The sequence below is a fragment of the Streptopelia decaocto genome (genome assembly GCF_964273445.1).
Source record: "Streptopelia decaocto genome assembly, chromosome: 18".
Classification (NCBI taxonomy): Eukaryota; Metazoa; Chordata; class Aves; order Columbiformes; family Columbidae; genus Streptopelia; species Streptopelia decaocto.
Window position 1 is genome coordinate 3,524,531 of NC_138673.1, and position 144,179 is coordinate 3,668,709.

General features: G+C 44.4%; 3 protein-coding genes across 11 annotated transcripts in view; 2 read left to right on the forward strand and 1 right to left on the reverse strand.

The window, feature by feature from the left end:
* AUTS2 (activator of transcription and developmental regulator AUTS2) overlaps positions 1–38,186 on the forward strand; it is a 712,052-nt gene extending 673,866 nt beyond the window's left edge. For 3 of the 8 annotated variants that reach the window (XM_082068573.1, XM_082068576.1, XM_082068580.1), the window contains 13 exons: positions 11,800–12,265; positions 13,303–13,556; positions 14,763–15,004; positions 15,444–15,488; positions 19,401–19,496; positions 21,219–21,290; positions 22,975–23,004; positions 25,065–25,136; positions 28,979–29,120; positions 29,645–29,722; positions 30,842–30,925; positions 31,831–32,053; positions 35,164–38,186. In XM_082068573.1, coding sequence (XP_081924699.1) covers positions 11,800–12,265; positions 13,303–13,556; positions 14,763–15,004; positions 15,444–15,488; positions 19,401–19,496; positions 21,219–21,290; positions 22,975–23,004; positions 25,065–25,136; positions 28,979–29,120; positions 29,645–29,722; positions 30,842–30,925; positions 31,831–32,053; positions 35,164–36,403 — 3,044 coding nt within the window. In that variant the 3' untranslated portion in view covers positions 36,404–38,186. The remainder of the gene's footprint in view (positions 1–11,799; positions 12,266–13,302; positions 13,557–14,762; positions 15,005–15,443; positions 15,489–19,400; positions 19,497–21,218; positions 21,291–22,974; positions 23,005–25,064; positions 25,137–28,978; positions 29,121–29,644; positions 29,723–30,841; positions 30,926–31,830; positions 32,054–35,163) is intronic. The other 5 variants (XM_082068575.1, XM_082068574.1, XM_082068577.1 and 2 more) reach the window with 5 other exon arrangements.
* Positions 38,187–46,830: 8,644 nt separating this feature from the next.
* On the reverse strand, positions 46,831–119,037 carry CLIP2 (CAP-Gly domain containing linker protein 2). 2 transcript variants are annotated; one of them, XM_082068271.1, is made up of 16 exons: positions 118,991–119,037; positions 97,301–97,520; positions 80,546–81,084; positions 73,503–73,627; positions 69,761–69,974; positions 68,609–68,806; positions 67,685–67,788; positions 66,496–66,556; positions 60,169–61,113; positions 57,760–57,817; positions 56,670–56,753; positions 56,089–56,245; positions 55,614–55,773; positions 54,884–55,069; positions 51,483–51,545; positions 46,831–50,952 (listed from the first exon to the last, which is right to left on the reverse strand). In XM_082068271.1, exons 2-16 carry the CDS (start codon positions 97,410–97,412, stop codon positions 50,941–50,943), a joined length of 3,018 nt encoding a protein of 1,005 aa, XP_081924397.1. In that variant the 5' UTR covers positions 97,413–97,520; positions 118,991–119,037; the 3' UTR covers positions 46,831–50,940. The 2 variants fall into 2 exon arrangements, 1 of the variants encoding a protein (XP_081924397.1); XR_014185628.1 differs by lacking the exons at positions 46,831–50,952; positions 51,483–51,545; positions 54,884–55,069 and having other exon boundaries at positions 55,647–55,773; positions 56,677–56,753.
* Positions 119,038–139,188: 20,151 nt separating this feature from the next.
* Positions 139,189–144,179, forward strand: part of RFC2 (replication factor C subunit 2) — a 7,087-nt gene continuing 2,096 nt past the window's right edge. The window contains exons 1-7 of the mRNA XM_082068427.1: positions 139,189–139,395; positions 140,506–140,575; positions 141,213–141,254; positions 141,457–141,563; positions 142,259–142,360; positions 142,966–143,066; positions 143,743–143,900. Of these exons, the coding sequence (XP_081924553.1) occupies positions 139,274–139,395; positions 140,506–140,575; positions 141,213–141,254; positions 141,457–141,563; positions 142,259–142,360; positions 142,966–143,066; positions 143,743–143,900 (702 nt within the window). The 5' untranslated portion in view covers positions 139,189–139,273. The remainder of the gene's footprint in view (positions 139,396–140,505; positions 140,576–141,212; positions 141,255–141,456; positions 141,564–142,258; positions 142,361–142,965; positions 143,067–143,742; positions 143,901–144,179) is intronic.

Consider the following 144,179-nt stretch of genomic DNA (forward strand, 5'->3'; position numbering starts at 1 on the left):
GAAGCACAGTAAGAGAGGCCAAAACAGAGAGAAAAAAACATTTCCTATTTCTCTTCTGGTTTGCATAAAGCAGCCCTGGATCGCAAAGTGAAGCCAGACGGGGAATTTGGGAAGTTAAAGTCCACTTTGACTTTCAAAAGCTTCTCTCAAACAAGCTTCTACACCATAATAAAAAATGTCAGTGTAAAATATCAGAACTAGAGAAAATTGAACAATTTGGCGATTCCGATGCTTTCATCTGAAGTCTCGTGCCTGCAAGGATGTGAAAAAGTCAATAACGTGAATTGGAAGGTATTGATTATTTCACTGGGCTGCTGTTGAAACATCATATGTGCTTGATTTGGTCTCCCAACAGCCAGTAAACGTTTGGTTTTAGTTTTACCTCCCTTTGTGAAAATAATTGAAAATACTATAAAACTGGAAGTGGTTTGGGTTTTTTTCCCCCAATTTTAAAGTATTTTTCTTAAACTTAAATAAATGTTATTTGTAAAGGTTCTCCTCACTCCAAGATGGCTGTTTCATGCCCCAGATGTGGGGTTATTCTTAATTTAGGTTGTGAGGCACTAAACCTTCTGTTGGATGGTGCCATCTGCAGCCCCACGGCTTTGGGGATCAACCAGCTTGTGGGGCTGGGCCTCTGCTCCTTGCAAATAAAAACCACTCATGGAAATGTCCTGTTTTCCTGCCTCCTTTCTGCCAGCGTGCTGAGGTACAGCAAGAGACTGAAACGAAAGCCTGGGCTGGGGGAAGCGTGGGGTCGGTGATGTGGAGGATTTACGGCTGTATCACCATCCAGGTCAGCGGCGTTGGCTCCTGAATCCACATCACCCAGATTGCAAGTGTGAAGCTGCCTTTGCTTTGTACCGCTGAGCATTTGCACTGCTCTGCCTGAGCCAGAGCTCAAAGGAGAGGAAAGAAAAGAAAAGGGATTACTGCGGGGTTTTGTAGAGCTGATTTGACTGTAAGATTATCCACAAGCCTAAAAATATTTACATGCCACTTGCTTAAAAATCTGTCCAGTATGTCTGCTTGTTTAACCAGCATTGATTACCTAAATCAGCTCCTTCTGGTAAGAGACTATTCAGTGTTTGGTTAATTTCCAAGATTCAAACATTTTGCTTTAAATTACTGAAATTCATACGGAAACATGCTCATGCTGGTTTGCCTGTGCAGTGTTATGGAATTACACACACTGCACCGGGAGCAGAATTGGGGGCAGGCAAAGTGGTGGGTGCTGGCACCAAAACGCCGTAGCCCCGAGTTGAGCAGAGAGGGGCCAGCGGGAACAGTGGGAGAACAGAAACCAAATCCAACTCTTTTCAAGCCCTGAAACCAAATCCAACTCTGCAAAACCCCTGAAACCGAATCCAACTCTGCAAAACCGCTGAGCGCGTCTTTCCAGTCTGACCCTGGTATGTGGGTAAGGGAGCTTAAGCATGTGCTGGAAGTGAAGCGCATGCTGTAATGCTGCCCTAAGAGGGATGTTTTCCCTGATCAAAGGCCTTTGAGAGGAGAAACAGAGAGGGGAAAATAAAATGTGAGTTCAGTTGTTGAGATAAAAATGAAAGCTGAGCAATGAAAGCTTCATTCTCAATGGTTCACCTGTGCTGGATAGAAGATGTTCAGATATTGCATTCCAAGCTCCGCAGAGCACTGAGACAGAGGAGGTTCTGTTGAACAGGGTTTTTCTGGCTTGTATTTCCAGATAATGTGGAAATTCCAGCTTGCAGGTCTGCAGAGCTCAGGCGGCTCTGTCTGGAGGTTCCTCGCTGGCAACGTTTGGAGCAGGGGCTGTTGCTGGTACAAACTGGAACACAGGACATTCCACTTAAATAAGAGAAGAAACTTCTTCCCGGTGAGGGTGGCAGAGCCTGGCCCAGGCTGCCCAGGGAGGTTGTGGAGTCTCCTTCTGTGCAGACATTCCAACCCGCCTGGACACCTTCCTGTGTAACCTCATCTGGGTGTTCCTGCTCCATGGGGGGATTGCACTGGATGGGCTTTCCAGGGCCCTTCCAACCCCTGACATTCTGTGACTTTGCAGAGCTGTTGAACTGACATGCAGGGAGTGCAGTCCTGGCCTGGGGAGGGTGGTTGTCCGCAGCTGTAGGTCACCGGGGATGACCCAGACCGGAGCAATGCTGGCTGCATGAGGCTGTGACACCAGCGAGCAGGAATGTCGATGACACCTTAGATTGTGTGACAGGGAGGTCCCCGAGCAGGCGCGTCCGCAGCGCTCGGCACCTGCGCTCGTGGCTGCTCTGCCAGCTGGTGCCCGCCCGCCCAGGTGTCTGCCGTGTTAATCCTCAAATCAAATAATCAACTGCTGGATAATCGACTCTCTTCGCATCCAGCTAAATATGTGCATAACTTGAGGGAGGCTGAGAGCTGTGACAGTGGTGCTGGTTTAGGGAACGGCAGCGGGTGCTGCTGGGCAGGGCTGAAGGATTTGGGGAGTTTTGCCGGCATTTCTTCTGGTCACAGCCTCACTTGAAGCGAGCTCTGCCAGTTCAGAATAAGGGCTGTGAGCAGCAGAGGTGGAAGGACGTTCATGGGAGCAAAGCAAAGCATGACCTCCATTCCCACAGGTGCCTCAGGAACTTGTTTCCCTGTCCCATTTCAGCGCCACACTTGTTCAACATTGGGTTTAAATTTTGCTGTAAAAAAAGTTTGATAAAAGTTAGTTTGAAATATTCTGGCAAACCTGTAATGTGGGAATAGGGAGATGGCTCCTCATTTCCCTGCCTAACTCATTGAAAAATGGCAAATGGAAATTGTGAGTTGAGTTGTAGAGCTCCCTGATGTAAGATAATATTAAGGTAAAAAAGACCTTAGGAGGGTTCAGAGGATTATTAGACAGTTATAGGAATAATAAAAATGTTATCACAGCTGGAGCAGGTGGGATTACCAGTTTTCTAGAGGGAGCGACCCTCAAGGTTTGTTATATTAACCAGGCTCTCGCTGGGAGGGCTCGGAGGAGTGTTCCTTGTGTGCAGGTTGTGACCAAGTGCTGCCTGCACAGCATCTGCGGCATCTGTAACTCAGGCGAGCCAGAAAGCAAATACTGTAATAAATGGACCGTTGGTGTGACGCACCACGTGTGACCTCCCTACCTGCCCCGGAATAGCCTCTCTTCTGTTTTCTGATGTAGCGTGTGATGTATTTTGCCAAGTCGACGCTCACCCGGGTGCCGTCTGGAGAGGGAAGATCAATGCGAAACTGTTTATTTAGAGGAAACAGTCGTGATTAATGGTACAAACTGTTTATACATGTGAAGAGTCTTTGCTGTTAGGGCTGGGAGAGCGGCTGCTGAGGCCGTTGGGGCCGTGGGGGTGAGCGCGGCGGTTCCGGCCCCGCCGCGGGGAGCAGCTCCGGGCGCAGCCGTGTGCCGCGGACCCCAGAGCCCACGTGACGGCTGAACAAACTTATGAAATAACAATTGAGGATGATTATATTGGTCCCGAGGATTAGCACAGCGGGTAGCCGTGTTGGCACAGGCAGGGTTTGGGCTGCAGGATAAGCACACATTCTTTTTATTATTGCGCCTAACAGGAATCTGCCAGACTTTGAAGCACAGAAAAGGCTCACTGGCCACCTGTGAGCTAATCACATGGATTTGCCTCATTCTGTATTTCAGCTCACTTGGAGCCTGTAATCTAATTTCCAAACAGAGATGAGAAGAGCGAACAATTCATTTTCTACTTTGCATGGCTGGGCTGGTAAACTTTTAATCCTTTTAGAATTACAGCTCCTTGCAACATGGAGGCAACACCACAAGGTCCTGCGTGTGAGGCTTGAGTCTTTGAATGCACCAGTTGCAGACAATAATTAGCGTCCGCAAGGCACAGCATGAAGCAAAGTAAAAGTTAGGAGCATAGGACATTTTTCAAATGGTATTTTGAAGCATACACAGGCTAACGATTTCAGTTTGTATAGAAAATCCTTGCCCTTTGGGCTGCAAAAGTACCTGCAGCAGTCAGGGTTCTCTTCAGCTTCAGGCTTTGCACCCCAATGCTGATCTCCTTTCTGCATTAGAACACTGTCATCTCAATCTCATGTCCTACCAGCTAATTAACCATATATCATAGTTAGAATGGAAGTACATGTGGGGCAGATTTGGCTTTAATCTCATCTTCGTTGCTCACCAGAGGATATTTATTATATTTACATTTTTAAGATAGGTGCTGAGCTGACATTAGGTTGGAGGTGCCTGTGTCTGCTAAAAGCCCGATTTTTGCTCGTGCTGATGTGGTTTAGGATGTGTTTATGTGACTGCTCCTCAGATGGCTCCTCTGCCGTACAGAAAACACCGCTGACATGCTGTTCTGTTCTCATTAAGGACGGGTCAATCAGCGAGTGTATAGTACAGGTGAGCGCTGCCGGTTCTGATGTGCAAAGGCACCAATTCAGGGTCTTTTCGGTGATCTGTATGGACAGTGCATGGATAATCCATGGAGATGCCCGGTTGGCAGGACACGTTGCAGCCTGTTATTCCTCCAGGTCTGCTGGAGGGCAGGCACCGTGCTCAATGAGTCAACAGTCCTGTCAAAAATCCTGTTTCATAGACTCCTCCTGTATGTATTTTATAAGGAAAAGACCCCTAATGTCATGGATAAACGTAGTGAGAGTAGTTGAGCTGATTTGAGTACAACATGAATCACAGAAGGCGTAGTACGGAGCAATTAGGATACAACGGGCCCTTTGCTGTCCCAAAATTTACTCTGCCAGGAACCACCAACAGTCCTGAGGTCTGTGAAACCAAAGCTGGACACCAGCAAAGCTTTTCCCATTGACATTGATACAGATTGATGGGCACAAACCAGCATCTCTTCTAGTTTAATTTCTAGAAAATCTTCTAATTCCTCTACCACTGTCTCACATGGGAGGAATTTGGTACATGTTGTTACATTTTCCTATAAAGAACACCTTTCAGTAGGTACTATCTTAAAGTAATGAAACATAAAACAGAGTGGTAGGTCTCCAGTTAAGTTCCAGGTATATGTTTAAACCTGTTCATTAATTTGGCGCTTTTTTTTTCTCCCGTTTTAAAATAAAGCCATGGGATGTGTTTTAGCCCAATGCAAGAAATTCATACATTAGTAGACACGTATAACTGACACATTTAATGACCCTGTATTGATAAGTAACATTGAAATCTTATGTCTACATATATTGATCCGACCCAGACTAGAGGAATTCTGCCTGCGTGATCCCACCTTAGAGCAGACGGTTGGAGAATATCCATCTTTTTCTCTGCAGTGTTGAAAATACAAGCAAAATAATGCCAAGCATAAGAATAATGTAAAGCGACGGTGATTGGTGGAGTTGTGATGTGTAAGCTCAGTGAAGCTTTCCTGTAGACACTAATGAGCTAAAATAGTTGTAATTAAAAGCGGGTGTTGTAATGGTCATGCTGAGCTTCATCTTAGTGTTAGCAAGAGGGGCACTGGAGTTTTTAAGCTCTCTTCTTATAGTGACATAATGCCTTTAAAAACAGAATAGAAAATTCTTGGTTTTAAAGAACAAATTCACATAGGAACCAGTGGCGTGTGTCTGGTGAGTTATGGGTACGGCACCTCTCAGGGGGAATGGATGTGTTATTTTTCCGTATAAACATATCACACAGATCTCTTTTGTCCTTCATATATTAAACTGAGCTGTCATGCTAAATTCGATCAGTGTTCATAAGGTGATGCTTTTCAAGCTGCTCTTGAAAGCCAGTTTTGTTCAAGCTCGTTCATGTAATCCTGTCACATACGAGCAGGATGAGCCGCTGTCATGAGCATTTGAGGGGATACTGCAACTACATGGGAAGGCAAATCAATAGTAAGGAAGGGAGGGCAGTGAATAAACACAACATATTTTTCTTCCCTTGTCCAGTGGTGGGTTTAACCTTGTGCTGGGGTTATCTGGTCATGGCCAAAAGAGGAGAGGTGAAGGTGCCTTTCTGAAGCCAAACCAAAGTGACGTTGGACCAGACAGGTCTTTGCAAGTGCCGACTCCTCTGAGGGATGCAGGGTTGTGCTGGTGTGTCTTGGCCTGACTCTCTGGGGGTTTCACCTCTGCTTTCAGCAGTTTCTCTCTGCTGAACTGGTTGGGTTGCACGACCTGGGGACAGGTTTGGGGACAAGAACAGGCAGCCCGTCCCCTTCTCCCCGCACCGGCCAAGGAGACGCACACAGCACCAGCTTGGCTTGTGTCTGCAGAGCGACTCAACGTGCTTTAACAGCGCTTGCGGTGTCACGGAGGGAGATTCGGTCTGGGAAGTTTTAAAGAGAGGGATGTTGTCTCTCACTGAGCTGGTTTAATTCCTTTGAAGTGTCAAAGCCGCAAACATTCACATTGCTTTAATTGATCCAGGCTTGCAGAAGGCCTTGGGAAGATCTGAGGAAAAGGCTACTGTGGAAACTCAGTTGCTGCAAAGCAAGAACCAAGGGATTCTTACCAATAAAATGTAGCTGAAGAAAGGAAAGCAAAGAGTTGTTTTCATCATTATCTGTTTGTGATGTGGTGTTGGTTTCAGGGCATGATTCCTCTGTCCCGAGTTGGTCAATGTGAAAGACAGGAGGGCAAACAGCAGCAGTTACACCTGATCTAAGGGTGTCTATGGTACTTGGAGCTGGAAAAGGCTGTCAGAAACCACAGAGAAACCTCATCAGGCTGGGAGAACAGGGACTGAAGGTCAGTCTGGACAGGTTATACCACAAAATGCAGGTGCCTGTAGAATTCACAGGGCTCTGGAGTAGCCAGGACAGGTCAAGACAAGCTGGGTGTTACTAGACATGGTTTAACGCTGACCTTCCCTCGCGTCTGCAGCTTCATACAATGTGAGTGAGGAATCGGGTGGGGAATAATATGGTGGGGATGAAAATGCGTTGGGATAAATGAGTGGTTGGGGTACTGAGGGCTGGGCAGAGCGGGTCAACCGCTTCCTAAAGGTGTGGGAGAGGCTGAGACCTGCGAGGGGTAGTATAAAAAATAATAACAGAGTGATCAGGCAGGTGGGAAAGGTCTCGTAGGAAGAAAGACTGGGAAGATAGTTATAGAGGAGATACGAGGGGAAATAACTTAATTTGGTAAAGGAATGGGTGATGCCAATGGTTTGTAGGGAAGTCTTTTTCTCACAGACTTGGAAGAACCAAGGGGAATTAAAAGGTGAGAAATAAGAACATTGTGGAAGGAATATTTTCAGATGACATACTAAGAAATTTACTGCTGAACCTGAGAATACTCAGAAGGGACTTGAGATTTATGTGCATAACAAGCCCACGGTTGTTATCACAGTTCTAGAAGATCTTGGAAGAAAACCCCAGGCTTTTGGGAATAAGCCAGTCTTAGCAGAGATCAGCATGAGATCTGCTGGGTTGGACACGTTGTTTTACATACGCCGGCTGCGAGATTTTTACACCTGTTTTGGAAAAATCTTGTGCTGGCTGCAGTCAGTGGTAGGACACATGGACCAGATTTAATAAGGTGCTTTCCATTTTTCTGTGGAATTAGGTGTGCTTTATGAATATTGTGATTACGAGGTCTGGATTTATTTACGTAAAACACAGCGTTGGTACAGGAAGCTAAAGCTCTTCATGCTCAAACCTGTTTTTATCAAAAAACATCCCCCAAGGACTTTGTCAGCGCCACTTCCCACGTGGGGTTTGCCGGCTTCAGCAAACACTGCGGTGCTGCTTCTGGCTACTCAATGCTTCAGGGTTACGTCGTTACTGACGTCATTTATTGTTTCCTAACTGGAAAAGTTAGGAAACCAAGAGATTTTTTTCCCTATTGGAAATACCCCTTTGGCTCTGCATGTGTGTGCTGGAGCAGGATGGAGTTTTCGTGGTGTTTCTCCAGGCTCTGGCAGCATGTTACAATTGCATGCATCTATTCCTTTTAAGTAAAATATGATGATTTCCGAGAGAGGGGTGTTTGAGTGTTCTATACTTCACTTTCCTCTAGAAAGCTCTATCCCCATCCTTTCTTACTAAGAGGCACTTAAAGAAAAATCAAACATGAAGTGCTTTCAGTATTATACTCCCAGTGTACAGGATGTCAGAATCACATTTATGGCGTGTGTTCTGTTTAACAGCTGGATGAAATAAATTGTTTCATGTGCAATATTGGAGGACTCTGCCTTCTCCAATCAAGGCCAGAAGCAGCTCAATGACTGGAGAATTGTCAACATCTTGTGCAATTCCACCAAGTGCTGCTTTTCATTGATCTGCAACTTTATTGTTGACAATTAAGTCCATTTCAACGCAGAAGATGAACATTTTTAACAGGAGGTAGCAAAATCTTTTGTCCTGAATGATTTTCTTCTCTGTTTTATAATGAAGTACAAAGTGTGTCACCAGTCCTGCTGTTCAGTTGTACTAAATACCTGCTTACCGTGGAATACCTGGTGTCAGCAGATGACAGAGCCGCTCATAACGGTGCTTTCAAATGCATGGGTTTGATTTGCATAATCAAATACTCCGTTAGCATCCTTGGAGATCAGGATGAAGGATGACCGTGTGCTAAAAATAAAAATAGTGTTTAGCAAATTCTGTGTATCCAGTAGAGCAGATGAATTGCTTTGGGGCCTGGATGCTGGCTGGTATACCCAGCAACCTCCTCCCTGCTTCGCAGTAATAGTTTCTGTCATCTGCCTTTATTATCCAAACGTTGCGTTGACCATTGTCTGCTCAATATGGAATGTACAATCAGGTCTGAAATCTGATTAATTATTTCAAACCTTGTAAAATGCTTGTTGAATATTCCTCGCCGGGCCAGTGGTCAGCGGGATATACGTTTTCTGCTTTCCACTGACTTCAGAGAAGTTACAACGTTGGTATCGGTTGTGACAGTTTGTACCAGTTGCCCGTTTGTCCACGTTAAAACCGAAGAAAATTGGTTTTATATTTTTTGAAAGATCTAAAATTTTTTCTCTTGCATTAAGAAGTTTGCAGAATATTTTAGTTAGGCAGAGGTAATATTGTCAAGAGAAGAGTTAAACTTTTCAAAGTAGTAAAAGAAAATGAATGCTATTTTAAAATTCAATAATAATGCCATCAGATGAAGTTGGCTCATTTGCTTCTTTAGCTGCTGAATGGAATTGAATTCCTATGATATATAAACTCAGAAAGTTGTGTAGTTTGGTTGTCTGTGTCATAGTGACACGAAGGGGTGTTTTCCTCTTAGTTTTTACGCCGGGCTAGTCAGTCTGCATTCCGAAATAACGTGATGTGCAAAGACGTACTGGTAGGAAGAGAGTAATCTTGTACGTATGACCTTGAAGTGCTGTTGATGAAGACTTGAGCGCTCCTTATGAAACACTAATTGGTAGCGTTCATCACTGTTGTGGGATTTCAACTCCCTAAATAGATACTGTGGGATGAAGAATTCTTTCTGATTTATATATCATAATTATCAGCCGTGCAGGGCTGCCTGTGCTGGGCACGCTGGGGTCACAGATACTTTGGAGTTTAGCGTAGCGGCGATGGTGTGAGAGAGAGGGAGAAACACTGCATACATCTTCAGTGTTTGACATTTGGAATAACATTATCTTACTAAATACAGCATCTTCTAAGTGATGAACTAACAGGAATGGTACTTAAGGGGCTGCGTAATGAAGATGTAAGCAGCGGCCAAAAATCCCCAGAGGACAGCAGGATCCATAGCCCTGTTCTCCAGGGGAGGAGCAGCCTCCCCAGCACAGAGCTGCTGAATCAATGGCACACGCAAGAGACACTAAAAATACCCAGTGAAAAGATGTAATGAATGCACGGAGTGCAGGGTGTTCCCCAGAGCGGGGACGTTTCACCTCTGCGGGATTCTCAGACCACCTACTGGGGATTCGCCTTGTAGGGAGTTTCTAATGAGAAGGCAAAGCCCTGAAAGCCATAATTATTATGCCTTTCTGTTAAAAAACCCAAAATGTTGTAACTCATACACCTGTAAGGACTAGGAATATAGATCCACCTGTTCCTGAACAAACTGTTGCTCATTTCTTTCCTCCCTGAGGACCTGCCTTAACAGGTGTGGTGATCACAGTCTAACTTTTAATAATGTTTGACCAAACAGGATGGATCCAGAGATTTAATGCAAACGGAGTTTCCTTTCTTTATAACCTGCAATTTACTTGCAATGAGATAGACCTTAGGTATACACAGAGGAATTATTTTTATTCCTCTGGAGTCCCACTGTTGTCCCCATAGTTTGCTGATCCAAATTCGAGGAGGAGCCCCTGTGCCAGTTCAGATTACGTACTCAGAAGTGATTGAAGTACATCCTCATCAAATAAGTCTGCTTACGTTTCTTCTTCTCTTTACCTCCCTTTTACCCCGAAAAGGGCTTTTCCCTTTTAGGGAAATAGTCTGCAAACTATTAATAAAATGTGAACTCCGGGTTACCAGGCTGCTCGCCATGGTACAGAGCCTGTAAAACTCTCAGTAACACGAGCCTGACTTACTGTGCTGGGATCTCTGCATGACATGAAACCCCAGTGATGACCCGTTTCTGCCAGGCTTAAAACTGGCTGAAGAACGAGTAAGGTTTCCCTGTCTTAAGATTATTTTGAACCCTGCATACTTTCCATTAACCCCATACATTCAACTAAAGTAATTCCATGACCAACTAAACTGAAAAACCTGGGTTCCTACTAATATGTGTTGTAAGGTTTAGACTTTGTGTAATAAGGCCCAGAGCTCACATTGCGTTTGTTCCCTCAGTGGCTCAGTAAGGAAGTGATCACGGAGTAACAGTAATAGAAAATGGTGTCACTACACAAGGTCTCTACCAAGTGGTTTATTTTGAGGAGAGTTATTGGAAGAAGAAGGTGAGAGGCAGATGCACATACTCACATGCAAAGGTTGTTGTCCAATTCTCATGTCTTTAAGAAAAACGTATTCAAGACTAATCATGTTGCCTTCTCAACTTCTTCGGCCGTTCTTCTGAAAAGTAACATCAAAAATTAACATCGCTGAAAGAAAAATTGAGGCAAAAATAGATTATTTCCCTTAACCTCTTTGTTCTGTTCATTTGGCAGCCCAGGTAACGGAGATGTTGTAGTAAACATGTAATAGTAATTAGAGATGAAGGGATGCGCCTAGAAAAGCAGCAGCTGGCGGGGCAGCCTGGCTTCTTGCGGAGCTCCTCTCGTGCTGTGGCAATTTGTGCTTACACGATTCAGTAGATAATTTCAGAGGGTTTTACCTGATCATTTAGGGTCTGACTTTGCTAAATACACCTACAGATTATTTACCTATGCTTACAAATTTATCAGCGCTGTTCGATGGCCCCAAATCTTGGGGCCGTGCGATTATTGTGCAAAGCTAATTTTTCTAAAAATCAATGAAATGCTGCATGGTTGCATGGGAAAGCTGAGAAATGAATCCCTGGGAGACAAGAGCCAGGAGGCAAGTCTGGAGGTTGTATATTGTGCTACAGAGACAGAACAAAGCAAAGCACAACTCCTGCTATTTCCCCTGGGGCAGAAGTGGGGATTTTGGGGGAGATCTGACTCAAACTTTTTAGAGCACTTGAACCACTGCTCTGAGCTGAACGTTTGTGTATTTGCTTTTTTGTATATTAATGAAGACAACCAGAATCTTCCTCCCTGTGATAAAATAGGAAGTATCAGAAGAAAGACTTGAGGGTTAGGGATGCTGCTGGGAATGATGTTGGGTTTGATTTGGTTTCAGGTTGGCCTGGTCCTTGACGAAAACAAAATGTCACTGCCCAGAGCACGACTCTGGCACCGCATTGAGTTTGGTTTTGCCCATCTTGTCGCGTACTCAACTGTTTTCTCTCTTTTTTCTGTTGTTGCAGATAAAGAGTTAGGAGTCAGTGCATTAACTGAACATGACGACCCTGGTGCTAGGGGCCCAGCTGTCCCGAAAATATCAGGATTAGAAAGGAGCCAAGAGAAGAGCCAGGACAGCAGTAAAGACCCAATACTTGAGCCTGTGGTGCCTAAAGACCCTTGTCCTCAGGTGACGCAGCCTCTGGCCCAGCCCCAGCCGGAGCCGCAGCCCGAGGCGCCCAGCCCTGCGCTGGCCCCGCGGCCGGAGCCCCCGGCCCAGCCGCCCCCGCCACCCGCGCAGGCGCCGCCAGCGCCCGAAGAGGCCGCCCGGCCCGCGCCGCAGCCGCCCCTGCAGCACCCGCCGCGGCCGCAGTCGCCGGTGCAGCCGGCGCATCCCAGCCTGCCGCCGGTGCAGCCCCATCCGGCGTCTCAGAGCCTCTCGCAGCCACTCTCTGCCTATAACAGCAGCAGTTTAAGCCTCAACAGCCTAAGGTAGGTGGACAGAAACACGTGCGTGCTAAAAGCCCGTGTTTTGCAGACTTGCTGCCTCGTGGTGATGCTTCACCGTGCCTGGAGGAAGCGGAGAGGAATTAGCTAAAGGAGAGGAGTGACAGCACATCCTGTCCCATGTCTGGGAAATAAAGGGAGCTTTGTACATTTAACCTTAAGTTTTTCCCTGAAATGAGCCAGGATCACCTTATTTCTGATCTAGTGTTCTCATAAGTGCTAGATATTCTTGAGTGCTTGGTTTAGTTAATGTCCTCAACTTGTACCAGGGGAGGTTTAGATCAGATATTGGGAAAAAATTCTTCCCAGAAAGGGTTGTCGGGCATTGGAACAGGCTGCCCAGGGCAGTGGTGGAGTCACCATCCCTGGAGGGTTTAAAAGGCATTTAGGCGAGGTTCTTAGGGACATGGGTTAGTGCTAGTTAGGCTGTGGTTGGACTTGGTGATCCTGAGGGTCTCTTCCAACCAAAATGATTCTACGTTTCTGTACAATAAGCATATATCCGTTGTTGCCTTCTGAACTTTGTTTCCCATTTTCTGCAGTCTTTCATCTTACTAAGTCATAGCAAAAAAAAAAAAACAACAAAACTTTTATTAATGCAGTGATCACTGATTTTGAGCTTCATTTGCCTGAAAACATGAATCAGAAGCAGTCATGTAGAAAGGACCTGATAATTAAGTAATGAATGCACAGGGCTGATTACTCCTTTGTGTGTCATTCCTGTGCTGTTGGAGGACAGAATATCAGCCTCTTACAGAGGGGAAAATCTGTCTTGACTTTTGGTGTGGAGAGACCACAGGAAGTAAAAGATAGTAGAAAAGGTGCAGCAGATGGTTGGAGAAAGGAGTATCACAGTGGTGTTGCTAGAAGAGCAGAATGGTAACTTACATTTGTAATGAATAATGTACATTAGCAATGTGTTTAACATGAGCCATGCATAGCTTGGTGGTTTGTGTATGTGCACGTTTGGAGCTTTTCTCTCTTCCATGCAACCGCTTAATTGCTTTTCTTTTCGTTAACAGCAGCAGCAGAAGCAGCACTCCTGCCAAGACTCAGGCCCCTCCTCCCCACATCTCTCACCATCCCTCGGCCTCGCCGTTCCCGCTGTCCCTGCCCAGCCACAGCCCCCTGCACACCTTCACGCCCACCCTCCAGCCCCCCGCGCACCCACATCACCCCAATATGTTTGCCCCTCCTACGGCTTTGCCTCCTCCACCGCCATTGACGTCAGGGACGCTGCAGGTTCCAGGACACCCGGCTGGTAGCACTTACTCAGGTAAGAGACAGATGGATCGTGGCCCCAGCGTGGGGAGCCAGTTCTCCAGCTTTAGTCAGTCAGAATTAGTCTTTTTGTTGGGTTTGATGATGGCTGTTGGTTGGGTAGAGGCTGTACCCATTGTGAGGGAGAACTTAAAGCAGCCAAACAAGAAAGCTAGAGGGTGACTTTTTACAAGGGCGTGTGGTGGTAGGACAAGGGGTACTGCCTTTAAACTGCAAGAGGGGAGATTTAGATTAGATATGAGGAAGAAATTTGTCCCCATGAGGGTGGTGAACAGGCTGCGCAGAGAAGCTGTGGATGCCCCATCCCTGGCAGTGTTCATGGCCAGGCTGGACGGGGCTCTGAGCAACCTGGTCTGGTGGAAGATGTCCCTGCCCATGGCAGGATAGTCTTTAATGTCCCTTCCAACCCCGGCCATTCTATAGTTCTATGATTTGGGGTGATAGCAAAGCAAAAATCACCTAGACATACCCAATGACATTTCTTCTGCCCTGGGAATGGCTATATTCAGAAGGCTGTGCTTTTTCCATGTCTGCTGCTTCTCCTCGTGGTAGAAACACACGAGTGCTCATAATGTGCCCACAGACTCTGTGACCCCCTTAGCAAACACCTTTGCTGCAGCTGTGGTCTGTGCTCAGCGTTGATTCTCTGGCTGGGGGGAACGTCTCTGCTGGCTGGGCACGCAGTGCTCCTCAGCTCAGGACTGTGTGTGTGGGGGTGAGGTGTAGAGATTTTTATCAGCGGATAAAATTGTGCTCTTTTATCTTTCGACTGTGGGGAGATACAATGTGTCTGTTCCTCCCAGGTCACTGAGAGAGAACTGGGGGAAGATGAAGGATTATCAGCATTCGAGTAACACCGTTTTGGGCTGTGCAGCAGGATGTTACTCCTGTTAGCAGCAGCCCCTCGATGTTTACTCACTCCAGGTTACGCGTACCTTCTCACCTATTTGGGACTATGTCCATGTCCATACACGTTTAGGCAGAACCCTCAGGTTAATGCTGCAGTGAGGACAGGCTTGGTGAGAGAGGGGAGATGGAGGCTTTGGGAGTACATCTGAGGGAGCTTTCTTACCCTGTACAGTGTCACGATTTACCACCAAGAAGTTCTAAATACAGTGTTGCTACCACAGCCAGGAAAAGTAAGTGGCACAAGATCTGGAAAGGTCCCTGAGGTCAGGGGGTTGTTTTGCTTGTTTTTCAGAACAAGATCTTCTCCGTCAGGAACTGAACACGCGATTTTTGGCCTCGCAGAGCGCGGATCGCGGGGCCTCGCTGGGCCCGCCGCCGTACCTGAGGACCGAGTTCCACCAACACCAGCACCAGCACCAGCACACACACCAACACACACACCAGCACACCTTCACGCCTTTCCCGCACGCCATCCCACCCACTGCCATCATGCCGACGCCAGCACCGCCCATGGTGCGTACCCCAGGCAGAAATGTGAGGATAAGTAGAGCACAACTCTATTCTTTATTACAACCATTTAAGAATTTGCCTGGTTGCGGGGAAGGTGTACTCTGCTGCCCAGGTGTGGTTGGGTAGGAGAGGAAGGACTGTCCCTTCCTCGCCATTGTCACCCGTGCAGTAGGTGCCGGTGGCAGTGAGGGGACGAGGGCCGAGGCTGTCGGGTGACAGAGCCCCGTGCGTGGGACTTCCCCGTGCTTGGAGTGCTGCACTCTGCTGCCTCCTTCTTTCTCCTGTCTCCTAAAGACCTTGTTTTGCTTTGAAGAAAGAAAAATCCCCAATTGGAAGCTAATTTTCTGCATATTTTTTCCTCTCTGTTGGTTGGCAAATAATAGAGAAGTAGTCTTCTATTTTACCAGCAGAAGTAAGGCAAGGAAATACAAAGTAACTAGTTTGTGCTTTGATCCCTTTGCAGTTTGACAAATACCCTACAAAAGTTGACCCCTTCTACCGTCACAGTGTGAGTTTTATTGCTCTGTTTAAAACTGACTTGACTGCTTTTCTGTGGTGGGTTGGGATCACCACTCACTCAATGGCACAATGTCAAACCTCGCCCCAGTCATCACTCCAGGATTTACCATTATCGTTCTTGGTTGCTTTGGCTTTCGAAGGCTTGCATTCGTGGTGCTTGTTTCTGACAAAGATGCAGTATCAGCTTTTCCAATCAAAAGATCTCTTGCTCATACGGCATTTGAAGACAGGTTTGATGTGAAAAAGATGAGACAGAAGAGCTGACTGTTGGATGAAACAGGAGAGAGCAGTAATTTCATCTCTGTGTTTCAGTTGTGCCACAAACCCTTATACTGATGTTTTTCCTAAGAAACTTGAAATGACAAACTATCATACAAATCCTTCAGGGATAGGTAATCTAATAGTTTTCCTAATATATCACATTTTGGTTTATAAAATCTGAAAACTTGTCTTATTCTTCAGATTTCAAAGGCACATCTGATCCACTGGGCTTGTTATGTTTTGAAAGCTCTGTTCAATGACAGCAACATGAATCCAGCTATGCACTAGATGTGTTTAAGAGCTACCAAAAATGTTATTTGTTGAGATTAACTAATTTTTACTATTCCAATTAATTGTAAAGCTTCTGCTCTTAAAGGTTTGAATGTACTGATTCATTCGCTGCTAAAATGCATTTCCTTCATCATATTGGCAGAGGCGTGTATCTGGTTGAAGATGACAAGATTTCTAAATCCAATAGCGAGATTTTGATGAGAGAAGGAGTACTGCATCAGCACTCAGAAATTTGCAAAGCACTTGGCTTTATGTGTTGGTTTTGCTTAGAAGTGGAACTGGGCAAAAAAAACTGGTTAAGATGATAATGTGGTGCTTTCTGCTGTACCGATTAAACACAGTTCCTGCCAACGGCTCATGCCTGCAGTACATGTCAATAGGCCCGTTCATTTCTGACACCTCATTTCAGTGACTCGAACTGTATGGGTGTGTTTGCAGGATCAGGGCTCTAGGAGTATTAGGCAAACATTTGAGCCTACAATAATCACTTTTCCTCAAAAGGGTAATGCTGTTCATTCACATCATTGTTTGCAAAATTGCACTCTTATCTACATGGATTCAAAAGATATATTATCATCCATTGTGGCGTGTTGATTCAGGCAGGAACATAGAACTGGAAACAGGTACATGGACTTTAGGTAAATAAAGCGCAGAAGTCAACACTTGATAAAGGAAATGTGCAAAAGTCTCGCCTGTCTACACTTCTTGAATTTAGTGACAATTTAATTTTGAATTTAGTGACTCTTTACAAGTCTGGCAGTTACCTGAACTGCAAAGGTCACGGTATAACCCCCTTTAAAGTGAGGCGAGGTGTCCCATAGTGTTTGCTCTGCTCCTCCCACGGCCCCTGCCCTTCCTCCAGGAGAGGTTTGTCCTTGGGAAGTGCTTGCAAAGTAACCACTGATGTGTCTGTTGGGTATTTACCAAGCTAATACCAGATCAGCAGCTACATTGGATTAACCGTCTTTCTTAAACTACAGCAAGGCCATACTAACCAGGGTATTTCAGTGATCTCTTCTATACGACTATAGATTGTATAGGTGACAGAGGAGCTGCTGGCATCAGTTTCCTGAGCAGCCACGCTACCAAAACACATATTTTTGCTGTCACAGGTGCACACCCGATGGGGCTTTTCCTATTGTAGAAATACTGTGAAACTGTGGCGCTTCCATAGACCTTTTCCTAGTGACAGGAGTTTCCACTACAGATCCATGCTACCTTTAAAAAGCTGGCAGTGTTTTTAAAGCTTATAAGTGAACTTTGCAGGAGAAAAGGTCTGTTTGAGAGTTAAAATCAATCTGCTTCAGGGAACACAGCTAACAAAGAAGCTCTCACAGAGCTTGTGAACACTTTTCTTACTTGGCATCTTCGATTTTACAGTCATTTCTGGTTTTGAGAGGGCCTTACTGTGGCACAGTGAGGTGGTGCTTTTAGCTACACTTAGTGCTGGGTCTGGTTTAGTGTTAGAATGCACTTGGTCCCTGGAGAAAGCTCAGAGGGGAAAATGCAGCTGAAAAGAGAGGGATGGAAAGGAAACAGTGTCTGTGAAAGATGTTATTTTGAAAGCTGGAGGAATTTTAACTGATACAAAGAGATCCTGGAGATACAATGTTTATATTTCATTAATAATTCTGACCTTGAGGAAAGGTCACATTTAATTAACTTACCAGTTGTTATAAAACTCAAAGGAAAGCATTCCCTATTATTAGTTACAGCCAATAGAATATTAAGTATTACGTCTCTTTCCACCATTTGGAATGAGCCCATTACACACAGAATTAAATGCAGAAGACACTGGAGGATTTAAAGCACATTCTACTCATTAAAAGTTATTGTACATGAGGACATGTGTCTTTTAATGATTTCTCAAATGCCCGCAGTTCAGTATCAACTAATCTAAAAATGCTTTCTGCACCATTGAATGGAGCAGGTCCAAATTAAATAGAACTAAAACCAGCAATAGATACATGTTGTGAAAGGAGACTTGATACCATGCTTTTAAACCTAGAAAATCTTTTGATACCTCTAAAATACTTAAATATTTTCTCAGCTTTTAGCAGATATAATGTGAATATATGACCTTGCACGGTAAATTAGTGGAAGGAAAAATGATTAAGAGAAGCACATATATATGCCTGGCATAAGCAAATCCATCAAAACTCTGCGGTACTGATTTACTCTGGGATGTGATTTTCTCAGTGTTTGCCACACATCCAGTCTTTTACTTTGCCCGGTCCTGCTTCTGTTCAATTGGCCATTAACTCATTAATTTTGATCTTAAAAGTAGCCTACAGTAGATGGGGTTCTGTGCTGCGAGGTGAATTTGTATCCGCAGGTAACCCCGTTAGGTTTTGGGGTGGCAATACCAAGGGAGTGAGCAGCCACCCCCTTAGATCCTGAGGTTTCGCAATGAGAACATATTTGTAGTGTGATGCTTTGAAGCCCTGACTCCTACCAGAAAGCGATTTTGTGTGTAATCTCAGCATTTTCCTTGGAATTAACCCCCACGGCCAGGCCACAGAGACAAGATGAGAACTGGACGTTATGATTGACTTTACTTGCTCGTTTCCCATGTATTTGTCTGTATTAGTACAGAACAGCATTTTCTTTTTTTTTTTTTTTTTCCCCTAAATTCTCTTAGAACAGAGACATTGGGATTAGTGAGGTCAGTGGAGATTGGCGATTTTTATCCTTACTAGTCTGTCTTTATAAAAACAACACCGTAATTTTTGGGGGGTTCTGCCTCAACATTTTGTTTAAATAGTAATTTGTAATGAATTTGATAGTCTTTCTGCTAATATTAGATGTGGCAGGATATCCTCTCAGACAGGCTAATGAACTAAGAATTGTGCGTATTTTCCTCATTTCCTAGAGATACTATTAAAATCCTAACGTACTAATGGAGTTTTAATGATACAGTATCCTAGAACTCATAAGGGTTTTTTTCCACTTAAAGGTAGATTTCTGAGTCTTATTTGGCTCAGGATTCTGCGTTTTCTCTTGAAACAGTTTGCAAACTGCAACCATTTAAAACCTCTATTCAATTTAAAAAATAATAATTGAAAACAAAAAAAAATGTCTAACACTATGGCTTAATCCAGGGGACAGTTTGATGGCTTTATGATTTTGGAACTGCTTTTAAGCTCTAAACATCATGACATTTGAGAACATTCCATCGACTGCTTTAACTAACATTGTTGCAACAAGATCACTTCTTCAACGCTGCTCAGTTTTCTCCATGTCCCATTTCCCTGCTGTTGTGTAGGAATGCTTTCGCTGCCTTCTTCAACTTCCTACCTTCATTTGGAGTTTGAACTTGTATTTATGTCCTTCTGTCTGTCTGTTCCAGCTGTTTCACTCCTATCCTCCAGCTGTATCAGGTATTCCTCCCATGATCCCTCCAACCGGCCCCTTTGGCTCGCTACAAGGAGCGTTTCAACCCAAGGTAAGAAAGAAATTATTTGTATTTGTCACTATTCAAATATACTGGGCAACAAAGATGCTGAAGGGAGTGGAGCATCTCCCGTGTGAGGAAAGGATGAAGGAGCTGAGGCTCTGGAGCTGGAGGAGACTGAGGGGTGACCTCATTAATGTTTACAGATATCTAAAGGGTGAGTGTCGGGAGGATGGAGCCAGGCTCTTCTCGGTGACAACCAGTGATAGGACAAGGGGTAATGGATTCAAACTGGAACACAAAAGGTTCCACTTAAATTTGAGAAGAAACTTCTTCTCGGTAAGGGTGACAGAACACTGGCCCAGGCTGCCCAGGGAGGTTGTGGAGTCTCCTTCTGTGCAGACATTCCAACCCGCCTGGACACCTTCCTGTGTAACCTCATCTGGGTGTTCGTGCTCCATGGGGGGATTGCACTGGATGAGCTTTCCAGGTCCCTTCCAACCCCTGACATTCTGGGATTCTGTGATACTGGTGGTGTGAGCCAGGGTAAGTTTAGGTTTACAATGTAGCTCAGATTCTGGAGCAATTGAGATCTGAGTTACAGCCTAATTCCACAGAGGCATGTTCAGATATATCTATGTACATTGAAAAAAAATATATATAAAATGACATAGTTAACTTTAGAAGCAATATAATTAGTTCTCAGATAGTATGCATTAATGTAAGGTCATGTAATAATCAGGTTTTAAGAAATCATGATCATTATTGTTTACTCATTTCCATAATTATCTCACAGCTCCACCACAATGAACTACACTGATTTAGTTCTCCTCTCATTTGGGACGACTGGGATAGATAAATGTGATGAGTTTGGAGTTTTTCTTTTGTTTTCATGAAGTCACTCTTGATTTATAAGTGGGAAGAAATCATGTTCTCTAGTCTGTAGTCTTTGCAACTGAAGACTGAAATCAGGACTTGAAATTTCTGCAGAGAAGACACCTTCTTTCTTAGATTGGCCCATCCACTGTAATGACTGAATATGTAAATTGCAGTTCATTAGTGGAATTCTTCATATGTATGGTAATCAGACTGTTAACAACTCTGTTACTTAATTGTTAGTTATACTGTAGCTGATTTCTATTTTTCTTCATTTTAACATAGGAAGATGCTCTGTCTAAATGTTGGTTTGTTTGGGTTTTTTGAGGGGTTTTCTTTTTCCTCCTTCCCACAAAGATACATGTTGCTATATTAGCTGAATATTTACATTCGGATTATGATAAAAGCTTTAATTTTTTCAGCTGGGTGTTGCCTTTTCCACATATCCATATGATAAAAGTTCATTGTGGATGGCATTCTGATCCTTGTACAGTGACTAAAGAGATTCCTGATGCTTTCAGGTCTGCGGTTTGAGCCAGTTCCAGTGCATTGTTAATGAGCAGCAGAGCACAAGCTCAGTCCTTCAAATTCTGCTTTAGACGCTGTATCATAAATCTGTTGCTGATCAGGTTTTCAATAGTGGGAAGATTTTCCAGTGCACACAGACACTGTTCCCTCACATCTTTTGTGTTACTCTAAGTAATGGGAAGTTGGTGGACAATGAAAGTTTGAAATCTGAGATGATAATACATGTATTGCTAAGCGGATAACGGTTATACTTTTCTCTTTAAATGTCTATCTTAATTGCTTAGGCAATGTTAATGAAACAAAAAGTCTTATTTTTCACTTATGCATTGTGTTACTCATTAATTCTCTCTTTCCTTCTGCTATTTCTAGACTTCCAATCCTATTGATGTTGCAGCCAGACCTGGAACTGTCCCACACACCCTTCTACAGAAAGATCCACGGGTCCGTAGAAAATGTTATCTTTTCCTCCTACAAACCTTTAACGCTAGAGCTACTATCTTTGATGTGTCCAAATTAATATCCTGACATTGAAGCTTAGTCTGAACTAAACTACAGAAGTTGTATGAGAGCAAGTTAAGCCTGATCCTTCTGTTCATCATTAGCAAAAGCAAAGAGATGGTGTGCGATGGGTGAGCTCTTTCCGTGCTGTCAGCAGGCAGCCCCGCGAGCCCAGGGGTAAAGGCATAAAAGTCCAATTCAACACAGAAATGTACAAACCTCCTCGAGATTTATGTTTATACTCTGTAATTGTTTTTAATGTGGGTAATGACAGTAATTCCCTTGGTTACTGTATCATTGATTGCACCGGTGAAATACAGATGCACTTTATTGATCGCTTGGCGCCTCTGGATTTTTGAGTTCTAGCGTATGTGGATAGCATTTATTGTCTCAGCACTTTGTCTTTTAGCCTTTTTCTGTTCTTTCTGAATGCCCATGGGTTGTTTGCGTGTTTGAGTTAATAGAGGTTGTTTGCAGTGAGGAACATCATGCAGTCATATTTTTAGCAGAACTCTGACAAAAGCAATGGGGAGCTCCGCTTGAAAATCCGTGTTGTGCGATGGCTCAACTTGTCCATACAGCAGAGCTCTTTTCTTTGGGTTATGCCACGTTCCAGTACTTTGGTTTGCTCTGAATTGGAGCTGTATTGAGCTTTATGCTGAAAGGATCCACGTTTTTTTGTTTCTGTTTATTCCATCTAATTGAAAAGATAACTAGAGCCTCCCATCATTAGGTCATTTGGCTTTATGCTCCCTTTCAACTTCTAGTGTAGTTTCGATTATTTCAGGGTGATTTATTGTGCCATCACCGAGTCTGCAAAGTACCTCTTACAACTATAAATCTCCTTTAGTATTGCATTTCAGAAGAGAAAATCCAGAACAAATGAGGAATACCCAATAAATTGAATTTATTTTCCAGCATTAATTGATGAAGTGTGAGCAGAAAAGGAGAATAAGAAAACAACCTACCTCGAAAAACAAGCCACACAGGAAAATAATACTGAGAAAATTGGGGGTTTTATACAACTACCATTTAACAACATCTGTTGCAATGTGAAAAACATTTAAGGCAAAGCCATTTTGTGGCAGAGAACACACCAGGCAAGCAGGCAGTCTGAAATGGACCTTTCACCGTGGCCGTTGAATGGACACAGTCACTGGTTTGCAGGAGCGCGTCTGAAACACCATTCCAGCCCGTTCCAACCCGATTTGTGGGATGAAGCCTGTGAAACCATGGCCCTGTCCACTCCCAGCCTTCTTGAGAGCTGAGTGGCTTTGAAAGATGAGAACAGAAGTTTGCCCAAAGGACAGATGTGTGTTTTTCTTCAGAGTAGTCAACCAGCCATTTTTCTAGCATTCAATCAACAAATTAATGATGATGCCAGAGGACAGAGCGCTCTGTGTGAGGCTTGTTTAGTTGCTTGTCAACACTTAGGTACAACAGCCATGGGGGAGGGAGACCGGCTCGAATACGGAGGCTAAGGACTAATTATTATCCAAAAGGGCTTCATTTGAAAGTAAAATCACACATTTTAATTTCATCTCCTAATGAAGCAATACAAATTTGTTAATTAGAGCAATTGTTTGAGTGACAGGCATGTAACCAAGCTGTCATTTCTTCTTCACAGTTGACAGATCCGTTCAGGCCCATGTTGAGGGTAAGAAATCTTCTTGTGATCGTTTGTCAAGCTCGTCTCGGTCCCCACCGGGTTAAAGCCACAGACTAATTATAAAGCAATGCTGTGTTTTACCCTGGGTATTTTACACCGTGTTTGCTGAGCAGCATGGTCAGTCCCTCATTTTATACATCTGGTGGTCACTGGAGGAAAATACACAGTTTCAAAGTTGCAAGTTTCCTGCTCTTCTCGTGCAATCCTCTACTATGAATGCTGGAGCTTAAATATTGATAATCCTTCTCTCGCGCTGGCTTACCAGGTTTTCTGAGCCAAATCCTGCCCTGGCAGTGATCCGTTGCCATTTCACTGCAGACAGAACCATTTTGCTTTTTATTATTTACTATGTGTTCTCAGTGTTATTCAGTAGGTGCTTCCTGCCCAAGTATCTTACTGTGAAGTATGGACAGACAATCCGCTTCAGACACAAAATACTTTAGAAAGAAGGATCTAGTCTTTCAATGTTCCAAACAGACCTTTTGGATAATTTTTCACTGTGTTCAGGAAGGTCTGTATTTTGATTGTACCAACCAAGTGAACTCATTAAATCATTAGCACAGCAGGTTTCTGTTAATAAGCAGAAGGCTTGAGTTTAGAGGAGAACGTGGCATGGGTTTTATTTTTGTGGTTTCACAGAATCACAGAATGTCAGGGATTGGAAGGGACCTCGAAAGCTCATCCAGTCCAATCCCCCCGCCGGAGCAGGAACACCCAGATGATAGTGCACTCTATTCCATGTCGAAATCATTGATGAATATATCGAATAGTACAGGCCCCAGTACTGCCCCCTGAGGCACTGCACTAGATCCAGGCCTCAACTGGACTCTGCCCCACTGACCACGACTCTCTGGCTTCTTCCCTTCAGCCAGTTCACAGTCACCTCACTACCCGCTCATCCAGACCGCACTCCCTCAGTTTAGCTGTGAGGATGCTGTGGGAGACTGTGTCAAATGCCTCACTCAAGTCAAGGTAGATCACGTCCACCGCTCTGCCATCATCCATCCATCTTGTTATGTCCTCATGAAAGTCAATGAGGTTGGTTAAGCACGACTTCCCCTTGGTGAAGCCATGTTGACTGACCCTAATGACCCTCTTATCCCTGAAATGCCTTGAGATGGCTGTTTGACATAACACCTAGAAATAGGAGGCAGACCCTATGCCATATTTTGTGAAACATCTAAGTTACCAGGAGCTTGAGGAGCTTCTTGAATTCCTGTGATTATTTTTAAATCTTCAGGAATCATTAGTTGTGTTGTTAACTATAGACCCCTAAGTAACAAAGCTAGAGAAAGTATATCCTGAGTGAGTCTTTTTCAGACAAGATTTCCAGATGTCCTGGAAATGGAGTACAAAATCAACAAAAAAAAACAAAGAGCGCACTCTGGTTCTTTCCTCCCTCTCTCTACCCCATAACTTAAAAGCACGGTGACAGGAAAGATGCAGAGAGCCTTCCCAAATGGAGTCAATTGGCTGACCTCCAATCTTTTCATTATATTTATGGGCTAAAGTTTTGGAGGTACAGACCAGCAATGATGTGAGGGAGTCAGATTCATTTTGAAAACCAGAGTGATCTTTGAAATTGTTTTCATTTTCATCTTGTGATGGAAAGGCTAGTCTCAGAATAGCTGTGCTTCTGGAAATGACCCCGATGTATGGTGGTGAAGCAATCTGGCTACGCAGAGCAGCTGCTGACTGGGAGACAGTTTCACTGATTTCAGGAACACAAACTGCATTCTCAGCCAGTGGCATCAGAAGATTGCAGGAGTGCCTGAAACCCAAGCATGGGTTTATTTGGAGAGGAGAGCAACAAGGAACATTCCTGGATATCCAGATAAACTTCTTAGCAAGAGACAAATTCTTACATTTCTGTTTTCCCAAGAGGATTTGGGGGGGGAGGCACTGGAGACCCTTTGCTTTCAGTTGTCCTGGTGTGGTGAGGAATCCCCTAGACCAAAGCAGAGCTGGCAAGAGTTGCTTAACTAGAATAAAGCATCACAGGTGCTTGAAAGTTAGTGATTCATGTTTCTCTGTTTTTTTTTTTCCAGAAACCTGGAAAGTGGTGCGCAATGCATGTTCACATTGCCTGGCAGATATACCATCACCAACAGAAAGTCAAGGTCAGTCAAGTCAAGGGCACACCTGCATTTCAGATGAACTGTGCAGCACAAAGCTGTGAAATTAAGAGTTTGACTCTTGCTGGTAGGGGTTTTATGCTGTGGCTAGTGCCTTGTTAATGTAACCATATGTAGCGTTATAGCATAACCTTCCATTTCATAGTGATGGCATATTGGAATTAAAAACCTAAAGGCAGAGTCTCAAAGGAATGTCTGGGATACCACGGAACAAGGACACCAGATCTTAGGTGATAACAACCAGTTTGTAGCTAGGAAGAGCTCAGTGAGTGCCTGCGAGCTACAGCATTGCTTATATTTGTAGTTGAGGACACAAATGTATCGAGATTAATTCTTTTTAAGTCTGGAGAAGCTAGGCACGTGTAGCCCGTTCCTCTTACTAGTGTTCACAGACAGAAGAGAGCACAGCAAGATTTCTCCTATCCTTGTGATGCTTTATCCAGTCTGTCTGCACAGGCTCCCATCAGTGTTTTTTCACAGCTGGCGGCTGGTACCTGTAGTGCCGGGGCTGCTCAGGCAGACACAGCCTCTCCCATGAAGTCATGTTGTCCAGACGCTGTCTCATTGCACCGAAGATAATTGTCTTTGTTATACATGCTTTGAGACTTCAAGGGTAAGGGCCATGGCAAGTTTAGGCTCTCCTGGAACTGATGTCAGAGAAGAAAAAGTAATTTCTTCATTTACTAGTTAGAGTATTTCTATTCTTAATTTAACCGTATTTTCATTGCACGTGGAGTCTATGAAGAAGTTTCCTTTCCCTTTATAATATTTCCACTGAAAAATTTTGTGTTCCTCTTGAAGTTTTTCAGTAAGTTGGGAAAGGTTGGTGTTCTTTGCTGTTCATACTTGTATTTTGGGAGTCAATAGCTTGTGTTAGAAAGTAAAACTAACAAGGAGTCCATAGCACTTGGCAGTCTGTGTATGCAATGGAATTGCATAAGGTAGTGCTGTAAGAATATGAAGATGTTGAACAGATACTAAAACCTGCAGCTAATAGAGTTTAAAAATAACCCTTTTAAACAAGGTTGACAGGTTAATTTGCTGCAGCAGACATATCTCTCTTCTCTGCCTCCTTATGTTTCCCTTGCTAGTGATCTTCATTCATCTTCCCATTATCAAAAAAGACAAGATTATAGACCTAGAGAGTTATATGTCCTTTTTTTTTATTTTATTGAAAAGGTATTTTCTTGAAATGAAATTATTATTCCCATGCTATCTGTGTCCTTCAAATCTTTCTTGATTTGATATTCAGAGAGAGGTCATACTGGTGTATTTATAACTCATAGTAAATGCCATTTTCATGCAGCCATTTCTTTTACCTCATACTTTCCTATCTTGCATGTTAAAAGACAGAAATAAAGCCCGGGGTACAGGAAAGGATGTTACTTGACTTTTTGAGGCTGTGCATGATGATAATTTCAAGAACAATTTCACTGTATTTCACTGTCTCAGTTCAGTCAAAAAATGATGTGTGGTCTGCAGTCAGTAAGGCGAGTTGGTTTATGTCCTTGTCAGACTCCCACACGGGACCAGAGTCCTCCCCTCCACATGCGACCACAAAGTGTGAAATCTCAGGCTGAAGGCTCATACGGAACAATTTCTCCTTCTAACCCAAGGTTGGGAAGGTGCCTTTTTTCCTGCACAAGCTGAAGATGCTGCCTGACCGTAGAGCAGGGAATAAAATAGACTTACTGAGAAGATTTCGAGTTTGCATGCAGAGCCACCAGGCTGCTCGCAAAGTATGGAGAAGTGATAACGACCTGGCCCGCCAGTAATTGCTAGCAGAGGGCAACAGCAGACTCTGAAGAAGCAGGCAAAGGAAACTTAAAAACACAACCTTCCTGACCTTGGGAGAAATTGCTATGGATGCTGTTTGCCTGCCTGTAGCTCTGCACCGAGACACAGTTCAGACCCGTGTAACCCCACTGCACACCCAGGAGTTCCTCAGGCGCAGCCAGGGTTACGTCCCAGCTCTGGGCACAAAGCAAATTACACTCGTCCTTAGACTGACCAGTGCATTACTGGCCTGCATTCAAGAGAGAATTTATGCTCCGTAATTGGCCTCTTCTCTTTTAGGAAAGGCCTTGTGACCCAATCTAACATGCCATGAAATTAGTGTAGGCATTTACATTGATTTTAGTGGACCCTGTGTGTTACACATTTGCGGGACTTCAGATGCACTCGTAAGGATTATCAGCAAGAGGGCTGCTCTCCTGAGCCGCACTGGGGGATAAAATACATCTGATCAGTTTTCTTTGATACTATTTTAAGGTAAACCAGTACATAAAAAAAAACTTAACACATCCATGGTATTCCCATTGGTCTTCAGACAGGGGATTTTTTCATTATTTAGAACAGTGTTCCATTCACGTGGCTGCAATTAAAGTTTCAGCCAGTTTTTTGCTGCTCTGAGTAGTGCCTGTCAGAAGTTTAGAACTTGGTTGTTAAAAAGAAGAATAAAAAGAGTTCACAGCATAAAAATGCGGCATGCAGGCTTCATCTGAGGCATTTGAGTTTTTCTATTACTGAAGCACTAAAGTGTTACTTCCTTAAAAGACATGACCTTAACTTGGCCATCTTTTCTATTTCAATATTCTTGCAGGCCCTTATCTCAAAACATAGATAAAGCCTTTTTTCCCCCATTTTTGTTCTCATAGCAACATTGACATGTTACTAGCACTTGAAAAACAGCTACTAGACATGCACATTAACTTGGTCATAACTTTTTAATATGCATATTTATGTCACTGTAATAGTCTGTACTCTGAGCTGGCACAGTATTAGCTACTGATTTATAAAGCGTAACATGCTCTGGAATTACTGTTAAGATCTACCGGTTCAGTGTTACCCATTTGTAAATCCTTTCAGCTGACCTGCACAATTAATCAGCAATCTGTGTTTAGGGAGTTCTGGCAGCACAGGTAATGGGGAATTTGGTTTTCCTCTTCTTTCTATAAAACTGTTGAAGTAGAGACCACTGAAATGAGTACATGGCACAAAGAGCCCATCCTTCATCCCTTTACCATTCATAATACAGCCATCTCAGCAAATTTGCCTGAAAAAAGCTCGTCTGCTGATTCTAATAGCATATAAATAAAGACAGCGACATACAGTGCTTTGAATTTGGAGTGCAAGCAGTCAAAATGGGACTTCAGTTCTTGAGCCTCAAATATACTTCATCTGTAATTTGGTTCATTTTAGTCCCCAGCTTGTTCAGCTGCAGTCTGAGAGGCACTGAAAGATCCACTGCACCAAGTGTTTTGAGAGTGCAGCTTCACATGTAGAATTGATGGTTCTGGTGTCTGTTGACTCGTCTGTGCCGTAACTGTCTGGCAGGAGATTCCTGCAGTGGGAAGAGGGTCAGCTGGCAGCTCTGCTGGTACAGCTGATGCTTTCACCTGGCTTTTAACATGCCTGCTCACTTGGGCTCAGCTCCAAACTACCATTTCTCTTTGGCTTTGCTTGTATTATTTTAAGATAGACTGAATCATACAGCTAAGCAAGTGTCCAAGGCCTCTTCAAAGATTTTCATGTTTGTTCTGTAAGTCAGGACTGTGCTGAAATGCTTTGCTCCAGAGGGATGGATGTGTGTGTGTGTGTGAAAACACAGTTTAAATTTGTGGTAAATGCGTTGGGAGCCCAAGGTTTTCTCTCTCTGTTCCCTCCAGGAACACAGCTGTGCATCTATAGTCAGGGTCCCAAAACCTAATGTTCTTGTTAAAACTTCAGTTAGTATTAATACACTTGTATGCCCACCTCATTCTGAAAGTGTCTTTCACTGCTGTCTTTTGGAACAGTCTCTTTCAAATCCTGTTTTTACGTTTCAGAAACAGATGCAGTCTGATCCGCACAAGCTGGACTTTGGCCTGAAACCTGAATTTCTGAGCAGGCCACCAGGCCCCAGCCTTTTTGGAGCCATCCACCACCCCCATGACCTGGCCCGGCCCTCGACTCTCTTCTCCACAGCCAGTGAGTACTGAGAAGTGAAATCTCCTACATGTGACATGTTTATTATTCTAAAATGCTAATCCTTGCCCTGTTAAAAGGAAATTTCTTATATGCTTTGGCTTATGAACTCTCTGCAAGACATGCCAGGGGCTATTAGTCTACTTGCTAAATATTTTTAAATTATTCTCTATGCTTTTACAAAAGCCCAAACTGCTGAAGTGCCATACAGGTAGTAAACAGAGGAACATTTCTTCACAAAATGGAGATGACAGGTTGGAAGTATGCTGTATTTTACATGATTTTTCCTTCTCCGTACTGAAACATTCTGCCCCCACCCCCCGGCTACTTATACTCTAAGTGGGAACCTCTGTTCACACGAGCAGCTGCTGTTTGTGCAGGATCCTGACCCGAGAGCCCCTGCCCAGTGTACAGCAATCTCTGCTCACGTGAGCTGCCATTTAAGTAATGATAGTCAAGCCCAGAGCCCAACGAGTCCCTTTCGGAGCTTTTGGTGGGAATTCAGCCCTTTTGCTTTGTTTTGGCAGGTGGGGGTCATCCAGCCGGCACCCCTTTCGGCCCACCACCTCACCACAGCAACTTCCTCAACCCCGCTGCTCACTTAGGTACGTGCTTTCTGCAATCACTCGCGGTGAATACAACTCAGAAGTGTAACACATGGTGACCATTCAGACTACTAAAGGTTGCCCACATGGAGAGTCTTTGAGCATCCTACTTACTTAACCTTTACAAATTGCACATTTTAGCCATTACCCAAGTAGAAGTTCTAAATACACATAAAAAGAGAACCATTCAAGTTACCAAATGTTATTTCCCTTCTAACTCACTGACGTTGCACTAAGGCAGTGTGCTGCCTATGGGAGCAGCAGAGATCAAGACTCTGAATTGGCATTTTATTTTGCATGGGGAAAGATTTGGGAGGGTGACCAAATGGATACAGCAGATTCACAATGCCCATTTATCATTCTGCACTCAACTGTCTACAGAAAACGCTGGGTTTGGTCTTCCTTTTCTCTGTGCTTGTATTTATGAAGTGTTTCATCAAAACATCACTAGGCTTTTCCAAAGTAAACCTGAGAGGAAAATTTGCCTCATACAAGTTACTTATACTCTGTATGCATTAGCTACTGGAAGAAATTATTCCAGTATTTTTTACTCCATGCTATTTTTTCGTATCATATCAACCATAACTATCAAGAGCATTACACAATGTTGAGGTCAGCATGATGTATAATAGGACATTTTATTTATATCCTGGCCGTGGCCTAGGAGACATAGCCTGAAGGTGTTTGGAGCACATTTGCCAGAGTTAATAATAGTCTTGCTAGCCTGGGACGTTTCCTGAGAAAGACCATGGAATTGAATTGGAAGGGAATAAAAGGAAATAAAAATAGAGATGTTTGCAGGTTTTAAATAAAGTAGCTACTAATGCAGAAGTACAGGCCCCAGTACCATGTATATTTTAACATCTTGTTTTACTTTCAAAAGGAAGTTTTTCTAGTAAGATGATCCCATGCATTCTGTCACTGGAAAAAAAGAGATGTGGGTTTTTTTCTGTCCCACCTCCTTGCAATCACTGCTGTGTTGTGGGAGGATGATGACTGAGCACTGCTGGGCACAGACTGAGCTTTCGTGCAGATGTAATGCAGTTGGATAACGCACTGATGTTTTATCTTCATGACCGACAAGCCAGGGAGCTTCAGCTGTTTCTCTTGGTTTTGCAGAACCTTTCAATCGACCGGCTTCCTTCAGCGGGCTCACCGCGGTGGGTAGCAATGCCTTCGGGGGACTCGGGAACCCGACAGTCAGTGAGTAACCTCTTTGTTTATGAATTCTTGTTTGCTGTGTAATTCAGGATATTAAGTGCTGGTGACTATTTGCTGTCTTTTTTACCAGTTGCATAGGCCACATACCACTAAGAGATGGGAATTTGAAAAGTGCTGTTTTTCACCTAAATAAAATTGAGTTTTAGTCATCAGTAAATTATTTTCTATTCATTAATAGCTTGGGTTCAACATAGTGCTAAATGTCACCATTACATTGTTCAGTTAAAAAAAGAAAACCCCGAGAATATAGGACCTGTGAGTCTAAGGAGTTTGTGAAATTTCTCATGGTTTTGTTGCATGTTCAAAACCAGTAATGTGTGCAGCATCCCTAGCTGTGGATGGGAACATTTTTTTCTTTTCCCACCAGAGATCCAGGACACGTGCCTGGAAGAGATCACTAACCTGCATTTATTTGTCCAGGATCATCAACATTTCTCTAGATTTGGCCAGTCACAAAAGATCATCCTTTAGAAAACCACCCTCTTTTGCCATACTTCAAATCTGCCATGATTTCAGTCACCTATTATTTTACTTTGGTTCAGGACCAAATGCAAGAAGTTGAATTATTTATAGTCCCTATAATGGTCATTTCCTGACGTCTCCAAAATATTTGGAATAAGGATCATTGTCAGTTTTATCTTACTACTTCATCCCGTGTCAATTTTATCCACAGCATTTCCCTTTCCAATTAAAACAGCTGTCAGATGCCTGCCCATTTTTAGGAATGAGACCCTCTAATGAATCTCTGTTAATTTCCTTTCCTTTTCCAGCTCCCAATAATATGTATTCATTTTAACTCTGAGTGCTGTAAAAGTTTTTTTGGTAAGTACCTTCACTAGAGCATACCTTTTTCTTAAACCTTTTTGTTTTCCACTTCACCATTTCAGCACCCAACTCAGTGTTCGGCCACAAGGATGGCCCCAGTATGCAGAGCTTTAGCAACCCTCACGAGCCCTGGAACCGACTGCACCGAACTCCTCCTTCGTTCCCGACCCCTCCGCCCTGGCTGAAGCCAGGAGAGCTGGAGCGCAGTTCATCTGCTGCAGCTCATGACAGAGATAGAGATGTAGATAAACGAGACTCATCTGTTAGTAAAGATGACAAAGAAAGGTACGAAAGAACACTTCCAAGAATTGTCTAGTTCAAAGCTTGGGGCTCTGTTCCGCTTTTAACCCTTCCCAGCCTGGCACATTGTTAAACCAGAGCTTCAGCAGAGGGACGCCTGGAGAGCTGACGCCATTGCTGCCTGCGACGCGAGGCTGTTTCTATCTCGGGTGTTTCCTACTGCACCTGTTTCTCTTCTCACTTGCACCACACTTCATCAGAAGGAGCTTTGCTGGAGCAGAGTTCAGGCAGTATCAAGTGAGAAGAGAATCAGACCCACACACTCTGTTACCTCGTGGTTTTCATAGGTCTTCTGAAGACTTTATGTGTAGATAGGTGCCTGATGGGATGAAAAAAAGGATTGTAAAGTCCATCAGACACATATCTGCACCTTTGAATACTTAAATAACTTCATAAACCAGACCATGTCTGCAAAACAAATAACTCTGCCTCCCTCCTCAGAAATGGACTGACTAGAGGGACCACTGATGAAGCTGTAAAATTATGAATGCACCAGATATGTCATGTTCCAATACCACAGTAATTTTCAGTGCATGCAGCTCGTTGAATCAACCTTAATTCCTTTCAAAAAACCACACACACATGCACTGCTGTTACACACCTTCAAGCACAGTTGTTGTTCAGTGTTTTACATGGACTTGCACGCTGACATGTCCAGGCTGGGAAGGGTTAAGGAAAAGTAAAACCTGGTCATATATATATATTTTTTTTTGTCAGGACTGTTCCCATTATACAGTTAACTCAGTAACAATTCCTCTTAGCATTTAAGTACCAAATTATAAGAATTTGCCATTCAGCAAGTGTCATGCCTTCCTTGAAAAATGTAGAGAGGCTGATTTCAGCTTTTTCAGTTGTGGCTTAATGGCTTTCCTGTTACTTTACTACATAATGGCTATTTGTTTCTAATTTTTTAACATAAAAGAATATTTAGGAGATGTGCTTTTCTGACTTCTCTGTCACTAACCCAAATATATGCATTAGTAGCCTTTTCTAAAAGAAGTTATGCTAATGCATTAGATATTCTAAAAATACATTGAAGAGCTTTTCTATGTTATTGTGAAATGTGAAGAGCAAGACAAACTACAGATCTTTTCACCTACATTTTCCATTTGGAATATTTTCTGTTTGGTAGCATAGCTTCATTATTTTCATGTCTGGTGTTAATGCTTCAAAATAAATTGCCGTTACAAATTGGGGATTATGTCCTGCAAAATGCTTAAGCATGTGAGTAACTTTACTGGCTTGAATGGCAAAGCATTTTAGTTACTAATGATATGAGTAGTCTTTAGAATTATGTGATTATTTCAGTTGCTGTTTTGTTGTTTTCTTATGAAGTGTTTCTGCTGAAGAAAATCCCTTTCAGATACACATTCCTTGCAAGCTGCTTTGGCATTGCCTGAACTCCATATCATAGCTCAGAATGTATTTATTTGCAATAATTTGAGAGCTTAAACGTAAGCCTCATTCATACTTCATACTTCTGCTCAATTATGGCTACCGGTTTAGTCCAAGAATGTTTTCGCTGATCTGGTGTCGCTGTGCATCCATCTGTGTGGTGTTGAAGAGCTCTACTTTGCAGCATGTTCACACTGTTGCCTATGTGAGAAGATGCTGAGAACCCCATCCTGGAGACGTGCTCCCTGTGTAGATAACGTCCGGAGTAGTGTGGGAGCCTCTCATACCTATTCTTCTATCTGCAGTGGCACCCAGGGGCTGAGGATGTAGCCCTGCTTTCTAGTTGAGCTCCCGATGTCTCTTACCCATTTTAAGCTGATTTGTCCAAACAGGAAGAACTGGGAATCACACCCAGAGGTACAGTTTCATCTGAAAATCATCCCGTCATTGAGGTTCTAATTTTATTAGCCCCCAAATGGGCCATGTAGCCAAAAGCATTCATCTAAATTTCTTCTGTTATCAGGGGAAGGGCACCTCAGAGGTACCTCTTAGCTGGGCTCTTCCCCATCGAAGATCGGCGTTCAAGTGGGGTGCAGTGTATTGCTGGTTGCTGCTCTTGGATCAGCTGTCCAGCCAGTGAACCGCAGCGCCCGCCCAGCTAGACTGAGATTAGCTGAATCCCCTCCAGATGGCTTAGATAACACAAATCTACAACCTGTGCCCCTTTCCTAGGTGCAAAGCTGGCTGGGGAGCTACACTGCGGTGTCCTGATATGATTTTTGTCCACTGCCAGACAATAATTCTCTAGTCTTTTGTGCAACTTAAATAGGTTCGAAAAACGGAATAAATGCATTTTGAGAATTCCTGGCATTGGCAGAAAGAGAGGCATTGCCCTCTCTGTGCTCTGCTTGCTCTACTGTAGACATGGGGAAGGGCTGGTAATCTGAAGAGCAACTTACTCCAAAGAGATAATGTTTTCAGAGCTGGCCTGAACAATCACGTAGGGCAGACTGAGGAAGTCAACACGTAATCTATGGCCACTGCTATTAAAACACTTACTAAAGAGTGCCTGCCTGTTCAGAGAGGTGGATTCTCTCCATCAGTACTGGTGTCTTGAGAGTATTTTGTTTTCAATTTTAGGAAGTAAATTGAATTGTGCGAAATAAATTGAAAATAGAGAAGATTGAAGAAAATAGAGATAAGAAATTAGTAACATACATAGGTCTAGAAATTTTTTTAAAAGTCAGTTGAACAAAATTTCAACCATTTTCCCAAATGTATTCTTAATAGAAATAGCAGGTAAAATACTATTAGCCATGTAATTTGGATTTAACTGACTCACTTCTTTTCATGAAATTAGTTTTGTTGGTTTTTTTCAAACAATTAGGCCATTGTCTTAGAAATATGTGGACTAGAGCTAGATTCCCTTGGGAGCCTTCTATGGACTAGAGTGTTTGAAATCTCAATCAGATCATTCACAAAGCAGCTTCAGGGATCTTCTTCTCCTGCGTCGAGGTAATAGAACAGGCCTAGTTTACAGACAGGATGTTCTTTGGGTGTGCAAAAGGAACAGTGCATTTAACAGTGCATGTTACTAGCTTTCTGCAAAGCAGACGATTATAATGCCAGACACCCTAGATGCTTTATTTTATTTTGCAGACTTTCTCATGTCTTCATTTTTACACTTCTCTTTTTTCTAGGGAGAGCATTGAGAAAAGACACTCCAGCCATCCTTCACCAGCACCTATCCATGCAGTAAACTCCCTCGGACATAATCGTAGCTCAAATGAGCAGATCAGGAGCCATCTGAATCCCGAGGTTCGAGAAAAAGAGAAACCCAAAGAACGAGAGAGGGATCACTCTGAATCCCGGAAGGAAATAAATGTTGAAGAGCACAAGGTGAAGGACAACTATATTTCGGAGAAGGAAGGGCTGAGCCATGAAAGCCGAGTGGTGGAAGAGTCTAAGCAAATGTCCAGGGTTCCTTCACCCTATGCTAGGCCTCCCGTTGTGGAGAGCACCAGGCCTAACAGTACTTCAAATCGGGAAGCGGAGAGGAAGAATGAGCCGGCGTATGATAATCCGAAGAAAAGCAATGAAGTCAAAGTGAAGGAGGAGCGAAAGGAAGACCATGATGTTCAACCTGAGGGACCTCAGACTCATAGGTCATCTGATCAGCCACCACCGATATCTACATCTAACGTCCATCCAAGTCCTTTAGTGTCTATGCCCATGACTGTAGGTGTAACTGGTATACATCACATGAACAGCATCAGCGGCCTGGATAGGACTCGCATGATGACCCCTTTCATGGGAATTAGCCCAATTCCTGGTGGAGAACGTTTCCCTTATCCTTCTTTCCACTGGGATCCAATGAGAGATCCCTTAAGAGATCCTTACAGAGAGCTAGATATTCATCGGAGAGACCCCCTGGGCAGAGACTTTTTGCTAAGAAATGACCCACTTCATCGTCTTTCTACGCCAAGATTGTACGAAGCAGACAGGTCATTCAGGGATCGGGAACCTCACGACTACAATCACCACCACCACCACCACCACCCGCTCTCTGTTGACCCTCGACGTGAGCATGAGAGGGGCAACCACTTGGATGACAGGGAGCGGTTGCACATGCTCCGAGAGGACTATGAACACGCACGCCTGCACTCGGTTCACCCGGCCGCCTTGGATGGGCACCTCCCTCACCCAAGCCTCATCACGCCGGGGCTCCCTAGCATGCACTACCCCCGAGTCAGCCCCCCAACGGGGCACCAAAATGGCATCCTCAATAAAACTCCCCCCACAGCAGCTCTCAGTGCCCCTCCACCTCTTATTTCGACTCTGGGACCTCGGCCCGGGTCGCCCAGAAGGACTACTCCTCTGTCGACAGAGATGAGAGAGAGGCCTCCTTCTCACACCCTCAAGGACATTGAAGCTCGATAAGCAGAGTGAGAACAAATAAAAACCAGAGAAAGAGGGACAGAACGTTGTAAATGAACATAATATAAAGATCTTCTTACTAGTCATTGATACAGACTGGGGATGAGACCCACTGTACAATATGTATAGACCTGAGTGCAAAGATTTTGAAATGGTTTTTTTGTATATTATATGTTGAAATTTTCCAGATCTTTTAGCCAAGTCCATATGTTCCTCGTGTCTCCTATTTTATTTCTAGGTTAAAAATTTCAAAATTTGAACTGAAGAACAAGACACTAATCTGAATGATTTGACTAGAAACAAACCACCGCCGATGTCAACCATACAAAGCTCTTTCAGACCAGGAGTAAAGACAATTGTAGATATTTATGTAAAAAGATTGCTTCATGGGTTAATGGTTCATATATGCAAAAAGGGTAAGATGAAAGCTTTACTTTGTACAAATGTAAATAGATAAAATTAAGTAACATAATACATTAATACTTCTTAAACTGTGCTATTTGCAAACTTAATATTGATCAACACAGTCTGCTTATGCTGTGTTACATATATTGTTATAGACAGCTAAACCCCTTCAACTATGCAATGAATTTTAAGGCTTTTCACAAAAGCCTTTATAACTCAAAGGAGCCTTTTCAACACACAACATAATTAAAGTCATATTTTCCCTGAACAAGCTCATCTGTAATAGAAGCCTATTTCTCTTGCTTGTTTTGATGAAGAAACAGCCCGTTAGAAGTGCAGTTTTCTGTCTGAACCCCTGCATCAAGATGCTGATTTTACTGTAGCTCGTGTACTAGGACGCGCCAGGGTTAGCGATCTATAATCACTGATAATGTAGTCATAACAGATTGGTTTTAGTCACATTAATCTGGGTTAAACAGAGTCATAATCAAATGCTGGATATTTTCCAGAACTTTCGTCACGTAAACATGTCAAATTTATTTTTGGAAGAACATCTGCTTATAGCCATTCATGTCTGGTTTGGTTTTATTGCCAGTGTGTCATTTTTCTCTGTACACACAGGGGTTTTTTTTGTTAACTGATTTTTAGCTACATTGAAACAAATCCTCCAAGAAAGCTAAATGATGGACATGGCTGCATTGTGGATCAGTAGTTGAATTAATGAACTTGGATGCAGATTTCATAATGCCATTTCTTGTATTTCAGTTGGTAATAAAGTCTGTGAATAGTTAACAGGTCAGCCTTGTTGTTCCCTCATCACAGAAGACATGAAATAACATGAAGAACATCGTCCTTTTTAAAAATATGCATCAATCTTCTGAAATCTGTCTTTTCATAACACACTTTTTTATAACGTGTTAAGTTTCTTGTCTAAATATTTGGAGAGAATATGACTTTATCAGAGAGAATTCACTATCTTGTCTACTGGACTGTAAAATATATGTATGAAATAAAATTAGTTCCATTGGTCTTCTAGTGTATTAAAGTGCTATCGGAAGTTGTTATCCTGTTTTGGCAAAAAAAAAAAAAAAAAAAAAAAAAGAAAAAAAATGAACTACAGACAGTTGTTTCTAATGCTCAGAGATCTATTTTAGTAGTCAACTGAAGGTTTAGTTGTGAGCTTCAGATTTTGTGAACTCCAGATGTTGTGCAGTGTTTTTTTTTTTTTTTAAGAACAAAAGGAAAAATACAACCCCCCCCCAACCCTGAAGAATATGTACACTGGAACCGTAGTGGTAGCTTTCAGTATTGTAAAGAGATTGTTATATACGAACCTTTTTGCTGTTTATCCTGTATGTAATAAAGTCCTTTCTAGATCCTATGTGAAAAGAAAAGTGAAGCGGCTCTCAATCTTCAGCATGTTTCCTCATCAGCGAAGACTTGTGTAATGTAAATTGTGCCATGTTATTAAAAAATGTGAACTAAACTGCTAGGTGCTTCTTTGTGTGGAGTACCCCATCATTGCTATGGGGAAGAAATACTTTTTCCCAAGAGTGGTTTTTTGCTCAGAAGAAACAGCTGTTAAAAATTGTAAAGGAAATGGCAAGCTTTTATAAGCCATCTTACTGAAATTATCACAGCGATCAGGAGAAAAGAAACAAAAAGGAGACCAGATCCTTGGCTTGTCCAGATTCTTTTAAATGTAGTAACACCCTACTTATGTTAGCTTTTAGTTAACTGACCACTAGTCCCCTGCTTACATACGTGGCTGCATGCAAGCCCTTTGGTACAGTTCCACACAATCTGATGGCATATTACAAGTTTTCATCAGCTTTTTTAGGTTGGTTTTGTTCTTTACAAGCTTGCTGCAAAGACTGCAAAACCTTCATCCAAGTGACTTTGGCAGAAGTAACTTGCTCAAGAAAGCAAACTTCAGTGTCACAAGGCTTAGGAAATCTTCTCCTTCAATAATTGCCAATTGTTTTGGTAAGCAATTATTAATAAATGTATGCAGCCATAGATTCAAGTTTGCTTTTGTTTCTCTCTTCAGCCCTGTAGCACTTCCCTCTGTATTCTGCTCTTACTCCCATGTAACTCTGATTGAAGTGAAACTTCCCTGAATTTCAACCATGTAACTAAGAGAAAAGAATAGGTCAGTGTCCTTTTTAAAATCCAGTTCTGTGTAAACTGTGCAGAATGTCCAATAGTAGAATAATGTTCACAAAGAGCTTTTTTCTCTCTTTTTTTTTTCTGCAAAGAACTCAGTCTTTTGGATACACATCATTTAAAAAAACCTTCCAAATTTCTGAAGGAAACCAGTTACAGATGCTGTAGAAGGATGAAAAGTATTGGAGCAAGCCAGACAGAGCATGAGGGGCCCTGTGAGAGAGGATCTAACGGGAGCATCATCTTCCAGGCTCCTCTCCAAGCACTGTCACAGGAGTCCTCACAGCTTTGTCAGTGTTTTCGGGGGGAAGAAACGTGGTATCATTGCACAGACTCTGATCCTCATCCTCCCCGGTGCTGAGCATGCTCCTGCTGATGGTCCTTAATTCCCATTTAAGCCAATGAACCCTCACTCCCAAAATCCCAGGGAGCTTTGAGGCATTTGACTCATGTGAAGTCAATATAATTGAAGTGGCTATACACCTTTGTAGAACTGAGTGTCAGGTCTCCTGAGAGTGGGGATGTTCAGAGGAATATGCCTGAAAGGTACAGTAAGAGATGAAACAAGATTTTTAATGCTTCTAAACTGTTTCAGATGCATTCATGGCTTTTCAGAAGTTTGATATAACGACATTAGCTTGCAGGTATAGACAATCTTTTTAGTGGGTTTTCCATTCAAGACATTGGTCTTAAATCTTCTGGTTTTGAATCACTAGTATTTCAGAAATGAAGTTTGTTTAAAGACCATGCCAAATGCCAGCTGTAGGAATGAAGTGAATCAGAAGGGTAGTATTCCATAGGATGTGAGGGATTTGGATCCTAGAAAACCTGTTTAAAACACACAGGACCTTTGCTTTATGCTCTAAAGATCCCACCTTCCCACGCTAATTAGTTTGCTACTTAGCAGCTTCCTATCACCTGTTGAGGTGCCAACTAAAGCAGTGTATAGGGAGTGATTCTTTGAAAGCAGTCAAAACATTTGTTCCCTGATACAATTTTTATTTTTGCCTGCTCTTCATCCGTTCTTTTTTAACCTTCTAAATTATGTTTGTCTTTCCTTACTAAATACTTGCCTCTAACCTGGTTTACTGCTATTCCTACCTTACTGATACTCTCTTGCCATTTAGCCAGTCGTGCTCTCTTTCATGGCTTAGCTAAATCTATAACAGGCAGCAAGAAACACTGCAGACAATTTTTTTTTCCAAGAGCTGTAGGCACTGTGTATTTTTGTTTCTTTTTTACCATTCCGTGTATAGGAGCTCATGAAAATTTGTAGTCCTTGCCACGCTGGAAGACAGGCAAATGGAGATTGGGGAGGCTTTTACTGAAAGTATTTTCATTTGCTGTGGCTGTGCCTTGTTAAGTAAATATTTATCTTGGTTCTTGATAATTTGAACTCTTAACTACAGCTTTGCACATGCAGGTGACCGCTGCTGAAAGCCACCTGGGACACGGGAACAAGGTAACAGACCATTGGTTATACTCCGTTCACAGCCTGGGTACATGGCTTACTGCTTTTGTTTCTGGCAAGGGCAAGCTGTAGTTCCAACAATGACCAAAGACTCAGATTATACAGGTTATGTACAGATTATACAGACTGTCCCATGGTGACTCAGTTAAGTATCATCTGGCTAAACCAACTTGCTTCTTTGGACTCTAGCTGCAGTCTTTGGGGGCAAGAGGTATATTCATCCATGGCTTCAGAAGGTGATTCAGAGCACGATTCCAACTTACGTGGTCTGAATTGCCTTTGGAAGGTGACTCTTCCTTAACTCCAGGTGGAGACCAGCTTTTAATTTAGCTGGTTCAGAGAAGTACATGCAAATAAGTGGTGGAACTACCTCCTTGTTGATTTGTACAGTCTTGTCAGATCTTCTTTCCTTTGTGCTGTACAATCATAGCTATTCTTTATGTGAAGCAGTGTGTCCCTTACTATGTGATTGCACTGTGCTTGGTGCCCTGACTGGGGCAAGGGAGCATTTCTCAGTGCTGCTAGCATACAAAAACCTTTGGTAGTACTAGATACCAGACTGAAAAGTGAAGGCCTTAGTGAATTAACCTGGTAACCGCTGTAAAATACTCCATATTTTTGCTAGCCAACAAGAAACAAGGCTGCAGGTGAGGACAGACTGTTCTCCCTGTGCCCTGTCTCCAGCTGGAGGGGCTTGGACTGCTTCTGGCCATGGGCAAGCTGGAAGGTCCCACATGGCAACACCTCCAAGTGCTTCTGGTGGAGCTGGCAGCTTACAGCATGGTCCCTTTCTGCCAGCTGTGTGTTTGGGGGAGGGGGGATGGGGGCCTTCTTTTTGTGCAGGCATCTTCAACTAAAATCATCTTAGCACAAAGATGTTTCTGGGTCATGAGGATTATCCCCCTCCTCATTTGTGCACTGTTTGTCTACATAAACACACACATTCATGCACATCAAAATGTACACACAAAGAGCGGAATATGAACTGATGATGGCACCCTACAATCCCGTGTGTACTTTTTGCTGTTTTCTGCTGAGGCCTTTCCTGTAGATTGCAGTCATTGCATTTGATGTTTTCTCTGCTAGTCTGGTAATACAGACTTCGCTAGACTGTTATCCCCATTTTATAAGTGGGAAAAGTACAGCTGGGAACACAAAACTCAGAGTCACCAGTGTAATACAGCCACCTCCTGCCTGAGTCATCCCAGAAGTCACCCAGGGGAACTATATCATTGCCTTAATCACCATGAGAATGATAAAAACCTGAATGGGGTAAATTGCAGAATCAGTGGTAGGAAGAGATGAGGAATTTCTGTGTTGCAGTTTTGTCTTCAGAAAGCATTTTCAACCCTAACAACTTCCTGGGGTCCTATATTTGCTAGCATTATCTCCATGAAAGAATGGATTTGCTTAGTTCGAGTACCTCAAGTATTGACACAAGTTGATAAGGCCTGTGGTCATTCTAGTTATTGAGGGCAGATATGCTGTATTTTACCACATAGTGCGACTTGTTTAATCGTCACCATTGCTGAGTATTGAAACAGAGTGTAGCATTTTTCTTAGTTGGATTTATTATATGTTTCTCTACTGAAAAACTTATATTTAGCCCTAGGAACTTAGCCATCCACCCCCAACACAATCATCTTTGTTTCAAGACAAGAAAATAATTAAGTGAGAACTTAATCAATTGATTAGAGACTTTACCTATTGAATATACATTACTGTATGTGGATGAAATGCATCTTCTGCTTTGCATCTTCAAAGCTCCTAACTAGTTCCAGTTGAATCAGTGGTGGTTTCTGAAGAGCCTCAGTGTATTTGGAGCAACAACAACAACCCCCCCCCACACACACACAGAAAAAAGCCAAACCTCTAAAACAACCACCAGCTACTTGCCCTACAAAAGTGAAGTTTTGTCTCCATTCATACTAGAATGGCCAAGTGCAGCTGGATTTATTTTAGCCTGTTAGAAAAGGCTGTTGTTCTTCAGAGATACCACAAGAGGGTAGTTAAAGAGAGGCTGAAATATGTGTAGGCTGACAGGATGGCTCTGCTGTTTCGTGCAAGGTGAATGTAGTTGTAAATTATTTTTATGAGCATCTGATCTGTGAGGAGCTGTTCTGTTCCCCTGCATAAATGACAGAAATCTCAACGGTGCTGTGGCAGGCAGTGATCAGGTTGACTAAGGAGTGACCTTGCTTTATCACATTTAAAAGAGTGACTAGAAGTGGTCTGTACCCAGAGCATTCAGCTAGATAAAGGCAATCATATTTTGGTGAGTTACCATTAAATTGAATGGTGCTACAGTCCAGCAACAAAGCACATTGCTTATGTTAAGGGAATAAAAGATGCTTCTCTATAGCAAATAGTATGTATGATATGATTTAGTGTATGTCAACTCCTCAAAGCCTCAGCCTTTAGTGAGGACATTAGTCCATTTTTTTTCCATTTCCAGGCTTTCGAAAGGACTAGCCAAGGACTAACCAGAAGAATTGCTTCATGATGAGGAAGAAAATAATGCCAAATTTTCTAAGCCACATTAAGCCCCTGCAAACTGATTTGTCCCCAAGGGCACAGCCTGGCCAAGGACACAGTGCCCTTGGAAAGGGTGGCAGCCCTGCACGCACCCTGCTCCCATGGCCTCTGTGGTGTGAGCCGCAGCCCTGCTGCTCTGACTGGGGACAACTGCACTCTGCCCTTGCGAGAGCAGCTGACGTGAGTGGGCGTTACCGCGGCGAGGGCGATCACACCCCCGCCCCTCGTCTTGAAAAAGCCTCTGGGATGCTGCCCACCAGGCGCTGGAAGGGGCAGTCGGCTTGTGACACGGGTGAGTAGCACCCACGCTGTGCTGCAGCAGCAGGTGTGGTAACTCGTGCACTAGGGTGCACAGGTTGTCACTTTTGCTAGTTAGACCCTCTCACCTATTGCCACTGTCTCATACTGTTGCTGACCATGGTCTTGACCAGAAAGAGAGCTTGTCTGAAGAAGACTGTAGCAACTCAGACAGACTGTCTGCCCCGAACCGTGGCTGTTCAGGTTTCTGGCTGCAGGGAGAGCCAGAGCCTGCTGCTGCCAGATGACGATGGCAGCATCCCACCTGTGTGAGCTGTGAGCAGGTGCAGGATCTGCTCTACATGGTTGCAAAGCTTAAGGAGGAGGTTGAGACACTGAGGACCATCAGGGAGTGTGAAAAGGAGAGTGACTGGTGGAGTAACTCCCTGGCGTGCCACTCAGAGAGGCTCCAGGGGGATACCCCCTCAAAAGGTGATGAACCCCTTGCCCTGTTGGGCAGAGGGAGAAGACCTGAGACAGCCCCTGCCCTGCCCTGTCGCTGTCGGGCAGAGGTAGGGGACAGAAAAGATGATGTGATGAGGGTTGGAAGCAGGTTCCAGTTCAGCGCCGTGAGCAACCCCCCCTCCCTACCTGCTTTGCTTCCTCAGGTGCCCCTCCGTAATGGGTTTGAGGCCCTGGATCTTGAAGAAGAAAGGTAAGGATGTGGTGCAAGGCCCACCTACGAGGTCACATAGAAAGAGGCAGGTGACCCCATGCCTCAAGACCGCCTCAGATGAGAAAGAAGGGTAATTGTAGTAGGCAATTCCCTTCTGAGAGGGACAGAGAGCTCAATCTGCAGAGCTGACCCTCATCGTAGGGAAGTGTGCAGTCTACCTGGAGCCCAGATCAGGGACATCACCAGGACGCTCCCCAACCTGGTGCACCCAACAGACTGCTACCCACTGCTGATCTTCCAGACAGATGGGGAGGAAGCTGCATCCTGCAGTCTGATGGGAATGAAGAAAGATTTCAAGGCCTTGGGATGGATGGTAAAAGAGTCTGGGGCTCAAGCGATGTTCTCTTCCCTCCTTCCAGTTTTGGGTGATGATATGGGATGCAATAGAAAAATTCAGTCCCCCGTTCTTTGATAACGGCTGGTTTTACAAGACAGCAGTCCAAACAGTGATACATGGGAAAGGTTTATCTCGCGGGGGAGCAAAAGGATGCTGGGACAGGAATTAGCAGGCTGAGGGAGCTGGGGCTCTGGAGCTTGGAGAAGAGGAGACTGAGGGGTGACCTCATTAATGTTTACAGATTATATATAAAGGGTGAGTGTCACAAGGATGGAGCCAGGCACTTCTTGGTGACAACCACTGATAGGACAAGGGGTAGTGGGTTCGAACTGGAACACAGGAGGTTCCACTTAAATTTGAGAAGAAACTTCTTCCCAGTGAGGGTGCCAGAGCCTGGAACAGGCTGCCCAGGGAGGTTGTGGCGTCTCCTTCTCTGGAGACATTAAAAAAAACCTGCCTGGACACCTTCCTGTGTAACCTCATCTGGGTGTTCCTGCTCCGGCAGGGGGATTGGACTGGATGATCTTTTGAGGTCCCTTCCAATCCCTGACATTCTGTGTGATTCTGTGAGATTCTGTGATTCTGCTGTGAACAGGGTGGACCTACCTCCTCAAGGCTGAAATCCAGGTGCCCAGCTCTGCTCACCTGAAGTCACACAGGGGGTTTCCATGAGGCCAAACAGCAAGGTGGGTCAGCAGCAGCAGGGTTGAGGAGATGGTGCCTTGTACCCGCGTGATGGGTGGGGGGGCAGGAGCAGCTCAACCCATGGCCGGCTGTGCTGCCCCACGCTGGGCTCCCTCACCCACCTTGCGGCGTTATCGTTGTGGTGCTTTGTTGTCAGTGGAGTCATGCTATGATAGTCATTATGGTTGTAAGGGAACTCATTTTACACTTAACTGTGTTATTGCGGTTTACAGAGCATCTGGGTCTTTACAGCAGTAAATACATGACTGAATCCTACAGCAATATACTAATCGATTTCTTTGAAGCATCTGTTTAGCAAAACCCGGGGTGGGCAGGTGTGTCTGTGCCTGTGGTTCCCAGCCCAGCTCACTGCTCCCCAGGCATCTGTTCTGGCCACACCACAATGCACCGGCACAGTGCAGAAATCCAACCAGCTGGTGACATAATTGCAGACACAGGTTGATCGTCTTTAGCATGAGTTCATGCCACCTGAAGTTGGCAACCTTTAATAAGAAAATGAAAGATTCCAGTCAGATCCACGGGAGAGCCCCTGCGCTGGTGCTGAGGCAGCGCGGCCTGAGAGGCGTTGGAGTCCCGGGGAATGACATCGCTCTGCTCTGCCCACTCCTTCCACGCCGGAAAGACCCGTCTGAACTCATCACCTGCTGTTGTGGTTCTAGTTTTGTTCCTTTTTCCTCAGCTTGAGCCTTTCCATTCGCGCAGGCACGGCCGGCAGTCGAGCTGCAGAGGGCAGTGCAGGACAAAGAAACCCCAGCCAAGATGGCGGCCGCGCCTCCGCCTGCGGGATCTGAGGGGAGACAACAGCCCAGCCTGGGAGAGCGGCGGCTGCGGCCCTGAACATTGACCTTCTCGGGGAACTTTTTAAAAATTCTTTAATTATTTTTTGTTACTGGTGTTTTGTTTTGTTGTTTGGTTTTTTATTTAACCCGCGAGTAGATCCTGACCGCCGGGAGCTCCTGTGCCCACTGGGGAGGGGGAGTAGCTGGTGCCCCTCAGGTGTTCGTGTCTCTTGGTCTCCACAATTCCCAGAAGCCCCCGCTTCTGATTTTAGACTTGCAAGGTGTTTGCGCAAAAAAAAAGCTTAGGTCGGGAGTTACTTTGATAACGGCATCTTGAGGAACTTCTTGAGGAATCCAGCAAGTAGAGCCAGGGCGGGGCGGAAATGCACCAGCTGTAAGTTTGTGTGTCACCTGCAGAGATGGAAAAATGGAGTAGGAGAAGGAGCAGGTAGAATAGACTGGGCTTGCACAATTATTTATTTACTCGTCATTTAAAGAGTCAGTAAACGCCTTTCTTTTTCTGCCACCACCTCTGGATGTTGTCCCTTGTGTTTGGGGCAGTCGAAGGACAGGATGCTCCGCCAGGACCCATCCAGAGTGATCCCTGCTCCCCCTGCTCTGCGGTGAGCTGGGAGGGATGAGGATGGTAAAACCACCGTCTTTGCTCTGCAAAATCAAGGTGGCACCGCTCAAAGGGGTGCGTGCCAGTCTCGAGGCCAGGGGAGGTGGGTGCACCAGGGGAGGACTCGTGGGAGAGGAAAAGTAATAAATTAATAAATGGCACCATCACTCCACAGCTCGGGAGATATGTGACAGCAGCAGGGTGGGAGTCACCCCAGGAAGGAGCTGATGTTTGGTCTGCTTGTCCTCACCTTCATCCCTGCAGGTCTGCAGCATCTCAACTGTTTGCAAACCGGCTCTCCCCCATGCTGGTGGCTCTAGGTCTGGGCTCAAGGGACCAGGGACTTGCCAAATCCACCCCCACGCCCCCAGCCATTTCCATCTCAGCAGGGCTGGTGCACTGCAGAACACCCGTAACACACCCCCAGCACCCCAGGGTGCCCGACTTCAGCCACAGATTTTATTGTTTAGTAACGAGCTCACCACACCAGCAAGCCAGGACAGGGGTGGATGGTACATGAATACATTATCTATAGTAGTTACACAGACAGATTTGTACAGCTTTTGTACAGAGGAAGAAATAAAATGAATCAAATAACAAAATAGACATTAGCAGTCAAACTTTTTTTTGTCTTTTTTTTTTTTTATATCATACTAACAAAATCTGATAGCCAAAAATTGACTAAGCTACAAAATTGTAATACATACTGTACGGTTAAAAGGTTATCATCCATTTATACATCTAGTATCGCTTTTATTCTGGTAACTTACATGAGGCCTATAGGATCTTAGTGTATTAATAATTCCCTACGAGATAGTGTTGAGCTGCTAAAGCTGCTGAACAACAGAGTACTGGAATTTTTGTTAAGACTTTTACAGTGTCATTCGCATTGTTTTGTTTTAAATGAAACCCTCATGCATCTCTGGTGGAAGCCAGAGGAATCGCTGGTGGCTGGGGGGAGGCAGGAGCTGTGAAGCCTTGGGCAGCTCAGTACCCAGCGTGGTGCTGCCCCTTGCTCCAGCGCTCTGGCTGCTGTAGGAGATAAAGCTGAAATCACCAAGACAGGTTCTTTTCCCTTTGGTCTAGAGGGTTAGAGAAGAAACCACTAAACACACAATTGTCTCCATTTCAAAGACCCTTTTTTGCCAGGTAACGACTCAGCCTGCAGCAGAAAAGCATTGCTAAGGGTGGGGTGAGGCAGCTGGCGCTGCGGGATGGTCCCACATCCAGGTGCTGGGGGCCGCAGCAGGATGCTGAGCACATCGAGGTCACCTCCTGCTCCCCACCCCGCAAGCTCCGGCCCCAGCTCTGGGTGCAAAACCAGCACAGCACACAGGAGCCAGGAGAGGGGCTGGGGAGAACACACAGCCCCCCATACCCACTCTCGAGAATCAAGACAAGAGCAAGGCTGAAGGCAAAGGGGAGTGAAGGCACAAACAGGAACCAGTCCCTGACCGACAGCAGGAGATGGGGGCACCACTGCTCCAACACCATTGCAAATCCCCCCCAAAGAACCAAGCCAGTAAGACCAAATATTGTGAAATACTTTATACACCACCACAAAGGCAAAAATAGCACTTAAACTTACAAATAAATAGAGGGGCTGGGGAATCTCTTCTTATTCTTTCCAAGTTTGTCCCTAATTTGGTCTCCTACAACCTCTGAAGGGCAGCCAGTGCCAATTTTGGAGACAGAAGACATGACTGGTGCCCAAACTCCCTCCTGGCCACTTTAGACGGGGTTGAGCTGAAACCCAGATGACATGTGTGATAACACGTTCTGTCAACACCGTAGTCAGTCCTGTCTGTGGAGCAGCTCCCATGGACTTGCACCCCAAGGGTGATGGGGACACAGGGGACCTGGCTTCACCCCACTGCAACGCAAAGATCAAACGGCCTCTGCAGAAAGCCAAGAAGTGCCATCAGCTCCTGGCTCATCCTTAGGGACAAGCACAGTGATTTACAGCCAGAGAAGACCATCAGCACTGACTTCACACCTGCTCTGACCCACCTGCTGTTTGGCATTGTTACCTGAGCTGACTGGGAAGAGCCACAGGTCTGAGCTGCTCATTGGGGACAGTCCCTGGGAGGAGATGGGGCAGAATCCCACTCCAGCCTGAACCAGTGCCACCCTGATGACTCCAGATCTGTTTAACGGAGCCAAAGATGTGGTCACTGTAACAACTCCTGGGGGATCCCACCTCATGCAGAGCCAAAGGTTCATCAAGGGAGGTGTAAAATTCAGGTAACCTTTCCTCTGTAGATGAAGGCAGCTGGTCACAAGTCACTAGTAAACCTATTAGGGAAAATAAGTTGCAAACCAGAACAGGCGCTCTCATCTGCAGGTGCCCAGGAAGCCCTGGGCTCAGAGACAGGTCCACTTACACCAACAAGAGCTGCAGCAGGGACTTGAGAGACCAGCCAGCCCACAGGAGCCCTTTGGGAAACACCAGACCTAAATTCTTCAAAACAGCAGCTTCCAGTGAGGTAGTATTCACTGTCACAGACTGTACACGCCCTTTGGGATTTTCCTAAATCACTTGAATACACTAACCAGAAGGATTTTGGAGACCACCCCTGTGATCCTTTGGGAAAGTCTCAGTGCTAGGTAGAGATGTGGCAATCTTCCTGGTGATTAGTAAGAGCTGATTAAAGACGTCTGCAAGGCAGGATGGGCCCCCACTTAAATTATTTTCTAGCCAGTTAGATCCCAAGCTCTGCCTGCCCCTGCTGCCAGCCAGACTTAAGCTGCATTTTCTGACCTGCTTTAATCTCCTTAAGTCACTTTTTGTCTAATCCTCCTTTTGAATGGAGAGACTACCAATCCTGGGTCCAGTGAGCAGGGTCCCAGGATGGTATCATAGTCCAGATTCAGCAACATCCTCCTCAGGGCAGAACTGCAGTCACGGAGCCTGAGCCTTTCCCAGGCTGCTTCTGGCATTTTTCAAGGAAATAAGAACCTGGCAACCCAGTAAGAAAAAGCAGGACAACTTCATAGGAAATGAGGGCAAAAAGCAAAGCAACTGACACGCTGTGAGGTTCATCTGCCTGTGGTCTGGGCTCAGATCTTCTATCAGTGGTCTCTTCTGTTTTGTTGTCTTCCACAGATGCCCCATGATTACACAAGAGCTTCTGAAGCCTGGAGGAGCTGGGCACTAACTAGGGGAAGTCTGGTAAAAAATACTGCTGTGATTCTTGCCTGTAGTGCTGCACAGTGAATTTGAGCTGGACTTTCTCACACTTTTAAGAACATGTTGTCCCCTTCCTCCACCCTAATGTCCCTGGGGAGCTGTGGTGCAAAGAGTAAAGCCTTCAGAAGGAACAAGACCCTTGCCCGGGCCTGCACTGCTGTGTACAGACACAAGAGCTGTGTGGGCTCCAGTCTTGGACTCTTTCTGCCCCAAATGCTCAGGTCACACACAGGTTTCTGTACCCATCAAATACAGACAGCCACCACTGCATGAGTACTCACAGCAGCACCGTAGCCTCCTCTGTTCCTGGTAGTGGTGGAGGGGCTGATGTCAGCCTTGCAGAATGGGCAAGCAATCCCCAACTAGCTGTTAAATTGAACAGGCAAGGAGGGAACCATCTCCTCAAGGCATCTGTCCCACAACGATGCAACCAGCGTGGAACCCTCAGGCCAGCAATGCTGAGATTCATCTGTCTGTGGAGTCCTGTGCTCAAAAAAAGACAAAATAAAACTCACACAAGTTGGGGGGAGCAGGCTGGGCAGCCTGGCTGTGGCCCAGGGCAGCACCAGCCCTGCTCAGTGACCTCTCTGCAGGAAAAAAGGACAACCTGAGCGAGCTGTGCCTGTCCTCAAACTCAGAGCCACCACAGCTCCTTCCCCAAACAGCAGTGGGTGAGAAACAAAATAAATATCCCCCTGAAACCAGATTATCTCCCACGACATGCTATGATACAAGTACTAAGTGCAGCCTCCATGCTCTAAAACAGCGATGTCTTCCACAAGGCGAGGAGGGACACACGTCCCCACACCTCGTCTTACTCAGCCTACGCTTGCCAGCGCGAACAGTCAGCCCAGCCGGTTTCACATGCTTGTGCAGGTCTCCAAGACACCAGGGTGGGTGGAAGGGAAGGGACAGACCATGTGGGAAGTGTGAAGCCTCTGGGCACGTGCTTTGGAGTTCAACACCATAAGCAAATCCCTTTGCAGCTCCTGTGGGACTATGGGGACTCAGTGACACATCGGGCACTGTTCGGGGCAGCTGTCATCCAGACCACGTTGGCTGGTGGGACAAGGGCAGCTGGAGCAGTACAAATTCCACGGTCAAAACCAATACAGGGAAGAAAACCAAACCCAGAGAGATCTTTCTGCTCCCTCCTGGAACAATGGCTGTCTTGGAAAACTGGACTCCAGGATTGTCCTGATTACATCAGTTAGTATATTATAAACATTGTCCTGCTTTAAAGTGAAAATACTGTGTCTAGTCTTTTGCAGGTGCTGAAGCCAGATGGGGTATCGTTTTTCTGACTGTGCACAGGAGCTGATACTGGCGTGAAATGATCCTCTTCACCTCTTCTCTATCAGAGCTTCTCCTGGAAGAAAAGAGATCTTGTTAGGCAAACTGAGGCCAAGCACAGAGGTCTTTTTACAGAAGAAGAAACTGAGGCACAGATTGGCAAGGACATGAGCCTGAGGCTACAGGTCTTGTCCTACATCATGAACACCAGGGGACACCGGGACAGCATGTCCCCTGAATGCCACCAATGTAAAGGGGACTGCAGGGACCCGAGACCAAGCAGGTTCCTCCTGGTGCTGCCAGGAGCAGAGTCACACAGGCATGGACCCAGGAGACTGAGGGAAACTCCCTCTCAACTGCTCCCTTCCAGAGCAAGTGCACATCTCACCAGCATCTTCTTCATGGCTTCAGATGTTTTTACTGGTAAGATGACATTCCCACCATGCTTTGGGAACCAGAGTTGTGCACAGCCCCTTGCTTTCACTGTGGGAACAACACAGTCAGGCTTTGCTGGCCAAACTGCCTCCATCCAAGAGCTGCCCCAGCACAGGCAAGAAACCACATAAAGCAACAACTGTTCTAAACAACATTCTGCTTTTAACTTACCTCTTGCTTGTGGGATTTATCCTGTTGGTGAATCCCGTTAGCAGACCCAGAGTTTCCAACAGACTGCAACAGAGAAGGGACAGTCCTTACTGAAGAGAGACACAGAACCTAGTGCTTTTGCCTACAAGCACTGACATCTGGTAAAACTGCCATCTCCTTCCTTAGCAGCCCGGCATGCAGTGCCCACTCCTCACAAGGAAAAGAGAATGCAAAAATTCCACCCCACTTATGACAAGAAGCTTCCTGCCCTCTGCACCCTGGCCCAGTCCCCACTTGCTGGATCGCATCCTTCCCAACTACAAAACATCCCCCGAATCCTCACATACACAGTTACCCGTTCTTCACTTCTGACTCGTAAATCCCAATACACAAACCCTCAGCCAAGGGCAGTGTTAGCTGAAGAACATGGCACAGAGAACATCCCAGCAGTGAAAAGGACATTTGCCATTCCCCATCTCTGGGGACAAGTCTGGCAGCCAGGACAGGCTGTTCTATCTTTGGAAAGCACAAGAACTTTAAAACATTTATAATGTTTCCTTAGCAGGGATAATATAGAGCCCTTCAGCTTCAAAATGACAGTACAACCAGCACAAGCAAGAGCAGAAAGCTGCAGCCTCAAGTGACAGCAAGCCAGACATCAGTTGCCTGGGTCCTGGTAATCAGATTCACAGTTGCTGGCAAACTGCTGATGTCAACAAAACCAGACATTATGGGGAGACACGACTTCAGGGTTTAAAACCCATCATTAGAGAGTGCCAGCCACTCAGATTCCATTCTTACCATAACCGTGAAGGTGCATAATAAACCCTACGGGACAGAGGTTTAGCATGGGCAGGAAAAACAGGCAGAGATTCAACCTGAGCTCTGCTTTGAGAGCCTGTTTGCCAGGCAGCAAACCCCACCTGGATGGATGGCAACAGTAGCACTGCTCTAGTGACTCAGCCTCGGGGGCTGTACCCACAGCCTTGCACAGGGCAGCGTAACCTGCCCTGGCTGCAGCACACCCCATCTGAGTGCTGAGCAGCTATCAGACACCAGGAGTTAGGTGTGAAATTCTGTCTCAGTACACAGTCACGATAATGAACACAAAGTGGTGTAATTCACTTCAAATTAAATAAAAAAGCTCCCAGAGCAATCACTGCAAATTCTCTGAGAAAAGGCTCAAGTGCTACATCCTTGTCATTTCCTGCAAAGCTGCGAGATCAGGGTCTCCCAAGACATGGGGAAGGCAAAGATCTTCTTCCTCTATTACAGGACAAATACTTTGCAGCTGCAGGCATGGAAACAGCAAGGCAGCAATTACTCGACAAAGAGATGAAGACACAGTGCCATTATGCTCCACCAGCTCCTGCACCTCCTTGTCTAACAGCAAGGCCAACCACGCACGTTGAGGACCGCAGAGCAATGGCTGACTTAAGCCTGCAAAGGGAGAGTGGTGGTAATTGTGGTAATTAGAGATTTCCTCCTTGAGCGTGCTGCAAAGTGAAGTCTTTGCAGACAAAGAGAGAGTGATGCCAAGGCAGGTCCCTGGGCAACAGCTGCTGCTGTCAAGGAGGTCAGAAAGTAGCACAGAATGGGTTACAGTGGAAATGTGGCTTTTGGGGAGGAACCATCCATTCCCTGACTGTTGCACCAGAACCTCTTTAGGCCAACAACATCCTCAGGCTCAACTCGAAAGCCTCTGGTTAACAACTCCCCTTCATAAAGGGAAGGATGAACAGATACTGGGCTGAAACGAGGGAGTTTTGATCCAGACTTCCTCGTAACTAGGCACTTCAAAAATCTGACACCAACAGAAGTTTGAAGCCCAGCTTCCTGCAATAATCCTCCGTCTGTCTCTTAGCACCATGGTTTGTAGTTGAAGGCTGTATCTCTAGGATTTCTTAAGCATGGAAGTATCAAAGTTATACCGGGGATAATTAGCTGACCTCATAAGCTCCCTTCCAACTCACTATATATAAAGATCAGTTATTTTCTACAGCTGGGGAAGAAATAATTACCACCTGCACCACACCTCTGGAGCCAGGAATGCAAAAGGGAAGATCTCCTTTTCTCAAGGGACTCAGCATTAAAGCAAACAGAAATAACCTTCCCTGCCCCTCCCACAGCTTTCAACAGATGGGGGTGTCACGATGCATTTTCATTTGACACGTAGCAATTACAGCAGCAGCTAAAGTCACTCTGGAGGTACTGACAGGATTATAGCACGTCTTGGACTGCCACAAACTTGTCATCACGACTCCAGCTGTCCTGTCTGGTGCTGGCAGACGGCTGCTGCCGCGGCATGGCAGGATATGAAGAGACTGTCTGCAATGCACAGATGCTCAGCTGAGCCAGCGGAGCTTTCAGTGCTACTGCAATGCAAACAGCCATTTGGTGTATCTGCAAACTGTGCAGAAGCCAGTGCCATGGGAGGAGGAGAAGACTTGATACCCCCTGGATTACCTAGCACAACATACCTGCACCTGCATCAGGGAAAACAAACTCTCTGCCCATTCTCCATGTCTAGTGGCTTGTCCTGTATAATACTATCCTAAGGTATCTCATTGAATGTGAATTGTAGCTCAATAATGCAAGAGAAAGAATTTTCAGCTAAGAATTTAAATGAGCAAGTATGAGAGGAGCAGCAGTGCATCTGGGCTCTGAAAGCCATGACCTAGTTGCAGATACAACAGAAAATACAGCTAGAAGAGGAAAAAAAAGGACACGAAGCACAACACTTAGTGCAAGGAGCAGGTCACTTGGCAGGAAGAATCACTTAGGGCTTAGACACTGCAGGTATGAGACAGAAAAAGCCAAACGTGAAGAATTTGGCTTTTTGCAGCCTTCTATTTCACAAAGATGGATGCAAGACAAACAAAAGAAGCAGTTTTGCTTTTGTCAGAAGAAACAAGAGGACACCAGAGGAAGCTGGGAAGATAGCAGCTGGGATGGGAACATTCATGGTCCATTGGCAAACTCAGATCAGATACAGAGATGCTTCCAGAAACTGGTTAGTGAAATTCAAAACAATTTCCCAGTCACCTCTAAAGTTGGTGCTTATGGACTGCAAGGAAATAATTCTCTCTGGTTGGCAGAAACCCTCAATTTTCATATTATATGCAGCCACATGTCATCATACACATAAAGTACAGTTACTCACACTGCAGTCTTCCCTAAAATATCACATTTAACAGCCATTCTTGCAGAGCACAAAATGATCCATAATTACTAATTTGCAAGGCTTTTCTTAAGTTTCAAGCCACATCTAACAGAATAAAGTCTTGCCAGGCTGTTTCCAGCGGAGAGTGACCCAGCTGACTGCATCACCCCCACAGCGCAGGGCAAGATTGCAGGAGATTTCTCAAGACAGATGACCGCTGAGTGCTGAGCGACCTGGGAAGTGATTGCAGATGCTCTACCTGTGATTTCTCAGAGGAGAGCCTCATCGCTTCCATCAGCTTCTCCATCTGGTGGCCCTGCTCCAGCGCGTTGCGCAGCACATCCTCCGTGCTGACCAGCCGGTGCTGCAGCCGGATCACTTCGGACTCTGATGAGGGGTCAATCAGGGAGTATCGCCGCTGATCTGTTACCGATTTTTCTTTGTCCTTAGACAGCAAAGGGAAAATAGGAACACGTTAGATTAAGACAAATAACTACAGAAACTAAGCAATGTAGAAATCCAGAGTAACGCATATAACCGTGTTTTGATTTCAACAGTAGATGGGGTCAGAGCACAACACTGAAGGCAACCAGCAGCAGCTCCAGTTTGTTCCCAGCAGACCTCAAATAAATTATTCACATTTCAACCACTGGAGGACACTGAAGTACACAGGAATTAGAGGACACTGCTTATTCCTGCATCAGAGAACACATAAAGCAACGTGCTGTAGCTGACCCACCTTCAATTTCTCCCACAAATTTTAGCTCTGTGGGAACAGGACAACACTGGGGAAGGACATACAGACATTTTTGCTGCTAAGCCAGGCCACAGCTCACAAGCACAGCCTAGGAAGTTCTCAGCAGATGCTCAGTAGCACAAAAGAAAACATGGAGACTAAGAGTAAGAGTAAAGGGCTGGGACCCCCCAATGAGCCACACAGAGCCCTCCAGCCCCCAGGCCACAGCCAGGAGGGGTTTTGATGGCCTCACCAGCACAACCAGTTTCTCTCGCAGTCCCTTGATGTCATCTTTGAGCTTCTGTTCCTTCAGCCGCCACTCGGCTTTGTGCACCTCCCGGCTGAGGTCCCGCTCCGGCCCAGGCGAGTGCCGGTTCGCCTCCAGTAACAATGCTCTCAGCTCGTTCAGGCTCCTGAAAGCAGCAGAACAAGAAGGTGAACACATTTTCATACACCACACACTGCTTCATTCTCCATGTACATGGGCACCGAGCTGTCTTGCAGCTCCTGGTGAACATTGAGATAATTATTTGAAAATTCACAGCCCCTAATTTTAATCAAATTCCTGCACAAGCATCTCTAAAGAACATGAAAGTTGGGGCTGGACTTCAACAGTTCCACCTCTGGGTTACTTTTGGTGGTAAATTATTAATACAGCAACCTGAACACACACACACACACACAGAGCTTCCCGGCTGCAGCTCCATCCTTTAGACCTGCACACTGACCTTTCCTTCTTGAGTAGCTCCTGGCTGATCAGGACCAGTTGCCCTGAGGCATCATGTGTTTTCTTGGTCAAGGCTTCCAGTTCACCTTCCAGCCTCTTCTTTTCTTTTGAGGCCAAATCGGCCTTCTTTTCTGCCGTTTTGCATTTATTTTCCAAAGCTGCGAGAAGCAGAAGATACAGGGAGAAGAAAGGTCACTTAGTCCTTTACTTACATTCCTGCTTTTTTGCCTTTTCCCAATTCCCACAGGCCTGGTTAGCTCTAGATTTGGTGCTATTTAAGGGTAGATCTCAGAAACAACACACCCAGCTCCACTTATTTCTGCTTCGTTTGGTTTTTAACATTCAGTGAGCTCAAAAACCCCTTCTCACAGGATACAAATATCTTCTGCAGGGTTTGTGTTCACGTCTTGAAAAGAGACTGGAATTCCTGAACAAATTTTTACCAACAATATCCACTAACAGACAGGCGGTGTCATGTTTTATACCTGCCCATTTCAGCACCTGGGCTCTCGTCCAACACCAGTGCAGAGGACAAGCAGGGAAACCCCTAATTCCCACCAGCACTGGATTAGGGAAACTTACCACTTACTTGGGCCCTTAGATTTTCAGTCTGGGACACCAGCGATGATACCTCTTTGTCTCTTTTACTCAGCTTGTCTTGGAGGTCTGTGGGAGAAAAGACAAAAATTAGAAGCTTAGAAAATTCTTAGTGCAAATTGGGAAAGTATTGAGTGTTTGGCATGGGTGGGGGTGCGATGGACATGGTGATGGTACCCTCCGTTGGTAGAGAAGCAGCAGAAGACAGATAATGGGTGTTTCTCACTGCATCTCATCACCTTTGTGATCTACACTGAACATGTTTTACGCTAAAAAAAACAAAACAAAACAAAACAAAAAACACAAAAGCCCCAGCCCTAAGGGAAGGATGAAGAAATACGAGTCTCCTGGGAATGCGGAAGGCAAGACATGATCTGGAAGCACTTGATGTGTCTTGGAACAGCCCTGAATCCTTCACAGACACCCAAAAGCAGATGCCATGCCCAGCCACGTGGTAGGACATCGCTCCCAGCAGAGACCATCTGGGCCACCCAGCTCTAACCTTGCAGGTCTGCTGTTGCTCGGACTGGGGCTTACAGCTTACACCCTCTGTGTGAAGGAGGCTGAATGCAAATTCAGTTTCAAAGCTACTTTATACAAATTCTCCGAATGCATAAATTCCACGTTTTGTTAAAGGGATGGATTTGATTTAAGGTAAGCTTAATAAGAAAAGTAACCCACATAATTTTAAGCCAGTCCATTAATATCTACCATTAGCAGCCCTCTCCTGTGAACAAATCATGTTTCATGTCTGGGTTTTACCTGCTGTAAAAGTCAGTGATGGGATGAAAGTGTGCCCATTTCCCCAGATCTGTCTGCAACCTGCACCATCCGCACAGGGAGCATGTAACACAAGTGGAAACAGCCACCCCTGTGTATGTTCAGTCAGATTAGAGAAACAAGAAAAAAAAAAAAAGCCAGACAACAAACGGCATCTGGCAAAATCTGAGAGATTAAATGGCTTCCTAAAGTCCTTCCACAAGGCCATCCCTGCAAGAGCAGAAAGTCAGAGGAAGGGAAGGCACATGAGCCATTAGAATAGGGTGTTCCAAGAAAAAACAGTACAATTTCATACCTTCCATAGTCTGCTTCATCTTTATCTTTTCTTCTGAAATATCATTCGTGTCAATCATCTGTAATAAATGTAAAATAAGACATGTAAATCAGCCCTTTACCCAAAGGCTCAAAGCAAAATTAACAACCACAAAGCCCCATCCAAAGCAGAAATTTATCCAGAACCCAAGTTGCGATGTTCTTCACACTTCCTGATAGAGAAACTAAAGGTTTTTGAGGAGTTGGGCACTACTGAGGGTTAACTGGGACCATCTGAGAGTGCCCACATGCAACAGCCAGCTGAGCACAACAGTGAGATTCACCCAGGAGGGAAAAGACACCAAGACACTGGGCTTTCCCCACCAGCTCTGGTTCCAGCTTTCACACACCCTGAGTTTGTGGAAGAGCTGCTCTCCTGGCAATTGGTCTCATGTGGTTAATCATGGCACATGTTCAAGTGCAAATACTTTCAGTATTCAGCATTGAGACCCATCAGACAAGTTCCTCAACTTCCGAGAAATCTCACTGTGCTTGAAGTTATAAAAATAGTAACAAAACAGTGATAAAAATAATCATTATTAGAGAATGAATAGGTTAATAAAAAAGCAGTTGCTGTGGCCATCACCTCTGAAAACCCCCAGTTTCAGTCCCCAGGAGCTTGAGTAGCTGCAGGACACATTTAACACGAGCACATCCAAAGGGGAAATAAGCCACCTGATGTACTTTTTGGTACACAAAAACTATTTAACTGCTCTTTGGAAGCACAGTTGTGGTTCTCAACTGAAGGTCTAGGAAAGATGGTCACAAGACACATTTGTTTATTTAAAATATTTGGATAGTCAATACTGCAGTCACATTAAATTGGCTAAGACATTTAAAAATAGAATTTGCCCTGTGATACTCAAAGGCTTTCACCCATGCATTTCTTCCCACATTTTCCCAATTTTAATCGACACATAGTTAAAATAATTATTTCAAGAGTCCCTGGTTCTAATCCAATATCCCCCAGAGCCCTCTAATTTATTTAAAGGGCTCTGGAACAAGCCTCCAGCTTTGTCTTTTACATTCATCCCTGTTTGAATATTGGCTATAATATGTGACATGTTGTAATAACAACCGACTCGTCCCAGGGCCCTGGCTGTATTTATTGTTCACAACTGTCTTTACTGGATGAAACATGTTGAGCAAGCCCTTGAAACACCATTGATGCTGTAGATTCCTCCTGGGGCATTTGCTTCTCTTATCCAGCTCAATGTGCCTTTTTGCAGGCATGAAGCTCTGACTTGGCCAACAGCAATTCATGGGCTTGACTTTGCTGCCCAGAGGTGCAACCAAATTCAGTGGGACTTTTCACGTTGGCAGATTTAACACAGACATTGTATTCATTTCATTGGCACCCCAGTCTGAGACAACTGACTACATTGCCAGCAATAGATTTCAAATGAGTATTCTTAAAATACACGTTTCCTGGCTTATTTTCATTTTCTGCATCCCCACAGGGATAAGTTTTAAGTTGGCTTTCTGCTCATTTCTCATGCAAACACAAACAGGGGTCCAGCAGTAGCAATCTCCCCCCTCACTCTAGTGCAAAGCCACGTGTCCCTGTGTCACACCACAATGGCATCATCAAAAAAATGAGGTGATGTAAGAAGACACAAAGGCCACAGAAAATTGACCTCTTCATATTATGATACTACTGCTTTTATTCTAGCCTTGCCTGGGAGGCTCAGGACTTGCATTCAATAGGGCATTTTATTTGCCCAGCCTGGTGCCATCCTGACCCTCACTAGCAGCTCTTCCACTGCAATCCTTAAAGTCAAGACATCCCCGTGTCTCCCATATATGCTGCAAGGCATTGCTGGCACACACCTCCCACCCAGTCACACCAGCTCAACCCCCTACCTGGGGCTCTCAAACCACGTTCTACATGCTAAGCAAGCTACATGCTCTATTTCAGCATGGGTGATGTCTCTTATTCCACCTCATCCCCTACCTCCCCATGAAGGGCCTTGCTCAATAATGCACTAAGGCTGCTGCAGCTCCTTGGGGGACAACAGCCATATTGTAGATATGATGCTTTTTCAGCTCAGAACGCTGTTTGCTTGGGGTGAGAGCCCATCCCTGCAAACCACGACAGCCCTAATCTGCCGCCACAGTACCCATGTGCCTTCAAGCCCAGATGTGGTCCACCGGCTTCTCTTGACTCTTATTCTAATTGTGCCACAGTAGTGGCTTTCAAGAATGAGAACACACCCTCAGCATGGAGATGCAGTGCAGACAAAGCACTACGCATGGAAGATATTATAAAAACATCCAGATACTCTGAGGCACAGAAGCCTCATAAAATTGCACAAGGCAACAGCTGAGCTCTACTCCTACAAAGGGTTACTAAGAGTGACAACAAACAAGCAGAGTGACCCACAACTCCTACATTTGCGTGCTGAGACGGATGGAGGGCCTCCATGGACTGCAGCTTGTTCTCTAAGACAAGCACTTTTTCCTGCAATCTGTGGATCTCTTGTTTACTCTGAGCTTCTGTTTTCTGCAATGTTTCATAGTCCAACATCTTCTTCTCAGCCAAAGAAATCTGGTCTTTCAAGAAAGCTATTGCTTGTGTCTGGTCTGTATATTCACCATGAAGTTTCTCCAGTTCATGCACCCTCAGCTCAGCATCTCGACACTTGTCCTTCATATCCTGGAGCTCAAGAAGGTGCTGATTGCTTTTGGTTTCCAGTTGCATTTTCCAGTTGCTGTTGCTTTTTTCCACTTCATCCAGAGCCTCCTGCAACTTCAGTTTGAGGCTCTCTTTCTCCTTTATATGAACAGCCATCTCAATGTCATGCTTTGCTTTCAGGTTCTCCAACTCAAGCTGGTGTTCCATCTTTATACTCTCCACCACTGCCTTCAGCTCCACAATCTCCTTGTGTTGGGTGTCAGGGCCTGTGTTCAATGTGGCTTTGAGATCCTCCAGAGACTTCTGGTGGTCAGAAGCTAACGTGTCCAATTTAGACTTCCAGTTGTCCATGAGCCCCATGTTCTCATTAGTGGCTTGCTGAACTTTATGCTTGAGGTCAACAATTTCCTGGGAATACTTCTCATTGGCAGCTTTCAGCTTCTCCATCTCCTGCTGGTACTTCTTTAACGTCTTCTCATACTTCTCCTTTAGCTGGCTGCTCTCCTTCTGGTGCTCCTTGTTGGCAGACAGGAGTTGATCTCGTAGCCGAAGAGCCTCTGACTGCAAACCGAGGTTGTGCTCCGGGATCTCTGCTTGGTGGGAGCTCCTGAGGCACTGCCGAAGCTCATCCACCTCGCTGCGCGTCAGGCTCAGCTCCTCCTCCAGCTGAAGAATCCTCGACTTCTCTGCTACCGTGGTTAACTGCAACAGGACAGAGAAGAGAAAGTCAGTCCCTGCCTCTCATCACTGCATCCCTCCTTTTAGTAAGTGTGCTCCAGTGGAAGTGAGTCCAAAAATACATTAGTCAAATGTCCAAATAAACAGGAAAAGAATACCCAGCACCCTCCTGCCCGAGCACAGTTTTGCACCAGGGTAACTATCACTGATAACTCCAACAGTTGCATCTTTGTGCCAATTGCAATTTGTTTTTTCTAATACAAGCCTCTTGTTTTCCACAGAGAAACACATGTCTTTCAAACAACCCTTGAAAAATCACTAGAGAGCAACAGCGGTTTATGAAAAATAATGTCCTGAAACAGGGCATTATAGTTCCAGACCAGGCATCTTGCCAGATGATGCACAGAGGAGGTGTGACTGCACATGCAGGAATATCACAAGCACCGAAACAGCATTAAGCATATCATGTTTCCTTTATTGCTCAGCAATCCTCAGCCTACTTCTGTGTTGTAGTTTATTTACCCTGGTGTAAAAAGGAAAAGGGATTTTTACACGTGACTACTTGTTAGAGTTTATTAGCAATGTAAAAATAATGTAGAAGGCTCGAGGATGCAAGACAATAAATCTGGCCATGGTTAACATTGAGCAGAAGGGCTATGGATGTCTAACGATCTGAATGAACCTGACGGGGCTGAACTACCTGCTCGTCACAGGGAGTTCAGGGTGCTGCAGCTATGGATGGAAAAGAGATTTGACTAGATGAAATACCAGAAAAAGGCAGAAGAAACAAGGAAACCAAGGCAGAACAAAAGCGATCAATTCAATTTCATTTCAATTGCCATTTTCCCCACTACCCATTAGCCCAGGAAGTATTTTTTATTTTAGGTAGACGCACAGGCATTCCAAACATTTAGCCTTTTTGGAGAACTTCATGTTTGTGTTTTCTACAGCTCTAACAAATCCACTGGTGAGGAGCCAACTCACTGTGGGCAAGTCCACTGCTTCCCATGCCACACCAGCAGGAAAAAGCCCTTTCCACATCTGGGCAGCCTGTCCTGCTCCACCTGCACTCACCAGTATCTTCCATTTGAGCTGGCAGCTCCCACAGCTGGAGGAAGGACAAAGGGAATGCTGATTGCAATGTTATTTTGTATTATAGCCTGGGGGAGCCTTGAGGCAGAATGGATTGTGCAGGGTGTATTATTTGGACATGTTAATTGAAAGATGAATTGTGAAGAGCTCATGTGTCAAATGGTGGCATGGGGCAGAGAAGCAAACTCAATCTGAGAAACAAGTCCTCACACAAGAAGCAAAGCTAGAAATTATATTGTACTATCATTTCCAGGAGATAGAGCAAATAAAAATAAAAATAAAAAAATAAATCAGGGAAGCCTAAATTCAAGCCAAAACCACTCAACCCCATAAACTGAAAAAAAAGAAACCCAAAGCAAGGCATCATGAGCACCAATGCAGGGGCAAGCGCGCTGTTCTGCAGGCAGGGCAAGTGGGGTCCATTACCCTGGTGTCCTCTAATTCTCTGAGGAGTTTTTCAGCCTGTGCCTTCTCAAACAGCAGGCTCTGCTCGAGCTCCCGTATTCGGGCATGCTCCAACTGCGTCTGAGTCTGGTCACAGAGGGAAAAAAGAACAGCGGAGATGGGAAAAGGGGAAGGGAGGGAGGGAGGGAGAGAGAGAAAGAGAGGGGAAGAGAAGGCTGCAACATCATCTTCAGTGTACAAGACAAGGAAAGGCAGTTCACAACGAGGGGAGAATAGATCCAAACAAGCAGGGAAAAAAATCCAACTAAACAGAAAACGGTCACTACGGGATTTTACATGGTACTCGTAGTGGCTGTTCACGAGAAAATGGAATCTGTGATGGGAAAACATCCCTCTGCATTAAAAAGCTGCTTCAGGGTTTTCCTGCATCAAGACGATACTGAAGCACTTTCTGAAAAAGCAAAGCTCCCACTGCTGCAGACCGCCCGTACAAGACCCTTGCACCACATAAGAGAATGCAAAGACCTTGCAATGATTCTCCACATCTCTCCTCAAGAAGAATCACAAGACAGACTGAAAAGAGTTGGAAGCTGCCATCCTCTTTTTGCTCCGGAGACAGCTTGAACCCTGCGCTAGGTGGGGGGAAAAAGCGGGTCATACTGCACACAGCATGTTGCTAAACCCCAAAATACACTACACTGAAAGCAAATCAAAGAAATTCAGATACCAAACTTATATAAATCAGTGCTTTAGGTTTGAACAGGGCTGCTATGAATTTCAGTGATTTTTGCACACTAACAACCTTGCACACAAAATGGAACTATTTTTTTGTTTTGTTTCTGCCCTTTTAGTTGTTTTTTTTTAAACAGACAAACCCAGTACAAGAAGTTTTCTGCTGTCTATCAAATCCAGGAGCGTTGATTCCGGGCATTGCTTTTGTGCCCATCACTTTTAAATCAGAAGTACCATGTGGCTGTACTTGGTGGCAAACCTCAGCACTCTACAACAACCACTGTCATATCATGTAAAATTTCCCATAAATAAGAGAGGTGAAAATGCATGCAGAATCTGGCCTTTCCATTTTTTTTTTAGCTTACAAAACCAACATTTTCATTTGAATTAAACTAGACCTACTAAAACACCAAACAAATCCAATCAGAACCTTTTTTTTAACCCCCATTTTTTCCCCTTCATTTTCCATATAATTATTTGCTTCCCCCTCTTCCTGCTAGAACCACTTTTAGGGATTTTCTGCAAGATTTGGTCAGTTGTGTGCAAATAATGGAAACTGAAGTTTGTAAAAATTCATGTTTTCTCTTATGGCTTGAAAGGTATCGCTATACATATATCCATAGATGATCAAGCTCTCAACTGCCAGGTGTATTCTGACTACTCCATATTTTATGTGGTCTATGTGGTCCCTGAATTGGAAAAAAAAGATGTGGTCTCAAAAACCTCAACATTAAGACCCCCCCCAAATAATATCACTGAAGTGCAAAAGTTGGCTGAATGAATCCTAATAAGAAAAATAAAAAAAAATAATTTTGTACTGAGTGGCTTCTCCCACTCCCTGCAAAGCTCAAAGTCCACATCTGAAGATGGAGCTCTAGGCTTTGTTTTATTTACAAGGATAATTATTCCATTGATACTAACAAATTTTCCTCAATTCCCAAGTGGAACTTCAGCAACACAAACTTCTAAAATGACAGATACTGGCTGCCTGGCAATGCTGATCCATTACAAAACTAATCTCTGAATCTCCCAAAGAGACTCTCTCAAGACTCCTGAGGTTGACACTCAAATTCGCAGCCAAGCTTGCTCAGTATCTACCAATCATGTTATTTTCCAAGTCTGTAAAAATGCATGGAAATAGAGGAGAAAAATAATCAGGGAAGAAAAATCAACTGTTTTACAGTCCTTAAATAGAGCTTCACTTAAGAGTCTCATCAAGTGCTGTGTTATTTCCTACTTCATGCCAACAGTTTTGCCTGGCCAGTATGACTCAGAGCCTCAAATCCAAAGTTCTCCTGCAGTCCGAGGAAGTTTAGATCTCAATTTTAGACTTATTTCTTGCTATTAGCCTTAAATTACTATTCACCAATTACAAACTGACTTCTCACTGGTGTTTGGGGTGTGAAGGAGGTTCCAGGAGATGAGCACGAGGTAGTGCCTTGAAGAGGTTAATATCTCCTCTAATAGTCTCCCACCATAAAAAAGCCTTTCTTAAAAGGTTTTGTTTTCCTGCACTTGCTTTTCACCTTCCAAAGCACTATAGCATCAGAATTGCCTACCTGCATCAAAAAGGGGTTGAATTTGCAACTACATTTCAAGGCTAAATCTGGAGTTCCTTCTCCTTTATCAGACAGTCCAAAAACTGGACCAATATCTCCATTCTTCAGATACATTAATTTCTTTGGTCAAATCATTCAGTCTGAGCATTGCAATTAGACAGGACAGAATGTAAGAAGTGACCACAGCCCTCTGGCAGCATCTGTGCTGTCACTGGTGTTGGACCCACAGGGGAACATCCCAATTTTCTGTATTGCAGAAAACAAGCTGCTCCACAAATCTTCCCCTATGAAGTTATTTGTTCTTTTGTACAGATGAACATAGAAGTGGGGACAGGACCCTTGCAGCCTGCAAGGAGCTTGGCCACATCCCCATTGCAAAGCAACTCCTTCCCAGCCCAAATGAAATCAGATCTATCCTCAGTTTGGGACCTGCACTTAGAAGAGCATTTATGTCACAGCAGCTCACCATTTTGCTAAAACATGTGGGTTGTGGTTTTTTTGTTTGTTTTTTTCTAAATATATCTGCTAACTAACCCATTGTCATTATTCCACAGCCAGGCTTCAATCACTTGAAGCTTACACAGGGACACTCCACTGCTCTGAAAGGGTGACCAATCACCCTTCTCCAAAGCACTTGGGGAAACCCACCAGCTAAGCTCAGGAACCAACAGAAACCTGATTTTGCACCCACACACTAGGCAGAAACTGCACTTGCTGTCCTTTAGCAAAAGTCTGCTATCAGTGCACTGCTGATATATACCCCGTCAAACACATTACTTTGCTTCAGCTTCTGGATAAAGAGGTTTATACAAGGGGGTCAAAGCTGTAGCAACATCCTCCATTGCCTGGCTTCCCCATTTTCCTGGGCTTTTATTACTATGACTGTGAAGCACAGGAGCAGTTCCCTTGACATTTCTGGCTGTTTTTAACTGCACACTCTAACTAAAGATACAAGAAAGCCCTCTGATTTACACATGTAGATCAGAGCCTTGCTTTCACAGAAATATTTTCGTTTTTCCCCACAGAAAAGCCTCCTCCTGAAGGACAAGCTCCCAATACCACTTCCAGTACACACAAATTCACTGCAGCAGCATTGCTCTGAGCAACTGCTCTTCCAAATGAAAGAGTATCCCAGTGCCAAACCTCACACTCGCGGGAGAGGACTCCACATGAGGATACTGCAGCTCAAACGATACATGGATTTCGGCTGGAATAGAACAGCACCCGACTGGGAAATTGTGAGCCCGTTAGCTGCCAAAAAAACGACACTGCAGGGACAGTGACTGAGCAGTCACTTCATTTCTACAGTGGAAAAACATATGTTGAAATGCATTCAGATACAGTCAGATTTTAACATGGCTTGGCAACTCCTGGCGACATTTGAAGCCAGGCTGGCTACATGTGATTAATTCTAGGCAGCTCTTACTGTTATTAGTCATTGGGCAACACATCAAAGAACAGTCTTCACAGTTTATACCATAGTGTCCACAGCATGTCCAAAGCCATTGATAAAGTATTGTTTAGAGATAAGCAAAAGGTGGAAGAAGTTCCTCAAGTGAGGCCCCACATGCAGTTTCAGGTTTTGACCCCACGTTTTGGTAAGGGGGTTAGGAATTACCTCCAGATCCCCCTTTGTGATGGATTCTTCCTCCACACGGAACTGCAAGTCCTCCACTTTCCTGGGGAGAGGAAAAGACACAAAGAGAAATCAGTAACACCCAGATCAGCAGCCCATTTTCAGGCAGCCGTCACACATAGGCCTCCACTGCACAACTGAAGTCTGAGAGCAGAATACAGACAAACTTCATGTACAAACAGCTCAGCAGAAGCTGAACAGCAAGATGAGCTACCCTGGCAGAAAAGCCTTCACCAGAGATTGTATAGGCCAGTCATGCATAAATGCACATAAAAATCACATGCACAAACACAGAAGTGCCAAGAACTCTTTTGCAAAGTCTAAAGAGAAAAATCCAGTAATGCTAAAAATTAATTCAATCTTCTGCTAAACTCAGTGCTTTTTGCTCTCTTTACTGCTTTTTAAAAGGCAATAATGAGGCTGTTGCACTGGTAGCCAGATGTAAGGACCCTGATTCTGTTACAGATAAAAACAGCCATGAGTGTACATTTCTAACTTCATAAACAAGCTTCCTTGTCTAAACCTCCTCTAATTAGAGGAGGCATCTGTTGATATTTAGGAAAGAACTCAGCTGTCTTGGGTTAAAGGGTCTCCTGGAGCTGGGAAAGTGAGCTGCCTAACCAGGAGAACAGGGAGACTTGTGCACGAAAGAACAATTTGTCCTCAGGAGAGGCATCATTCAGTCAAAATCAACGCTGTTTTCTGTTACTTAATATGTAGAAATGTCTTTCTATTCCCACCGAAGAGCTTAAATATATGTATATGGAGCAATCAGACTCCAAGAATGACAAGTAGATCTTCAATCTTATCCAGAGAGGAAATGTATGCATCAGCATATACTCAGATGGAGCCTCTGGGATGTGGGGAGATGGCCAATTGCACTGCAGTACGGCTCCACTCCAGTTTGACTACCCTTCCTCAGAAGGAACATCCTTAAGATCAGCACACCACAAACAGAGGACAAAGAAATGATCTGTAGCAAAGCCAGGTTGTACAGAAAGGTTAGGGGCCTGGGATGGCCCAAACCACAGTTCTGTTTATTATCCAGTGCTGTTATTATATACCATATCCCCAGCCAAGGACATCCGAAGGCAAGGCTTTGTCACTGCCCACACCCTTGCGATCCCACCTTTACTGAGTAATTCCAGTTTACACAGCGACATGGCTTTACCTCTTCTCCTCTTCCAGCTGATTCAACAGCTCAATCTTCTCCTTCTGCATCACATCCACCAGGGCTCGTGCTCGCTGGAGGTTTCCTTCTGCCTCCGTGACATACTGCAGCAAAAAAAGAGCCCAAGCCACAAAAGTTAACAATGCTTGAAGTACAGAAGGTTTTGATGATCTGTTTCAGAAGATGATATCTGTTTCAGATAGATGTTTTTCTGACAGGCTGGTGTGGCCCACCACACCAAGATAGTGTCACCCCTGCTCCCCAATAGCTGACTGGGGTTTACAAACATAAGCAAGGAATTTAGGGCAACAGCACTCATTGAAGAGCCATATATTGACAAACAGCAAGACACAACTCCTCTCTTTAAGCATTTCACTGCATAAAAACTCATTTTTATAAATGCTTGTTTTAAAAAAAAAAAAAAGCTAATATGATCAGCCTGTTTTCCTTGCAGATCTCCTAAATTTACTAATGTGATAAAAACATCCCCTCTGGCAGGAAAGCAGTGACATATGAAGTGAGCTGATGTCCTCAGCTGTGCCTGATAGCATCAAAAAAAACCACTGCAATGCAGTCTCAGCCAAGGCCACATTGGGTGGCTAAGGGGAGCAAGTTTGCCCTCCATTTGCACTTCAGCATTCAAATGTATTGATCACCAGACACAAACTATTTACTGTCCTTTTCCTGGCACAGCCCTTTTTCTGCTCCTGGCTTGGGGCAGAGAGAGCATGTTACACTGGCAAGAGCCGAGAAAGAGCCTCAGTTTAACCCGCTGTACAGGAACCTGTCTGCACATCAGACACGGAAATTCAGATGCCAGGTTTCACATCAGGAAGCTATAGACAGGTAATGTGATCACGATCTGAAACTCTCAGAGGATGCCAGATATTTGTGTGCTAGTGATAAAGCCACGCCACCCCATACCTGCTCGTGCTGGGCCTTCATGATGGCAATCTCTTTCTCCACTTCGCAGATGTGGCTGGTGGCTTTGGCAACCTCAGCCCGCTCCAGGTCACGCTCTGCCAGCAGCTGCTCAATGTGCTGCTGCTTCTCCTTCAGTGCCTCCTGGAGAGCTGTCGTGCCAGAGATTTTCCGGGCATATCGAGAAGAGGTCTCCGTCAGCTGGAAAAGAGTTAAAAAGAGACGAGGGTGAAGCTGTGTCCTTCCCAGTCCAGAATAGCCTAAAGTCATCTGTTAAATCTAGAATGCAGCTCACCAACTGATCATTTATTAGGCTGTACAGAGCTGTAGTTCCAGCTCTGGACCCTGCATGTGGGGTTAAAAAGTCTGCAAAACATCTGGACACTCCTAGCAGGCTCAATAGCTCTGCTACGCTGCAATGAAAGGACCATGTCCCAAAGGACAGGACGTGGGGTGGGTACTGGGTCAGGGAAGATTATCATGTATTGTATCATCTGCCTTCTCATATACATATTATTGATGACCTGCACCGGGGCAGTCCCAAACAGCGAGCTCAGCTGGAAGGAGTGATCTCAGTTGGAGATGCTGTGGGTTAGCTGGATCTGCTCCCAGTAATGGATACTGCACCCTCATCCCCAGCCAAGAAGACTACAGGCGCTATAGAGCGCACACACTACGGCAGACTCGGAGCTTTCCATAATATCCAGTGTCCACCTTCTTGAGTACCTTCCAAAGCATGTGATCCAGGATGGTGTCACCCTCCACAGTAAAACACAGTCAATGCAGGAGCTTTTGCACATCTGTTCAACACAGCAACACACTGCTGTGCAAGCACGCGGAACAAGAAGCAATGGCATTTTTCTGCAGGGATCCTACATAAAACCTGCTCTTGACAGTGGAGCTGAGCTTCATCCCATTGCAAACAGCAGTTCTGGCTCTTTAATGGCCACAGTTGGTCAGTGTTTGTTACAACTTATGTCCATGCAGAGTCCTATTTGTAAGGTGAGTAACAGTATGCCAAACTCCTCCCCTCTCATCTCATTGATGGGGAAGGAGCAGCTGCACTGAAACAAAACTCCAACCCTCCCACTTTGCAGAGCCAGGTCACAGAAGAAGCGATTCAAGGCTGCAGAGTCTCTGGAAAGAGCCACTTACCAGCCCGCTACGGCTGGGCCTGCCCCCCACGGACGATGCCACTGAGCTGACGGAGCTGATGGAGGAGCTGCTGGGGCTGTGGGTTAAGGCAGACACCCCCATGGCCATTCGTTTGCTCTTCTTCGCCTTGGCGGGGCTGGTTGATGGGAACCCAATCCGGATCACCTTGTGGATGGGAGCAAAGAGGCCGAACTTGGGAGGGCACTGAAAATACCTGTAAGACAGGAGATGCACCAAGTCAGAGGTGGTAGAGCATCCGTCTCGCTCAAGTCTCACCGAATGGCATTGCTAAGCAATACGCAACCCTGGTCCTCAGCTCATCTCTTGCTGCTTTGCTGTGACACTGTTTCCTGCATGCAAATGGGTGGATTATTCTCCTTTCCTGCCACTTAAGAATAGTGGCAATCTTCATGTTTTCACTTGTGGTGTTTAAGCTGGGAAACCCAAGATAATTGCCACACAGCAGCTGCTGCACACTTGGGTGAGATGCCAGGAAAGATCCTTCTGGTGGCCTAGATGGACAAAGACTCCAGTACATAACACAGCGCGAGCACACGAGCTCCTTTCTGACCACAACAAACCAACCTGCCCAAAACTCACGTGTGTTCTCCACCCTGCTTTGCAAGAAAATTACACAGCAAAGCATGTCAAATGAAAGGATCAGAAGCACACCGCTCTGTATAAACATTCTTCCCATAAAAGAAAAAAGGCAGCTCCTAATTTCAAAGCTAAAAATACCATGACAGCAAACCCCAGTGTGTGCAATCTCTGGGTGGCAGAGAAAGAGAAACTGGTTCCCATGCAAACAAACCTAGAAGCAAACAAGGGAGGATCGGATCATTACACTGCAAGCTCTTTTCCACAATCACAGCAAGCCTGATGATTATGTCTCTCCAGAGCCCTCTTTCAGAATACAAGTGAGCCAAAGTCCACAGTGTCAAATCTTGGAAACCCCTTCAGAGCTTGGGATTTTCTGCTGCTGGCCAGCTGCACTGCAGCAAGGAAAACCAGATCTCCAGGCATCACATCCCCTCATTTCAAGGGAGTAGTAAATACAGCAAACTGTCTCCATTAAGAGTTCTTTCTCAAAGGCTTCATAGCAAGGTTAGGGGAAAACACTAGGCCATATAATAGTCTGTCTTACGTTAACATAAAAAACAGGTCCTAATGAATAAATGACACAAATCAAGCTTTGCTAGCACAAGTCTCCTCTCTCCAGATGTGAGCAGCTGCTTCCCCCATTTCCCTTTTATTTTTAAGTGCTGGCAGCCACGTGGCTGCATCACAGGCAGACCCCTGTGTGCTTGGGAGGCCAGAGAACAGCCTGATCTCCAGCCACATGAGAAAATAACTCATTTTCAAACATCTGCTCAAGCTCGATTTTTTCTATAACTTTATTTTAAAACAAACAAACAATAAAACCAACCCTCTACAAACCAAGATCATTTAGTCCCATCTGCTTGCTGCCAGCACAGGCTCTTGGGTTTGGATAACCAGCCATACCACAGACTGACCTTGCTGCAGAACAGAGACTCAAGGAAGAAAATCAGTCTGACTTCTTGCAAACCAGCCATAACCCTGCTCAGCATCATCTTCTCAAACTGAAGTAGGTACAGGTGCACCAACAGCACAGCCCCTTCCACCCGTCTAAGCAGTACAACAATGCCAAAGGCTGAGTCCCTCAAAATCCCCCCTGACAGCTCTTAGCAAGTCCAAACTTGCATCACTCTATGTCTGCTCATTTTCTTTTAATCCAGACTGGAAGTGGTTGCAATTAGCTTTTATAGTTCAGAAGCAGGAATTGGGTCCAGAACACTTGGCAGCAAAAAAAAAAAAAAAAAAAAAAATAATCTGCTTGAAACACAAGAGCTTCTCTCAGTGAGTGCTGAGGAGCTCTATACTCAGATTACAGAAAAGAAACAGGGAAGGAAAGTGGCATTGTGATGGCAACCTGCAGGTCAGAAACAGCACAGGGAATTTTGAAATTGATTAAAAAAACACCTTTCAGTGTCCAAGGTCTGTAGCTGACACGAGTCAGTTTTACTATGTTGGCTTCTCCAAAACCCCGGTGTTGAAATTGGTACATGCTATAAGAAAATCAAAAGGTTGGATGAAGGCTCAGAGGATGAATGGGACGCTGCTGCAAACCTGCAGCCAGATCCTCAGTGGACAGAGAGCCCTTCAGCTGGAGAGTCCACACGTGCCACTGCTGTATCAGCTGGTGTCCATTATTGCTAGAAGATCTGAAAAATCAGCCTGGATTCAAGGGGCAGGGATGCTTTACAGACTCCCTTAAGTCTCCTATTTAACCCAAACTTCTTAATTCACTCCTGCTTCCCAATCCCTGCTGTGGAGCCCAACTTTTCCTGCTCTTGATAGAGTGTGAAACGAAAGAGAAGCCTTGCAGACAAGGCACATACCATAACAGCCTCAGCCAACATGTAGCAGTTTCAGAAGACAGATGACTTCCAAGAGTTGGATTTTCAAAACACAGCAACCAAGGTGCAAGGACAGGAGGCAGAGAGAGCACCCTAACACTCACATCTGCCTTCCACATGCACAGAGACAATAAATCATTTCTGAGCACCCTGAAGATTAAGCTTAGAGATAATTTGTAGCGTATGGGACTTGGATTCACTCCATGACTTATTCTCTACCATCCTAGATATTTTCTTTTGAGAAAAGGCTGGAACTCAGCCATCTGCTGCCAATCATTTTCTGTTTTCCTGTCCTGATATTGAACGAGACATTGTTCCTCTTATTTTAAATGAAAACGCACAGCTGCTGGAAAAAAAGGAGGCTGACCCATCACAAGAAACCTTTATTACAGAACCAGAGATCTAACAAGGGAGGAACTCTCAGCTCCTCAGTTTCAAAGCTAAATCTCACCTCTAACACAAGATTCCCTTAAGAAGCTCCAAGAACTCAACAGTATTTCCCACTAAATGAACATGTGAAAGATAAGGAATCAGTTCCGCCTGTATTTGAAGCTGGGTCCAAGTGCTACTGTATAACTCAGAGTTGAATGTCCCCAAGTTCAAGATCTGAGGCTGGGAGTCATTCCCTTCTCTACCTTCTATATGAACAGAAACAGCTTCCCAGCAACCCTGTGAGATGTCCCCGATGAGTTTTATAGATACTAACAAGGGCTTTTTTCGAAAATAAATTAGTGGATATGCCTATGGAGGCAGAGGTATAAGATCCATCAGCAGACAGTTGCCTCACTACAGAACTACTACAAGGACAGACAATGACGACCAATTGTTCTTTTAGGTCTCTGGAAATTTGTCCCCAGAAAGAACAGAACAAGCAATGTTAAGCTGAGAAAAAGAGTTAAATCTTTATCTTCTATAGTTGTAACAGGGTGAATCACAGATACTGTGCAAGAAACAAGTTTATGAAGGGAATGTGTGGTAGAACGCAGAGCTAACACAATCACAGGCTCCATTTCTTGCAAAAACTAAATCCCAGTATAAGTTATCTTCTCTCCCTACTCTCTCCTGTTCCCTGAAGCCACTTAGGTTACTTCTTTACAGACCTTATCTGATCCTCCTTTAAAGTGCTCCAGTGATGAGGTTTCTATTGATCTCCCTGTAAAGCTATCCCAAAGCTTACAAGACTCAAAACTGAACTCTTTTTCCCAGGCCACAATGTCCAACCACACACATCCCAAGTCCTTCTCCCAGCTCCAGGAGGTTGTAGGACCCTACAACCCCAGGCTGGGTTTGGGAGCTCCCAGTACCTTGTACCAGCAACCGCCCCATCGTTCTTCCCCAGGGGTTCGTCCAACTCCACACCACACCACTCTCCTTTGGCAAAATCCGTCTCTCCCACGTAGCGCACAACGCCCGTCTTGGTCCCACCAACCTGTTGGAGATAAGATGCCAAGTGTTAGGGACAGCAGCACCAACACTGCCAAAAGGGGACTAAAACTGGGACAGCAATGGAGAGAGGAGGGGGGGGAAATAGGACATCATCAGTATTTTATGTTTTAGATTAATAAAACCAGAACAGATTGTTTCAAGTTCTCCTGGCACTAAAGATGTCTCTCCAATAACTATTATACAAAGAAGTTGACTAACTCCCACTTTTGGACCTGCCTGCAAGATGTCAGGACAAATACAATGAAAACCTATTTCAAAGCATCAGCTAACTGCACTTGTGAGGCCATGAAGGAGTTTAAGCCCCCAAACACAGCTTACACCCGCCTAGGATCTGCACTAATGTGGTTTCAGTTCTGAGCTCTGTCAGCTGGCAGTTCTGAGCAACACCAGGACAGGACATGAAAGGGACAAGCTCAGCCAGGAAGGCACCCGTCACTCTTCAGCTTGTCCCCACACAGAGTTTGCCAGGACATAGCAAATAGCCCTCCCAACAAAGCTCTCAAAATACAGGTGTTTTGTACAGAAAAAAAAAACCCTCCACTTTTACCTACACATTCTACAGCAATTCAGGGGCGCTAACGTGCTAAGGGTCTCCTCTCACGGCCAGCCTTCCACTAGCACAGATCTATTTTACCCTCCACGGAGAAACAAGAATAAATCACACCTTTTGCTCCCATATGTAGACTTAAAGCTTCCAGCATGCTGAGTAGGCTCTGGGAGAACACAAGGGAGGAATGTGTGACGCTGTGTTTTGGTCACTGCTATGAGAGCTCATTTCACGGAGCAGCAGCTGCCGCTGCCTTCGTACTGGAAGCTCCTACAGGTTTTGCTGAGCTACTTGTGCTGAGAAAAGACAGACGGAAAAGCACGAGGGTTCTTCTAAAGGTATGGACTTCAAGTCAATTGGCATATGGTCTAAACCTTTTTTAGCCTCTGTTAAAGCTCAGGTTCAGAGAAGAAAGCTAAAAATAAGTTTAAAGTTAAATTTGTAGCTTTATATTGAATGACTGGTGGCTCCTTTTTTTTTTTTCATATTAAATTTCACATAAACAAGTATCCACAGAGGAATATTCTCCTACAGGAAACAGTGATAGTCAAATGCAGAAATCTCCAGATTGTGTATTCTGGAGTAGGGATGTTACAGATTTACCAATTCTGACTCCCTAAAAATTCTGAAAATTGCTTTTGCAAAGGAGAAATACTTTTCTCAGCCTAAAAATAACTGTACCTGAGTGGGCTGGAGAACACAACTCTGAAGTCTGGGCCCTACCTCAAACCCTGGGAGGTTGTTCTGCAGCACAGAGCTCAAGTTCGTCTTCCGTATTTTCTGTCCCTAGGGGTTCAAAGTGCTGTTCATGGAAAAACCTTTACTGATGTTCTCTTTGCTATAGGAAGGAGGAAACTATTTGCCACAGCAGAACAAGAATCACAAGAAAGCTTTCTGGTCCTACACTGCATCCAGGAGTAAAAAGATGGTTCCATTTCAGTATTAAGTTTTTGGCAAGTTACACATTGGAACAGTTGCAATAAAATTCTTTTCCTATCACTCACAGTCAAACAGCAGTCCTCTTTCTGATTTACTTGAGTTTATACAGACTTAGCCTCTCAATATTAATACAGTGATTTAATGCCATTCTAATGCATCTCTTTAGCTGCAAGTTGAACTCAATATAGGTGTAATTCATCTTAACATTCTTTATAGGACCTTATCATTGCTCGTAAGCTCCCTCAATTTTATTTTTGTTGTGTATTAATTACAGATATTGAGCCACATTTCCCTTACCGAGCAACCTGATCCTCTGACCCCACAGATCCTCATGTAAATGCTTTAAAAGCTCGATATCTGGCGCTTCTACTAGAGGGTCTCACTCCTCAGTTGCATCCCCATAGATATGACTTATTTTGAGAAAGCTGTTTTCAAACAGGAGAGAAAAAAAGCAGCCCTGTTGACTTACTACATGTATATCTAATTGTGCCAATTCTTAAATAAGAGAACAAAATCCGCACATCAGCGAGGATACCAAGCACAGACAATGTGATTCTCTGCTTCCAAAGCAATGCATTTTATTTTCCCTTTCAAGCATTAATTATTCTGTCTTTTCTATAAAGCACACCCTTGCCATACAGCACTATCTCCTGCCCCAAGCCAGGATGGACACATCTGGGGTCCCTACATCAGGCTGTCACACACACCCCAGCACTCAAACTGCTTCTTAACTTCCCATCTTTCGGCAGGTGCGCAGAAACTCTCACGGATGGAGAGCCTAGAAAATTCATCCCACTCAGAGGCACAGATTTGTTTGGGCCCAATAATCTGGTAACACTGCTAAAATAAATAATGTGTTTTGGAAAAAGCCAGCTGGCACCTTGTATCGGTGCGTGAAACACACTCATCAAAACAGATGTGTTTGTCTCTAACAGACCTTTTAATAAATCAGAGGTATCACCAAAAAAACCCACACCCAATCAAAACCACAAAATTACACAAATAACCACAACACCAACACAACAAAAAGCAGCTAAAAATAGCTCCTTCTTGACACTCTGAAAACCAGAAACAATATTGACATAGTGATATAGGATGTTTTGGTTTGGAGGGTATTTTGACCAGCATGGACATTCCAAGCCTCCCTGTTTCAGGTAAAAACCACTTAAGATTAACTTTAAGCAAGCTGATGTTGTTCCACCCTCTCCAGCTGGATTCAAGCAGCCTCTGATCTCTTGGAAAGTTCAGCTCCAGTTCTCTGCCTCAGCTGCGATGCCCTTTTCATGCCTTTGACTAAAGACCATCTTCCTGACCTGGCCTTTCCTCAGCAAAAGATCTGTCTCAAGAGACAGTCTTGGGCTTGACCTTCACAACAAAATGAAGCCAGCAATATTTAACTTGCCCTAACTGGCAAGTCAGAAAAGGAACACACATCTATTGAAGGAGGACATCCACACGCCTTCCCTGCTGTACCAACTGTAGTATCACTGACATCACCTTTTACTATGGTTTTCTCATCAAAATGACAAAACTGGATCCAGACCAGTATCCTAGGGCTGAAAAGACAATGATGCTAATCCTTCCAGACACTGTCTTCATCAGAGCTGCTAGTATGTAATTTAAACAATTTACCAAATTAGCGCCAGGCCATACCTCCATTTGACTCCCTCCAGCCTGCTTTTGCTCTTTTCCCCTTATGTCCTCCCTGCTCACCCTGCAGCAGTTTCTTGCTCTCTGCAAGAACCTCTTAACAGTTGTCCTCAACCCGAGGCCCGTGGGCAATGCACTGCTCAGAATCCACTCTAATACTGCTCAGAGAGAAAAGAAAAATAAAATTATAAGTGTCATTCAGGGCAGCAGGGACTGTTCTCCACCCTGTCATGCACAATTCCAGGGTCAGCCATGGCTGCAGATGCCTGCTTGTGCATATCCCCGCTTGTGCATATCCCCATGCAGAAACCACAGAGATTATGCCGTGCTGTCTGCTTAAAATTCCAATTTACCTGTCTAAATAAGTGTAAAATAATGATCTGTAGGTACAAGGGGGTAAATCCCACCTGTGGGAATGCATGTCACCACCTTCTGGGGCTGTGCCCCAGCTGACAGCCAGGGACAGCATTCAGCGAGCTAGTGCTAAGGTGGAGATCTGGCTTGTGCTCAGGTTTGTCTGTAAATACAACTTAATTCAGGTGGCATCTGACCAGCAGCAGTTTCATCCCACCAGATATTCACTATCTCATCTGTTAGCACCAGAACTGCATGTTAGAGTGAGGAGAGACAGCCAGGGATTATAGGACCGTCCTCCTCCCTTTGTGAAGTTACAGGAATTTTTATAGTTTCTTTTAATCCAGCCACTTATCTTTGCACCTTCCCATCCCCACAGCACAAGTCAGCATTGCACAGGGGTGAGGCTGACAGCACTGCTGATGCAAGGCATTTGGGCACATTTATCTGTCAAGCACCAGTAAGAAAATAATGTCCTAGGGATGTGGTATAAGCGGAAAGCCTAGAATTACAGCATCCCCTCCTGAGGCTCTCTCCCATACAAAGTCTGGCCACGCTAATAATACAGTTTGTTCCACCACAGGCCACTTACAACTCCTATTTAATGACAGGTATTGCACACAGAAGACAAGGACTGGCCAATGCGTCAGCCCAAATGAATGGTTCGGAGGATGCACAAAAATCCTCACAGGGTTAACGTGGCAGCAGGACAGGGCAGTTGCTTCGGGCTATTTATTTCCTCTTAGTTCCACTGTAGTGACAGGGAACGCTTGCTCCTGCGACAAGAGCAGTCACGCTGTGTTTCACAATTTTCTGTGGTGAGGAAAGAGCTTGGACCAAGAGACCCAGAAGGTGTTTAGACAAGGTTCTCAGGGACATGTTTTAGTGCTAGAGTTGGGTTAGGTTATGGTTGGACTCTATGATCCTGAGGGTCTCTTCCAACTGAAGTTGTATGAGTATGTTTTCCTGTCTTTTGAATCCTGCAAAGAACCAGAAGAGTTCCTTCACATCACCTCACGTACCTTCGCAGCAGCAAGGCTTCAGTCTCGGGCACTGAAATGGCCCAAAGCAAGCTGGCAGCAGCAGACCAAGTGGTTGTCTCCACCAAGGAGAAGGGCTTAGGCTGCAATTCTGCTTCTAATGGAAATGCTTTTTCACTCAGGTGGTTTAAGGCTTTCTGCAGCTTCAGGCTGGCAGAGCAGGGTTGGGGTGAGGGATGCGAAAGAAAAGGATGAGATTAGTTTACTCATGAGAATTTTCTCTCATTTGTCAGGAGCCAGGTTGAGACACACCACAGGCAAAGACTTTCTGTGGTGTACAGATTATCAGAAAGTGATTAAAATCACACGCTCAGGGGGACCCCCCAGAGTCTATTCCCACCAGCCTGTCCCGGCACTCCTGCCCGTCCGTCAGCTGAGGTGCCGATCACCCTTTGTAACCTCCCTGCTAGTGATTGCTGCTGCTATTCCTGTACCTCTTCTGGGTTTGATCACCTACAAGTTGTAGCAAAGTCACAAACCTAGAATACATCTGAAGAGTATCTGGGGCAACACCCCACAGCAATAGAGTCAACCAGCCACTGGGATACAACCTTAGGCACCCGTATACCCTTAGGTAGTCTTGCTTATTGCTACATTTCAGTACTAAAGCGTGCAATCCCAGTTAGGAGACAGAAGGATGGTTGAAGGGCAGAATACTTCTATTATTAACAGCAATTACTTTTTAAAATTATTTTTTATTTAGATTGCCATATAGAGAACAGCCACTTCCTTCCATCCTTAAGAAAGCCCTCACATCTAGGGGGGAATGAGTGCAGCTGCTAAGAAAGCCTCCCCCAAACCATGTAAAATACATTTCCCTAAGCAAAAAAAACCCACAGCAGACATTCCTCCCAAGCAGAAAATGCTCAACTGCTCCATTGCTCTGTTTCCATCCCTTCTTTCCCTGGAGAAAGGCAATGAACCCACCTCACATTAACAGCAGCACTTCAGCAATTATCACACTTTGGGAAGCTTTATTCTTACTGAAGCAGAGGTTAATTGTTCCGCATTCATTTGCCAGACTTCAAGAGATGAGTTCTACAATATTAGGGTGGGGTTTTCATCTCTGTAATGCAATTTTGGCATCTCTGGGAAAAAGTACAAGTTAGTGCCAACGGCACATATTATCTAATTCTTCTAATGGAAAGCTTCTAATAGAAGCTAAAAGTCGCTTTTTGCAACTGCTATGGACTCAGAAAGGGCCTCAGAACAACGTCACTGAAAAGCAAAAATGTCTTCAAGCTACAACAGACCTTAATGACGTTCAAGAAAACAACTAGCAGGAAACAACAGGAACACAGAGCAGGCAGGTGTTGGTCTTACAGACCCAGGAGGGACCCCTGCAACCTTGTGTTCCATCCACCAAGCAATTACAGAAAACACATGTCCTCCATCACTAGAAAAGCCTTCGGTGGATCCCATCTGCCTAAAAGCCATTCTCAAATAAAAAGAAAATCTTTCAGAAAAGCACAGGCTAAGAGTAATAAAGACAACTAAAACTGTACCAGTCCAGAGAGGACACAAGCAAAGGTTTACTCAGGGAATTTGAGGCAGCTCAGGTTAACCCAGAATTATTGTTTATGTATTCAAACACCAAACATGATTAGCTGACATCTCCATTACTAAAAAAAGCCATCTGCCAAGCAAAGCACATGTTACTGAACCATAACCACAAATTATTTATTCTTGTTATCATTATCAGTTCTTTTCCTGGACCTCTCCTACTGCATGCAAACAATTCCAGGTGCTTCTGTCAGCTGAAGGTTTCTGAAAGCTCATCCATCAGAACAGTGATCTCTCCCAAAGTCCTGCCCTTTTATAAAAATAATTGCAAGCTCCTTTCTGTACAGGAAAGGAGTTAGTGTTATATCCAACACATAAAACTGCAGCACCACGAGAGGAGTGAGCAGCTAGGGGAGATTCTCACAAATACTTGCAGAGTATGTACGACCACATGCAACATTGTTGGAAATTCCTTGAAAGCCCAATACACACCATTATGGAGAGTATCACTGGATTAGAAAAGAACACTTAATGATTTTTCTATTTCCCTCTCAGGTTTGAGTTGCTCTCTCTCTGACCTCATCCTGCTGCTCAGAACTTGTCCAATACAAGAAACACTCTGGAATATGTTGTCTCACACCAGTGTGAAAATGACAGACACGTCCAGAAGATACAGCATCCCAAATAACAGCAGATGCAGAAGTTCAATGCCCGTTTGGTCCAGGCATCCTCCTTCAAGGCCACACTCTGTCCCACAACTCACCACCAACTCCATCCTTGTCTCATCCTGAGCCTGACCCGGAGCTCTTAGGGAAGGCACAAATTCTCATCCTTTGCCTTTCTAGGGGGACCCCGCGGATCAACTCACCAGCACGCGATCTCCGAGCCGTAAGTCCTTCTCCCCTTTTTTCACAGACCCACTGTCCGAGAGGTTAGATCCAGACTCGTTGCCCGTCTTCATGGCGCTGTTCAGGACGCTCTCCCGCAGGGGGATGACACGAGTGGAGAGAGGTGGCGTGGCCGTCCCCGAGTGCAGTGACAAGTTCTGAGCCGTCAGGGAGTCCACGGAGGGGGCGTCGCTCCCCGAGCCCTCGGCCACCGGCTGCCGCGTCAGCTTGGACGGTCGCGTAAAAATCCCCTGCAGCGGCTGGCATTCAAAGTACCGCACTCCACCGACGGAGCCGTCATTCTTACCCACCGGGTCATCCAGAACGACCCCTGCCCACTGGCCTGGAGCAAATTGCGTCTCCCCAAGATACTGGATCACACCTGGCTTCACTCCGTTTACCCAGACACGTTCGCCCACCACAAAGTCGCCCAGGAAATCATCGCCCACCTCGGCAACCTTTGAGCCCGACTTCTCGGTGCTGGTGGTGGAGGTGGCACCCTGCTTGTGTAAAGGTGAGCCTGTGGATCAAGGGAAGAGAGGTTTTGGTATGAGAAGAAATCCTAAAAGGCAGCCAAAACACCACGAAAGGGTATTTACATAAAAGAGACATCTGGGACCACGAGTTCGGTTGCAGGTTTACACTAGGTGAAGGTTAAAACTTGAGCGACTCCATTACTTACACGTTTTCCTCATCAGGAAAGCAATCTGCACAGAAATCCCCGTACGCTGCCCAGTTTCTGCAGCTCTTGCACACAAAGAACTGACCCCACATCTTCATCTCCCTTCATGTGGCCACTTACCCCAGTCCTATCACAGCATGGAGGGATATTTTGCATGGCAGCACTAATAAGCACTTAATGCCACACCTGTCTTTTTGAGCTTAAGGATCAAAAGGAGACCAATGAATTGCTGCTTTGAAGAAAGATGCCAAAGTTATCATTTCATCCCAAAATAATATATATATAAAGAAATAAACGAGTGAGGTACAGATGTCTTAGTACCTGGCGCTGTGAGAACTCCACGTGTCTGTATACAGGCAAGCAGTCCAAGCATTGAGAGTCCCAACAAGGGCATTAATAGCTCCTGTGGGACCATGCAGCTGCCTTGGCAAATTATTCCATTTCCCCTGCTGCTGCTGTGCCCTTTGCTGGAGCAGAACCAGCAGTGAGCAGACACCTGGGGTATGCTCAATATAAACAGCACATCTATAAACAGGAAACATCTACAAACCCCTGCATGCAGAGCCTTCCCAGGGCTGACACACGTGCACTGGACGCAATAAAACAGGCAATAGAGAATGTTCTTATTCCAGCATCAGCCTGTCAAGCCAAAGTCTGACCTCCAGCAACATCTCACTGCGCTGGGAGATGGAAAACTGCAGGTGATGCTGGAAATTCAGTCCCACTCTTTCCAGCATACCCAGGACTGGCCCAATGTGACTGGTGTCTGAAAGGGAACAAAGGCAACACGAGCAAACGAGGTAGCAGTGACCCCAGTGTCAAACTCTCCTGTGACAAACCTTGAGTTTTCAACTCAGACCCCAGGAGAGCGAAAGAAGAGGACATATGGACTTCATTAAAACACTCTGAAGGATAAAGGGGGAGGTTAAGTAAAGCCTTGAAAGCAACTACACAAGGGATTGAGGAAATAAGCTTGGAAAATAAGATCCAGCAAGTCATACATCCCAGACCTTCAGTCACCCTCAGCTCCTGGCAGCACTGAGGTCCCAAGTGTGTTTGGTGTAGGGTGGGTGTGTATGACACTTGGTCCCACACATCCTGTGCTCAATGAAAGCCACCCAGACTCTTCAGCCACACTGTCAGCTGAAATTTCTGGAAGCCACCAACCACAATAGCCTCACGCACACTCAGGAAGAAATTTTTATTAGTTACCAGACAAGGCTGGCAGAGAAAGTCTAAGCAGCTGCAGAGACACACCAACCTCGAGAACTTATCTGAAATGAACTGTGAAACTTGTTCAGCCTCAGCCATCACTATTGCTCAGTCTGCATCACTTCTACAGCTCTTTCAGAAGTGTTGGTTTTGGATAAGAAAAGTGAAACACCAACAGGTTCCAAGAAACTCACTAACAGCAAAACAAGGGTACAGATCTCAGGTACGAAGTTGAAAACAAAATTATACAAGAGAAACACTCAACAAAAGGTAGACTGAGTATTTTCTACTCCAACCCTGCTGTTACCTGGTGATGCCAATCAAGAAGCCACAGCAACTATTTGTTTGTCACTATAAGGCATCAAACTCAGTAGCTCACCTGGAAGCCAGCAATGGGGAAAGCTCTTCCTTCCTTGTTCCAGGAGAATCTTGCTTTGCTGCTCAGCCCAATACAAACCTCGCTTGCTCGACAGGACTGTGACGGCAGCTCCTTGCTCCCTCCCTCTCACTGGGACCAGGCTCCAAAACACAACATGCAGTAAGTGGGATCCCTTCCACTTGGGCTTTCCAACTTTACAACCCTATTGTGTTCATTAGCCAGCTAATTCTTTTCAGTTTAAATGGTCTTCCTGTAGGTCACAGCTTTTCAGGGCTGAACAACAGTTTATAAGTCAAAGTCATACACAGCATCCGCTAAATACACATCTTATCCAACTCTAAATCTCTATTTTCCCTTTAGCTTTTGTAAAGCTCAAGCATAACACATTAATAACAACCATGGCAGATCTGGTGCTTGGGGCCCTTTGTGCAAACTCAGCCCATCAGTTTTAGGGGCCCAGTGACAGGATACCCCACAGTGACATGGCACCAATACTTCAGGAGCTGAATAAATGCGTATGAGCCAAGAGCTGGAGATGGTAAAGGTTTTAACCGAAGCTTCAGCCTGTTTGCACGGGTCTTGTTACCGTGTCAATGAAAACCATGTGTCCAAAATCCCTGAAAGCGCAAGGTCTTCTGCAAACAGGACTCTTCCAGCTCTTGGAACTGTGTGCTGAAGGAAGAGGTGAAGAGACAGCTTTGTAAGATAAATGAGCAAGAAACCGCCCTTCAAACAAGCTCTAACAGTTGGAACAGGAGGAACACAGCACTTGCTGTGGAGGAGCATCAGCAGGAACAGCCTTCTTTGCAGGATCCCTGAGGAGAAGCTCAGCCTCGTGCTACGTTTAAGTGGCATCCACATCCAGCAAAACCCAGCAACCCCTCAATCCCTCCACATCCTTTGACCCCCTGCAGGACTCCAGTTGCTCATTTCTTATCACTGGGGAAATGAAACAAAAAGGAAAGGAAACTCCTTTCTGAAGTGGAGGAGGGAGAGGAAGAGAAAAGTAGTTTGCACAAGAAGTGGTGCATAGTGAGCGCTGCTTATGTATTTCCTACTCCCTGCAGAACCCTTTTGTCATCTTACTGCTCTCGAGACACATGCCAGGCACCACAACTGCCAGAAGAATCAGAAATGCAACAGCCTGTTGTGTTGCCATGGGAATCAGGAGACAGGCAGTTAATTGATAAAATGGAGGCACATTAGATTTAAAAGAAAGTGGGGGGAAAAAAAAAAAAAAAAAAGAGATATAGCAGAGTAGTGTCTCATGCCAGGAAGGGAGGGAGAAATGACAAAACGTGTGATATTTTTAAAAGAGTTTTACAAATCTCCCAAAGGTCTTTTTCCTTCTCCATTTTCATCTTCAGAGGTTGTTACCCTCCAGTTCCACCACATCACAAGACAGGCCGCCACGCAGCACAGAGCTCCTAGTCAGCACTCCCTCTCCCTGGCAATCAATAAGCTTCGCATCCACCAGCCCGCAACAACAATGGTACCAGCCCAGCAGAAGCGTCACTGTCTCCAGACCTGAAGCCACTACATCCTCATGGCACTGGCCATGTCAATGCTGTCAATGTCACTAACCTGTGGCAGGGCAGCACACCCTGTGACCAAACTAACGACTCAAAAAGGCTTTGGTGCCAGCTCTGCTACCAGTGCTTTGGGACAGCCCCATGACCAGGGGACCATAATGCCCATTTGAAGCTAAGATGGATCTTGTCAGCTGGAAAACCCCACTGCTGGTCACAGGGCTGCCAGCTAAAAAAAGAATAATGTATGTTTTCACTGCCACAAGGACTAGGTAAGAGCCGAAGAGCCATTAGAGCAGGCTGCTCAGGTAACAACACAGTGATGTGGTCTCAGCTGGGACATCAGACACTGTCCCTGTTCAAGCTGCAGCCCGTACTCAGGACACCAAACATTTGCAGTAGATGATTGTTTCCCACCCAAAAGACCGCCACTAAGAGCCGGACGTGTGGAATAGCGATGTATTGTCTTTACTACCAAGTACCTATCACCTCCTGGCTCTGTGTTTTTAGCTGTTGCTTTTATATTGCAATTCTTGTGAGCCTCCCTCGGCCTGCAATACCATTTCACCTGCAAGCATAACCTACAGAAATATGTGAAGGACAGCAGAGCTGATTAGAGCTTCCCCAACAGAGAGGGGAACAACAGACAGTCCAGAGCATCCACTATCAAACCCTCAGCTCCTATTGACTATCGGGGCTGGTCTACAAGCAAGAGACAGGGAGGTACAACCTGCTGCACCCCCAGGAACTGCCACCAGCATGCAGGGAGACTCGGCTGCATCCAGCAGTGTCAGCAGCAGCCACCCAGTCCCACAGGAGGAGGACTGGCTGCTGCCTTCCCAGCGCTCAGAGATGGTGAAGACTCACCACATGTCATTTCTAGGTTCCCACACAGGGACTGGAGCTTCCCAAAGCAGCTTGGATTACATAAACATGACGGTGTTGGCAATCAAGTGAAAGCCAGCCTGCCCTGCCGTGCCCAAATTCAAATTATCGAGCACAGCAACGAAGCAGCTGTTTTCTGAAAGATTTATCGTGGCCCTTTCAAGCTGCAAGATAAGGCAGAAAGAGGGAGGGAAAACACCACAGAAAGCAACGCTTCACAGGCAATAGCCGAATGCCTGGCAGCGCATTGTGGGAGGACGCAGCCCCAGAGATTTATGGCTGACTTAGAAACAACAACTGAAAGCTCTGCAAGTTCAGAGCTGAAAAGTTGGGGCTGTAATCGCCTGTCCCATGGGACTTAAATGTAATGACTGGCACAGAGATGAGCTCTGCATCTGGCACCCTGGAAATGTATTGCCCCTGCTGTTCCCTGGAATAACCCCCATGGCGCGGATATTAAGACGCGAGACAACTTCATCATCACTTTTCCTGGTTCCTTTGAAGAGAGGAGACGTACCTAGAAAGAAACCTGTGATGAGGAGGAAGGAAAAGAGGACAATAAGAAAGCGAAGAAGAATTATGAATGAGCGAGCAAAAGCGAATGAGAACCACTACAAAGTTTCTTTGCACTGAATGCGAGGAGATGCCCGTTGAGGCAGATATTTGTCTTCACAAGGGCAGCTGGGAAGGGCACTGAACCTCAAACAGACGAACGGAACAAAAGCTTTCAGATAAAGGTCTCATTCAAGAGACTGACTGGTACAAAATCTGCTCTGCCACAGGCGAGATGTGTGTTCTTGGAGCCTGCTAGAGAAGGGAAGGATGGAGGACCCTGGGGTTTACCAGCTATGCTAGATCAGATTCAGTTTAATTCTTAAAAGAAACAAACAGCAAAGATATATATTGGTTATGTGTAAGGTTTTCAAGTTTTTCAAATAAACAATGGCATTCAACAAAACATGCAAAACAGACAGGTTTTGGCAGCAGACAGCACGAGGGAAACGAGTGACTGGTTGAAAATGCACACGCTTTCTTTCACTGAGGGAAAATTAACTTGCAGTATACGGATGGATCTATTCATCTCAAGATTACAGTCTTAATTTTTACATAATTATGATTTTTAAACCTGTAAGCATATTCTTTCAACATTCATGTTTCAATACATTACTCAACATTTTCCAGCCTGAAAACAGGGCCCACATATCACAGCCCTGGAACAGCACCCTGTTTTCTCAGAAAATAATGAACACAAAAATCCCACCGTTTTAATGGTGTTCCAGGTTTGACAAAAAGAAGGGAGTACCTATGCCTTCCTCCCCAGCCCGTGCCACCCCAGACTTTAGAAGTAAGTCAAAAAAACCCTAGAACTACACTAAAGTAGCCCCGGTATATTACAGAATAATAAACTTCATTCTTCTGTAAATAAATAACAAAATCATTTCAGCTAGACAATATTCCCCTTAGAAGCATTATTCACCATAGCTTAGTCTAACTAGAGGATATATTTTTCCATTTAAACAAGCCATTAGCTGTAAAGATTCATTAAGTCCTCTCCTCCCAACTCCATATCCAAACAGATTTACCTTGCCCTGACAGTTACAACTACTAAAAGACTTCAGGACAGAAAGGAGAGTTAGAAAGCAGCCCAGGACAGCCCAGTATGATGGTATAACCCACAAGACAGCCCCAAGAACACTAACCGGGGAGATACACTTAGAGGAATGGGTCCTACCCTGCACGGCAAGTTTCCTTCCAAGCAACCACAACCTCCCCGTGAATCACCAGCACACACTCACGCGTCTCCGGCTCTCCAGTTGCATAGCTGTAATCACACCATATGTTTGAGCTTCTTTTATAAATCTAGCACAAAGCAATTTTCTAAGAGTCTTTTCAAAGCAGCCCAGAAAAGCTTGTGAACGAGCTCACTCTAAACCCGCCATGTCTGCAAACCCCGGAACATACGTACATGCACAGTTGTCGGAGGTTTCTTAGGCTGTGGGAATTTGTAAGGCACAAGCGGGGTTTCGGGGCTGCTATTACGGAAGCGAAGACAGCTGCTCTCAGTGAGCTGATCCGATGACAAAAAGAAAGAAAAGGAGGCAGACTTAGGTCTTTAATGAGACATTTATAAATTATTTCCCAGGCAGAGCACTGGCACTAGCACAGAGAGAGGAGCAGTCTTAGGACACCTTCTGAACTACAGGAATTTATCTTGAGTACCCAACATTGTAAAGAGCAGCCAAGCAGAGCGCTTTCTCTCCAGGAGAAAAGCATTCAAGCAGCAGGGTTTTGATATTTCACATCCTTTGTAAGTGTAGGATTTTTGCTCAGGCAGCGTTCCCACATAAAACCCACTTGGACGGACTCTGGTGCCATTCCTAACCAGCTACTGCAGTAACTGAAAGAGATGAGCAGCCAAGCAGCACATTGCTCACGCAGGTGCACACAGAAAGGTCACTGACTTACTCGCTCCAAAATGATGGCATTAGCTCACTACCAATAACACGTAGAAGACAAGGTACCAGAAAATAGCCTGGCCTGGTCCATCGAGAGACTAATTACCATTTTATGTTCAGACTGGAGCCAGACCAGGGCATCAGCAGCTCCGACAACAGCCTGCATGCGGATTGTAATGCAGGAGAAGTTCTGTGTGTGTAACTCAGGATATTTACTCATAAGACATAACCCGAGCAGTCATGCACAAGCTGAATGGCTGTACCTCCAACCATCCAGGTGATATTAAGGTTAAATGACCAGGGAAGAGCCTAGTTTGACTTTGGCACAGACTGCCTTTGGGCATAGTACTTACTCCAGCTATATCATAGAATCAGAATGGTTTGGGTTGGAAGCAACTTCAAGGCTCACGTATTCCAACCCCTGCCATGGGTAGGGACACATTCCACCAGACCCGGTTGCTCAAAGCCCTGTCCTGCCTGGCTTGGAACACTTCCAGGGACGGGGCATCCACAGCTTCTCTGGGCAGCCTGTGCCAGGGCCTCAGCACCCTCATGGGGAAGAATTTCTTCCTCATATCTAATCTAAATCTCCCCTCTTTCAGTTCAAAGCCATAACCCCTTGTCCTATCACTACATACCCTTGTAAGAAGTCCCTCTCCAGCTTTCTTGTAGGTCCCCTTTAGGTACTGGAAGGCTGCTCTAAGGTCTCCCCAGAGCCTTCTCTTCTTCAGGCTGAACAACCCCAACTCTCTCAGACTGCAGCAGCATTTTGCGTGGCATGACAGCTGATGAACCATGTCACTCATACCTGTGCTCCTGCTGTGCTGTCAGCTAAGGACCAGCAGCACTTCAGAGACCCACATGCCCCCAGCTCAAGCTTGAAGCATCCTTTAATTCCAGCCGGGGTGCAATTGCACAGCTGGAACGTGCAAGCTCAGGTAGTGAGTGCTCTGCTGGCACCTGGGAGCTCCTCCCCATGTGAAGGACTAGCAGCAAGAAACCACATCAGGAAGATCTTCCCTACTCTTTCTCTCTTGACTGATAACAAATCATCATTTCTACTCACCGAACCTCAGAAACATTTCCTAGGTACAAGCACAAGCTTTTCTATGAGTTTCCAATATTACTTCCCCCTGGCAGGAGTTGGGCTGATGTTCACAGTGGTGGCTCTTTGCAAGAGCTCACAGCTGAAAAAGTTACTTTCTCATGCTCTGTCTGCAGCAAGTCTTGAGAGAATAAGTACAAAAATGTAACATGTAATAACCAAGGAGGATGGTTAGCTCCTTATCTACATGCTAAGAGAGGCTTGGTTTTGGTGTTTTCCTGGAAGACAGCAGAGAATTAAGCCACTGTTAATCGAATCACTGGGATGGTACCAACAGAAAAGCAAGCACCATGCTTTCTGTCTTGTACGTAGGTTTTTTTTCTCTCCTCCGTAGAAACATGACAGCAACACAGTTATATTATACCATGCCTTTGAATGATCCAGCTGAAAAAGGGACACTTCAGGGGCCACCTGTAGCATTCCCAGGATCTCAGAGGAACCATAGGAGAGGTGAAGACCAACACCTCTGAATTGCCACACAAACTTGTACGCAAGCTCAGGGCTGCACAGTGCTGGAACACAGCTCTGATTCATTACTTCATCAGCCATTTATTTCTGCAGCCATACATCCATGCGCAGATCACGCAGGCTATACATGTCCCAGGAAGGTCAAACAATAGAGCAATTGTGCACAGATCTGAACTGTGCAGAATGCAGAGTTTGTTGGGCTGGTTTTGTTTTGCCTAATCTAATAAAAAGGATATTTGAGAGCAGATTAACACTGAGTCATCTACTTTATTCCAAATATCTGGCTTAAACAGCTAAGTATCCAATTCAAAAGGCAATGAGCTGTAAATGAACAGGCACTATTTGCAGAAAATCCAAATCACCTATTTGCAGCTGATGTCTAATTTTTTTTTAAGAAAAAAACATCACCATGATCCAGATTTGACCACAAAAATATCTGAGCTATGATATGAACATAGTAGCCCACAGCATGTATCTCAAACCCAACAGCTGTAAGTCTCAATGATCACCAGAAATTATGTATTATACCCTTGATGGTGTGATGGTGTGCAAAGTGAGCAGCAGTGCTGGTGGTGAGATCCATAATGTGCAATGAGAGGTCCTGGACAAAGCTGGGGGAGCCAACCAGTTGAGATACCAGGCACCCCCCTGACTACCCTGTAGCACACAGGATGCTCCCAGTCCCAGTACATCTTACTAGTTTGAAAGACTCACATGTGAACTATCCCCTCTTTCTTACGCTACTTCTTCAGAACTTTATCAGATGATTAGTTTTATGGTTTTATCCTCAGAACACACCTGGCCGGGACAGCAGTCATTCAGTGAGAACAATGTCCCCAAGCCCTTTTTTAGGGTCACGATTTTCTCAACATCATACCATCCTTCTCTGAGGAATAAGTGAATATCTTACTGAACCCAAAATCGAGAAAAATATCTGCATTCTAAATATTTTGAGGTGTTTGTGTAGACCAATTCACCCATTTAACTGTATGCAAGGAGGATGCTCACATGCAGGGTCAGCGTGTGATGGTTAAATCCAACCAATAGCCCATACTATGTAGCAACAGTCTGATGCCACTGTAATCTTATGGATTCTCATGCCAAAATCCATCTGTGCCAAAGGGAATCTTTCCTTTTATTTCAATGAATATTGGCTCGGGCCTCTAATGATTAATCTGCTCTTGCAGGATTAGTTCAATTGTTTGAGGCAGAACATGCAGGAACAGATTCTGCCCCAAAGCTGCACCCTTACTCCGATGGGTGTAACTGCGAGCGTGCTGACGTTACTGCAGATTTACACCAGCCTGGCTGAAGAGGATTTGGTTCATTATATTCAAACCACCATAAGCTGAACATCTGTGGGAAGCAGATTTTCTTTCCCTGCTGTTCTGTGAGGAGCTACAGACAGTGAGAGCCAGCAGGCCCCTGACCTCCATATGCCTTCAGCCTGTGCTCACATCTCCTTCTACAATGAGTGCACTGAATATTAAGGCTTAACTATATCAAATCCTTCTAAGAGCATCTAATGATTAAGACAATTAAAATCAGACTCCCAGTTGTCTCTAGATGTCACCTGTAAAGCTGATTAAATCAAGATTGATTCAATACCCTTTCATATTGCTTGCAAGGCATCAAACCACTTCTCCTTGGAAAAGGAATGTTGCTAAAGGTCCTTTCCTAATTCAAGAGAGGAGCAGGGGCACCACCACCAAAACCTGCCTAAAAAACCCAGTACAAGACATATTCCAGACAGAGTGGCTCATGAAAGGGACATGTGAGCTGAATACAAGCCCTGTGCTAATAATTAAACAGTTGGTCCACAGCCATGCCAAAAAATATTTGGCTTCTGGGTAGGCAGTGGAGATTAAAAGCAAATGTGCAGGTTCCCATGAGAGCATCAGTGTCCAGGAGCGAGTGGATGTGTACAGAGCAACGTGACCCACACGCAGGGCACTTCAGTGACCCCACAGTAGCGATGAGTGAACACACTGAAGCTCTAACGATCACTCAGCAAAGCTTCTCCAGTGGTTTGTCACAGGTCCAACACCTCAGCTGCGCTGGCCATCAGTCACCACCGTTCCTCTCCAATTGAGCTGCACATCAATCCCAAATCACCAAACCAGCAGCTCTCAGACCCTCATTTGCAGTTTTTCCTGTGCAACCCTTGAAAACACACTCCTGTTTTCTTTCAGATAACTGATAACTTCTTGAACAGATGACTGCCTGTGTGTACGTGGATACTCTAGCTGTTGCTACTGATTGAGAGATAATCTGCTGATACTGTAGTAGCCAAAGGCATTTGAACTCAAACCATGCTCCTCAGAATCTCCCAGTTGCCCTAGGATGTTGTGTTCGCAGACCTGTTAAAACAAAGCAAGATCTAACCAAACTTCACAGACACCGATGACGTGTTTCCAGCAACGACCACTAATCTGACTCGAGGAATATCCAGTTGTGCTTGCAGGATGGATTTAATTGGGGACAGCTCTTAGATGAGAGCTCACAATACCAATCACTCCATGAGGCCTGAAGCAAAACAGCAAAAACCAAATGCTTGCTAGAAATAACAGCAGCCTCTGGCCCAAGGACGTGGGGTCTTTTCTCTCAATTTGCCAGCGCACAACACCCCAAGTTAATATTAATCGAGAGCCACAAAGCCTTTGAATAGACAAGAATTAGCTCCCTATGTCTGTGCCAGTCAATCAGCTGCTCCGGACACTACCATCCCATTTCTTTTGTTTCAGGCAAAACAGTAGTTTAGTGTCTTTCACATTTATTTGGGAATGAGAATTAACAGATTGATACAAAATAATCAAGAAGCCTCAACACTCTTTCTTGCAGCTCAGCAAAAAAGCCTGTGTTAAGACATTGCCAAACCATCAGTGATTACCTGAAAATAACCTGCCCATAACATGCCTCTCATTACCAATGCATGAATTCCTCAGCAAGTACACCTTCCCACCCCTGCTTTTACTACAAAATAATCCTAGAGACAACAAAAGTTACCTCTTATTGCTGTGCATCCAGTCAGTTTACTCCAACAAACTCCTGAGAAATCTGAGGGCCAAACAACTGATTTCCAAGTTAATTTACCAATATGTTGCTATTAATCCTGTTGTGGATAAGTAAAAAGGAATGAAGATTTCTCATTCAGGAAGGTAAGAGCAATGCACTAATCCTACAGAGGAGCTAAGGTGGTGGTGAGATTTAGACTCCTCCAGCAGAATTCATACAAGTATAACTTACTAATGCTGGGGTCTAGATATATGTGAAGACTTATCCACATAGAATTGCTGAGTCTCTGAAACTAGAAGCAGCTCTCAGAAGATAACTGCATTTCCAGAAAACAAATCAGAAAAGAAAGTTAACTTCTCCCCCCACCGGCAGACTCAAAATCAGATTCAACCCTGATAAAAAGATTACGGCACACAATTTTCAAAGGGACCTGGGATGTAATCCCCAGAGCCCAGTCTGTCCAATTCTGTTGGCCTCTTCTCCTTATTCTCCGATACTGGGAGCTGTTGATATATGAAAATGAGAAGGCATTCCCAGGCTCCTGGCAATGCTGTATAGTTTAGCTATCAAAGTATAATTTTTGGCAATAAAACTGTGCACCTGCTGAAAAACAGTTTTGATATTCAAAGCCATGCTTAAATATGATATTTAGATCACAGATACTCCTCCTGCCCATTCAGAAAGATAAGATCCATGTGTAAAATTCAAGATTTAGGTTGGGTTCAGACTGGATGGATTTAAGTCTCACAGAAACTGTAACAGGCTTGGGCTTTTCTGCCTCCAGCACAGAGCCCCAGCATTGCCCAGCTCCATCTGCAAATACTAATTTTCCCCTTCCCTTTTTGCCAGAATTCTTTAATTGAAGAGAGATTTAAGAACCATAAAAAAACACTGTAAATGAACGCCAGAGCCAGCTGACAGCAAAACGCAGTATGAAAGGCAAGACTTTCTCCTCTAACCAAGTTACTTTAATGCTGCTCTGAGCAGACAAAACACACTCTGAACTGTGAATATTTCCCTTCCCAGCAGCTTTCACCTGTTCCACCAGCTGGGAGGGCTGTGTGGACCCATTCATCACAGCTTCCATCCTCTCTCCATGCTGTAACTCCAGGCAAAAGCAGGGTTTTCCAGGAGGAGAGTGGGAAAGAAACCAAAGCCTCTTTAAGTAAAAAGAAATCCAAACATTATATTGAGCCCTTGACCAGCGATCCACACCTTTGCACAGAAACCTCTTGCACATGGGGTTGAGAGCAGAAACTTTCTTTACTTGAAGCATGGGAAATAAGCCAACGCATTTGTGGGAAATCCTCTCCCGAGACAGCTAGAGATGAATTTTCAGTCTGGTTTCAAGGAAAATAGTTACCACAAAGCAACAGAAATTATTTCTTCCATTGTTTCAGCTTTATGGGAAAGAGGAGAGGAGGACAGTCAGCATGGGCAGCACTCATCAAGCCCAGTGTTTTCCAAGAATTCATGTCAGGTGTCAGTCCCCCACTGACTTTCAGTGGAAATGACCATTTCAGGTCTCCTCCTTCACCAAAAAGAAAAAAAAAGCAAAAAGCAAAAAGCAGCTCTTAGCTTAGAGCTCCTGGGTCTTTGGAAGTGCCAGCTCAGGTAGGAGACACAAGTCTCCACTCCAGGAAAGTTCAGAGAGGACACTCCAAGAGCTGGTAAGAAACAGGGGCTCTGAGTAAGTGTTCACGAACAATAACATGGATATACTGAGCCAGCCTGTCACACACACTATGTTTACAATACATATGGCCTCTAGGAAAAACTAAAACTGTGAAATTATATATACATTATGTATGTATATACATATTTTATATATACACACAGAGCATCTTACATCTGTATCGGCCCTCTGTTTTGTTACAGATGTGAGTTGTCAAGAGCACATGGAAATGTTTAACAGGGTACAAATCCACTGCCTGCTAAAAAGAGAGATGGATGAGAGACACTTGACTTTCTACAAAAGAATATGAACAGAGTGCTGGGGAAAAGAGGAAGCAGAAAGCAAAGCATTTTTGTGTATTCCAGCCTAAGAATAAAGGAAAGTACATCTACTTGCACTTTTGCAGACAAGACTGATCCGTTTGTGGGAAGGTAGAAAGAAGAAAGTCTGAAGCTTTCCAAAATGCCTTTAATGGATCTCTGACAACTCTCAGGCACAACTGGAGAACAAGCACCTTCTTTTGACACCCAATCTGGAAGAAATAACCTGCATGTGAAGTCTGCCTGAGCCAGCTCCAGGCTAATGCAGCCAAGAGACAGCTCAGAGCCAACAGCCTGCACATCGTTACAGTTTAATTCGGCAGTTTATTAGATTTATGGTTTCTTTTGCAACTATATTTCATGCTTTTGAGATTTCTGTCTGCCCCCAAGGTAGCAAGCTCAGGAAGAGCAATATTGCAGTTCTGTACTTTGTAATCCGAACCACACCGGTTTTCTTCCATCAAGCTGCGGCGCTCAGGTGATTCACCAAACCCCTAAGCAAATTGAGAAATCCCTTTTGGCACTTCTGGCAAGAGGCAAGTAAGTGTGGAGGCAATGCATGAGTTCAGAAAAATCCACTACTCTCAGATCCCCCTGGAGTCAGGCAAACCCCAACAGTCCCCCAGAAACAGTCTCAGTGCACAGACACCGTTCACACAGCTTGTGCAAATGTTCAGAGACAGCACAGAGCAGAGCTCATGGTTTCCACAGGGCTCCCCAGACACCTCACAATCAGCCTCCTCCGTGCAAGTTTTTAAGACCTGATGTAAAGCTTGGTATCTTTAGATGATCCTTCCATCCCAGCAGATGCTAAATACATCACATGAGGGCACTTTCCCAGACAGTGACAAAAGAGGGAAGAAAAGCAGAAAAAGCCCTTTACAGTATTCACATTAAACACACAAAAGAAAATTGTTTTCAGCCTCTCCATCTCTGCCATTGTCCCTCTGTACGTTACAAAGGCTCCAGTGGGTGACACTGTGGAAAGCACGCTGTGCTGCCTGCACACTACCAGATCTAACATGCTGGCATGGAGTCACCTTCTCTGGATAAAGCTGGGTTATCAGCACTGCTGTGAATTAACAGCAGGGATACATTTAGAGGTCAGAGGTTGGGTGATGCAGGTCAGCAAGACTGAATCAGGAGGACAGAGCAAAGCTCCATCATTCTCCTGCAGCCCAGACCTGATTAATCCATGGAAAGGTGATGGAATTCAGTCTCCAGAACCACCTACCACCAGATCCTTTAGCTGCAGGTATTTGCAAAGTTCCCATCAGTGCCTGCTGTGGTTAGGATTTGAGCGATGGGGACACCGAAATAGAAATAAACCACTTTGAAAGAAAAAAAAATTTTTTCTTGGAGTTTTTCCCCAACAAAGGCTGAATCTCATGACCGTGCTGCAGCTGGGCCTCACAGCCAGCACAGACCCTGCTGCTCTCAGAGGGAGGCACATAGGCAAGTCAACAGGATTTTGGGATGCACTCTTCACTCACCATCTCAGATTATCATTGAAAGCAGAGGAGCAGGAGACACTGAAGGGCTGGCCAGGTGTTTGGAGACACTTGCAGAAGGAAGAGTAGGTACTGGCCATGCATAGACGTAGCCAGAGCTCTTGTGCAGAAGACAGAGAAAGAAGATGATGCTAGGGATGACAAAGATGATGCTACAAGCCCTATGGCAGCCATTCACTGAGCACATGCTGGATAAACAGCCCCGTTATGCTGTTCTCACCTTCCCAGCAGGTACAGCTCAGCGCCGCAACTCCTCCAGCAGCTCCTGCAGAGCCCCCGCACCATCCCAAGGGGCAAAGGAGCAGCTGCGCAGCTCACAGCACGAACCCAGCACCCCAGACTTCTCCCCTTCTCCACACACACATTTTTCCAGGAATAAAACTCATTTTAGTACTCCTCAGGCAAATGCCAAACTCACTTTGGTGCCGATTCTGCCCACCTTGGCGGGCTTTGCCGACCATCTATGGCAGTGACTGATGGCTGTAGCTGAACAAAGCACAAAAGCTCCAGTGAACAAGCGCTGCATTCAGCTGTATTGGACCCCAGTGCCAACTACCAGTGTGACTTTTTCATACTGCAATACATGTGCTGCATTTGCTGAGACATCTCTGTGCAAACTCACTCAAACAAGGAAGGATTTCATTCAAAAGTTTATCTTCTATCTAGGGCCAAGTCCTCAGCTGAGGAAGACCAGTGCTGCTCCCCTCCCTACAACACCGTATCACACTGAAGGATCTGGAACTCAGCCCATGATCTCACACACTGACTGCCCCTCAAACAAACCCTTGCACATGTGCAAAAAAGCAAGTGAAAACTATGGCTTTTGCTAAATTATATCTAATAAAAAAAACCAACCCAGCAGTCAAGGAAGCCAGAAAAATGAGTCCTAAGCAAAACACATCTCAAAGTCTTTTGAAGCGTTAATTATACTGTATAATGGCAGCTTGTCTAGCTTATGTTTACACTGGATATAGACCAACAGACAGCCAAGCGTGTGTATGTATATCTATGTAAATCACTATTCAAATCCCAGTGCTTTAAATGACTCTGTTCAAACAAAGGCACTAAATTGAAGTAATCAGCACAGGACAAATCACCTTAAGTGCCTGGTTCTCACTCTTCCATTATCACAGGCCAAAAGCAATGGCTACAGGACAGTGGTGAAGAAGGCCATGGGTGAGGTTCCCATCTGCTTAATTACCAGCTCTTCAAGGTATTAGTGTTTGTACAGGTATGTGTACACATTCGCAAACAAGACAGGAGGCAACACCTGAACACCAGAGGGTCTATCATCTCCCACCCACTCCACAACCCACCTGGTGTGTGTGTTAGTTGGGAGAGGGAGGCCATTTACTCATACCCATTACACATGCTCTCAATCAATCTATGTACAGATGGGGAATTTCACATCCTACTGAACACTGGCACCACTAGGCCTTTGGCTCTAAGCCAGGTGATCACCTGGGTCAGCTCATGCCCCTGTTGAACTATGTCCTTACCTTCTTTTGAAGCAGTGGTGACGGCAGCTGCCGTGGTCCCCGATGCCCGTCCCACGGGGCTGGAGTGCTTCCCTGCCCTGCCAGGGATTTTAAGTCCACTTGGCTTCAGCATGTTTGCTGTCTTGTATCTCAGGCTGGTATTGCCAGTGCCTCAAAGAGCTGTCCTGCTATCACCATTCAGGCTTCTCGGTGCTGGACCTCTTCTTCCATCCTCACAGACCTGCGAGAGAAGAGCACGAAGAAATGAGATGGAGAACGGGTGGGAGAGCAGTGAACAGGCTCCCAGAAAAGCAGTGCCCAGCTCCCTCCTCACATCCCTGGGAGAGTCAGGATCTTTCATTTATTCTGTATAACAAGGCTGATAATTTCCTTCGGCTCTCACCTTAACTTTACAATATTTTCCTTAATCTTGCAGTCTCACTTTAACCCTGGAGTCACAGACCAAAGCTGAAACCTCCCAGAACCACCAAACAAGAATTAAAATTCTGTTTGGGATTTGAGTGACTGAAACTGTTGATTGGTTTTAAGCTCTAAAGTCTCAGTTCACACATCAGCCAAGACCCAGTTCTGCTGTTGGAGCCCTTACCAAAGGCCCTTAATGACCCTCAGCACTGGACCTTTGCTGCATGGCCCACATTTTCACCAGACTTCAGGGCAGCCTCTCCAAATTGACAGGAGGAAGAAGAGGCTGGTGTCAGAGACTGGGCTTTCAGTTCCCTTCCTTAAGAATAAATTGAAAACCTTGTTACAGAAAAAAGGCCATCTGACCCCATGGATTTGCATTAAGACTGAAAAAAAAACCTTTCTGAAACCCAAGCATGACCCTACCAACTACTCATTAGTGAAGTCACATAACTCTTCCTTGTGCCATTCCCTTCCTGGTAGGCAAACCAAATAAAACCTCCAAGTTTCTTGCAAGGATGTTGCATTAACAAGCACACAACTCCTCAAGCAAAAAGTTTTATGACCAGAAAAATAAAGGAAATGACTAAGTTGCTTAAAAAAATGCAAAAACATTCCTAATGGATAAAGAAAAACAATCAAAAAAATTCAGACTCAGCCAAAAGGAAGCTAAGGCTGGCTGACCAGACTGGGATGTGGAGGGAAGAAGGTGGCAGCAGAGCAAGCCAGGGACAATGCCAACATAATGGCAAAGGGAATTGCAAGGAGAGCAAACCAAGAACCAGCCAGAAACCAGGAGACACCCAGACCTGCTCCCTGGGCCAGGGAAGGAGGCAGCCTGCTGCAGACAGCGCTCCACAGAATTAACTTAAAGATTTACGGATGCTGCGAGAAGGGAATTGCAATAGCAGGGACGGGAAGTGATTAAGGAATGAGTAAGGATTTCAACACAGGCTGGGTCAGGGCGAGAGGAGGGCTGGCAGTGCTCCAGGGAAAGCTGCAAGCAGACACAGACGTGGAAAAACTACAAGGAGAATTCCAAAACTGTATTCCTGAGGGTTCATAAATATCCGAGACACCAAAGAGTGTCTCAGCAACAGGAATCAGTCACCCCACACCAGCTTAGAGAGGCAAAGAAAAAAGGGATCAGTAGAGAGAGCCTGAGTGAAAACCCAAGGGATCAAACCCCATCTCCTCCCCACACTCCCCAAAAAGGATGCTCAAGACCTAAGGTGGCTTCAGGCACCTGCAGACAGCACCAGCTGGGGAATATTTAGCTGACACAGAAGTCAGGGCTGTTTATGAGAAGTGAGACGCTCAGACCACATCACCAGAAGCAGGAACAATGGACAAGAGCAAGCAGTTCTTTTTAAGAAGAGAGAAAACAGCCTCCCTGCAACAGAGCCAGCGAGGAACAGATGCTGTCACAGAGCTGGACAGGAGGCTGCAATTTCCAGCTCTATTTAGCATAAAATAGGGAGACAACAGAACGTGGAGGTGAGAAACACTGATCAGCCTGGTTCCTCCTTTCTGTCAAGCCGTCAGACATCTCCCTCCCACCCACCCCATCTCATACGAGACATTTTGCCCAGGGCCAGCTTTGAGTTTGCAGAATAACTTGATTTCTAGCACTTCTGCTGGCAGGTGATGTGCCTTACCAAGAGCTCTCATCCCACATCAATCACCTTCAACCTGAAGGTTTGCTCTCTTCACAATACACCCTTACTCCCAGATTTACACATTACCTGCTCCTATCTTTTGGTTACCAGGTTTGATGCTGTAATTGCAATTAAGCAAGCTGGGGATGCTGGTTCTTCCAGATAAAACATGATGGCTGGTTGAATCCACAAGCAGGAGTGTGGATCGGGGAAGGATAAAAGGATACGGGGAAGGATAAAACAGCAGCAGAGAAGAATTTAAGCAGGAAAGGGTGCCAGAAGAATAAAAATATTTTACATTTTTTCAGGCTTCTGTTAGAGGGAACCTCTGGATGCCCAAACTTTGCAGCCAGAACCATATAAACTTTAGGAAGACGGTGAATTTATTCTTCTATTTTGCCGCCTATCTATATGAAGGGACAAGGAACTTCAGTTCCACTACACATTATCCCTGAAGATCAGCTGGCCACACAGGTCACAGGATATGGTGATATTCTGCTCCTTCTCAGGATCACTGGATTTTATTTTTATGCTGAGAGAGATAAACAAGAGGAAGTGCATTGCCACTGCATACAGATTTCTGCCAGAATCCTTTACGCAAACACATTTATTTGCTTTCAACATAGTAATGCTGAAAAACAAACGAACTCCACAGGCTACTAATTAAACTATCCTCCAAACAGATAGCTTCTTTTATCCTGAAATACAATCACCACGACTAGTTCATGGCCACACACCAGATTCAAAAACTTCTGGAGTGCCACCCTGCACCACAGGCAGATACCCCTGCATGCCCAACCACACTTGGCTCACCGGAAGGTTTGATGGGGGTTAACTCACATATCTGAAATTCATTCTCATCTCAAAGAGCTGCAGAGTGACCCACGCCAGGGAACAGGGACGATTGCCTTAGTGTTTACCTGCACGCTCACTGCCACACAGGGCAATGAGGATGAACTTGAGAAAATTTTAATATAAATGCAGCTCGTTAGAAATGCATAGATAAAAATAAATGTCTGGGATATTTTTAAGGAAGTCTGTGCTCTGCTAGGGACAGATACCCCTTCTCTGTGTCACTGGTTTCTCCCTCATTTCAACATAAAAAAAATATATGAGCAGATTTTCAGGAAGCTCTGAGCATGGAGCTCTTTCGAATTCCACCATTAGGTCATGTTCACCACCCACAGCCACGCTGCCCTGAGCCATCCAAGTCCCACATTATCGTCCAACTGCGTGATGCAGCTTTTGTGCCGCAGAAATAGCCTTGGCCTGGGCCAGAGGCCAGCGTCTCTGCAGGGCACTGCCCTGCTCCATTAGAGATAACAACCCGCTCCAAGCTGCCCTATTGGACCCTCAGCTGCCCAACAGCCTCTATTAACAGAACCCTTCTAAAAACGTTGTTTCCCGCAGTAGATGCTGGAGTGCAGGCAAATATGTTGTAACATCTGGCGTAAGAAATGCATGAGCCATTTTTGCTTTCCTACTCCCTACGTTACCTGCACAAGCTCCCCTATAACTTCATGGAAATGTGACTTTCTCCAGACACTCTGTGAAAAAGCTCCACTTGCCCCTGTGGATACCCCGGGGCCACTAGCTCTGTTTATTTTGGTTTTCTTCCTTTTCCAAGATGATGCAGATTACACGGATCTTCTGGATATCCACTAGATTCTTCCTGCAATCTTTTCATACTGGGATGAATGGTTCTGTCTGTTCCCACAGCCAAGAAAAGCATCTCAGGAATGCACAATATGAAAGTCTGTTTCAAATGACCAAAACATTCTGCTCTCCGCCTTTCCATCAGAGAAGGGGACAGCTGGATCTGAGTCACCTAGGCTCAGATTCAAAAAGGGGAACAGTTCCCAACTAAGTACACATGTACGTCCAAAAAATACCTTTCACCAGGAACAATATATCTGGATATGCAAGTGTCCGCAGTGCTGGCCAGAAATCAGAACAGCACACGTCAAAAACAGAGAAACAAATGGAGGTGCTTAGACCTCAATTATTTCTCAGACGTTGCAGAGGAATGACACAAAACAAGGGTTGGAAACAAAAGCTTTTGTTAGTCTTGGTAACACAGCTTGTCCACGAGTTTCTCTGCTTCATCCATCCCTCCTGCCCTCCACCAGGCACACTAGTTCTTTCACTTGCCACATGGAATATCATCCCATCCAAGATGGACACAAGCAACCAAGGAGACTTCCAGATTCAAGCACGCTCCCCAGAAGAAAGCCCTCGTGGGTATAAACCAATCTAAGGATCTGTTCACCTTGACACTTTGAGTGAAACAGCTGCAAGATGCAGGAACAGGTTTCCCTGCACCAGATTGAGTTGGCCTGAATCCCACCCTGTGCATGGTGCTTCCTTCTGGATGGATCCAGACGGAAGAAGCGTTGACCCAACACAAAACCCTCGGCAAGGCACGAGGACTTGGTTGTGAGTGCAGACCCAGGCGGAATTTAGACCAGCTATACCTGAACACTGCTATAACAGCTGGATATGTGTATACAATATTTTGTGGGGAAATAACTCCTTGTTTCTTAAAACTAAATATAGAGCCAAGAAAGTGAGTAGCAAAATTGAGGTTTCTAATTTTCTAAATTTGTAAATCCACATGTAAGAAATTAATTTGAAGTTTGCAGTCAGCCATGCACACACCTTTTCAGGACATGGGCCCATTAAAAAGGTAAAGAACACTATCTAGTTACCAGACGGAATTAAAACAAGGTTATAATGTTGTACAGAAGGTTAATGATAAACAAAGACAATGCAGAGAAGCAGTAAAACACCTTGGTTTTTTTTAAGCAATCTTGACTCATGCAAATAATCAGCAACTTCAAAGACAACTATCTGGATAGGGAAAGGTTTGCACAACAAAGTCTTTCTGTTTTTACCTGCTACCATCTAAGATATTATTTTGAGAAGCAATTGCTTGTACCAGTCTTTAAAACCAAAAGCCAGCTTTCCTCATACTAAGGAAGATGAGCACCGGGGCTTGGGATGCAGCCCTATGGCAGCACATCTGCAAAGAGAAATTCAACAGTTTTCAGGGTGACCATGAGATGTGGTGGCCTGGCTGAATCTGCACAAAGACTCTTGCGTTAGTAATAAAGACACAGCTTGGAAAGGCCAGGAATTCTGTCTGCAGCTGCTCTGACAATGTAATAACAGCAACTCCCTATGGAGCACTGGAAAGTGCATTTCACGCTTGCCAGGTAAATCCCCATCCTCTCCAGGAAAGAGAAACAATCCCACACGCTGCCACACAATGTGTAGCTGGGGAAGGTCCAACAGCACTTTGGTTTTGACGCATCCTTTGCATGCATGTTCAGGAGAGTTAAACATAAAAGCAGGAATTTACCTTTTCTACCCATGTTCTGGCTTTGTATTTCAAGTGTCACGCTCCCCATGCAGAATATCCCACTGAAAACAGCACTACTGTCTGCAGAAACCTTCAGCACCAGGCATTGTAAATGCTGAAAACAAAACCCGAAGCCCAACATCTCCCTGAAAACAAACTCTTAGAGGAGAGTTTGGTCCACCGATCACTGGAGGAGCTCTTCACTCGCTTCAACAATAAGCACACAGAACAAAGGCTAAAAGCTTTCAGTGCCAACACTGCTATTCATTTATTAGGCCGCGTACAAAACCTCTACAGGACTAAAGATATTGATGGGGTTTTTTTAGAGTTATGCAAAATTATTTCATTTCTTGTTTCTGAGCATTTGGTTGCACCCACTTCATATTTACAAGCTCTTCTGCAGCTTCCCCACCCACAGGAAAATGTGATTTTCAGGCAACAAAGCTCCATCTCCTATGGTCGTTACTCTAGGCCACATTACTGCCCAACCAACCACACGGCAGAGACAAGGACAGGTCAAGATTTGGTGCCCCAGGCTGGTGACCTCGCAACATACACCATGCTGCAAAGATGGGCTAGGGATTTTAAAAAGAGAATTTTGCATTGAGATTGAAATCTGAAGGCCAGACTCAAACCGCTCTAGTCGTCTGCAAAAGGAACAGGAAATGAATCCGATCAACATAGAGGCAGGATCTGATAAAGCCAAACTGCAGCTTTGCTAATAGAGATAGAGATTACACTGAGAAGAAAAGGCAATTTTATCTTTTAATTCCTTAAGAGGTTCCATCCGATCCAAGGTAATCATACCATTGCCTTCGCACTTCTCCGAGTAGTTACTCCTTCCAACAAGCAATCTGAAACCCTCTTCTGAAGCAAATGGCAGATTAGGATTTAATCCTTGCACTTAATTGAAGTATAGAGGAAATAAGACACATTTATTCTTAATTAAGGGCAGAATTTTCTCCCAAGAAAATCTTTCCTTCTCCCAGAGAGGGAATTACAGTAATGAAAGGAAGGAGCCTACTGCCTTCAGTTACACACAGGGAAAACCACGGGATCCGGGTACCTTCTGTGAGCAATCCGTTGTTTTACTCTCTTGCAACTGAAGAATTCACATAGGTTCTGCAGCCATAAAGCTCTGTTGTTACTATCTCGTCTCCCTTACATGCCTGCAAGGTTGTTAACCTCTAAAAAAGCCTGTGTTTAGTCTTCTTTCTCACTCAGGTTTTGTAATAATTAGCACAGAATGCAAAGGAAAAGCCTAGAGGCTTTTAAATAAAAGCCTGGATATATTTCAAGCTAGTTCTAACCACTATGATAGACTAATCACCCTCTGATTTAGTGATAAAACGATGGTTATTAAAGGAAGAATGTGCAAAAACATCCCATTGCATTCTAACTAAAAACCACAATGCAAATCTGAAGCCAAAGTGTGGAAAAAAAATAAAGGACATTCAAGGAAGTCATCACATACAAACTGGGGAGTTATTATGGGCTTGCTGATGAGCTCACGCTCCCCACGCTGGCAAAACGCCTACTGAATACTGACACTGCAGATAGCAACAATTGTGTGCTAATTGCAGAGCAAAACTATCTCCAGTTTGTGGGAAAAATCCTGGGGATGGTCTTGGATCTACATCAGTTTCTGCTCCCTGGAGTTAAACCCTGGGGGCAGGGAACAGCATCCCAACAAAAACATATAGGGCCTAAACACCAAAATTGTGTGACTCACGTGAGAACAGAATATACACAGAGATTTCAGAACTGCTGGTCTCCTGGACAACTCAGATTTGATTCAATGGCTACTCAGTTCCATGGAAAAGTTTCTCTGCAGTTCTCCACCATAACCTGTGGTGGAGACAGGGAGGCCAGTGATCTAGAAAGTTTGCTTTTGGCCACAATGCGTTAATCATAGAGTTTCCTACTTTACCACCTGCAATCCCAGTACAAAGGCACTCAGAAAAGCCAGGAGTTTGGATAGCTCACAAACCTTATAGTACAGGAAGGGACATGTCTCTTATTCAAATTACATACCTATCAATAACCAAAATCATAATCATTTTGGCAAGTCATATCAAATTGAATCTTATCTGTCCACATTGTTACATTATCCCCTCCTACCTCGCAGCTCCTTTCACCCACACCTTGCCTCTTTACTTTGGATTGCACCATGTGTAGAGAACCAGAGATCCCAGCCCAAAGCCTTCAGGCACTAAGCCACACCAGCACTAGTACATTATGCCAGAGAAGGCTGGAGATGACAGTTTCTACGGGGGAGAAAAAAGAAAACACCACCCTACACAGCCAGATTGCAAAGAGACTGAGGGTGCTCAGTGTGCTCCAGCGAGACTCATTGGGCTGGCTGGGACACAAGGGGCTGTCGCAACACGTTCTGTGCACATCTGGGAAAGGCTGTCGATCCAAACGTCCTCCAGCACCAAGAGAGATCTTGTGAGAGCCGTGCTGCTCCACAGCCTGGTTTTAATCAGTATTTCCATCCATAAGCTACCATGCCATTGGGAATCACCCCTACAGCAGTGGTTGATGCATAGATGCCTGCAGCCAAAAGGAACAGGTCTGACTAGGTGGATCAGTGCTAAAAATGGGATTTAACGTTTTATATCTCTGGAGAAAAGAGTGATGCTGATGGGGCGAGCCCAGCCTGTGTGCAGGTAGGCAGGACAGGTGGATCAGCCCACCACACTCCCAGAGTACCACAGCACTACATGTTCCAGGCACAGCTTTGCAGAGCCACCACGCATTCCTAGCCGCTCCTTCCCTTCTCACAGAAACAGGTTGTTTCTATACTGCAAGTGTTGTTAATCTCTCCTCTGATGTGACCAAGACCGCAATCATGATTTTGTATGGAGATCAAGATATAATCTCACCTAGCCAAGCAAGTACAGAACAGCTATAAGCAGCAACCCAAGTACTTTACGGTGTAAAGTGCTGGCATCGCGTCTATAACACAGACAGGTCCTGTTTTAACCAAAAACGAAGAACAAAAACCAAAATTACAATTCTTTTAACAAGGAAAATCAATGTTTCCAGCACCCTAAGGCATAGCCTATCACAGCATTCCATAAACTTGAACCATCTGATCACCCAAAAGCACCCATTTGACCTTGACACGTCCATGCCAACATGCTAGAAGTGCTCCCACATCTTCCCACCATCTAGCCAACGTGCTTTGGGAGGATCTGGAGATAAAAAGAGAAACAGTTCTTGCAGATGCTCTGGAGACATCAAGATTAAGCTCAGGAGACTTCGCTATTGCCAGTATCATTTAGGAGAAATATATCAACATACAAACATACTTTTTTTCCTATATAAGAGATACATAGAGTTCAACAAGCTACCTCAGAGATCCAAATAAAAGCCTAAGTAAACAGACATGTAAAAGATGAACTACAGCAAAACAGTTTCCTCTGCCTCAGCAGCATATCCCAGACAAGCCTGCCTTTTTGTGCCATATTGCCCATCATTAAATCTCCATTAGGAACAGCTGGTGGATTGGTCATCAGCTAGAACACCCCAAATTTACCAGCTGTGAAACAGAAATCCAGAGGAAAGAAAGAAACAACAACAGAAACACGCTTATTCAAGGTTGGAGACTGACCTACTCCAGTTTGCATAGTAAGGATCTCAGTTATAAAACAAATAGCGATAAGCTATATATAACTAGGGAGCAAACTTGAATCCCCAGGAGAAGTTTCATGCAGAGGGCTGGAAGGAGCAGTAGTGAGGCAGTATGGCGCACAACATATAACAGTCAAATACGAGGCTAAAATGCCCATTAAACACACCTCATGACAGAAGTGCCTCTCCACATCTTCCAGGAGATGCCTCTTTTTCTAGGGAGGTTTGTTCCCCAGCCAGGACACCCTCTGGGTCCAGGGGATGCGCCTGCAGGTCACAAATGGGAGTATTTGCAAGGGATGGGAAAGTGCTGTTTGTTTCAACAGGCAGCTGCTTTTTGCGACTGTCGGTATTACTGAAAAGTTGCCAGCACTAATTGGTGGACACAGAAGTTTTCAGAGCATGATGCAACAAATAAAGTGGGAGGAGGAATATGTCAAAGGAAGAAAAAGAACAGACCAACCAGAGGAAGCCTCTGTTAGTGACTATGCCAGAAGCTGGTGCTTTGGTTTGGAAGCCTTTCCCTGCCCCTCCAGAGGGTGTGCTGCAAAAGAAGTTCATGCTGCAAAAGAAATTGTGCTGGTTTTGTCAACCCAAAGTGACAATGATAACAAATAAAACAAAGCAGAAGATATAGACTATGCAGTTCTAACTACAACATTAGGTCAAAGTGAGCTCGACCACGCAGAGAGGCTGGAGAAACTCTCATTGCCCACACTATTCTTTAACAAAAATATAAAATTAAAAAAAAAAAAAAAAGAATCTTCAAATCTCAGTCTTGAACGACAGATGGAGACAGACCTAACCTGGAACAAACAGATGCATTAGACAACCTCTCCAAGTTTCTGCCTCCCCAAATTTTTGTGAAGTCCTTTCAGTGTAACCAATATCCATGTGGCCTTTACTACACACTGAAATAAAATAGGATTAATTTTGACCAAGAGCTCTGTTACAAGCAATTCAATTTTATTTGCATTATCTTTTTAAAGGAATTGGGTGGGGGGATAAAGACATGACACAACACAGAGAAGGATCAAAAAAAACAAAAAAAGCACCAAAAAGTGATTAAATAATTCCAAGATCCAAATAGCCAATATCCACAGAGCATTTCATTCACAGACCTCAAAGGAGGTCAGAACTGCACCACTCATTTTGTACCTGGGAGAAACAGATCTAGAAAAGGAAAATATTTGTCCCAAGATGACTCAAAAAACAGTGTTAGAGATGAAGTTTCCTGAGTCTGTTAGACATCACTATCTCTCTGAATACCCAACACATCAAAGGATTTGGGAAGTCTTTCTGAAGTGTTTATTTCACATACACAGATTATAAATGCTTCTCAAAAGTAATCATTTGGCTTTCCCAGGCACAAAGGCAGTTATCAGGGGAGTCAGCATCAGAGTTCAGAACATGAACTCTCAAAATAAACCAAACAAACTTCAGATTTCCTTTGTGCTTCAGCACAGACAGGGATGTGGAGATGGGGACTTCACAGCTGGCCCAGAATCCTCAGCAGAGCATTTCGCAGGTCTGTACCCCATCTCTTTACAGCTGTCCAGGTGGGTAAACACTCACATAACAAAATAAATCACTGAAAGGAAAGTGCCTATTCAAGTCAGCAACTATATGGTTCCATCACACTGAAGTAAAAATACAAACTGTGATAATGAAATATGACAACGATTGGTTTGATGCCTTCACACACCTCTCTTTGCTTATGCTGCATCTGATACAACCACGGCTATTTTATAAACACAGTTTTACTCATTTAGAAGGAGATTAAAAATGTGCCACTGCATGGGAATGATTTCCAAAAAACTCTGAAACCGAAATACTGTTGGTCTTGTTTTTTTTTCCCCCCGTGAATACCATTAAATATCAGTTTAAGGTGCCAGACTCGGAGTCACAGGCAGTGAAGTAATTTTTCCACTGGTAGCTACAGCAAGAGCTACTGCACAACAATACAAGAGCAAGAAATTAAATCCAACTGGAGGAAAGTGAGTTTGATTTGTCCTGTTTAGTATCACAGTTCAACAAGGTACAAAAGGCAAACACAGCTCTCAGCGGAGCAGGGGGTTGTTTTAAAAAGCTGACCTGTAAAACAAAGCCCCAGTCTTGCTGGGGTCGAACATCACCAGTACTATCAATCAACGTGCCCTCCCAGGCAAATAAGACCTGAAATTCTACTATAAATATCACAAGAACGGTGATAAAAGAACAACAGCAAGAGATTTTTGTCCAACTCAGCAATAAGCAGCAGAAAACACGTTTTCTCGCCCCATGTCAGCAACTTCCCTGGTCATTCCTGTGCTCAAACCCCTTGGGACATGGAGGGGGAAACTGCTCACAAGGTATTTAGAAAATATATTTATGAAAAAAATAGATCTCTCTATAAATACCACAGGTTAACAACAAGTCATGTTCAGGTCTAGCTCCCTATACCTGGGCTTTCCCAGAGTTTTAGAACTACATAAATCTTGCCATGCATTGTAGACATTCTGGTACCGACACCATGTATCTGGGGGATGGAACTTGCTTTATATATTGCATTTTGTAATGACACCCCCCCAAAAAAAAAAAATCTATTCATTTTCCCGGGTTTCATGGATAGAGAGGGCATTTGATAAGTAAAACCAGCAACCTCAATAAGGAGGTGGAATCCATGCCCTTACCCATTTTAACCACCTCCTAACACAAGGGAAGAAGAACTGGCATCATACCCTACATTGGAAAATCCCCCTTTCAGGTTCTTCATCATTTCTTCTGCCAAAGCAAAAGCACAAGTGAGGAAAAAGAAGAAACGCACCAGGAACCGCTACTTGCTGGAGTAAATGATGGCAGCCTCCAAAGCAGAAGAGAAGCACAGACCAACCCTTGGCCTCAGTAGATAATCCAGTTCATATTTATCTTAAGAGCATCTCCTGAAACACACGGGTTTTTCCTTAATTGAAGGATTGCCCCACAGACGAGGGTTCCTGAGATGACAGACTGGTCCCAGCACAGCTTCCCTCTGACGCACTTGCAACGGCTGGTGCAACATCTTAACTTGTGCCTTGTCTCGGAGCTGAGCCTTTGAAGTCCCCCGCTCTCAGTGATTTCTGACAGGCGCTACGACACCTTTTTGTGACAACGCTGCCGTTTGATGCAGACTCCCTCCTCCCTAGCCCTGGCAGGCTCTAACAGCAGGCAGGTAACTTCTTAAAGTGCCAAATCCCAGACACAAGTTTAAGAACAGGCAGCTGCACTGTGTTTAAAGCATCACTGTTATAGTTAGTTGTATTTTGCTTTTGTAAACTGTATCCAAGATTCTTGTCTTATCTTGAAATTTCACAGATGGTATACAAGGTTTTGTCTCTTAGTTTGAGAGTAGGGAATTAAAATTAGTTCTATTAGTTCTCAGTAAGTCCTTATCTTATCTTGAACGGAAAGGATGTGCATCCAAGAAACCTTGAGGATGTGCATCCAAGAAACCTGAGTATTTTATAATGAGTATAGGAATAGTGCGCATGTGCAGTGACAAAAGGTGAAAAGTTCACAAGTGAAGAAGACTCCTTACTTCATCCTGAAGACCCCCTGAACGACCACCAGAAGACACTGCGCATGTTTAGAGTAGTTCCAAGGGGTTGCAACTGATATTGTGAAATAATGATGTAATCTGATGAATATGCAAAACACACGTTGTAACCCTAATGAATATGTATGTAACCAAATTGTATAAATGTAGTGGAGTTTGAATCAGTGGTCGAAGCCAGCTTTGGGTGCGAACCCCTGGTTTCCCAGCGCTGAAATAAAAGCACCACATATAACTACATCCGTGGTTATGTGTTCTGTTTGCTAACATTTTGGCGACCCAGAATGGGACCTCGTGGGCATTGCTGAGGCGGATCGCGTCTGGATCCTGCTCCGGCTAGCACCGAGGTATTCTTGGGGAGCGCATCGGACGCGACCGACCCTCCGCTGCTCTCGACGGACCTCTGATTGGTAAGAAGGTGCTTTTATTATTATTTGGGTACCCAACATCTGGTTCCTGAATCCTGGTAGCCTGCCGGTCAGACGCGGCGAAAGCCACGCTCGGTTGGGCAGGGAGCTCCCGATCGGTAAAGCCTATAGGCGCCGTCCGTCAGACAGAGGGAAACCTCTGCAGGTTCGGCATTCTGAATCCTGGTTCCTGAATCCTGGTTATTGAATTTATTCCAGTCTGGTTCCTGAATCCTGGTCTCTGAATTTGTTCTGGTCTGGTTTCTGTATTTGTTCGTGTATTTGTTTCCTGTATTTGTTCCTGTATTTGGTCTGGTTCTTGTGTTTGTTTCTGTACTTGTTCTGGTCTGGTGCTGTTCCTCTATTTGTGTTTGTTTGTTGATATGTCCAATTCAAACGTATCGCCGTTAAATTATGATCTGTTTGCATATTTGAACTCAGTATTCGGTTTGTGTGTCTGAGCTCAGTATTTTAGTTCGTATGTTTATATTTGGTACCAAAAGAATTTGTTTGGGGAAATAATTACAAAATAAGAACCGGTTCTGTTACTAAAGTACCACCTTGCTCCCCCTTCAGATGCATCTGTACACATGAAAGTAAATTGAGTTAGCTGTATTGCAGTTAGTGTTGTTCTGTGGATAGACTGATTTGGATCTAAAATTAATGTCAGGAATTGATGCTTAATGTGCTGTTTATTGACATCTGTAAGAAGTTACAAAAGGTAGGAGCTGAGGGATGTAACTATTGTTCAGCTAATTGGAATTGCATATAAAGTTTATAATCACAGTAATTAAACGAAGAGAGAAAAAGGGCAAAAGGAGCCCAAAGCTGTGCCCGGCAGCTCCTCCTTGATAAGCTGCGGGGAAAAAAAAAAAAAAAAAAAAAAAAAAAAAAAAGGTGGAAAGCTGACTGTCTGCTAAAGCGGTGGAAAGGGGGGGAGCAGCGGCTGCTGGAGCTGCAGCTCCTCTCCTCCGGGCTCGCCGCCCGCGGGGGATGAAGCGCGGGGGGGATCATCAAACGTAATAGCACCCCTGCGGCAAGCAGTAGGAGGGGGGAGGACAAGCCGTATGCCTCTCGGGGTAGCCTGACACCTGAAATGGTGCGAGCTCCCCTAGAGAAGTAATAGCAACTGAGGGCAACAGAAAGTAGAGAGGGCAACAGAAAGTAGAAATTTGGAAATGTTGTTAGATGAAGCTTGGAGAGTATTCAGGAACAGGGAAAAGGAAGATCGTTGAAAGGATAAGAAAGTATGGAACCAGTCTATGTTAAAGTTCCGTTTTCGCCAGGGGATTTAGTAACCTGAAAGCAAGCGGCTGGTCCTTATCGGGAAAATCCAGATAAGGTTGCAATAATTAAGATGATAATTAAAATGCAGAATTCTGATTGGGATGATTTACAAGTGATTTTGGATACATTAATGGACTCTACAGAAAAATATATAGTTATACAGGTTGCGAGAGATAAAGTGAGAGAAGATATTCGGAATGGGAGAGTAGAGGGTAACGCTGATGAGAACTTTCCAAAAGAATATCCCCGATGGAATTATAATACAGGAGGCAGGTTATGCCGTCTCTGGAGGTATCAGAATTGGTTATTGATTGGTGTTCAAACTGCCATGCTGAAGCAAATGAATTGGTCAAAATTGTATAATGTGAAGCAGGAAAGAATGGGTCTCCCTCAGCCTTTTTAGAAAGATTAAAAGAGGCTGCCAAAAGATATACGGATTTAGATATAGAAACGGAACAAGCAAAGACTCAGTTAGCTTTAATTTTCTTGGGACAGTCTCAAGATGACATTCGGAAGAAATTGCAGAAATTAGAAGATGCACAATTAAGGGATTTGGACGTAATGTTAGAAACAGCTTGGAAAGTTTATAATTGTAGAGAAAAATAGCAGTCGAGACGTCACCAGCAAAATTTGTTGGCTTTGATCCAGGGACAAGGCAGGGGAGTAGGGGTCCAGGGTAGGGGAGCTGGAAATAGTCGAGGAGGAGGTCAGAGACGTGGTTCATGGAGTACCCAAGGAACTCCCTTAAGACCCCTTGTGAGGCTTGGCATAAATCAATGTGTTTATTGTAAGCAAGAAAGACACTGGAAGAATGAATGCCCGGTTAGGAACCCCGCGGGTCAGGTGTCCAATGCGACAGGAAATGCGGTACAAACAATGGTGTTGGGGGAATACAGTAATGACAGCTGACTATATGAAGGCATGAAAGTGAAAACTCAGAATAAGGAGCCCTCAGTGACAATACAAGTGGGAGACCGGGACGTAAGATTTTTAGTAGACACAGGGGCTACTTACTCTGTATTAAATTCCTTACAGGGGGCGGTAGGTCGCAGAGCTACAACAATTGTTGGTGCCACAGGGAAGGAGGAAGTACGGCCATTCCTGCAACCCTTGGATTTGTGTTTTGGAGAAAAGGAGCTAACCCACGAGTTTTTATATGTTCCATATTGTCCAGTTTCTCTTTTAGGACGAGATTTGCTGACTAAATTAGATGCCATAATAACATTTGAGGATGGAGATTTGGTAATGAAAATTCCGGAGTCAAAGGTAGGACAAATTTTACTATTAAAAGAAAATCCAATTGTAAGGATGCCACAGGCAGTAGAAGATGCAGTGATCCCCACGGTATGGGAAACTGACATACCTGGGAAGTCAAAAGCAGCTAAACCTGTGAAAGTGGAGCTGAAGGAAGGTGCTAAACCAGTACGATTGAGGCAGTACCCATTGAAATTAGAAGCTAGATTAGGAATTGTATCTTTGATTGAGAAATTCTTGAAATATGGAGTTCTAGAAGAATGTGAATCAGAATACAATACTCCAATCTTTCCAGTAAAGAAACCTGATGGTAGCTATCGACTAGTTCAGGACTTACGAGCAATAAACCAAATCACTAAGGATATACATCCTGTAGTGGCAAATCCATATACCTTGTTAACATCTGTGAAAGAGGAATATAAATGGTTTACAGTTCTTGATTTAAAAGATGCCTTCTTCTGCATACCCCTTGACCAGGAAAGTAAAAAGCTATTCGCTTTCGAATGGGAAAATCCACACAACGGAAGAAAGGCCCAATTAACCTGGACACGCCTTCCACAAGGATTTAAGAATAGTCCGACTATCTTCGGAAATCAACTAGCCAAAGAACTTGAGGAGTGGACTACAAGAGGCCATATCGGAATTCCCCGACAATGGTATTTGTTGCTGCAATATGTAGATGATATTCTGATTGCTGCTGAGACCCAAGAACTTTGCATCCAGGTAACAACTGAAATATTGAATCAATTAGGAATGAATGGATATAAAGTGTCGAAAAATAAAGCTCAGATTGCATCCACGACTGTGATTTATCTAGGATGCGAGCTTTCTCAAGGACAGCGAAGACTAGGTATGAACCGTGTGCATGCTATCTGTGCTATCTCAGAACCGCGTAACCTACATGAATTAAGATCTTTTCTAGGAATGACAGGATGGTGCAGACTCTGGATCATGGACTATGGGCTTATTGCCAAACCTTTATATGAGGCACAGAAGAATAGGACGTTAGAGTGGGAAAGCCTCAACAAGAAGCTTTCCGAAAACTGAAACAAGCTTTAATAAATGCACCTGCTTTGGGCCTACCTGACTTAAGTAAAGACTTTCAGTTATTCGTTCATGAACGACAGAAACTTGCCCTAGGGGTATTAAACCCAACGGCTGGGATCCTGGAAAAGGCCCGTAGGTTATTTCTCTAAACAACTTGATCCGGTAAGTGCTGGATGGCCGGCGTGCTTGCGGGCGGTGGCTGCTACCGTGATATTAATCCGGGAAGTTTGAAAATTGACCATGGGGAAAAAGATTGAAGTATTTGTATCCCACATGGTGACAACAGTATTGGAACAAAAGGGGGGCCATTGGCTTTCCCCAAGCAGAATGATGAAATATCAGGCGATCCTGACAGAACAAGATGATGTTATTTTAAAACAACTAACCTAATGAATCCAGTTGTGTTTTTAAATGCAGAAACTGAAGAAGAGGATTTAGAACATGATTGTGTGTAGAGGTCATCGAATACACCCATGCAAGTTGTTCCGATCTGAAAGATATACCCCATTGGAAGAGATGGATTGGGATCTTTTTGCTGATGGCAGTAGTTTTGTGGAAAGCGGAGTGCGGTACGCAGGATATGCAATTACTACTGTCAAAACAGCACAGAAAGCTGAGTTGATTGCCCTAACTAGGGCACTGAAGCTCAGTGAGGACAAAAGGGTCAATACTTGGACTGATTCAAAATATGTGTTTGGTGTTGTTCATGTGCATGGAGCCCTCTGGAAAGAGTGTGGACTACTTTCCTCTCAAGGAACAAACATCAAGTACCAGAAGGAAATATTAAACTTGATTAATGTCGTTCAAAAGCCATCACGAGTTGCCATCATGCACTGTAAAGCTCATCAGAGTGGAACATCGAAAATTATTGAAGGAAATCGGCTCGCCGATCAGACAGCTCAATCAGTGGCACAACAAGTCTGGACAATGGTGGGTCTTGTCTCCCAGAAAGTAAGAGCAATTGATTTATTACCTTCAGAGGCACCTAAATATTCTACAGAAGACGAGAGATTGATAAATTTAGTAAAAGCCAGCAAGGATAATTCTGGGTGGTATGTAACAGTCTAATGAACAAATTGTGGTGCCAGTTACTATCATGAGAGGAATACTCCAGACAGAACACCAGAAGTGTCATTGGGGTGCAGAAGCATTGGTAACATATCTGAGAAGATAGATTATCTCAGTCCAGATGTTAACAATGGCAAAGTCTATTACGGCTAAGTGTGAAATTTGCTTGAAAAATAATCCTGTAGTAAAAAGGAAAACAGAAATGGGGAAAATTAAGACAGGCATACAACCCAGGGATTACTGGCAAATAGATTATGCAGAACTCCCCAGAACTCGAGGGCTCAGATTTCTACTAGTTGGGGTAGATACCTTTTCAGGATGGCCAGAAGCTTTCCCTTGTCGCACCAACCAGGTGAAAGAAACTGTAAAATGGTTACTAAAGGAAATAATCCCTAGATTTGGGGTACCACTGGGAATATCATCTGATAGGGGACCACACTTTGTTGCACAGGTAGTAAAAAAGGTCAGTGGATGTTTGGGAATTAAATGGGAATTACATACCCCATGGAGACCCCAGTGTAGTGGACAGGTGGAGAAAATGAATCAAACCCTAAAAAGGCAAATTAGCAAGATTTGTCAGGAAGCAAAAATTTAATGGCCTCAGGCCTTACCAATAGCATTGTTGCGTATTAGGATTAAACCTAGGAGCAGAGTGTCAGTAAGTCCATACGAAATTTTGTATGGCAAACCATATGAAGCACCCAATCCAAATCCAAGTGTACATGTAAAGGGTAATCAGGATCTATACAATTATGTATTATCTCTTGGCAGAACACTGAATCGACTCAGATCTGCACTAGTGTGGAATCGCCCGCTGGCGCTTGAGAATCCGGTACATGATATAGAACCTGGAGACACGGTGTATATAAGGACCTGGAATGAAGTACCCCTTAAAAGAGAAACAGATGTGGTGTCTGAGGAAGAAAGTGCCACTCTAGTCTACAAAGTCGCTGGGGAACAATTGAGTAGGTCACGAAGAGCTATAGGAGATGGTGAAGATGTGGGGATGCCACAAGTAGTGCAGAGTGTACAGAATCAGGCAGAGAATCTGATGATAGGACTAATTCGAGACTTTGCACTGACCCAAAATACCAGTAGCATCACTGCTTGCCTTCCCATCCCAAAATCAGCCGAAGACCCAGTACAGTAGGGAATGATATCTACGACCTTACCGGAAATAAACAAAACTGGTAAGATAGTGTGCAAGTCACATACTAAAATAGAGCAAGTGCCAACTGAACAATGGATAAAAACAGGACCCGAACCAGTGGAATTTAGAGGAAAGGTAGTTCTCAAAGAAAGTTGGACCAAAAAGACAGTATATGAAAAGGCTGAGCGAGCCTATTGGGAATGCAAAGATCAGGACATAACTGAATCATGGAGTAACATGTGGACATTGAGTATTATACAACAATATCAGTATAGTGAAGCAATCCCATGGTGTATACGGTGGTCCAATGTAACAAGAGGAAAGACAGTACCATGGTAGAATTGCTCACGGGTAATAACCTGCCAGGCAAGTGTGGAAGAGATACCTTTATCCATCGTTAAAGTTGCAGTGATTGTAGGTTGCATCTGCCAGAAACAGTTGGACCCAAAGGAAGCAACCAAAATAGGCATTGATGGAGATAAAATTGATTGCAGTGGTGTTATTGGAAGTGTGGGACATTTAGTTTGGGCCCTAAGTGATGGGACCTGGACAACACATTTACCAATAGCAGGACCTGTGAGGGAAATTACTTTAGGGCTACCAACTCTATGTCCCATTTGGAAAAGGTCACCCTTGAAGAATAGGCAAGAACTTCTGCAAGTTAGGCACAAACGAGAGACAGATGAAGATGATGTGTGGCATGAACCATCAAGTAGTGTTAAACTCGGCTGGGCACTAGAATCCTTCTTTGCACCAATTGCAGCCTATAGAAACAGAGAAATGATTGACAAATTAATTGGGCAGATGGAACGATTGGCGAGGATAACTAAGAAAGGTTTTCGAGATTTTAATATACAATTGCAAGCTACTACCAGAATGACTCTGCAGAATAGAATGGCATTTGACATAATGTTGCTAAAAGAAATCAATGATCAACTACAACTATGAAGTGAAAATGCATTGTCTAGGAATAGAAAAGCATTTTCAAAGGGGGGAAATGTTATAGTTAGTTGTATTTTGCTTTTGTAAACTGTATCCAAGATTCTTGTCTTATCTTGAAATTTCACAGATGGTATACAAGGTTTTGTCTCTTAGTTTGAGAGTAGGGAATTAAAATTAGTTCTATTAGTTCTCAGTAAGTCCTTATCTTATCTTGAACGGAAAGGATGTGCATCCAAGAAACCTTGAGGATGTGCATCCAAGAAACCTGAGTATTTTATAATGAGTATAGGAATAGTGCGCATGTGCAGTGACAAAAGGTGAAAAGTTCACAAGTGAAGAAGACTCCTTACTTCATCCTGAAGACCCCCTGAACGACCACCAGAAGACACTGCGCATGTTTAGAGTAGTTCCAAGGGGTTGCAACTGATATTGTGAAATAATGATGTAATCTGATGAATATGCAAAACACACGTTGTAACCCTAATGAATATGTATGTAACCAAATTGTATAAATGTAGTGGAGTTTGAATCAGTGGTCGAAGCCAGCTTTGGGTGCGAACCCCTGGTTTCCCAGCGCTGAAATAAAAGCACCACATATAACTACATCCGTGGTTATGTGTTCTGTTTGCTAACATCACCTCCCCAGCAATGACATAGCAGGACTGACCTGTGCTGATTAAACAGGCCCCCTTGGAGCACTACTGGGTAGAGGAACGATGCCTAGCAGGCGCTGGGGCACAGGCTAAGGCCAACAATGCACCCTGAATATATCCCTGTCCACACACAGACCATTTCTTCTCAAACTGCAAGTCACCCTCAAGGAAATCCTCCCGGCCAACAGTAATGAATGGGCTGGTGAAACTTGACATCCATTCCAGCAAGATGAGTTCCTGAGACAGGGTTTGCAGGCCTACGAGACTGATGCTCAACAAAGCAGCAAATAGCACTCAATGCTGACACGATGCCTTGTCTCCTGGCACTTCCCAAACGTTACAGCCTGCCTAGATACCCAGAGATAACAACGCGTGCCTCTGCCTCCATCCTTGGATGCCTCCCCGAACAAACCATTTGCTGGTTTCTATCGGAGATGCAAGGGGAAGAGACCTGCTAATCTGCCCTGCATTCACAGCCTGAGCAGCAGCCCGACCCAGCTGGGCCTTCAGCAGCAGCACATCTCCTCAGAACAGAAAAAAAAATACAAAAACAAAACAAAACAAAAAAGAAAACAAACCATCAAATCCTGTAGTATGTCATTAACGTCAATATCTGGATCAGTAAAGAACAAAAATCCAAAAATGAGACTGAGCCCACCAAGCAGTCCAGCTTTGCAGAGACAAAAGAAAATTTTCTTCCCCTTTCAAAACCAAAACTCTGTCAGCACTAAGCAATTGCTGATGACACCCACCCTTATCTCCATCTTCCCAGCATCAGGGCCCTGCTTCTCCAGCTGCCCCCACATTCACTGTCACCCGGCGGGTGTGTTCACTGTCAAACCAACATCCAGCTGCAGAGGTGCCGCTCAGGGCTGTGGCCCGAGGGTGGGTGCAGGTGGGTGCGGGTGCAGGTGGGTGTGCACCAGGCAGCCCCCCCGCCAGCTCCCGGCCCCCGGCCGGTGGGTGTCCCCGTTCCCGCCCGGCCTTCGGAGCTGCAAAGGCGGCGAGAACCAGCACGGCAGCGACGGGAGCATCATCCCTCCTGGCACAGCCCATGGCAAGGACGGTGCCTTTCCTCCCCGGCCAAGGACAATACAGCCCCGTGGCCGAGCCTCCCACAAGGCTGACAGCAGCACAGCCCCCGCTCGCTCCGGATTCATTCATCCCCTCCTTTGTTGCCGGCGCGCCGTGGGCTCGCAGCGCCGCTCCCCGCCCTCCCCGCGGACCCTCCCGCCGCGGTCCCCCCCTTACCCCCTCGCAGCCGCCGGGGAGCGGAGCAGGAGCCCCCGTGCCGCCGCAGGCTGCAGGCGCTGGCAGGCGGCCGCCGTGCCACTCCCTGCCGCGGAGCCCAGCCGGGAAGGAGGGAGCTCGGGGGCGGCCCGGAGCGGAGGAGGAGGAGGGAGATGATGGGGATGATGATGCTGGGCCGGCAGCGCTGCTCGCTCCGTCCCTCCCCGCTGCCTGCGGGGGCACGGCCGGGCCCTGCCGCCCGCGCGAACAAAGGGGCCGGCCCGGGGCCGCCCAGCGCCGAAATCCTCTTGGTTGCCGGGCCTCGGCACCGCCGGAAGCTGGGTGGGAGGGTGGAAAGGCAGCGCGGAGACTCCTCCTGGCTGCCTACAGCCCTTAGCGCTTATGCCTTTAAAAATTAAAAAAAAAAAAAAAAAAGAAGTTCACCTTTATGCTCGGATGAGATGCGCTCTCCCTTCCTCGCAGCTCTTCGTCTGGTCTCCGGGAAGGAGGAGCTCTCTAAGCACACCTGAATTTACATGGTAGCAAATTTGATTGATGCGAGAAGGGCAGGAGGAGTTGGAGGTGCTTCATAGAAAAAAAGGGAAAGAGCCCTAATTACCGTGGATTTTCTGGGGAATGCAGCAAATAGAATTTACCCGCAGCCTTGGAAGCTCATTCATTCAAAGCTGGGAAGGATGGGCTGAGCTGAGCTGCTGATGACTGATCCCTCACCAGCTCTCTGGGATAACCCCCCAGAGTCCTACCTGGGCTGACATTCACTGGAGATGTAACAGGGCAGGGTCATCCCTAGTGCCTGTGCTCTGAGACTTCATCTTTAATTTGGGCAGAAGTGGAAGAGTAGGGTCCCACCTGGCAACACTCCTGAAATTTGGTGCTGTGACTCTGCTCCATACTTTCCGTGTGGGCCCAGAAAAGCACAACGGAGACGCAAGCGAAGGAGATGCAGGTGACAAAGCAGAGAAGAATGAAGCTGAAGTCAACTGAGCATCATCCAAAATATGAAATTTGACAGCCCTGGCCTCAGCAAGACAATCCAGCCCCGCAAGGCAGCCACAAGCATCCTCTTTCTCCATCTTGCAGAGGGGAAGCCAAAGCAAAGTGAAATGAGATAGCTGGTCCGAGTCAAAAATAGAACCTGAAGCACCTGACTCTGCCGCCTCTGCTTCAACTCCTAGTTTGCCGTCTTTCCCTAATATTTTCCCTACATCCAGTCATTGCTTTGTGGTTCTGGATACAAGATTTTTTGCCTCCTCTCTAATCCATAGTTGCCTAGGGAGACAGTGTGTCTCCAGGAGAGCCAGATGAGAAGGTCCCTGGTGAATCGGGCTCTGGACTCCAACGGGAGTTCTCGCTTCTCCATCCAGCTTTGGACCTGGCTGGCCAGCTCTGCCAGTTTATCTCCTTAGGCCAGAGCTTCTTTCCCTATCAAAATGGGAGCGATGATGGTGACGTGCCTTTGCAAGCTTCAGAAAGACTAACGAGAAGCGCTACCTGTAGCCATGCATTTTTTTTTAAGAGGGAGGAGTGCAAATTTAAAGCAGTTTTAAAAAACCCCAACAACTCTTTAATGTTTTCAGGTGCTTCAGGTATTGCTCAGAAGTTAAACCTTCTCATTTTCAATCCATTATATAATTTAATGCTGTATCTTATATATGCTATATTATTTTTATTACAAAATATTCCATACAAACACTTAATTTACAACCCAATGTCAAAGGATGTCAGCAAGTCCGGGGTTATATTTTGCCTGCCCATAATCTGTGATACACGCAGCAGCTTAACGCCGCTTCCCATCTTGGGTCTCGAGCTGTCGCAGGACGGGGACCCAGGACTGACAATGCTTCATAGCAAACTGGCACGTTCCTCATTGCTTCTCCATTTCAGCAGCAGAAACTTGAATTTTACAAGCACTTCTGTCATCCCACGGGTTCTGTGTGCAAATAGTCATATAATGTAATGAATATTATATTTTATATAGTAGTGATTCGAGGCGTCCTGCAATCCGAGGCCATTGTGTCAGGCACCGCATGCTCCCTGCCCCACGGAGTCAGGTTTCTCCTGTGTGTTCTGCAGAAATGATGCAAGAGTGAGAGGAGAATCGAGCCCACTGTCTTCAATAAGATGAAGCTGGGAAAATTTCACAGCTCTTAAGTCATTTCCTTGAGTCATTTTGACAAATCTGCCTCTCTGACTAGACTTTCTCAGGGGAATTTCCAGGGAGAGAAGGAAAGATCATCTGGGGCCAGAGCTCTCGCAGTGATGTGGCTGAAGTACCTGTAGGCTTGAATTTGTGTCTTTGCCATCAAGTGCTCTCCCGCAAACCTTTTTTGTACCTGCTTTGCACAAACAAAGCTTCAGGATGAAAAGAAATGTTGAAATCCCATCATTCCGCAGAGTGGCATTACTATTTCCCAATAACCATTTATTTATTTGTTCACAGGGGCTGTGTGTGGGCAAACAGCCCTGCACTGATGATCCCTCACAACTTAAATTTCAGCCTATGAATATATGAGGACTTGTTAATTTTACACAGGTGAGCAAAGCCACGATTTTCAATTAAACCATTCCATGTAGAAAGCTGGTATGCAATCTCTGACATTTCTGGGCTGTCACATTTGCCTGATAAAGCTCTTGCTGTATACTACTCTCCTGTTTTATGCGGTATAATATATATCTTGTTTTGAAAAGTGGCTTCTCACAGATAGTCAAAACTGTCTCTGCTTGATTGATCCGTTATTCTGATTTGGTGAGTATTTGCATTAGCTGTTGGGATCACTAAAAAGCTTCATGGCTGTTTCCTTTTAAATTATCCTGACAAACTGAAGCATTACACAAAGTAATGTAAAAACCAAGGGAATACTCCTGCGTGCACCTACAGAAATTTAAAAAAAAGCAAACACTGTGTTTTGTTGTTTTCTATATTGTTTGAATAAAGATAGCAAATTACAAATGGCCAAAGCATTCAAGTATCTTTCCATTTAATTACCCAACAGCAGGAGATGAAGCACCTCTCCACAAAGAGCTGATGAGACTCTTGATTCGTCACGTACCAATAGCTTACACTTCCTAAAGCCCCAATCCTGCACGTGTTCCCCAAAGGCCTTTTAAAGGCTCCATAGAGCACAGGCAGGCCACATGAAGTGGTGACATCAGGACCACAGAAGCCAACAAAAGCTTCGGAGTTGAATCCTTTAAGCATTTTCCCTACTACATACCTAGAAATCCCTGCCAAATATACCCCTTTGCCCTGCCAACGCACTCTGGGAATTGCAGAAACAACTATACTAGAAAATATTGTGCAACATCATTACTGTCAACTTTCAGTTATGTGATTTCCATCATCTCAAAGATGCAGCCTCAAAAAAACCCAAAGTTTTTACTATTCATTCAAGATGATGCTATAAATAGGCTGCTGTTTTTGGTGGAAGAGTACAGAATTCCAGCGTTGGTGGGAAAAACAAGATTAAAATAGTGATTTAAAGAAAAGCTGGGTTTATTTTCCTTCGATTACAGAGCTGCTGAAAGAAATTCTTGAGGATCAGAGAGTGCTTTATGCCTTACTTATTCCAGGCCAAGACTAAAGTTCAGAAACTTCATGTAAACAGCTTTAAAACTGTTAAGGTCTTGCACAGTCACAACAATTCAGCCAAGTGCCACCATATTTTCAGATGTTTGTTATCGAACCAAGAGCCACTGCAAGGCTCTAATACCCATCGGATTCTGTTGTAACTCCTTAGGTGAAAGAAACCTCTCACGTATTTTCACACATCTATATCCAAGCCAACTGTCTAGACTCCCTATGTAATGACTGCAGAGAAACAGGCACTGGGGTGCAATTCTCCTCATCATATTGCAGACATCTAAAATGGATTAATTGCTCTCTAACCATGCCCATTTCCATCTGCAAATTGCAGGGCTAGTCAAGAATTAGGCCAAATGAGATGTTTAAAGATAAGTGATATGAATTCCACTCATCTTCCTTCCAGAAATGCTCAGCCTAGCTGACGATGCTCATTTGGGTGCACACAGAACAGACGTGTGTTGGGTACATTCTCAACTGCAGGCCTGATTTTGTTCTGTTTCACTGAAAGAAATGAAACTGCTGGCCAGGATTCAGCAGAGGTGAGGTCTGGCTCCAGGAGCCTTCAGGGGAACACACGTGGCTTGTACAGTGCGATGGAAAGTGCTCAGAAAGGCTGACTGCTGTGTGTTCCTACGTACTTGTTAACAAAAAAGAAAGTGTGGGTGGAAATGCGTTGAAGGATCATGGCAGTTCTCATTAATTATGAAGATCAAGAGGAGTTCTTACTGCTTTTTTAGCGTATTTCCTATACTGAAATTAGTGCATTAACTGTTACTTAAATTTCAACCATGAGTATAATTTAATCATTAGCACAGTCTGGTTCCTGTTGTTCTACATTTTTAAAGTAAACCCCCTTGCTGCAGTAGCAAGGATTGTGAGGAATGTGGGACAGCACTCCACACAGATACAACACAGTAAAATGGACGACACCGCATGATCAAAAAATAGTGGAGAACTTGGAATAGCTTTTTTTTTTTTAAGTCAGTAAATTATTGCCAGTCTTTCATCTAAAGATGAAGCTCCCCCTTACAGATGAAGTAAGTCATGGAGAGAAAAAATAACGTGTCCACAAGCATCCAGCAGCAACAGAAATATGTTGGTCAACACCTACATATCAGTGTCGAACATCTGTAACTAAGCATGAGCTAAAGAAAGTAATACAGGAGGATCACAATATGGAGAGACTGAAGGGAGATTTGGCACTAATGAGTGTAACATCTTTGTAGACTCAGGAATTGAAATTGGAAGAGATTAGTTTATCTTCCCAAGGCCCACTCCAAGGCAGCAGCACAGCTGGGTGCAGAACCTCAGTGGCCAGACTCTAGGCATTATCATGTTTTACATCACTCAGTCCACACAGTTCTTTTTATATACATTCAAGCCAGAGAAGAAATCCAACCTTAGAGCTCCCAGCACAGGGTCCTGTACCCTATTCAACAGGTGAAGTTGCATCCTGTTTTATAAAGCCTCTCATGTACCTCCATGCAGCTCAGTGTATCCTCAGGAAAATACAAGTAGACACAGATCACTCATCATGGGCCAACTCTACATTTTTCCAGTTTTCAAAGCATCATGTGTACCAGCAGCAGTTGTTTACAAACCATCCAAGCTCTGTCTCTGTGCATCACAAATCAAAATTTCTTTTGGCTCACTTACTACTTTTCACGGTATGTCAAAAATTTTTTCCCCTCTTCTGCTCCTGCTCCAAGTCCGTACCACCAGAATTTTCTCATTGTTGTCAGAGGTGCAAAGATTTATTGTTTTCTTAGATCTGGTCAAACAGGGTTTGTAATAAATTGGAGCCAGCCTTTATGGAAAAAAAAAAAACACAAAACAAAGCAAACAAACAAAAAAAACCCCAAACAGTGTATTTTTCTGATGTTTGGGCCCTGACACAAATACTATTATAGACCAAACAGAAGCACCAGATGTTTTCTGCCAGAGCTACAGAATGTGCAGCGCCTGTGAGAGGCAAGAGTCTGGTTTCCTTTGCATGAACTGGAGTGTGTTAGAAGATCAAAGATGAGGGACGGGAGCCAGGACAAAAAAAAATCCTATCTGTGCCTAGAGCTTAAAAAAAGATTTCAGTACCTACAACCAAAGCTGTGTTTACTGGGGAAGGGGAGGGAAATGAGCTCCCGTTTTGACACTCAGAGAAAAGCCAGACTTGCAAAATGTCTCCAGCAGGCAAAGTACAGAGCTGGTGAGGACAGCTGGCCTGACTATGGGCACTGACCACTGAAACACCCAGTCCTGCCGCTTCAGTTTCTTAGCATTCTCCAGAAAAGCAAGGCCATCCCCAAAAAGGCACTGACACTGTAATTTAACATAAGGCATGCTTTCCCTGAAGATCCCAAAGCACACAAGAAACAATCTTTGTAACAAGTTGCAGATGAGAAAATTGAAGCATAAAGTCATTGACACGACTTACAGCCCCATGCAGTCCACTAATTTCCAGTCATTAAAGCAGGCGATGATCTCGTTGTTCCCAGCCAGCTTTGCCTGCTGGGTCAGACGTAAGCCCACGTTCACAAGCTCTGCTGGCTCCATACCGACGTGTGGAATATCAGCAATTTTCTTGTGTAGGGCAGAAGGAGTACAGAAAAGGTAGGAAGCCATCCACAGCACAATTAGCTGCCCTCTGCTTCCCACAAACATACGTATGTTTTTAATTAAGGAGAGGTTTCAACCAAAGACTCTGAGCAACTTAACTTAAATACCACAGTAACGAGCATAAATACACAGCTCAAAACCCACAGCACATCTTGTTTCAGCAGTGATGCAGGGGTATGGCTGCTATCCTGTCTCTAGGAGAGCACTGGATGGTAATTAAACTGCATTTTGTTCTCTTTCCAGAGAAATGTCCATGCAACAGAAGCATGCTATTCTGGTACAGAGAAACGATCTACCATATGTTAGAATTTCGGTTTTCCCACCATAGCATGTTTTCCCCATCAACCCATTCAACCATCCACTGATCCCAGCTGTCATTTTTCAGTATGACATTAAAAGGTTTAAAGAACCGGTGTGATGTCTTCATAAAAACAAGGTTATTTCTTTACAGAAAAAGAATATGTCTTGTGCCAGTAGAGCAGCAAGATGCCCCAAATGACCTCACTCACCAACTGGATATTGCTGCAGTGATTGCCAGGCAGAAAGGGCAGTAATGAGTCCCAAAAAATCCAGTCTTAGTAAAACAGATACAAAAGGTTGAGAAAGCTCAATCCTTTGCCAGGTGTCCATTTTCATTTTAGAATATTTATTACAGAAAATCCATTATAATGTGGATTTTGTCTGTCAAATGCCATGATAAAACCCAGATCCAGGAACCTGCACACGCTTCTTCAGTTTCTGCCAATTTAGCTTCATCAATTGCACTACATAAATTGTATTATATGTTCTAATACGGAAGAATCACCAGTGTGGCTTTACATAGAGCACTGTACTGGGACACATGATGATTGGACTCTAATCCAGTTTCTGGTTTTACTGGTGGTGTAAAACAGAAACTCCTATCTCAACAACTGTTTTCACCAAAAGTCAAAGAGGAACAATGATACCAACCCGATCTGTAAAGTGCTTTGAGCTGACCAGACCAAATGTGGAAGGTACATGCTAAAATAGATTATGCTGCCTACTCTAATATTTGTCTCAGTCCTAAATACTCACAGACAAGCTCAATGAACTCAGCAAATGCTCAGTCCTGCCAGGACTGACAGCCAGCCCTGATCTTCAGGGTGCACAGCAGCCACTAAACCGACAGCCCTCGCAGCGCCCATGAAGAACATGCTTACTCCATCTCATAATGAAAGGCACACAGACACACAGGAACCCCTGTTCAGAAACAGGGGATGTGGTAATTATGCCCAATATTCCTGACAAGACTGTGCTACATGTCCCTCTCTGCAAATGTCAGGGCTCAGTCGAGCCAGCACATGTTGCAGTCTCACTGCAGACAGTGAAAATGTACTATACGCGTCTTGGATTGGGATGGTGGAAAATGCCAACACCTTAGCTGTGAAGATATAAAAGAAAGGAAGGAAAAGAGGTGAATTGTGTGTTTCTTCACCCTCTTCAGACAAAACACAATCTGAGGAGGGTGGCAGCAAATATAAAGTTAACAAGTGGAAAAAATACAATTAAAGTAAATTAACCTGTGGAACATAATGCCAGAACATATTAAAGGTAATTAAGATAGTGATATTGCAGCTGTAGCTATGTTAGTCCTAATTAGAATTTAAAAGTATGAAACAATCCTTAACTCTTGATGTGAAATAAGCTTCTCTGAACAGATTCTATAATTGCTTGATGTCACGCTTAAGGTTTGCCTCTCTTTCCTTTGAGCCTGTGATAACAGTCAGCTCCTCAGAGGGTATGTTTGCTTGAACAGTCTGCTCTGGTAGGTGATTCGCCTGTACATTTCGTTTTATATTCTTTGCAATACATCTAAGAACGCTTGTGGCAAAAGAACAGAAATAGTGGATTATTATCTGAGATATTTATTGAAGAAAGGAAATAAGAAATAGGCTCCTTTTTTTGTGAAAAACACTTAAAAATTAGAATTAAGCCATGTCACGCCCATCTAGCATACAGATTGTATGTATAGCTAAAGAAAATAGATGAAGATATTCACAAATTGGGCTTAAAATATCATGGAAACAGCTGCCCTCCCAACAGACTGAAAACCGATTTCCTTGTTGGATACATGCAAGTATAGCAGAGAAACCCACCCACTCACATCCATACACACCAAACACACTGATATTTCAGCAGACTATAAATACTGACAAAAACCTAACAAATTATCAAATCTCCTTGCCTTTTAAAAAAATTTTTGTTTTGTTTTGTTTTTGCAAGTGGGCTTGTTTTAAGAGGTTATTAATACTCCATGATATGAAGGTCGTAAAACAAAGCCATGACCATGTTGCAATTCCAGAGAAAATTGCCTCGAGAATGACATACTGCAGTGACCTTCAGGTGCCAATAGTCAAGGAGTCAACCTGATAATTTCCACACTTACAGTCCCCAGCTCATGCAGATCCCCCTGCCCAGGGCTGATCTGGGGAAGAACACCCAAGGAGATCTGTAATGCAGGGCTCTGCCTTGCAGTTGTTTCCATACAAAATAAAGAGGATATTTGGTGTTAAACCCTGTAAACAGCACTTCCAACTTGCAGGGCAGTTTCACATCTCTGTATTTAAAAATCAGTTTGTCCACCTGGTAGATCTAGAAGTACATAAGCAGGTCAATCTGGACAGCAGAGGAAAAGAAACTAGAACTTTGTTGGATTCATTCCATCACTGCTGTGTTGAGACTGTATTGCTTTGAGAGGTGTGGAGTGCATTAAAAACTATTGTAAGCATGTATCACAGAAGCAGACAGAAGGGTGAAATACTTCTCCGACACCAGTGGGGGCTTGAAGGAGGCGGCTGCCATTCCCAACACAAAACAAGACCGGAGTCACAACAATTTGGGATTTGTTTTCTCAAGAGCTGTGCCTGCAGACTGCCAAAGCCATGGCTTAGCTGGGATGTGCTGCCACCTGGCTCTGCTGGAAGCCAGCCTCTGCAGCAGAAGAGTATTTGCAACCATTTTCCACCTCCACAACCCTCTGGCCTACAGCAGGCTGCATGATTAGATCAACGAGAAAGGTGGCTTTGTCACTCATTGTAATGAAATGACATCCAAGCACCTGGTGCTGGGAAGCAAATCATGCTCCCAGTCTGCTGATTTCAATAGCAAACTGAGGCCCCAATTTAGCAAAAGTCCAAAGTGCAGGTTTAACTTCACATGTAGGGGCAATTTCCACGAAATTAATTAAATTAAACACATCATGAAAGTCAACTCCATACCAAGTGTGCACTGCTATACTGCAGCTTGCAGGTGCACAGCCCCCTGTCAGCATCAAACCTTTCCTACATTATATTGTTTTGAGGCAGCAGAACACAGGTGCAATGGAATGCCATTAGAGACAGCACTAAGCCTTTAGTTTGTAAATACTTTTTTCTCCACAGGAAAGATGCACTTTGCTGCAGCATTTAATTTTCCAATTATATTCCTGCCTTTTAGCTGCATAGTTGTCCAGCTGCATAAGGAAGTCAAATGCCTTGCTGGAGGTTACACTGAATTATGTACTGCGCAAATAAAGACTATTTCTGGCAGTTGAGATTTCTTTTCAATCATTCATTTCCATAAAATTCCAGCTCTAATAAACCGATTTATAACAGTCCCACCAGATGAGGTGTGTCTAGCTCATCTGTACTGCTTTTGCTCGATGAACATGTATCTATACGTGTACTACATTCTGCAGCACCTTTATCACAAGGTGATTTTCAACAAGTAATAATAGTAATATTTCCATTCTGAGATGCCAATTACTAAACAAAGTTGTGTGTATTACAATGCACTGAAAGAAGGGGTGTTCATAAAGAGCATTTTGCTTTATGAACCTTCACATCCACTAGCAGTTAAGCCAAATGAAGCAGCTGAGAAACTGTACAATCAAACCCATTCGTATAGCTGCTATATATTCATTTTACAACAAAGATTGTGTATGCAGCTCTATCTTTCTCTATTCCACTCCAACCCAGCTCCAAAGCTGAAGTAATTCAGTGCAGCTGGCATTTGTATTATTGTATCATCTGTCTGCAGGAGATGAAGGGCAGAGAAAGCCAACAGCTCAGCTCAGATTCACTCTAATGACAGCATGTAAAATTTTCTGGCCTTTCAGCACCTTTATCCCCTGATGTTAGCATGCATTTCAGGAGGTTGCTAACTAGGTATTCACTGATTAGACAAAGTGGCTTATCCCTGAAAACCAGTATAGCACAGAGGACTTGGTGCACACTCAATTTATATAGCCCTGTCTGCTTGGGAAGCCACTTACCTGATTAAGACATCTCCTATAATGTACCTTACATTAATGACAACTGAATGACTGACCAAATAACTTGAACAACTGCATTTGTTTTATTTTAGCACCCAGAGAAGTGGGTGAAATAACTGAATAATCATTGCATAACCACCAAAGGAGTGGGGGAATCTGTGTTTCACATCTAGGGGTTAAAAGTAGTATTTTTCAATGTCTAAGACCTTTTTCTGAGCTACTGGTCAGTTTGTATTTATACAAAGAAACGTATATAGTGTCATACACAAATGTCCTGCATGCACAAACATACAAACACTTGCAGATAGACATGTTTATTAACATGCATTTTTTTTTTTTTCCAAGAAGTGTGCTGCCTGGGTGAGTGAAGTTTTTAGCCTTTCAGTTCAAGATTCTATCAAAATATTGCCAGCAAGCATACATGCAGGATTGGAAAGCTAAATCTCACAGTAGACCTGGAAGCTATTATAAAAGTACACTTATATCTAGCAAACTGGCCTGTTCTCAGCTGATATGAGTGCTGAATTCAGGAACAATGTTAAGAGAACGAACAAGAGAGGGAAGCAATGGTGGTGTAGAAATCAGCCTCTGTTCTCAGCTCTGGCACCAGCCAAGTAGTCAAAAGCAATACCTGCATGAAAAGCTTTGCTTGGCAGCTGGGAAATCTCCAGGACAAATTATGTTTAGAGAGATAATAGTTCCAAAGCCCGAGAACATACTAAATACTTTTGTGGGTAGGACAATGCATTGCTATTTATTCATATAGGATAGAAAGTGGCATTCAGTACCCATTCACCTCATCCATAAAGTTCTCTTTTCAAAGTATGGGAGCACAAGTATAGTCACTAAGAGGGTAAATGCTATTATTTCAATTATTATTTGCATAGCATGTCTACTAAATCTGAACAAGGTGCCAAAACAAGAGGAGCTGCAAGTAAAGCAGAAAAACGAAGCTAATGCAAAATAATCTTGATAAACTGTGAAAACAGATGGAAAAAAATCAAGATGTGATTCAGTCAAGTGACTGTACAACTCTACATTCATCTGGACAAATACACACAAAAAAAAGGAAATATCTGCTGGTTACAACAGACTGAAAACTGAACATTAGCTAGCCATGAGCTATGAGCAAAAGATAATCATATATTGCTACAGTTCAAACTGAAACATTTGAATTCCTCAGTTACAAATGGCTTGAAACAAGGTATTACAAGGTGAGCTGTTCCTCCAGGCAGCACAGTTCACTCTGGAAACAGTCACTAAACCAAACCCTGGAGCTGCTTTTTCCCTGCGAGGGCGGAGGTATCAGCAACCACAGCAATAAAGAGCAGTGGCCACACCAGCTGGCAGTGGTTTCCTCCCTTAGTGGCTCCAGGAGAACAGCTCATCTTTTATTCATGAAAAACGAGGCCTATGGAGGTCTATGCAAAAACACAGGAAGTAAATATTTCTCAGGGGCAGTTGGTGGCGAGCTGGCGAGTGTCCAAGACATCAGAAGGAGAAGAGGGGGTGGAGGGTGGAAGCGTGAAACCTCCTTTCCTAAGGACCTTCCTGCAATGATAGGAAGGAGGATCACAAAGGGCAAACTGTCCCCTGCATGTTTTTTATGGTGACCCAGTGCAGCAGGGAACAAACCGGGCTGGTGTCCTGCAGCGAGTCCCTGCATAGCAGGGGGAAGATGTGCTGCAGGGTCGGTGCGGATGCATATGGGATGGGATCCCACCAAGGTTTGATTTGGAGGGGCTGATACCCCAACCATCTGCATGAACTGTGGGTTTGAGTCCTCCAGGTCATCTGTCTCCCCACTCTGCCACACTCCTCTCATGTCCTAAAATTGCAAGCCCTAAAGGCTGTTTTGTGTGTGCCTTCAAAACAGGAGCACATCTGAGCTCCAAACAGGCACCTTCCTGGGAAAAGAGATCTTCCCACATAGCCAGACAGCTCTCTTCCATTTCCTTGTGCCACCAACAAGGACCACCCTTAATATCAGCAGAAAAAACAACCTCTGCAAGACTTCATTTTCTTGAGAAGACCAATGTGAAGCTGCAGATGTCATTTCTCAGCCGCTGACTGGGGACAGATAAGTGTCCTGTAAGCTCTAATTGTGTGCAGAGCAGCAACCATCGCTCCCCTCGCAGCTCAAACCTAACACACAGCACCGGCTGTTCCTAATTTCATAAGACTTATCATCAGGGTTGACTGTTTCTGAACACAGGACACTATGAAAAGACCTTTCTGAGAAGCCTGAACTCCTTGCTGATTTCTGGAATGTGCACAGAAAGAAACCACCTATTACTTTCTGACAGATTTCCTAAAAGAGGACACATGCAAGAGAAGATTTATCTCTTGAAAATTACAAAAGAAATGTAGCATTATACATTAACATCCATCCTTCATTGTTTTAATTACCATCTAATGAATATTGGCTCTCAGAATAGCTCCCCTGCAGGGCTGAGCAAATGAGAAACAAGTCGTAGCAGGACAGTTAGAATGAGAGGAAAGGAAAAAAAACAAGACAATAAAAAAATCCCACACATCAGGAGAGGCAGAAAAATGCACCCTGGGATGCAGCAGTAGATATTCATTTAATAATGCCAGCATTTTATATGCAAAGCTTTCCTGCACGGCAGTAAAACATATGGATTAATAATGGGATTAGAGAAAAAAATTAATTAATTTTAAGGTGGTCTTTATGGTACGAGGGGTGAGGGGAGGAAGAAATAATTCTGTATCAGTGCAAGCATCACCTGAGATTACTGTTGTAGAAAGAAATTTTAAAAACAACAAAAACCCTTAAAGACCACCCCTAAATTAAATCCTGGTTTTACTCAAGTCCATGGGAGTTTTCTCCTGCACTACTCTCATTTCTTGTTAGCTTATTTTGAAAATCCCACTCAAATGCATCCAGCTGCTTCCAGCATGCAAATGCACAAAGCCAGCTGGAAACTGAGGTTCGTGCAGGGCAAAATCAGAGCTGGTATCAGAAACCGCAGCCTTCAGAGCCAAGACACTGCTCTCCAGTTACTGGCAGTTTCTCCTCTAGCAACATATGCACCCCAATTTCCCCCCGAATGCAACTTAGTCACAAGTATCTGCAACAGAGACTACGAAACCAAACTTGTAAATTCCCAGAATCAAGAGAGAGTTCAAGTGCTCTAGACAGAAGGCAATTAAAGCAGACATTTTAAAAATTCAAATATTTTTAAAAGCTGTACTTAAAAAAAAAAAATAAAAAAAATCAAGCTTTTAAGAAAGAATATGTTTATATAAAAGGTGAGCAAAATCCTCATAGCACAAATATTTATGCAAGGTGTACAGTATTGCAGTATCTGTCTGGCATCTGTAAGAGTTACAATGATTATAGTGGTCTTACACTTACCCAGAAGAACCCCAAAAACATTTTATAAAATGTGACATAGAAGCTCTACAGGCATATCTTTAAGTACCTGGATATATCCTAAAGACAGCCCATCAATTTACCAAACAAAAATATAATAAATAATCCATATGTAAGAAGTGGTTTCAGGCTCCTCCAAGCCAATTTTGACAGAAAGTTTTTATCCTGTGACTTGCAGTATGAAAACCACACAACCAACCATGGAAGCTGATTAAGCACAGCTCCAGTGCAACCCAAGTGCTCATAGATAACTTGGATGCACAAACCAAAGGAGATTGATACAAGGATCTTTGTGCCCTTTGTGCTACAGTTCAAGCTACTTTGAGGAAGTGCAGGTAAAAAAATAAAAAACAAGGGATATACAAGCTAATGTTTAACTTTAATTGATTAGATTAACTCATGCTATCACAAGCCATTATAGCGAGGTTTACTGAATACTAGACAAGACGGGCAAACTGTCTAACCTTGCTTGAAGTATTCTGTATTTTTACATAGCGCTTAGATGCAGCAGCAATGAAGCAACAAATCACTCCGCTGCTTCAGTGGAGCTCTCTCAACATAGGGAATTACTGCCCTTTTCTGTGGGGTTTGCATTCCAGAGAACCACCAATTCACAATGGCTGCAGGGAAATCAGGTATTTTCGGGGAAGTCACTACAGCCCAACTGTGTTCAAACCTGCAGATAAGTCTCCCTTATTCAGTAAGCACGCTCTGATATGATTTTTTTTCATTTGGGAGGGGAAAACCTCAAATGACTGATGCAGGAAATAAACTTTCTCTCTCCTCACCCCCACTTCTCAGACTTCTGTGATAACTTCAATACTGGAACACTAGCAACAATGAACAACAAATGTCTTTAATTAGAGGATATACTGAACCTAACTGAGGCAAGGGAAACTTAGGGAGGCAGCCCTAAATTTAGGGAGTTAGCCCAGGTGGAACAGAGCCTGGATTGCAGGGCTAATACCCAAAGATTTACCTCCACAGGAGTGTCCTGTCACACCTCATTTGAAAGATGCCTGGAGCTCTAGGGCTGACCTGGCACCACGCTGGACTGTGCCCAACTCAAACCGCACAGTGCCAGCTAGTGCAGGACCTGCATTTTCCTAGACCTTAACCCCATAAAACAGAATACAGCTTCACCCAGTAATTCAGGACTCTTCCCTTTCATGTTTTCAGTTTAAGAAAAGGTTCACAAATCATTTTCTCTTTGGACAAACGAAGTTGGAGAGCATATATTAGTATTATGCTCTAGCCTTAATATAATGTACCAAGTCATCCTTTAATCCTGAATTGATACACAGTCGCTACAGCAGATCTTAAGAGCACAAGTCCTATTTTCCATTGCATATCTAGGCAAAATCACACCAAACATTTGAAGTAAAATTCACCCATACACACAGCGGTCTGACAATAACAACCGCATTTTAACTTTTGTCAGATTTTTCCTACTTCCTCTATCATTAGCACTCTATAGTCAAGCCAGACTTGACCCTTACCTTAATATTTTGCTAAATTCCTCCTTTATGCTTCAGGAATTTCCCAATTTGGAATGCTGCAGCTCTGCCTTCCGATATTTCTAAATCCATGCTCTGAAGACTTGAAGGAATTCAGAGTGCTACAGCCTGATAACTCCTGGGCTCCTGATAAATAACAACATAATTGCATTTCTATCTTTTACATACAGAAAACAAGCACAAATGAATTTCATCTAACATTTATTTTGTTGCATTCAGCCAAGCAAGGACTCTGATCAAGTCTTGCCCGTCATTTAAGAGACTAGATACAGCTGGAATGGATTGCATAATGTCATGCAGTACCAATTAGGGGCAGTCAGTGGAGAATATTACCAGACTGCTCACATAAGAAAGGAACACAAGTAAATATAAATGCCAGATGCAGTGAAGTATCAAGCCATATCATGGCTGCACTGCATCTGACCAAAAGCCAAGCAATATTGTAATTATTTATAAAAACAAAACCAAAAAATCCACTTTGTATCGACTTCATTGCAAATTTCTTGTGAAGTTTCTGACAAATGTGGCATGGAGAAGAGGTGCTGCTCCACACCAGCCCCAGGCTGCAGGTGTAAGCAGCCAAGTGCTCACAGGGTGACAGCCACAAGGATAAAAGCATGACAAGCACAAAGGATCATTCCCTGCTTCTACACTTTTAGCTTTCTCCGCAGTGGTAGTAGCCAACAGCTGCATTTTGGCATCTAGGAAAAACGTACTTCTTTTTTTTTTTTTTTTCCCAGACAAAAGAGGAATTCTACAAAAAAGTCTATTCTCTTGGCTGTCATGGGTGACCCCATGTGGCTTTTAATACAGGTGTCCACACTCCCTCTACTGACTAAAGCTGTAACCACGGTTGGTCTTGTACTGCACATGCAGCACTATTATGTGCTTAAAAATCAATTGCCTTGATATTCTTAAACATCCAAAGAGCAGGACTAGCAGGTCATTATTCCTGAATCCTGTACTTATAACCTAGTGTAAAGCACTGGACAGGTTATTATTTGTTCCTCAACACATGCAGAAAACTCATAATAAAGCTTTGCTGGCTTAAAACTGTGGTGACCTAAATCCATTTTTAAAGTATTTTCAGGTGCTTATAGAAAACTATTGTGAATATTTAAAACATTAGAGTCTTCTGGTAGCAATAAGCTGAAATTGACCTTTCCTAGTTACTCTGTCACCACAGTCTGTGATTTGCCTCACTTCTAGCAGTGTGAATTTCCGAACTGCAGACTAGGACAGCATGCTGCCTATAATTTCATAGGGCAGCATTAAAAAACACATTGAAAGGTACTAAAGGAAAATGTAAAAAGCAGTAAGATGCCATAAATAAAGGCCCAGAGGTAACAGGGTGGGCAGATGTCATGCTGTGTTTACCCAGCCTGTTCTGGTGAGCTGCCATTGCTCTGCAGCTCCTGGAGATGCTAACGCGGCAGGAAGGATGAGGCAGTGGATCAGAAACAAGCTCAGAGATGGCAGCACTGGTGGAGATTGAATGTGTGACCTCTGCCATTATATTTAGAAAAAAAATCTTAAATGGTACACATAACATGAGCTCAGAGCAGCACAACTCTACCTCCTCTATGGAGAAACACATGAAGAATGGAGGGTGTGATGCTACAAGAACAAATTAATACTCTGCATATACTGACAGCGTTACCCCTGGTTTTGCTCTTAGAGCTCAAGCACAGCAGCTCTACAGGCATCAGTGTCTTTGTCAGCTCAGGTATAGCTGTGCCAGGCCCCCAAAACCCCCTAATACAGTGATGCCCCACTTAATAAAGCACCAGTCCTGCTCCCCTTCTAACCACCTCATCATGACTTTCACTCCTGGTATTTGTACTGGCTTTGCTTTACACTTTCAGCTTCAGTGAGCAAAAGATAAAATGGTCAGCAGCATCAGAATCCATTCCACTGTCTCCAGCCTAATGGTGTGAAAGGCAGAGAAAGCGAACAAGGAATATCCTCAAAGGGTCCGCACACCACGCATCTCCCTGGCAGCCAGACCGCCTGTGCTGTGTGACCTACTTGAGGCTGCTGAACACTGTCAGGCTGCAACAGGAGGCGACGGCATTAATGGAGACTGCAGGGCTGCTGGGGATGGACGGCCCAAGGAACTCTGCACTTCCCTGCATGCTGCAACTCAAGGTCTCAGCCCTCAGCCTTTTAGACCTGCTGGATAACAAATATTAGTATTAGGTCTAACAATAATGGTAAGCTGAGCTCACAGATTTAACTCAAAAGCAAAATGACCTTGAATACTAAACAGTTCTCCCTTCTGTCCCAAAACCACTGTATATAAGAATTCATTTATTACTTATCTGTACTGAATAGGCAGTACAGATACATACTTTTCACTAATGATTGCCCAAATGTTAGTTTCTTCTCTTATCTTTTATTCATATTTCCTTATGGATTTTATACCTCACATCCCCCATCATCACTTCGTCACTGTTGCTTTCCACTGTTTTCAATTACTGTCTCAATTTTTAACACCTTCACTAATTTCAACTTTTTGTTCAAGTTCAAAACAAGCTATTCTCAATTTCACCAACCATAGTATGCAAAACAGCAATTATTTTGCCACAACTTCTGCATTTACCCACCCCTCTGGCAAAACCTGTTGCATTGGGCTTTAGTTTTCCCATAGAGGGTAAAGCATGAGCCCTTGACTGGAGCTGATCTGAAAAGAATCTCCATATGGTCTTTAAAGGATCATTCCCTACCTCAAGCACCTGCAGCTGGGACTTCTTGACCCTGGGATAATCAAAAGATCACTATTTATTTCTGTCATGGTGGCCTTCATTCCTAGTAGTACTACCATTCCCGTTGCTAAGCAAATCATTACCAAGAAGCCATTATCTGTACTCTGTACTGATTACAAATATTTAGTAACCTTTTCCTATAGATTTTGGAGTGGGAAGGAGACAGGTCAGAAAAAATAATCTTAAATTCAGAGTTATTATCCTTTCAGGATAATATAGTGCATCTAGTGCATGCATGTGTATTCAGGCACTGTTGATGACACATCAAAAGAGTTCTGCCATTTCAGCAATGAATTGGGAATTCATTTGATCCTGAGTGTATCCTATGATCTCAACAGACATGCTACAATAAAAACAGTTCACATTTTGGGAAAGATAAGTTTTAAATCTTTCAACTCAGGTCTGCCTATCCACCTGTCACACATCCCTACCAATATTGACCCCTCAATAAATACTTGTTCCATGTTCGGTAAAATACAGAACCACTGGGGATAAGCAAGGAGTTACTGCCTGCACAGAAGCTGCAGTGCTTGAGAAGGCCACGCTCCAAAGAAACATTGCAATTGGTTAGCAGAAACATATCACAACATCTGTCATCAGCCTCTCAGCAACAATTCTTATGAACAGCCTTTCTTCCTGTCCTTCAGGTGCTTATCAGCAGCAATCCTGCACATATAGTGGGAGAATTAATGCTGCCCAGAGAAATTATAACTTATCTAAAGGCTGGTACTTCCTAAGAGCATAACAACTGTTTAATTTGGCAAGAAACCAAAGCATGTCCACTGTGCTGTAGTGGCAGATTTTTGTGACCAGCAGCACTCTAAGCAGTCACAGTGTCTCGTGTTGGGTTCTGCTGAGTGTTGCAGTAAGCTAAATCCGAAGACAAGAGTAACACAGTCAGTTCGAGGTATTACAGGAACAATGTATTCATCCAGCTTGCGTGCTAGAAACAGTCTGAATAGTGAAAGAGTGCCAACTGTCTCAGCATAATTATGTTGCTATTTAATTTGCTACTTTACCTGCAATGGAGGCAAAATTAATCCACAGTTAATTCAGCAAGCCACATAAATGCTGCAGACCATTTATAATCTCACCTTTACATAACATTTATTCTAAAACCACTAGGAACCACGTACAGCTATTAATAAAAAATATGCAAAACAAGATTAAAGCACTGACCATCCTGCCTACATAAAGACTCAGATAGGAGACTGCACTCTGCGTAATGGAAAACTTCACCCTCGAGACTTCTAGAGCCTTATGAGAAAATGAGCAAACTCCACTGCCAGGCCACGCACAGAACCAGCTCCACAGGCTGAGGACAATGCTCTCATCCGCAAACATCCACGTGCCAATCTCAGAACACCAAGTAACAGGCACCAACAGTAACATCAGAATGCAAATGTTGCGGCAAGTGATAGGAAGTTGCTCCCTTAGAGCATCGCCACTCACACAGGGCTTCAAAAACTATCAGTTCCAAGTTTCTGCCTCAAATCCATCTTCAATTAGAAACACTTCCCAAGGAATCAGAGCCCAGACTGAAGGACAGATCCTCTGCTCACCAAGCTAACACAAATGTCATGATGTGAAGCATAAGCAGAGCTTAAAAATGCACCAAGACCCCACTAACTACTAAGATTTAAAACTAGTATTGATACCGAAATCCTAACAGTAGCATCAGAATCACTCCCCCATTATAACATGACTACTTACAGTATTTTGTGATGCATATTTTATTGTTTTCATTTTATGGGGGGAAATAAAAGTAGCTAGAAGAAGAAACAAAGGTTTAGACTCCTGAAATGCAAAACATATTACTGGTTGGTTGTGGTTTGTTTTTTTTTTTTTTTTTTTTTTATTAATTATCTTAACACTTAACCAGTCAGTACGGCAGGAAAAGCTGCCGGAGTCCAGAACAGCCGAGCCCCAGCCCGCCAGCCGTGCTGTGCACCAGTCCCTCTTCCGCTAAGCGCGGCCCGCCGCCTGCCGCCTCCCGCCTCTCCTCAGCGGCCTCACACGGGCCGGGAGCGCGGGGGACAACCCACCCGCCGGCCTCCGCCGGCCCGCCCCGCGAGGCGGGCCCAGGAGCACGGCCCTCCCCTCACGGAGCCGGCGGGGAGACAGCGGCTGTCGGGATGGAAATGGAAGTGGAGGCCGCGGAGGACGAGAAGGCCGGGCCCGCAGCAGGCGAGAAGCGCGGATCGGCCGAAGCCCCGGGGGCTGCTCCCGCCGCCAGCGGCCATTACGAGCTGCCCTGGTGAGCGGCGAAGGCGGCGCGGCCTGCGCGGGAGAGCGGTGGCTGTGAGGGAGCGCGGGCGGCCATTGAGCGAGATAGGGCCAGGGGCGGGAGGAAAGACGGAGGGCGCGCGGCTATTGGTTCAGAGCGTGATGGGAGGCGGGGCTTGCTATGGCGTAGCCTATGGAGTGAACGGGGGGCGGGGCGCGCCGTTGGCGGGAAGGTGAGGGCTCGCGCCGCAAGATGGGGCCTGTAGGCGCCCACTGTGTGGGTCGGGCCGTGGGCTTGTCCTCCGTGCCCGGCGGGCTGCAGGGGCTGGGTCTGACTGAGAAGTGGGGGGTTCTGGCAGCGACGAGGGCTCTGCCTGTTCACAATAACCTACCCTAACAGGGCTGGGGCCAGTGAGGTGGGAGAGGGCACTGCAGCCCTGGGTGAAAGCACCAAGTCCTTGTGGAGTCTGCAGTCAGCCCTGCCTTGTGTTAACTGTGAGAGTGGACAACGTGGTGTGTCCCCTTGGCCATGGCATCAGACTGAGGCACTACAGTCATGTCCGTGTTGACCATTTTCTCCTTGCTTTTTATAGTATGCAAGTAGAATCATAGAATCATTTTTGTTTAGAGAGGACCCCCAAGATCATCAAGTCCAACCATAACCCCCCCCTGGCACGACCCCATGGTGACTCCAGCACTGCCCTGGGCAGCCTGTTCCAATGCCCCACAGCCCTTTGGGGAAGAAATTGTTCCCAAGATCCAACCTCAGCCTCCCCTGGCGCAACCTGAAGCTGTTTCCTCTGCTCCTGGTGCTTGTTCCTGGGGAGCAGAGCCCGACCCCCCTGGCTCCAAGCTCCTTTCAGGCAGTTCAGAGATCAGAAGGTCTCCCCTCAGCTCCTGTTCTCCAGCTGAACCCCCCAGGTCCCTCAGCTGCTCCCATCACACTTGTGCTCCAGCCCCTTCAGGCCTTGGTGCGGTGGGATGCTGCGCTGAGCACTGAGGGGGGACCCTGCAGTGTTTGCACTAAAGACGCATCAAGTCACCTTTGTCCCACGGTCTAATGTAATCCTTTTCTGTCTGTGTACAGTGCTATGGAAGTTTCATTAGATGTGCTGAAGTGTGTGGGGTTTTGCTTTTACAGGGTGGAAAAATACAGACCCATGAAGCTATGTGAAATAGTTGGAAATGAAGATACTGTGAGCAGGTTGGAGGTGTGTAACTGTCCCTTTGGGGTAGTTCAAAAAACATAATTCTGCACAGATCAACAGACAAATAAAAGCATTTTTTATTTTTACATCCATACTTGAGTATGTGGAAACAAACTTTCTGATTTACTTCAGAAGTTACGTGTTGTAGGACATGCTTGGGTGGTGTTCTGAGCAAATACACCTTCTTGAATTGGGCTGTTGTTTAAATTGGCCCGGGTTTGATACAACTTAGCAAATTTGTAGCTGTTATAATAATATTGTTTAAATAAATAAATATAATTTATGTAACAGAAAGAAACATAAATTTAATGTTTGTCTGGAAGAAAAATATTTTCCTTGACAATTTAGTTTGTGAGCACAGCATTTGTTAACAGAGAGCTTATACTAGCAAGCATATAGTTAAAACAGATGCAACAGAAAGGCAAGAGTGCTAAAGAACTGTGGCATGTTATTTTAAGGAATGACTTCTGATGGTTCAATTAAAAAAACCCACACGAAACAGCAAGATTCAAAAAAGTTAAAGCACAAGGGAAGAAAATAATGGGTTAGCACTGTTTCTTGTGCTTGAAATAGAAGAGAATTGAAAACTATGTGTTCCCACTATTTCCTTATAAAATATCTTCTTATTATTCTTTCTTAGGTTTTTGCAAAAGAGGGGAATGTGCCAAATATTATAATTGCTGTAAGTATTGTTGTGTTGTACTGTATTTCACTGCGTTGGTCCTGCCTTCTGAAATCTGACCACAATAGTCTCACAGTATAGATTTGAATTGTACCTGATATATTGGATATATTGGTTTCCATGAGTGGGGACCACTGTAGAGAGCACAACTTAGAAAATGACATTAAACTTGCCACCAATTGCTGCACTGTTGTATTTCTAGGGTCCCCCAGGAACAGGTAAAACAACCAGTATTCTCTGCTTGGCTCGTGCTCTGCTTGGTCCTGCGTTAAAGGATGCTGTTTTGGAACTGAATGCCTCAAATGACAGGTGAGAATGAATAAACTTTATCAAACTTTTAATGGAGCAGCAAGTATCCATTTTTAATTTTGGTGCAACTCAGGCCAGCGTGATAGGCTTAATGCTCTATTAGGGCCTTTAGTACTTATTTTAATGCAGTGTTTCCACCTAAATGGTAGGCAGTCTTTGGTGTCCGACTATCAACATAGTCTCTGTTGGGATTCTGTCTAGGAAAGCATCTGTGTTGTGCTAATAAGACACACTCTGTCCAGCTGTTTTTCTTAAACTCTTCTGAGTTACAGCTGTGTCTGTGGATGTAGCTGTGTGAAGTTGTGGCAGAACAGCAAAGCTGCCTCAAATGCGTCTGCCTTTGTTCATTTATTACCCCAACCTTTTGCCAAACAGAAGTCCTTTTATGGCAGTACTCTGAGGTCACTGATATGTATATATATGAATATATATACATGCACTGAGATATGTATATACTGGTAGTGTTAAATTATTTTTTCAAAGCCTCCAAAAAGGAGGATTATTGATGTTAAAATTTGAATCAGGCAGCCTGGCTTACAGGATGGTTTCACAATGGTTATACTGGCACAGCTGAAGGCCAGGAACAAACAGCAGAACAGGGAGCTCAGAAACGCTTCAGCCACTCTGGCTGCTGAATAAAATCTATTATGCAATTACACTCAACTGATCATGAATCATTTCAATTATTGTTCCAGAGGCATTGATGTTGTGAGAAACAAAATCAAAATGTTTGCCCAGCAAAAGGTCACACTTCCAAAAGGTCGGCATAAGATAATCATCCTTGATGAAGCAGACAGGTACGTTGTTTTTTCTGAACGTCAGTTTGTATGTGAAATGTACTGTACCTGTGCTGTGTGCGGAGCTGCTGTCTTGGACAGTCTTAGATGTTTCTATCAGGCTATCAAAAATGATTTGGTAGGAAATAAATATGCATTGAACTCTGGTTCTCATGCGGTTACTCATATCAAGCAGAGATCATTGCTTCAAAGGAGATGCTGAATATTGGGGTAAAACAGACTGTGATTTAGCTGTACATGAAATAGCATCTTCCAATTTACTGGCTCTTTCCCTTGGAAAGGAGTCTGGCTTATGTAGACAATTTCACTGGATGAAAACGGGGCATTCTCCATCTGCATGTTAGTAGTAGCGTTCTTAGCAGTGTTCTTCGGAGTATTAATGATTTATTTTTGCGGGTTGGTTTTACAGAGATCTCAGTGACGACCTGCATGGCTAGATGATGTGTTCACATGACGAGAAAAGGCTGCTTAGTTTATCACGCCAGAATACCAACTGATTTACAAAGCACTGTTTAATATCACTAAACTTGAAGCTTGTATAAAAAGTTATTAGGCTGTACCTGTAAGTCAGTGAAGGGCAAAATCTGTCCTATTTTCTCCCCCAGCATGACAGATGGAGCACAGCAAGCGTTGAGAAGAACAATGGAAATTTATTCCAAAACAACGCGCTTCGCCCTTGCCTGCAATGCCTCTGACAAAATCATAGGTAAAGTGCTGCTAGTCCATGAGTGTTTTTGTCACGTTCGCTAACTTCCAAGGCACTTTTCAGAAATACCTTGGACCTGCCCATTGCAAGGAACTGTGGTACATCTGAGAATAATCAAACCACCTGTACATACAGCTAATAAAATAAAAGTGTATTTGCATAGCCGGTGAACCTCCTGAACAGCTGTTTTGCTGTTTTTGATGGATAGTGCTATGCATGGCTGCAGAAGCAGATTTCTCATACTTTGGGCTTAATGTCCCTCCAACTCTGGTAGAGTTTAAGATGTTTCATGTGTTGTTTACTGGGTATTGAACCCCTTTTGTTGTCCTGCTTTTTGAAACACAGAAGTTTACCTATAGGCTAACACATTGTAGACCTTTAGACTTTTCCTGTTTAGCCATTTATATATCATAATAAGATACATTCAGAAATGCAGGAGGACAGGAGCAGCTAAGCTTCATATGTATTTGCATATATCGGGGAAAATTCAAGGAGCACATCTGGGCTCAAGTGAAGGACTATGACAGTTGTATGTGCTTAAGGAGGTGCTATATTTTGTCTGGAGCTTTAAAAGAAAACAAAGTGTTGAAAGCTGAGATACCTTCTTCCAAGATGAAAACAAATAGTGTTTTTTTGAGAAAAGAGGGAAATACTAATTATGCATCTCTGTCTTCAGAACCCATTCAATCCCGGTGTGCAGTGCTACGTTACACCAAGCTGACAGATTCACAAATCCTTGCAAGGCTACTGAAAATTGTTGAGAAAGAGGATGTGCCATATACAGATGATGGACTAGAGGCCATTATCTTCACAGCCCAAGGAGATATGAGACAGGTACAAGAAGCAAAAAACTTAAAAGCAAAAACCATTGAATTGTGGCTCTCAAGGATTTATCTTTGGAGATGTAAAGCAAAGGGAATGTGATCTGTGGCACAAATATAACTAAACCATTTGGTTTTGTGAGGTTTTAAGGTGGATCTGCTCCTTAAAACTGATATCAAATGTGGGAAGAAACAAAGTTTGCTGTTTACTCTGTTGCTTAATTGAAAACTGCTTATTTGGCATCATTTTCTGGAAAGTGTATTTCATCCTGAGGAGGGGAGGGAGAAGTAG

What these genes read in the sequence shown, in the direction of transcription:
- CLIP2 (XM_082068271.1), bottom strand. Translation starts at nt 97,412, where the DNA reads ATGCTGAAGCCAAGTGGACTTAAAATCCCTGGCAGGGCAGGGAAGCAC. An exon ending in CAGCTGGAAGAGGAGAAGAG is followed by an intron (nt 66,557 to 67,684) that starts GTAAAGCCATGT and finishes TCCTCTCCCCAG; the next exon opens with GAAAGTGGAGGACTTGCAGT. An exon ending in ATCCGTCTCAGCACGCAAAT is followed by an intron (nt 57,818 to 60,168) that starts GTAGGAGTTGTG and finishes CATTTATTACAG; the next exon opens with ATGATTGACACGAATGATAT.